This window comes from Mobula birostris, chromosome 10 (assembly GCF_030028105.1).
Source record: "Mobula birostris isolate sMobBir1 chromosome 10, sMobBir1.hap1, whole genome shotgun sequence".
Lineage (NCBI taxonomy): Eukaryota > Metazoa > Chordata > Chondrichthyes > Myliobatiformes > Myliobatidae > Mobula > Mobula birostris.
This window is the reverse complement of record NC_092379.1, coordinates 95533-239711: the sequence shown is the minus strand read 5'-3', so window position 1 is coordinate 239711 and position 144179 is coordinate 95533. Positions and strand designations below refer to the sequence as shown.

The 144179-nt window shown below is 44.8% G+C and overlaps 2 protein-coding genes across 2 annotated transcripts; one reads left to right on the top strand and one right to left on the bottom strand.

The window, feature by feature from the left end:
• The first annotated feature begins 28435 nt into the window (after window positions 1-28435).
• LOC140203745 (uncharacterized) lies at window positions 28436-122675 on the top strand. Its single transcript, XM_072269781.1, has 3 exons — window positions 28436-32819; window positions 34461-36458; window positions 119804-122675. The coding sequence occupies exons 2-3, from the start codon at window positions 34945-34947 to the stop codon at window positions 120558-120560; spliced, it is 2271 nt and encodes a 756-aa protein (XP_072125882.1). The 5' UTR covers window positions 28436-32819; window positions 34461-34944; the 3' UTR covers window positions 120561-122675.
• On the bottom strand, window positions 44495-84110 carry LOC140204387 (uncharacterized). Its single transcript, XM_072271117.1, has 5 exons — window positions 84044-84110; window positions 78564-78636; window positions 73241-74908; window positions 62209-62317; window positions 44495-48546 (listed from the first exon to the last, which is right to left on the bottom strand). Exons 3-5 carry the CDS (start codon window positions 74504-74506, stop codon window positions 47657-47659), a joined length of 2265 nt encoding a protein of 754 aa, XP_072127218.1. The 5' UTR covers window positions 74507-74908; window positions 78564-78636; window positions 84044-84110; the 3' UTR covers window positions 44495-47656.
• Window positions 122676-144179: the final 21504 nt, after the last annotated feature.

Here is a 144179-nt window from a genome sequence, read left to right as displayed (position 1 = left end):
CACCATGGCTGACACCTGGTTGGTCATCCCCGCCAACAGTATCCAGGACGGTAAACTTATTATTCAGGGGAATGGCTGCAGGGGTGCTCTGCACTACCTGTCTGCTCACCTTCATTTTCCCCCCCTGACTGTCACCCAACGACCTGCTTCTGACAGCCTAGGTGTGACTACCTCCCTGTAGCTCTCATCTACGACTGCCTCATTCTCCCGTATGAGTCGAAGGTCATCCAGGTGCTGCTCCAGATTCCTTACACGGTCTTCCAGATCGCCCAGCCGTATGCACTTCTGGCAGATGTGACTCTGTGGGAGAAGGGTGTTCCCCCAAGACTGCCACATCTCACATGAGAGGCACATCACCATCTCAGGAGACATTGTAAAGACTAACTGCGAGCAAGCTCGTCCTCCGCCTCTGCTTGTCGAAGCCTCTCGAGTCAAAGCCTCAAAGCTCCACTCCTTCACTGGCCCACTCACTCACTGGCCGCTTTCCAAGACCCAGCCCGAAACGTCGACTGTACCTCTTCCTAGAGATACTGCCTGGCCTGCTGCATTCACCAGCAACTTTTATATGTGTTGCTTGAAATTCCAGCATCTGCAGATTTCCTCCAGTATGAGAGAAGAGTTAGCCAAAGTAAATTGGAAGGAGCTGCTGGCAGGGATGTCAGCAGAGCAGCAATGGCATGTGTTTCTGGGGAAAGTGAGGAACTTGCAGGACATGTGTATTCCAAAAATGAAAAAAATACTCAAATGGTAAAACAGTACAACCGTGGCTGACAAGGGAAGTCAAAGCTTTTGTAAAAGCAAAAAAAAAAGGGCATACAACAAAACAAAAATTAGTGGGAAGATAGAGGATTGGGAAGTTTTTAAAAACCTATAGAGGCAATTAAAAAATCATTAGAATGGAAAAGATGAAATATGAAAGCAAGCTAGCAAATAATATCAAAGTGGATAATAAAAGTTTCTTTCAAGTATGTTAAAAATAAAAGAGAAATGAGAGTGGATATAGGACCATTAGAAAATGAGGCAGGAGAAATAATAACAGGGGACAAGGAAATGGCTGATGAACTAAATGAGAATTTTGTGTCAGTCTTCACTGTGGAAGACACTAGCAGTATGCCTGATGTAGTGTGTGAAGGAAGAGAAGTGGGTACAGTTACTGTTACAAGAGAGAAGGTGCTCAAAAAGCTGAAAGACCTAAAGGTACATAAGTCACCTGGACCAGGGGAACTGCACCCTAGGGTTCTGAAAGAGGTAGCGTTAGAGATCATTGGACTCTAGCATGATGCCAGAAGGCTGGAAAATTGCAGATGTTACTCCAGTCCTTAAGAAAGGAGAGAAGCAGCAGAAAGGAAAGTATAGTCCAGTTAGCCTGACCTCAGTGGTTGGGAGGATGTTGGAGTCAATTGTTAAGGATGAGGTGATAGAGCACTTGGTGACACAGGGCAAAATAGTACAAAGTCAGCATTGCTTCCTTCAGGGAAAATCCCACCTGACGAAGTTGCTAAAATTCTTACAGGAGATTACAAGTAGGATAAATAAAGGGGATGCGGTGGATGTTGTATATTTGGACTTTCAGAAGGCCTTTGACAAGATGCCACACATGAGGCTGCTTACCAAGTTAAGAGCCCATGGTATTACAGGAAAGTTACTAACTGGTTAAAGCACTGGCTGACTGGCAGGAGGCAGCGAGTAGAAATAAACGGAACCTTTTCTGGTTGGCTGTCAGTGACTAGTGGTGTTCCTCAGGGGTTGGTGTTGGGACCACTTCTTTTTATGCTATATATAAATGATTTAGATGATGGAATACATGGTTTTGTTGCCAAGTTTGCAGATGATACAAAGATTGGTAGAGGAACAGATTCTGTTGAGGAAACAGGTAGTCTGCAGAAGGACTTGGACAAATTAGGATAATGAGCAAGAAAGTGGCAAATGAAATACAATGTTGGAAAATGTATGGTCATGCACTTTGGTAGTTGAAATAAATGTGCAGACTATTTTCTAAATGGGGAGAAAATCCAGGAATCTGAGATGCAGAGGGACTTGGGAGTCCTTGTGCAGAACACCCTGAAGGTTAACTTGCAGGTTGAGTCGGTGGTAAGGAAGGCAAATGCCATGTTAGAATTCATTTCAAGAGGTCCAGAATACAAGAGCAGGGATGTGATGCTGAGGCTTTATAAGGCGCTGGTGAGGCCTCACCTTGAGTATTGTGAACAGTTTTGGGCCCCTCATCTTAGAAAATACGTGCTGACATTGGAGATGGTCCAGAGGAGGTTCACAAGGATGATTCCAGGAATGAAAGAGTTATCATACGAGGAACGTTTGATGGCTCTGAGTCTGTACTCACTGGAATTCAGGATGAGGGGGGGTTTCATTGAAACCTTTCGAATGTTGAGGGGCCAAGACAGAGTAGATGTGGAAAGGATGTTTCCCATGGTGGGAGAGTCCAGGACAAGAGGGCAGAGCCTCAGGATAGAGGGGTGCCCTTTCAAAACAGAGATGCAGAGAAATTTCTTTAGCCAAAGCCTGGTGAATTTGTGGAATTTGTTGCCACATGCAACTGTGGAGGCCATGGCAGAGATTGTACTTAAGGCTAATAGGTTCTTGATTGGAAATGGCATCAAAGGAGAAGGCTGGGAACTGGAGTTGATGAGGAGATAGAGAAAAAAGGATCAGCCATGATCGAATGGTGGAGCAGACTCGATGGGCTAGATGGTCTAATTCTGCTCCTATGTCTTATGGTCTTATTATGGTCTATCTATACTGCTCTAAATGTGCACTATAAAGAAGCCTTCTATTGCTTTTTTTAAAAGCTTCTCAGTCCTCTATCTTCTCAGTAATGTTTGCTGAACTGTCTGTCCACGCTTTTGCTCCTGTGCTGCTGTTGACTTCTCTTGGCAGTCACTGTGCCTCATCTTCCATTTCAAAAGCAGTTCATCTTTGGGATATATCCATCATACACCTTCTGAATTGCCCCCAGAACTCCCACCCACTGCTGTTCTGCCATCATTCCTACCAGTGACTCCTTCCAATCAACTTTGCCCAGCTCCTCTATTATATCTCTCTAATTTCCTTCACTCCACTATAATACTGATATATCTGATTTTATCTTGTCCCTCTCAAACTGCAAGGTGAAGTCTATCATATTATGATCACTGTTTCACAAGGGTTCCTTTATATTAAGCTCCCTAATCAAAACTGATTCATTATGGAAAACATAATCCAGGATTGCCTTTCCCGTGGTGGCTTCAATCACAAGCTGCTCTACAAATTCCACAATTTTCCTCCCTTGGGATTCGACACCAACCTAAATTTCCCAATCTCCCTGCATGGGTGGCACGGTAGCGTAGTAGTCAGCACAATGCTTTATAGCTCCAGCATCTGCGTTCAATTCTCATAACTGCTTGTAAGAAGTTTGTCCGTTCTCCCAGTGACCACGTTGGTTTCCTCCAGATGCTCCAGTTTCTTCCTGCAGTCTAAAGACATACCAGTTGGTAGGTTAATTGTCATTGTAATTGTCCCATTATTATGCTGGGATTAAATCAGGGGTTACTGCGTTGTGCATCAAAGGGCTGATGGTGCACTGTATGTCAATAAATACCTAAATAAATAATAAATATTGAAATCCCCGCCCCATGACTGTTATAACATTGCCTTATTACAAGCCTTTTCTATTTTCCATTGAAATTTATATCCCACATCCTGGCTATTGTTTGGGTTGCTGTATATAACTCCCATCAGGGTCTTTTTACCCTTGTAGTTTCTTAGCTCTACCCACAACGATCCAACGGCTTCCTACCCTATGTCACCTCTCTCTAAGGATTTGATTTTTTTTTAAACCAACAGAGCCACTCCACCTCTGCCTACCTGTCAGTCCTTTCAATAGAACAAGTATCCCGGACATTAAGTTCCCAACATTGATCCTCTTTCAGAAATGACTCTGATATCCAAAATGTTCCACCTGCCGATATCCAAAATGTTCCACCTGCCAATCTCCAACTGCACTACAAGATCATCTTCCTTATTCTGAATACTGTATCCATTCAAATATACTACCTTCATTTATGGATTCATCACCCTTTACAATTTTGCCCTTATTTTACATTTCAACTCATTGCCCTGACTGCAGTTTTACATGATCGCCTGCCTGTCCTTCATCACTGTCTCACTACACACTGCATCTGCTTTTACAGAAATTGCCCTATCCTCAGCACTATCACTCCAGATTCCAAAACCCTGTCAGTTTAAATCCTCACCAAACAGCTCTCCCAATTCTGTCCACAACCATATTGGGCCCCTTCATGTTCAGGTGTAACATCAAAAACCCAAAAAAACAAACAACTCTGCAGATGCTCAGGTGTAACATGGGGGCTGAGGACACAAAAGCTGAAACAACAGGAGGGCATGGCTGACTCAGGCTCCCAAAGGGCTTAAAAGGCAGTGCGCCACTGGGAAGCTTCCTTGGGGTGAACTGGCAGGGAGGGAAGGTTGAAAGGGAATCTTGAGGAACATTGATAAGGGCAGATATCCAGCTCTGAGCTCATAATTACAGGGACTGAAGGTGTTCAACCCTAGCCATTGTGAGGGGATCAAGGAGTGTCCCTATTAACTGTTTGAAGAGAGACAGAGAGAGATATTCATCATTAATGGTTTGTTTGGAAAGGAGAGATAAAAAGAGTTACTTACCACCAATACGTTGCTTTTGAAAAGAGAGAGAGAGAGACGAAGATCAACAGTTGGACTGTTACTTTAAGGCATTGGAAGTAACTTTGGATTTTTCCTGAGCTTGGAGTTGGAGACAGCACCAAGCAGCTCGTAAGTTGCTATGGTGGACACTCGATGTTGTGATCTACAGCAGGTTGTTGATGTTGCTCTCAAGGACGTGTTGCCTGCTTGTGCACTTCTTCGCAGAAAAGGCGGGAGGGGCTCTTTGACTGACAGGTGATGCTCAGCACAGAGAAATAACTAGGAGGTCAGATGATACAGACCTCGGGACACATGATCTGGACACTGAATGAGCATTGTTGTGCCCACAGAGAAAGTGGATTTTGGAGGATCGATCAGGCGGATCGATCCAAATTGCTATTCCAGCGTGAAGAAGGGGTTGACTGGTGGGGAGTTGTCTGTGTGTCCACCCTTGCCGGGGTGATAGCTCCACCACAGAAAACCAGTCCCCCTGGTTAAAGTCACAGTCGGTGACTTGTAAAGGATTTCGGAGGACGACGAGAAGATCGACGGCATCAGCTCACGTGAAGACTCAACTCACTCACTCTCTCTCTCTCCATCACTACTCAACTAAATACCACGAACTGAACTGAACTTTACTCAACATCGTAAGACTGTATCTTTTTACCCCTAGACTTAAGGAAGCTTGGTTTTCACACATATATATTCCACACTTACTTCTATATACAATCATTGCTAACCTGTTTGATTTATCTACATTTATATTATGTAGTTACTAATAAATATTATTAGTTGTTAGCGATACGAGACTCCAAAGTGGTTTCTATTTCTGCTGGTTTCTTTATCCCCATCACGGGGTACGTGACACCATGTACCACAGTCACTCAGTGGAGGTGTCACTGGGGCCATGTAACCTCCCTGGGTGTGCCAGCCACAAGAACAAAAATAGCCCTATGAGAATTCTGGAGAGGTCCTGTGTGTAGGTCCACATTGGAGAGTGGGGAGTCACGTAAAGGTCCTGTTGAGATCCATAATTGCCCTCCCCAAAGTTTAAACAACCCACAACAGGACTGCTCCTGAATGGAGTGGAGTCCAACAGGGTGGATTCCCCCAAATGAGTTGGTGCCAACTGGAGACCAGTATCCTGAGGCTGGGTTGGTACCACCAGAGACCATGATGTGTGCCCCTGGTGAAGGACACACTGACAGTAGCTGTCAGTGCTTGGGGAACCAGCCAGATGGATGGGCAGGAAAGTCTAGAGCCAGCTCATCCTAGACAAGGACCCTTCCTCTATTCTGGAAGGTTTCGGTGCTAGTGTGTACCGGGGTTTACCTGACAGTGCAGCGTGGGAGGTATGCAACTGGACCCTCTGAGCAATGCTGAGCTGAGCTCGGAGCCAGAGCAGGATCGGTTCCTGTTGTTGATGTGGTGTCTGGAGTCACACAGACCGGGCATGAAAATCTAACCCAGGGGAGAACCCATTGTCAAATTTCACCAAGAAACAATCAGAGCAAACAACTTCAGGCAGAACTGGTCAGGATGACAAACACCCAACGGCACACAGAAATGGCAACTTTTAAATCAATGTAAAAAAAAATTCTGAGGTGGAACAGTAAACCCTGTGATCCCAGGATGGATGGGATAGAAATGGTCCTGAGATGAGAGAGGTGGTTACACAACTCTCCCTGTGCCTTTTCATTCCCTCTGTATGTTCTGCTCTGGTTTAAATTCCCAAAATCTATCACACTATACTTATTGCATTCAGTTCCACCCGCTATTCCTTGGCCGACTTTCCCAGCTGGTCTCCATCTTATTGCAAATTAGACAATCCTCACTTTCACCACACACCAGTTTTACTGTTATCCACAACCTCATTAATTGTTTGACCTACATTCTCCTCCAAATCACTAACACACATGGCAAACACCAGATTACTACATGACAAGACCATTTAGTCTTCTAGATCCAGACACTGTCTGAGCATTAAAGGCATCAAGTTTCCTAGTCTGCAGTTGGACATTGGGCACCATCTTCAGACAAGCCCAAGGGGTGTGTCTGACCTCAAAGAAGGGCCTTTGCTGACATCATCCTGAGAGCAGCCCAGAAAGAGGTGACAGTAGAGCTCAGCTCAAACAAAGACGATCAAAACAACGATCAGATTAAAAAGTCCATCTGCAGGGGATGCGTCAAGTTTCCATAGAAACCATAGAAACTACAGCACAGAAACAGGCCTTTTGGCCCTTCTTGGCTGTGCCGAACCATTTTCTGCCTAGTCCCACTGACCTGCACACGGACCATATCCCTCCATACACCTCCCATCTATGTATCTGTCCAATTTATTCTTAAATGTTAAAAAAGAACCCGCATTTACCACTTCATCTGGCAGCTCATTCCATACTCCCACCACTCTCTGTGAGAAGAAGCCCCCACTAATGTTCCCTTTAAACTTTCCCCCCCTCACCCTAAACCCATGTCCTCTGGTTTTTTTCTCCCCTTGCCTCAGTGGAAAAAGCTTGCTTGCTTTCACTCTATCTATACCCGTCATAATTTGATATACCTCTATCAAATCTCCCCTCATTCTTCTACGCTCCAGGGAATAAAGTCCCAACCTATTCAACCTTTCTCTGTAACTGAGTTTCTCAAGTCCCAGCAACATCCTTGTAAACCTTCTCTGCACTCTTTCAACCTTATTTATATCCTTCCTGTAATTTGGTGACCAAAACTGAACACAATACTCCAGATTCGGCCTCACCAATGCATTATACAACCTCATCATAACATTCCAGCTCTTATACACAATACTTTGATTAATAAGGGCCAATGTACCAAAAGCTCTCTTTACGACCCTATCTACCTGTGACGCCACTCTTAGGGAATTTTGTATCTGTATTCCCAGATCCCTCTGTTCCACTGCACTCCTCAGTGCCTTACCATTAACCCTGTATGTTCTACGTTGGTTTGACCTTCCAACGTGCAATACCTCACACTTGTCAGTATTAAACTCCATCTGCCATTTTTTAGCCCATTTTTCCAGCTGGTCCAAGTCCCTCTGCAGGCTCTGAAAACCTTCCTCACTGTCTACTACACCTCCAATCTTTGTATCATCAGCAAACTTGCTGATCCAATTTACCACATTATCATCCAGATCATTGATATAGATGACAAGTAACAATGGACCCAGCACTGATCCCTGTGGCACACCACTAGTCACAGGCCTCCACTCAGAGAAGCAATTCTCTACCACCACTCTCTGGCTTCTTCCATCGAGCCAATGTCTAATCCAATTTACCACCTCTCCATGTATACTTAGCGACTGAATTTTCCTAACTAACCTCCCATGCGGGACCTTGTCAAAGACCTTACTGAAGTCCATGTAGACAATATCCACTGCCTTCCCTTCATCCACTTTCCTGGGAACCTCCTCGAAAAACTCCAATAGATTGGTCAAACATGACCTACCATGCACAAAGCCATGTTGACTCTCCCTAATAAGTCCCAGTCTATCCAAATGCTTGTAGATTCTGTCTCTTAGTACTTCCTCCAATAACTTACCTACTACCGACGTTAAACTTACTGGCCTATAATTTCCCGGATTACTTTTCGATCCTTTTTTAAACAACGGAACAACATGAGCCACTCTCCAATCCTCCGGCACCTCACCTGTAGACAGCGACATTTTAAATATTTCAGCCAGGGCCCCTGCAATTTCAACACTAGTCTCCTTCAAGGTCCGAGGGAACACCCTGTCAGGTCCCGGGGATTTATCCACTTTAATTTCCCTCAAGACAGCAAGGACAGCAAGGACCTCCTCCTTTTCGATCTGTACAGTTTCCATAATTCCATAGACTTCATGCCAGTTTCCTTAGTAAACACAGACGCAAAAAACCTATTTAAGATCTCCCCCATTTCCTTTGGTTCCGCACATAGCCGACCACTCTGATCTTCAAGAGGACTAATTTTATCCCTTACAATCCTTTTGCTCTTAATATACCTGTAAAAGCTCTTTGGATTATCCTTCACTTTGACTGCCAAGGCAACCTCATGTCTTCTTTTAGCCCTCCTGATTTCTTTCTTAAGTATTTTCTTGCACTTCTTATACTCCTCAAGCACCTTATTTACTCCCTGCTTCCTATACACATCATACAACTCCCTCTTCCTCTTTATCAGAGTTGCAATATCCCTTGCGAACCAGGGTTCCTTATTCCTATTCACCTTGCCTTTAATCCTGACAGGAACATAAAAATTCTGCACTCTCAAAATTTCTGCTTTGCAGGCTTCCCACCTACCGATCACATCCATGCCAGAGAACAACCTGTCCCAATCCACGCCTTTTAGATCCTTTCTCATTTCTTCAAATTCCATTCCATGTCAAAGAGCTCTGTTCGACAAAAAAAGTGAAATGGCATGAATGAAATAGAGTTGGCCATTATAAAAGCCAGTGTCACTCAAACAGTCCTTCAGTGGTGCAAAGAACACCATGATTCATATGAAGAGACAGCTTTCCTTGGGGCTCTACACATTTAAACAAGGCTGCTGCGCTGCATCTTGGTGTGGTATGGCAATTGTCCCATATCGGACCGCAAAGCACTCCAGCGTGCAGTGAAAACTGCCCAGTGGATTATCAGCACCTGCCCACCATTGAGAACATCTACCATAAACGCTGCCTGGGCAGGGCGAAAAGCATTATCAAGGATGCATCTCACCCTAACCATGGACTTTTTACTATCCTCCAGTACGTGCTAGAGGAGCCTCTGCTCCTGCACCAGCAGGCACAGGAAGAGCTTCTTCCCTGAGTCTGTGACCCTGCTGAACCTCACATCAGAGCGCTAAGTAGTATTGCACCCATATTGTACTGTCTCAGTACTTTTATATTTGTGTGCTGTAGCACCTACTTTTTATAACCATATAAGAATTATAGCACGGAAACAGGCCATCTCAGCCCTTCTAGTCCGTGCTGAACGCTTACTCTTACCTAGTCCCACTGACTTGCACTCAGCCCATAACCCTCCATTCCTTTCCTGTCCATATAGCTGTCTAATTTTACTTTAAATGACAACATCGAACCTGCCTCAGCCACTTCTGCTGGAAGCTCGTTCCACACTGCTATCACTCTCTGAGTAAAGAAGTTCCCCCTCATGTTACCCCTAAACTTTTGCCCCCTAACTCTCAACTCATGTCCTCTTGTTTGAATCTCCCCTGCTCTGAATGGGAAAAGCCTATCCACGTCAACTCTATCTATTCCCCTCATAATTTTAAATACCTCTATCAAGTTCCCCCTCAACCTTCTACGCTCCAAAGAATAAACACCCAACTTGTTCAACCTTTTTTCTCTGTAACTTAGGTGCTGAAACCCAGGTAACATTCTAGTAAATCTTCTCTCTCCATTTTGTTGACATCTTTCCGATAATTTATACCTTATACTTTATTATCGCCAAACAATTGATACTGGAACGTACAATCATCACAGCGATATTTGATTCTGCGCTTCTCACTCCCTGGATTACAAGATATTAAGAGGAATAGATAAGGTGTACAAGATAATAAGAGGAATAGATAGAGTGGATAGCCAGCGCCTCTTCCCCAGGGCACCACTGCTCAATACAAGAGGACATGACTTTAAGGTAAGGGGTGGGAAGTTCAAGGGGGATATTAGAGGAAGGTTTTTTACTAAGAGAGTGGTTGGTGCGTGGAATGCACTGCCCGAGTCAGTGGTGGAGGCAGATACACTAGTGAAGTTTAAGAGACTACTAGACAGGTATATGGAGGAATCTAAGGTGGGGGCTTATATGGGAGGCAGGGTTTGAGGGTCGGCACAACATTGTGGGCCGAAGGGCCTGTACTGTGCTGTACTATTCTATGTTCTATATTAAATATGAAAAATAGTAAAAATTAGTAAATATTAAAATTTTAAATTATAAATCATAAATAGAAAATAGAAAAATGGAAAGTAAGGTAGTGCAAAAAAAAACCAAGAGGCAGGTCCGGATATTTGGAGGATACGGCTCAGATCTGGGTCGGGATCTGCTCAGCAGTCTTATCACAGTTGGAAAGAAGCTGTTCCCAAATCTGGCCGTACGAGTCTTCAAGCTCCTGAGCCTTCTCCCGGAGGGAAGAGGGACAAAAAATGTGTTGGCTGGGTGGGTCATGTCCTTGATTATCCTGGCAGCACTGCTCTGACAGCGTGCAATGTAAAGTGAGTCCAAGGATGGAAGATTGGTTTGTGTGATGTGCTGTGCCGTGTTCACAATCTTCTGCAGCTTCTTTTGGTGACCAGAACTGTACACAATACTCCAAATTTGGCCTTACCAATGCCTTATACAATTTCAGCATTACATCCCAACTACTATACTCAATGCTCTGATTTATAAAGGCCAGCATACCAAAAGCTTTCCTCACCACCTAGTCACATGAGATTCCACCTTCAGGGAACTATGCACCATTATTCCTAGATCCCTCTGTTCTATTGCATTCTTCAATGCCCTACCATTTACCATGTATGTCCTATTTTGATTAGTCCTACCAAAATGTAGCACCTCACATTTATCAGCATTGAACTTCATCTGCCATCTTTCAGCCCACTCTTCTAACTGGCCTAAATCTCTCTGCAAGCTTTGAAAACCTACTTCATTATCCACAACGCTACCTATCTTAGTATCATCTGCATACTTACTAATCCAATTTACCACACAATCATCCAGATCATTAATTTATAAGACAAACAACATTGGACCCAGTACAGATCCCTGAGGCACACCACTAGTCACCGGCCTCCAATCTGACAAACAGTTATCCACCACTGCTCTCTGGGGTCTCCCATCCAGCCACTACTGAATCCATTTTACTACTTCAATATTAATACCTAACGATTGAACCTTCCTAACTAACCTTCCATGTGGAACCTTGTCAAAGGCCTTACTGAAGTCCATATAGACAACATCCACCACTTTACCCTTGTCAAACATGACCTTCCATGCACAAATTCATGTTGACTGTTCCTAATCAGACCCTGTCTATCCAGATAATTATATATACCATCTCTAAGAATACTTTCCATCAAGTTACCCACCACTGACGTCAAACTCACAGGCCGATAATTGCTAGGTTTACTCTTAGAACCCTTTTTAAACAATGGAACAACATGAGCAATACGCCAATCCTCCGGCACCATCCCCGTTTCTAATGAAATTTGAAATATTTCTGTCAGAGCTCCTGCTATTTCTACCCTAACTACCCTCAAGGTCCTGGGGAATATTCTGTCAGGACCCGGAGACTTATCCACTTTTATATTCCTTAAAAGCGCCAGTACTTCCTCTTCTTTAGTCATCATAGTTTCCATAACTTCCCTATTTCCCTTACTTTACACAATTCAATATCCTTCTCCTTAGTGAATACCAAAGAAAAGAAATTGTTCAAAATCTCCCCCATCTCTTTTGGTTCCACACATAGCTGTCCACTCCAATTCTCTAAGGGACCAACTTGATCCCTCACTATCCTTTTGCTATTAATATAACTGTAGAAACCCTTTGGATTTATTTTCACCTTACTTGCCGAAATAATATAAGGAAGTGCTTTTTCTAGTCTATTTGCTAATAACTTATAAAAAAATCTTAGAGTCAACATTTAACAAGGATATTGGTCTATAAGATGCGCATTAAGCGGGGTCTTTATCCTTCTTTAATACTAAAGAGATTGATGCTCTATAAAAGGATTCTGGTAGTTTACCAAGTTTTAATGAGGCCTCCAGAACCCTGGATAACCAGGGGACTAATAAGGGTGCAAAAGATTTTAAAAATTCCATGGTAAACCCATCAGGGCCAGGAGCTTTCCCTGAGTTCATAGAAAAAATAACATTCTTAATCTCTTCAGTAGTGAAGGAAGTTTCTAACATAGAACATATATCGTGTGAAATCTTAGGGAAGTCTAGGTTATCTAAAAAGTCACACGAATGTTTAGAATCTCGTGGAGATTCTGATTGATATAAAGAGGAATAAAAATCAAAGAAGGATTGATTAATCTCAGCTTGATTAAACGTCAGTTAATCTTTTTGATTATAAATCCGATTAATTTGAAATTTAATGGAGTTAGTCTTCAACTGATTAGCCAACAGTTTGCCAGCTTTGTCACTATGGGTATAAAATTCGCTTCTTATCTTCATTAATTGATTTGCAATAGAGGACGAAAGTAATAAACTGTGTTCAATTTGAAGTTCAGATCTTTGTTTATACAGCTCCTCAGACGGAGCTGTAGCATATTCCTTATCTATTTCCTTAATCTTGTCCACAAGAGCAAGCTCTTCCATTTTCAACCTTTTCCTCAAAGCAGCAGAGTACGAAATGATCTGGCCACGAATATAAGCTTTAAAAGTATCCCAAAGGGTGTTCATGGATATATCCTCTGTACTGTTAATTGTAAAAAAAAATCAATCTGTTCATTCATGAAGTTAACAAAATCCAAGTCCTGAAGCAACAGCGGATTAAAACGCTGTTGTCTATTATTATGAGCATTGGCCAATAATTTAATAGAAAGCTTAAGTGGAGCATGGTCCGAAATGGTTATAGAGTCATATTCACATTTAACTACCGAAGAACTAAGACGAGAGCCAATAAAAAAAATCAATTCTTGAGTAAGAGTGATGAACATGTGGAAAAAAAAGAGGAGTCTTTTTCCTGGGGATGTAAAAACCGCCAAATGTCCATCGACCCCGAATCTGAGAGAAAGGAATTAATCAAGGTTGCGGATTTATTGGGTACAGTCCGTATGGGGGCCGAATGGTCCAATAATGGGGATAAACAAGTATTAAGATCTCCTGACGAAGGGTCTCGGCCTGAAACGTCGACTGCACCTCTTCCTAGAGATGCTGCCTGGCCTGCTGCGTTCACCAGCAACTTTTATGTGTGTTGCTTGAATTTCCAGCATCTGCAGAATTCCTGTTGTTTGCGTTTATTAAGATCTCCCCCCCAGATTAGTGAAAACTCATTCAAATTTGGGAACATATTAATAACGATTTATAAAATTCTGGACAGTCTGAGTTTGGAGCATAAACATTGACCAGAACTACCTTTTTATTAAAGAGTAAACCACTAACCAGTAAAAATCTACCATTCGGATCAGAGATAATATCCTGTGCACAAATGTAATTGAGGAGTCTATGAAAATAGAAACTCCTCTAATTTTGGCATTAGAGTTCGAATGATATCGTTGATCCTTCCAGAACTTAAAAAAACGTAATCTGTTCCCCCCTCCGCACATGGGTCTTTTGTACAAATAGAATATGTGCTTTAAGTCTCCGGAATACTTTGAAGATTTTTTTCCTTTTAATTGGATGATTAAGACCGTTAGTATTCCAAGAGACAAAATTAATAGTAGAATCCATAACCCCTAAATTCAACCCTCAAATAAAGGGAGGATTGACAATAGGTTCAACCCACAAACCCAGAAATGGAACAGAGTAAACATGAGATAATGAGAAACAGGACGCGAAAAGTACTTCAATAATATATGAGTAGCCCAAGAAGAAAAAAACTAAAAAGTGAAGCCCCCCACCCCCACCCTGTAACCCCAAAGCTAAATCTAAAATAGACTAGCCAGAGAGAAGCAAGCATTAAATCTACCCCCATGACTTCCGATAGACGCTCAATAAAAAAGTGTATATATCAAAAGGTCAACTAAAATTGTAAAACAGTAGAAGAGTGAAAAAATCAAAAAGTACACCGATTAAAACAAAAACGATATAATACAAAGAAAAAATAGATATATATATAAAAAACCATTGACATACACCAAACCGTATACTTAGGAAAGGAGATGAAATATCTGCATAGACCAGCAAAAAAAATTACGAAGTTTAAGGCCTCCAGGTATGTGCGAAAAATGATGCAGTGGGAGTGGCCACCCAAAATCCCCAGGGAAGAAAAAGGAATGACGCAGTTAACAAAGAGCTTGGCAACCATATTGATTAAACAAAAAAACATTTCTGCCCTTAGATAGAGCAAAAAAAGAAAAAAGAAAATAAAACCCAACAGGTTAACACCCTCCAATCAGGCACTGATGATTTAATAGTGCGATTAGGATGTTGAAGACGAAAGTTGATCCAGGTAACTCTGGGCATCTGACGGAGAGTCGAAAAAATGGGAAGACCTATCAGACAATCGGATCCTCAAACGTGCGGGATATAGCAGAACTGGTTTTAAATCTATCTTGTAGAATTCCGCCATCACAGATCTGTAATGAACACGTTGGTCGCAAACCTGTTTGCTAAAATCCCCCAGCAATCGAAAGTGGAGATCCGAGAAATCAATGTAGCCTTTAGGTCAAGCAAAACGAAGCAACTTTTCCTTGTCTTGAAAATAATGAAATCATAGAATAATGTGCCGAGGCTTGTCTGACTTAGACGTATATGATGGGACTCTGTGAGCCCTGTCCAGTAGTGGTGGTTGATCAGGAAACAAGGTGGGACATAACAGGAACATAAAGATTCTGGACAGTACCCTCAAAATTTCACCTTTAAATGACCTCCATTTCTCTATTACGTCCTTCTCATAAAACAAATTGTCCCAATCCACTCCTTCTAAATCCTTTTGCATCTCCTCAAAGTTAGCCTTTCTCCAATCAAAAATCTCAACCCTGGGTCCGGACCTATCCGTCTCCATAATTATACTGAAACTAATGGTATTGTGATCACTGGACCCGAAGTGCTCCCCAACACAAACTTCCATCACCTGACCTACCTCATTCCCTAACAGGAGATCTAACACTGCCCCTTCTCTACTTGGTACCTCTATGTATTGCTGCAAAAAACTATCCTGCACACATTTTACAAACTCCAAACCATCCAGCCGTTTTAAAGTATGGGCTTCCCAGTGCATGTGTGGAAAATTAAAATCTCCCGTAATCACAACCTTGTGCTTACTACAAATATCTGCTATCTCCATACAAATTTGCTCCTCCAATTCTCACTCCCCATTAGGTGGTCTATAATATACCCAGATAAGTGTTACTACACCTTTCCCATTCCTCAATTCCACCCAAATTGCCTCCCTAGACAAGCCCTCTAAACTATCCTCCCAGAGCACTGCTGTAATATTTTCTCTGACAAGCAATGCAACACCTCCCCCTCTTGTCCCTCCGATTCTATCACACTTGAAGTACCAAAATCCAAGAATACTTAGTTGCCAATCACACCCCTCCTGCAACCGTGTTTCACTAATAGCTACCACATCATACTTCCAGGTATCAATCCATGCTTTAAGCTCATCCACAGTTCTTATAATGCTCCTAGCATTAAAATAAATTCATTTAAGAAATTTTCCACCTCTTACTCTCTGTTTATCACTAATGGTGCAAAGAACTTTACTATTTTCTTTTTCTTCCTTCTCCTCTATATCTGTTCTGACACTCTGGTTCCCCTTCCCACCTCCTTGTATCTAGTTTATGAGCCTCTCTAGCAAACCTACCTGCAAGAATATTTGTCCCCCTCCAGTTCAGATGTAAACTGTCCCGCCGGAACAGGTCCCACCTTCCCTGGAAAACTGCCCAATTATCCATAAATCTGAAGCCCTCCCTCCTGTACCGTGTCTTCAGCCACGTGTTGATCTGCGCTATCTTACTATTTCTAAACCCGCCTGCACGTGGCACTGGTAGCAATCCTGAGATTGCTATACTGGAGGTCCTGTCCCTTAACTTGGTGCCTAACTCCCTAAACTCACCTTTCAGGACCTACTCACTCTTCCTACCCACGTCATTGGCCCTACATGGACCACGACATCTGGCTGCTCACTCCCCCTCTTAAGAATACGTACTGAGAACTCGATCCGAGATATCGCGGACCTTGGCACCAAGGAGGCAAAAGACCATCCGGGATTCCCGATCTCTTCCACAGAACCTCTTATCTGTCCCCCTAACTATTGAATCCCCTATCACTACTGCTTTATTTGCACACACATCAAAGTTGCTGGTGAACGCAGCAGGCCAGGCAGCATCTCTAGGAAGAGGTACAGTCGATGTTTCAGGCCGAGACCCACGAAGGGTCTCGGCCTGAAACGTCGACTGTACCTCTTCCTAGAGATGCTGCCTGGCCTGCTGCGTTCACCAGCAACTTTGATGTGTGTTGCTTGAATTTCCAGCATCTGCAGAATTCCTTGTGTTTGCTTTATTCGCAGTTATTTTATAAATAACACTATTCATTTAACATCTGCCGGACGATGCTGAGGATGTTCTACAAGTCTGTGGTGGCCAGTACTATCATGTTGCTGTTGTGTGCTGGGGCAGCAGGCTGAGGGTAGCAGACACCAACAGAATCAACAAACTCATTCGTAAGGCCAGTGATGTTGTAGGGATGGAACTGGACTCTCTCACAGTGGTGTCTGAAAAGGGGATGCTGTGTAAGTTGCATGCCATCTTGGTCAATGTCTCCCATCCACTACATAATGTACTGGGTGGGCACAGGAGTACATTCAGCCAGAGACTGATTCCTCCGAGATGCAGCACAGAGCATCATAGGAAGTCATTCCTGCCTGTGGCCATCAAACTTTACAACTCCTCCCTTGGAGGGTCAGACACCCTGAGCCGATAGGCTGGTCCTGGACTTATTTCATAATTTACTGGCATAATTTACATATTTAACTATTTATGGTTCTATTACTATTTATTATTTATGGTGCAACTGTAACGAAAATCAATTTCCCCCGTGATCAATGAAGTATGACTATGACTATGACTATTCTTTGCATTTCTGGTTAGATGCTAACTGCATTTCATTAGCTTTGTATCTGTACTCGACACAATGACAATAAAATTGAATCTAATCTAATCTAATCTAATTTCCAGATCGTATCTGCAGACTTTCTTGCCTTCGTTCCAGAATTCGCCGTCCGTGACCAGGCGATCAAATGCGCCTGCGTATGGAGCGCAGTCAATTCCGGGAAGTCGCGCATGCGCTTTGTGGACAAAAGGCTGCTGGCGAAACCGCAGCGGGTAGGTGCGCGGTTCCGGGCGGTAATTTTATCAGCATCGGTGTCCGAACCGTGGAACCGAGGAACAATTACCGTGGGCTCCGCACCTCGGGACAGTTCCTGGTCCTTTCCCTCTCAGCTGATGAGCGAAGGTGCAGGCGGCATTTCTGTGGCGCATGCGCATCGCAGAGACTGTGACGGACGGACGGACGTGTTTCTGTCTGCGAGAAGAGGTAAGCCTTTTCCTTTTTCGATACAGAGTAGTGAGAATGGAATGCTCCTCCTGTCAGATATGGGAATTCGCGATACCTGATGGTTTCCCTGATGACGACATCTGCAGGAAGTGCACCCAACTGACTGACCGGGTCAAGGAGTTGGATGTACTAAGGATCGTTCGGAGGCTGAAGATATTATAGGTGAGTCTTTTGAAGAGATGGTCACACCCAGAGTTCAGGTTGGGACTGGAGATGAGTAACTACGGGAAGAGGTAAGGGGATTAAGAAGTCAGTGCAGGGTTCCCTTGTGACCGTTCCCCTCAGCAACAGGTATACCCCCTTGGATACTGCTGTTGGCGGGTGGGTGGAGGGTGGAGGGTGAACCATCAGATCACGGCAACAGCCATGGCACTGTGACTGGCTCTGAGCCTCGACAGGGAAGGGTAAAGGTCAGGCCTTCCAGTAGTTATAGATTTATATAGGTAATGATTTATAGGCATCCGTTAGTCTCATGAGACCATGGATTTGCGCCTTGGAACGTTTCCAGGGCGCAGGCTTGGGCAAGGTTGTATGGAAGACTAGCAGTTGCTCATGCTGCAAGTCTCCCCTCTCCACGCCACCGATGTTGTCCAAGGACCCATTAGGACCCATACAGCTTGGCACCGCTGTCGTCACAGAGCAATGTGTGGTTAAGTGCCTTGCTCAAGGACACACACGCTGCCTCAGCCAAGGCTCAAACCAGCAACCTTCAGATCACTGGACAAACGCCTTAACCACTTGGGCCACGTGCCAACACTAGTAGTTATAGGGGCTTAGATAGTTAAGGGAACAGAAAGATTCCATGGCCACAAAGGACACGGTGTGTTGCCTTCTGTGTGCTGGGGTCCATGACGTATCAAGAGCGGCTACAGGATATTCTCAAGGGGAGGGGAAACAGCCAGAGGTTATGGATATATTGGCACCAATGACAGAGGCAGAAAAGGGGAAGAGGTCCTATGCAGTGAGTATATAGGGTTTGGAAGGAGGCTGAAGAGAAGGACCTCCAAGGCTGTAATCTTCAGATTACTCCCTGTTCCACAGGCTAGTGCAGATAGGAATGGAGTGATAGCACGAATGAATGAATGGCTGCAGAGATGGCTTGGGGAAAGGGTTTCATGTTGTTGAGTCATTGGAACATTTTCTGGGGAACGGTGACCTGCACAAGAGGGATGGGTTGCATCTGAACTGGAGGGAAACAAATATACTCACAGGGAGTTTTGCTGAATAGGAAGGGTGCAATCAACCTAATGGGATTGCACTACAGACCCCTTAATATCCACTGGAACATCTAGGAAAAGACGTGTAATCACATTAATGTGTAAAAATATTAGGGTTGTTGTCATGGGGGATTTCAACTTCCCCTGCGTAAGGATGGTTTCAACAAGAGATGAGGCCGCACAGGATCTGGTGTTGGGTACTGAGCCTGGCCAGGTGACTGAACAGTTAGGGAACAGTACCACAACTCCTCATTTTTCAGGTTAGCTATAGATAAGGATAGGTATGGTCCTTGTCAGAGAGTTCTAAATTGGAGTGGGGCAAATTATGATGGCATTAAGCAGGAACTCTGAAGAGTTAATTGGGAACAGGGGGCAAGGATTCAGATTTCTGGAGAATTGGGACCACTTCTGGGGAAAGTGGGACCTGTACAAAAGAGATGGATTGCACCTGAATCCGAAGGGGACCAATATTCTTGCAGGCAGATTTACTAGAGTTGTTGGGGATGGTTTAAACTAATATGGAGGAGGATGGGAACCAGTATGATAGAGCTGAGGATAAGCCAGCAGGTTTACAAGTAGTACAGGAATACATTCAGCCAGAGACTCATTCCACCGAGATGCAACACTGAGCATCATGGGAAGTCATTCCTGCCTGTGGCCATCAAACTTTACAACTCCTCCCTTGGAGGGTTAGACACCCTAAGCCAATAGGCTGGTCCTGGACTTATTTCCATCTGGCATAATTTACATATTATTATTTAATTATTCACAGTTTTATATTGCTATATTTATACCCTATTCTTGGTTAGTGCAACTGTAACGAAACCCAATTTCCCTCAGGATCAATCAAGTATGACTATGAGATGATGGGTGTAACATGAATGTAAGGAAGGACAAGCCAATGACTGGGTACAAATGCAGACAGAGCAAAGAGTTAAATTGTGCCACAGAGGCAAAATTCGAAAGGGGGAAGAATGCAGGACTGAAGATGCTGTATTTAAATGCGCGTAGCATTTGGAGTAAGATGGGCAAAGTTATGGCTCAGTTAGAGATTGGTCAGTATGATGTTGTGGGCATCACTGAAAGATGACCATAGTTGGCACCTTTCCTCCTTTTCAATCTGTACAGCTTCCATGATCTCGCTACTTGTTTCCCTTAACTCCATAGACTTCATGCCAGTTTCCTTAGTAAATACAGACGCAAAAAACCTATTTAAGATCTCCTCCATTTCCTTTGGTTCTGCACATAGCTGACCACTCTGATCTTCAAGAGGACTAATTTTATCCCTTACAATCCTTTTGCTCTTAATATACCTGTAAAAGCTCTTTGGATTATCCTTCACTTTGACTGCCAAGGCAACCTCATGCCTTCTTTTAGCCCTCCTGATTTCTTTCTTAAGTATTTTCTTGCACTTCTTGTACTCCTCAAGCACCTTATTTACTCCCTGTTTCCTATACATGTCATACAACTCCCTCTTCTTCTTTATCAGAGTTGCAATATCCCTTGAGAACCAAGGTTCCTTATTCCTATTCACTTTGTCTTTAATCCTGACAGGAACATACAAACTCTGCACTCTCAAAATTTCTTCTTTGAAGGCTTCCCACCTACCGATCACACCTTTGCCAGAGAACAACCTGTCCTAATCCACACTTTTTAGATCCTTTCTCATTTCTTCAAATTTGGCCTTCTTCCAGTTCAGAACCTCGACCCCAGGACCAGATCTATCCTTGTCCATGACTACGGAAAAGGACCTTGGTGATTGTAGGGATGACTTACAGTGGATTGGAAAGCTTGAGCATATAGACATTAAGAAAGAGGATGTGCTGAAACTTTTGGAAAGCATCAAGCTGGATAAGTCTCCAGAACCAGATGAGATGTACCCCAGGCTACTGTAGGAGGCGAGGGAGAAGGTTACTGAACATGTGGCAATGATCTTTGCATCATCATTGGGGACAGGAGAGGTTCCGGAGGATTGGGGGGTTGCAGATGTTGTTCCTTTATTCAGGAAAGGGAGTAGAGTTAGCCCAGGAAGTTATAAACCAGTGAGCCTTACTTCAGTGGTTGATAAGTTGATAGAAAAGATCCTGAGAGGCAGGATTTATGAATATTTGGAGAGACGTAAAATGATTAGGAATAGTCAGCATGGCTTTGTCAAAGGCAAGTTGTGCCTTACGACCCTGACTGAATTTTTTAAGGATGTGACTAAGCTCTACATTGATGAAGGTAGAGCAGTAGATGTAGTGTATATGGATTTCAGCAAGGCATTTGATAAAGTACCCCATGCAAGGCTTTTGAGAAAGTAAGGAGGCATGGGATTCAAGGGGACCTTGCTTTATGGATCTAGAATTGGCTTGCTTACAGAAGGCAAAGAGTGGTTGTAACCGGGTCATATTCTACATGGAGGTCAGTGACCAGTGGTGTGCCTCAGGCGTCTGTTCTGGGACCCCTACTCTTTGTGATTTTTATAAATGAACTGGATGAGGAAGTGGAGGGATGGGTAAGTAAATTTGCTGATGACACAAAGGTTGGGGGTGTTGTGGATAGTGTGGACGGCTGTCAGGGGTTGTAGTGGGACATCGATAGGATGCAAAACTGAGCTGAGAAGTGGCAGATGGAGTTCAACCCAGATAAGTGTGAAGTGGTTCATTTTGGTAGGTCTAATATGATGGCAGAATATAGTATTAATGGTAGGATTCTTGGCAGTGTGGAGGATCAGCAGGATCTTAGGGTCTGAGTCCATAGGACACTCAAAGCTGCCGTGCAGGTTGACTCTGTGGTTAAGAAGACTTACGGTGCATTGGCCTTCATAAACCGTGGGATTGAGTTTAAGAGCCGAGAGGTAATGTTACAGCTACGTAGGACCTTGGTCAGACACCACTTAAAGTACTGTGCTCAGTTCTGGTCACCTCACTACAGGAAGGATGTGGAAAGGGTGCAGAGGAGATTTACAAGGATATTGCCTGGATTGGGGAGCATGCCTTATGAGAATAAGTTGAGTGAACTCAGCCTTTTCTCCTTCGAGCAGTGGAGAATGAGAGGTGACCTGATAGATGTGTATAAGATTATGAGAGGCATTGATCACGTGGATAGTCAGAGGCTTTTTCCCCTGGACTGAAATGGCTAGCACGAAAGGTCACAGTTTTAAGATGCTTGGATGTAGGTACAGAGGAGATGTCAGGGGTAAGTTTTTTACACAGAGAGTGGTGAGCTGCCGGCAACAGTGGTGGAGGCGGATACTATAGGGTCTTTTAAGAGACTCCCGGATAAGTACATGGAGCTCAGAATATAGAGGGCTATGGGAAACCCTGGGTAATTTCTAAAGTAAGTACATGTTCGGCACAGCATTGTGGGCTGAAGGGCCTGTATTGTGCTGTAGGTTTTCTATGTTTCTATGAACCTAATGGGTACTTTGCATCTTCCTTCAATGTGGAAGACACTAGCAGTGTGCCAGAGGTCCATGAGGGTCAGGTAGCAGGAGTGAGTACCACTGTTATTACAAAGGAAAATGTGCTAGGCAAACTCAAAGGTCTTAAGCTGGCTAAGTCACCTGGATCAGATGGACTGCATCCCAGAGTCCTGAGAGAGGTTGCTGAAGAGATAATGGATGCATTGATTCTTGAAAGATTATGACCTCTAGATTCTGGCCGGGTTCCTGAGTACTGGAAGATTGCAAATGTCACTCCACTATTTAAGAAGGGAGGAAGGCAAAAAAAAAAAGGAAATTATTGACCAGTATGAGTTCTTCGAGGAAGTAGCAAGCAGAGTGGACAAAGGCGAGGCAGTGGATGACATTTACTTGGATTTTCAGAGGTGTTTGTTAAGGTGCCACACATGAGGCTGTTTAACAAGACAAAATCCTGTGCCATTACAGGAAAGTTACTGGCATAGGTTGCGGAATGGCTGACAGGCAGGAGGCAGTAAGTGGGAGTAAAGGGGGCCTTTCCTGGTTGGCTGCCAGTGACTAATGGAGTTCCTCAGGGGTTGGTATTAGGACCGTTACTTTTCACATTGTTGTCAATGATTTGGATAATGAAATTGATGGCTTTGTGGAAAGTTTACGGATGATACAAAGATAGGTAGAGGGGTAGGTAGTGCTGAGGAAACAATGTGATTGCAGCAGGACTTAGACAAATTGGAAAAATGGGCATAAAAGTGGCAGATGGAATACAGTGCAGGAAAATGTATGATAATGCATTTGGTAAAAGAAACAATAGTGCGACTACTATTTAAATGGGGAGAAGGTTCAAACATCAGAGGTGCAGAGGGATTTCAGAGTTCTCGCACAATACTCCCAGAAGGTTAATTTACAGGTTGAGTCTGTGGTAAAGAAGACAAAAGTAATGTTGGGATTTATTTCAAGAGGAATAGAATATAAAAGCAATGAGGTAATGTTGAGCCTTTATAAGACACTAGTCAGGCCACGCTTAGAGTATTATCCATAGTTTTGAGCCCATATCTCAGAAAGGATGTGTTGTCATTGGAGAGGGTCCAGAGGAGATTCACGAAGATGATTCTAGAAACAAAGGGGTTAACAAATGAGCATTTGGCAGCTTTGGGTCTGTACTCACTGGCATTTAGAAGAATGTTGGGGGGATCTCTTTGAAACCTACCTGTTGTTGAAAGGACTAGGTAGGGTGGAAGTGGAGGGGATGTTTCATATGGTGGTGGTATCCCACAGTCTCAAAATTGAGGGCTGACCTTTTAGAACAGAGGTAAGGAGGAATTGTTTTAGCCAGAGAGTAGTAAATCTGTGGAATGCTCTGCCACAGACTGTGGTGGAAGCTAATTGTGTACATATATTCAAGGCAGAAGTTGATCGTTTCCTGATCGGTCGGGGCAGCAAAGGATATGGTGAGAAGGCAGGTGTATGGGGTTGAGTGTGATCCGGGATCGGCCATGATGGAATGGCAGAGCAGACTCGATGGGTTGAATGGCCTAATTCTGCTCCTATGTCTAATGGTTTTATGATCTAAAACCTTTTCTTTGGCAAGACCACATCAGACATTTGGTGGGTGTTTAAAGACCAATTGCACAGAGTACAGGAAAGGTATGTTCCTGATAGAAGGAAGGATGGGGAGGAAAGATAAGAGAACTTTGGATGTCCAGAGAGGTGATGAATTTAGTCAAGAAGAAAAAGGACAAGTGTGTAAAGCTTTGAAAGTCAGAATCAAATGTCACACATAAGGAGTATAAAGAAACCAGAAAAGAACTAAAGAAGTGAATTAGGAAACTGGGAAAAGTCCTTGGAAAGTAGGTTTAAGGTGAATCCTAAAACCTTCGATAGATACATCTAAAGTAATAGGATAACCAGGGAGAGTGTGGGACCACTCAAGGATAAAGGTGTTACATTTGCTTGGGTGCAGTTAATGTTTTTTTTAGTGTGTCACACCAGTCAGCCAGCCGTTCTTGTCTGGCACGTGGTGTCAGGATTGGTCTCCTTTCGGATTAACCGGGTCACGATATGAACGTTCCTGACTCGACCCTTTTTTTTTTTTACGAGGCTGAGTGACTAGCTTGACGCTCAACCCGGCACAGATGGAAAGCGTGCTAAGGTGGTGGCCCGACTTGGATTCGAACTCGGGAGCCTTCGCTCCGGAGTCCGGTGCTGATGCCACTGCACCACCAGCCGGCCACAATGAGGTACTTAATGAGTACTCTGCTTCATTATTTATCAAGGAAAAGGATATGGAGTACCAGGAGATCAATGCTGAGAGTATTGAGGTCAAGGAGGAGGAAGAGTTAGGCCTCCTAAGGATTATTAAGTTGGATGTCCTTAGGGCCTGATGGGATTTACCCCAGGTTATTGAAGGAAGCAAGAGATAAGATTGTTGGGACCTTGACCAGGATCTTTGTGTCCTCTCCAGCCAGAGGCGAGGATCTGGTTAATGTTGTACCTCTATTTAACAAGGGAACAAGGGAACAAGGGAAAATACTGGGAACTATAGGCCAGTGTGTCTCATCTCAGTCGTAGCAAAGTTGTTGGAAAAAATTCTTGGGGATAGGATATATGAGCATTTGTGCATGGCAGGTTGTGCCTTAAAAACCTGATTGAGTTTTTTGACAAGGTAATGAGAGAAATTGATGAGGGCAGAGAAGATGATGTTGTCTATGTGGATTTTATTAAGGTGTTGAACGAAGTCCCTCATGGGTGGCTAATCCAGAAGATTAAGGACTATGGGGTCCATGGCATATTGGCTGTTTGGATTCAGAAATGCATGTAGAAGACAGGGTAGTGGTTGAAGGGACTTGTTTGTAAGAGGTACAGCACGGTGGCTCTTTGGCCCACCTAGTCCATGCCGACTATTTAAACTGCCTACTCCTATCGACGTGCACCAGGACCATAGCCCTGCATACCCCTACTATTTAAGTACCTCCAAATTTCTCTTAATCATTGAAATTGAGCTTGCATGCACCACTTGTACTGGCAACTAATTCCACACTCTGATGACTTACTGAGTGAAGAACTTTCCCCTCATGTTCCCCTTAAACTTTTCACCCTTCACACTTAATCCTTGGCCTCTGGTTAACCCAAACACGGTGGAAAAAGCTTGCTTGCCTTTACCCTATCCATACCCCTTGTAATTTTATATTCCTCTATCAAATTTCCTGTCAGTCTTCTACATTCTTGGGAATACAGTCTTAACCTATTCACTTTTTCCTTTCACTTTTAACTCAGAAACTCCAGACCCGGCAACGTCCTTGTAAATTTTCTCTGCACTTGGGGAAAGGCTGTTTTGGATTGGGTATTGTGTAATAACCCAGGTCTTATTAGGGAACTTAATGTAAAGGAACCCTTAGGAGGCAGTGATCATAATATGGCTGAGTTCATACTGCAGTTTGAGAGGGAGAAGCATAGGTCATAAGCATGATTCCAGGAGTGAAGGAATTGAGGAGCGTTTGGCAGCTTTGGGCCTGTACTCACTGGAATTTGTAAAAATGAGGGGGGGATCTCATTGAAACCTACTGAATGTTGAAAGGACTTGATAGGGTGGATCTGGAGAGGAAGTTTCCTATGGTAGGGGTATCCAGAACTAGAGGACACAGCCTTAAAATTGAGGGGTGACCTTTTAGAACAGAGATGAGGAAGAAATTTTTTAGCCAGAGAGTAGTGAACCAGTGGAATGTTCTGCCACAGACTGCAGTGGAGGCCAAGTCTGTGAGTATGGTTAAGACGGAATTTGATAGTTTCCTGACCAGTCAGGGCATCAAAGAATACAATGAGAAGGCAGGTGTATAGGGAGAGTGGAATACGGGATCAGCCATGATGGAATGGCAGTGCTGACTTGATGGGCTGAATGGCATAATTCTGCTCCTATATCTTATGGTCTTACTGTCACTCTCTGGCTTCTCCCACAAGGCCAATGTCTACTCCAATTTACTACCTCATCTTGAATGCGAAGTGACTGAACCTTCTTGACCAACCTCCCATGCGGAACTTTGTCAAATGCCTTGCTAAAGTCCATGTAGACAACATCAACTGCCTTGTTTTCATCCACTTTCCTGATAGCTTCCTGGAAAAACTCTTAAGTTTGGTTAGACATGACCGACCAGACATGAAGCATGCTGACTATTCTTAATCAGTCCATGTCGATCCAAATACTTGTATATCCAGTCGCTTAGGATATCTTCCAATAGCTTTCCCACAACTGATGTTATGCTCACTAGCCTATAATTTCTTGGTTTATGTTTAGAGCCTTTTTCAAACAGCGGAACAATATTCACTATCCTCCAACCTTCTGGTACCTCTAATGTCACTAACGGTAATATAAATATTTCTGCTAGCTCTCACCCCACCCAGTTAATTTCTGTACTTGCCTCCCATAGGGTCCAAGGGAACACCTTGTCAGGCCCTGGGGATTTATCCACGCTGATTTGCCTCAAGGTAGCAAACACCACCTCCTTTGTCATCTATAATGGGTCCATGAAGTTGATGCCACTTTGCTTCACTTCTATAGAGTCTGTATCCATCTCCTGAATAAATACAGGTGCAAAGAATGCATTTAAGATCTCTGCCATCTGTTTTGGCTCCACACATGAATTACTATTCTCATCTTCCAGGGGACCAGTTTTGTTCTCTTGCTCCTAACATACCTGTAGAATCCCTTGGGGTTTCTCCTTCACCTTGTCTTCTATAGTAACTTCATGCCTTCTTTTAGCCTTCCTGATTTCTCTCTGAAGTAGTAGGCAGCTGTCGATCCCAGGGGATGATGGGTTTGCGCCTCTGGTGGACTGTGTCCTCTCCAGGGCACAAGCCTGGGCAGGAAAATTTGAAGAACTATGTGTTGCCCATGCACCAGGTTCCCCCTCTCCATGTCACTGATGTAGTTCAAGGGAAGGGTAAGCTCTGATACAGCTTGGCACCCATGTCATCACAGAGGTTGCCAGAGTGAGGTTGTCAACAACATCAAACTGCCTTAGGAACCTTGGCTCCAGAATTCTTCCTCAAGGGTTACTCCCAAGGCCTTTCCCATGGGTGGGTATGGCCACAAGGCAGCAGAAGTTTAAAATCAGAGTTTTCCTTCTCCTGGGTAGGCTGCCGTCCAAGACTGATGAGCCTCACCTGCCCGAAGAAGTATTCTCTTGCATTTCTTATACTACATAAGCACCTCATATGTTCCTACTTGCTTACACGTGCTATGGACCTTGTTTTTATCTCAACTGGGGTCTCAATATCTTGAAAACAAAGGTACCCTACATGTGTTATCTTTGCCTTTTATTGTGACAGGCATGTACTAGCTTTGTACTCTCAAAATTTCTCTTTTAAAGGCCTCCCTCTTACCAAGTACATCTTTACCAGAAAACAGCCTGTATCAGCCCACACTTGGCAGATCATTTCTGATGCCATCAAAATTAGCCTTTCTCCAGTTTTGAATCTCAACTGCAGACCAGACCTACCCTTTGCATATTACTTAGAAACTAAAGGCATTGTGGTCACTCGATGCAATGTGTCCCCCTGCAAAAACTTCTGTCAACTGCCGTGTCTCATTCTCCTGGTTAAGAGGGCATGTGTCTAAGGAGGACATAAATAATCTTCCGGAAATAATAGGGGACAGAGGGTCCAGTGAGATGGAGGAACTGAGGGAAATACATGTTAGTAGGGAAGTGGTGTTAGGTAAATTGAAGGGATTAAAGGCAGATAAATCCCCAGGGCCAGATGGTGTGCATCCCAGCGTGCTTAAGGAAGTAGCCCAAGAAATAGTGGATGCATTAGTGATAATTTTTCAAAACTCGTTAGATTCTGGACTAGTTCCTGAGGATTGGAGGGTGGCTAATGTAACCCCACTTTTTAAAAAAGGAGGGAGAGAGAAACCGTGGAATTATAGACCGGTTAGCCTAACATCGGTGGTGGGGAAACTGCTAGAGTCAGTTATCAAAGATGTGATAACAGCACATTTGGAAAGCGGTGAAATGATGGGACAAAGTCAGCATGGATTTGTGAAAGGAAAAACATGTCTGATGAATCTCATAGAATTTTTTGAGGATGTAACTAGTAGAGTGGATAGGGGAGAACCAGTGGATGTGGTATATTTGGATTTTCAAAAGGCTTTTGACAAGATCCCACACAGGAGATTTGTGTGCAAACTTAAAGCACACGGTATTGGGGATGAGGTATTGATGTGGATAGAGAATTGGTTAGCAGACAGGAAGCAAAGAGTGGGAATAAACGGGACCTTTTCAGAATGGCAGGCAGTGACTAGTGGAGTACCTCAAGCTCAGTGCTGGGACCCCAGTTGTACAATATATATTAATGACTTGGATGAGGGAATTAAATGCAGCATCTCCAAGTTTGCGGATGACACAAAGCTGGGCGGCAGTATTTGCTGTGAGGAGGATGCTAAGAGGATGCAGGGTGACTTGGATAGGTTAGGTGAGTGGGCAAATTCATGGCAGATGCAATTTAATGTGGATAAGTGTGAGGTTATCCACTTTGGTGGCAAAAACAGGAAAATAGATTATTATCTGAATGGTGGCCGATTAGGAAAAAGGGAGGTGCAACGAGACCTGGGTGTCATTATACACCAGTCATTGAAAGTGGGCCTGCAGGTACAGCAGGCAGTGAAAAAGGTGAATGGTATACTGGCATTTATAGCAAGAGGATTCGAGTACAGGAGCAGGGAGGTACTACTGCAGTTGTACAAGACCTTGGTGAGACCACACCTGGAGTATTGTGTGCAGTTTTGGTCCCCTAATCTGAGGAGAGACATCCTTGCCATAGAGGGAGTACAAAGAAGGTTCACCAGATTGATTCCTGGGATGGCAGGACTTTCATATGATGAGAGACTGGATGAACTAGGCTTATACTCGTTGGAATTTAGAAGATTGAGGGGGGATCTTATTGAAACGCATAAAATCCTGAAGGGATTGGACAGGCTAGATGCAGGAAGATTGTTCCCGATGTTGGGGAAGTCCAGAACGAGGGGTCACAGTTTGAGGATAAAGGGGAAGCCTCTTTAGGACCGAGATGAGGAAAAACTTCTTCACACAGAGTGGTGAATCTGTGGAATTCTCTGCCACAGGAAACAGTTGAGGCCAGTTCATTGGCTATATTTAAGAGGGAGTTAAGAGGGGGCCCTTGTGGCTTAAGGGATCAGGGAGTATGGAGGGAAGGCTGGTACAGGGTTCTGAGTTGGATGATCAGCCATGATCATACTGAATGGCGGTGCAGGCTCGAAGGGCCGAATGGCCTACTCCTGCACCTATTTTCTATGTTTCTATGTGCTATCATGAGAGGCTGGAGTTCTGCAATTAGTTCTGCAGGGATCTGTGCTGAGACCTCTGCTGTTTGTGTTGCATATAAATGACCTGGATGAAAATATAAATAATTGGTTTACTAAATTTGTGGATGATACCAACATTGGTGGAGCTATGGATAGTGTAGAAGACTGGTAAAGAACATGGCATGATATATACCAGGTTCAAATATGGGCTGAGAAATGACAGATGGAATTTAACCCAGATAATAGGACAAATGCAGGGAGACAATACACTGTTAAGGACATAGTCATTAACATTATTGCTGAGCAGAGAGATCTTGGGATCCAAGTTCAGAGCTCCTTGAAAGTGGCTACCCAGATCGATAAGCTAGTTTAGAAGGCTGATGGGATGCTTGCTTTTATTAGTCGAGGCACTGAGTTCAAAACTCAAGAGGTTATGTGTCAACTTTATAAAACTTGGGTTCGACCACATCTGGATTACTGCTTTCAGTTCTGATTGCCCCACTATAGGAAGGATGTTGAGGCTTTGGAGAGGGTGCAAAAGAGGTTTGTCAGGATGCTGCCTAGTGACAAAGCATGTTCTATCATTAGTGTCTGGACAAACTTGGGTTTTCACTGGAGCATTGGAGGCTGAGGGGGAGATGTGATTAAGGTTTACAAGATTATGAGAGGAATATGAGATTATGGACGGAGACTGTCTGTTTCCCAGGTTCAAAGTGTCTAATACCAGAGAGTATGCATTGAAGATGAGAGAGGATAAGTTCAAAGGTATGTGAGGGGTAATTTTTATATTCAGTGGTGGATGCCTGGACCGTGAAGCCGAGTATGGCAAATACAGAGCCGTCTGGATTGGCACAATGAATATTCATTGTGAAAGATGGAGGGATATGGACATTGTGTAAATCAGAGGGATTAGTTTTTGAGTGGTTTTGATTTACTTTTTGTCTCTTTTGGCACAACATTTTGGGTTAAGGGCCTGAGGGCCTGTTCCTGTTCTGTACTGCTTAAAAACTTTGGAAACTTATTGACTGAAAAAAAACGTTATTTGTTCCTACAGGATGCTGGAGGAACTCAGCGGGTCAGGCTGTATCTATGGTGTAGTTGTAGCTAATAGTGGCATTCTGATGCAACTCAGTTAGCCACTCCCATGTGGGAGGAGTTCACATTTTGTACAAGCAGAGTTGTCAGTAAAGTTCAGTTGAATGTCCTGCATGCTGGTCTCTTGGTGTGCTCTGCACTATCCCTCAATATCGAACACAACATGGTGTCAGAAGTGGTTGATCGTTGATGAATTGGTGCTACAGACCAAGTAAGATACCCACCAAGAAAAAAAATTTACAGTAAGACTGTTCTTGTTAGCATATTTCAATGAAAGATAGCCAGACTAAACCTAAACCTAAACTGCCTATGCCAGTTGGACTTATTTGGACTTTTGTAGTCCAAATAAATAAAATGATAAATAAACAAACAGGAAAATGGAGCAAGTACTTGCAGTACCAACATCTACTTACCCGTTAAAGCACCCCTCCCCCTGAGACTTGTGATTTCTCTAAACCAGAGGGCTTGGGGCAATTGCTGAAATGCCTTGCAAGCATTCTCACTCAGGCTTCAGAAGGCTTCAGAAGAGCATCACTGTTATACTGCATGGGTGACAAAAGATGACATCATGGCTGGATTAGGACTGACAGCTGCTCAGAAAAAGGAGTACAAAAGAGTGCAAGACACATTCGAAGAGTACTTCACAGGAAAGCAAAATATGTTCTACGTGAGGGCAAAGTTCAAAGTTCCAGAAAACAAGAGCCAGAAAGTGTAAGTGATTTATCACAGCATTGTATAATTGTCAGAGAGACTTCAGTTGCAGGCAAATCTGACACTAGACAAAGCTGCTAATATGGTCAGACAGAGTAAAAATGTTCATCTGCAACAAGCAGAACTGAGGCATGACAACGATGCTGAGGTAAAGGTAGAAGCTGTACAAAGAGAAGGGTATAAACAAGGTGCAGTCAGGAAGACTACAGAAACAGTCTGTTAAACAAAACAAACAAGGGAAACAAAGAGCATGTAAAATGCCAAGCTGCAGGAGAAGCGGCAAGTCTCCATTCCACGTCAAAGAGCTCTGTCCAGCAAAATAAGTGAAAAGCCTCCATTGCAATAGAGTTGGCCAATATAAAAGCCAGTGTCACTCAAAACCAGTTCTCAAGGGGGTCAAGGAAGACCATGATCCAGACAAAGAGAGGGCATTCCTTGAGGCTGTAGATGCAAACAGACTCGGCTGCTGGCCTCATCAATTAGGGGACCACTTCACTAAGAATCTCTGTACCATCCACAACAAGCAGGACTTCCCCGTGTCCAAACATCTTAATTCTGATTCCCATTAATGTTCCAACATATCGAATCATAGCCTCCTGTTGTGCCGAGATGAGGTCAACCACAGGGTGGAGGAGCAACACCTTATATTCTGTGCAGGTAGCCTCCAACCTGATGGCATAAGTATCAGTTTCTCCTTCCAGGAAACAAATCCCCGCCATCCAACTTCCTCCATCCCCCACTCTGATCTTCTCACCTACCCATTACTTCCCCCTGGGTTCCCTCCTTCTTCCCTCTCTCCTATGGTCCACTGTCCTCTCCTTTCTTCTCCAGCCCTTGACCTTTCCCACTCACCAAACTTTGCCTAATACCTTCCAGCTAGCCTCATTCCCCTTCCCCCCCACCACCTTTTTAATACTGGCATCTTCCCCCTTCTATCTCAGCCCTGAAGAAGAGTCTCGTACCAAATTGTTGACTGTTTATTCTTTTCCATAGATGCTGCCTGAGCTGCTGAGTTCCTCCAGCGTTTTGTGTGTGTTGTTTTGGATTTCCAGCATCTTCAGTCCTACACTTGTTCGTTCAAGTATTGGCCGTCAGTGACCAGGCGATCAAATGCGCATGCATATGGGTCGCAGTCAGTTCTAGAAACTGCACTTGCGCTCAGTGGACAGAAGGCTCTTGGAAGATCAACAGTAGGTAGGAGCAGGGCTGTGGTCAGGGGTTTCATCAGCACTGGTGTCCGAACTGCAACTGAGGGACAGTTAATGTGAGCTCTGGACACACTGTGGCTCCGCATTCTGAGACGTTCTGGGTCCTTTCCCCATCTCTCAGCCACACGATCTGTATCCAGGCCCTGGGGAACTTCAGAGGTTCAAAGGTCCAATTTAGTGCCAGAGAAGTGTATCCAATATACATCCTGAAATGCTTTTTCTTCGCAAACATCCACGAAAACAGAGAAGTGCTCCAAAAAATGAACAACAGTTAAACATGAGAACCCCAAAGTCCCCCCTCCCAGCTCCCCCTCCCGCGCGTAAGCGGCAGCAAGCAATGATCCCCCTCCCCCCTCCCCACCAGCAAAAAAAAGAGCACCCACTACCAAGCGCAAGCGTGAACTAGGCGATAGCAAAGACTATCGCATTTCATCCGACATTTGACAAACCACAGGTTCTCTCTCTCCCTGGCGAGGGAGAGGGAGGCGTCCCCCATTTTCACAGCGAGCGGGAGACATAACAACAACCTGCTGGTTTACGATGTTAAAGTCCGTTCTGTCACTTTTTACGAGCTCAGTGCCTGAAGATCACAAAGATCTCGGGTCTTTGGGCCCACAGCGAAAGATTTTCCAGCCTCCCTGACGACACACAAATCTCCTGCTGTGACACAACCCTCGATCTGCCCGTCTCCAGAGCTCCGAGATCTTAGGCTTTGGAATTCGAGTCAGACTCTTAGGCCAACCCCTTGGCATGCCGAACGACAATGGTTGATCCTGAAACCCTGAGAACGGGTCCCATTCCCACAAAGAACCGGTCTGCATGTAATTCCAGGTCAGGGTCTTCAAAAGAACCCTGAAAGGGAAAAATAAAGATATTAGCGATGGAAATAGAGCTGTTTCTGAAGATGCAGGCAAAGGAGTCACCGTTTAGCACCATCCTAACTCCACCTCCAACCATTTCATCATGGCTGATTCATTTTGTGTCTCATCACCAGTCTCCTGCCTTCTCCCCATATCCCTTCTTGCCCTGACTAATCAATGATCTATCAACCTCATCTTTAGATATGCCCAATGATGTGGCTTGAACAGTCAACTATAGCATCGAATTCCACAGATTCACCACTCTCTGGCTAAAGAAATTCCTCCTCATTTCCATTCTAAATGGATGTCCCTCTATTCTGAGGCTCTGATGTTAGTTTCCCTTACCATAGGAAACATCCTCTCCACATCCACTTTATCAGGGCCTTTCAACATTCGGTAGGTTTCAGTGAGATCCCCCACTTATTCCTCTGAATTCCAGTAGGTCAAAGCCATCCAGTGCCTCTCATATGAAAAGCCTTTCAATCCCAGAATCATTTTTATGAACTTACTTTGAACCCTCTCTTATGTCAGCACAGCCTTTCTTACATAAGGGGACCAAAACTGCACATGATACTCCAAGCAAGGCCTCACCAGTGGGTTACAAGTCCTACGGAAGAGTCCAAGTCTCCTTGAATTTTCTCTCTATTTAGAAAATAGTTTAAGCTTTTATTTCTTCTGCCAAAGTGGATAATGATACACTATGGTCTAATTGTCTTCCTGAAATGCTATCCTTCACCCATTGATATCTTTCATAAATCTTTTTACAGGTTAGGAACGGCAAAAAAAAAGTGTACAGGAATCTCAAACGCAACGACACCTCAGTTTTGCTGTCTCTGTCCAGGCATTTAACGAGAGACCAGGTATTTCCTTTGTGACACCAATAAATCAGCTGTGATCCTTGAAGATGAAGAAGTATCTCATCCCAGCTGAAAATGTGCTTTGTCTCCCAATTGAGGTTTTCTGTTGTAATTCAGTGAAATCCAGTGAAATCGGGGCTGCTGAGAGCACACCAGCATTTGTTCATTGGGGATCAGTTCTTTGACTGTATTAATTATACAAGGGATTCACCACGTCTGATAATCTGACTTGATGAATTGATAGAGAACTGTGGGAAGGAATTCACTCACTCATCCAGCCTACAGATGCATCAGCGAATTCACACTGAGGAGTGGCCATTCACCTGCTCTGACTGTGGGAAGGGATTCACTTGGTGATTGAGTTACTAGCATACCATTTGGTTCACACGAAGAGATGCCATTCACCTGCTCAGACTGTGGGAAGAAGTTTACCCGGTCATCTTACCTGAAGATACATCAGCGAATTCACACTGGCGAGAGGCCATTCACCTGCTCAGTATGTGGAAAGGGATTCAGTCAGTCATCCAACCTCCAGACCCACCAGCGCATTCACACGGGAGAGAGGCCATTCACCTGCTTAGACTGTGGGAAGGGGTTTACTCAGTTAATTGAACTGAAAGTACATCAGAGAAGTCACACTGGGGAGAGGCCATTCACCTGCTCAAACTGTGGGAAAGGATTCACTCACTCATCACACCTGCTGACACACCAGCTAGTTCACACTGGGGAGAGACCGTTCACCTGCTCAGACTGCGGGAAGGGATTCACTCGGTCATTTGACCTACTGGCACACCAGGCAGTTCACACTGGGGAGTGGTCGTTTACCTGCTCAGACTGTGGGAAGGGATTCACTCGGTCATCTGAACTGAAGGTACATCAGCGAATTCACACTGGGGAGAGGCTGTTCACCTGCTCAACCTGTGGGAAGGGATTCACTCACCCATCACACCTCCTGAGACACCAGCGAATACACACTGGGGAGAGACCATTCACCTGCTCAGACTGCGGGAAGGGATTCATTCAGTCATCCCACCTGCAAATGCACCAGCGAGTTCACACTGGAGAGATGCCGTACACCTGCTCAGACTGTGGGAAGGGGTTTAATCGGTCATCTTACCTGAAAGTACATCAGCGAATTCACACTGGGGAGAAGCCGTTCACCTGCTCAGAATGTGGGAAGGGATTCAATCAGTCATCCAACCTACAGACGCACCAGCGAGTTCACACTGGGGGGAAGCTATTCACCTGCCCAGAATGTGGGAAGGGGTTTACTCAGTGTTCTGAACTGAAGGCACACCAGCGAATTCACAATGGGGAGAGGCCATTCACCTGTTCAGTATGTGGGAAGGGATTCACCTACTCATCACTCCTACAGACGCACCAGCGAATTCACACTGGAGAGAGGCCATTCTCCTGCCCAGACTGTGGGAAGGGATTCACTCAGTCATCTGAACTGAAGATACATCAGCGAATTCACACTGGGGAGAGACCATTCACATGCTCAGACTGTGGGAAGGGATTCACTCGATCATCTGAACTATTGGCACACCAGTCAGTTCACACTGGGGAGTGGCCATTCACCTGCTCAGACTGTGGGAAGGGATTCTCTTGGTCATCTGAACTGAAGGTACATCAGCGAGTTCACACTGGGGAGAGACCGTTCACCTGTTCAGAGTGTGGGAAGGGATTTAGTCAGTCATCCCACTTACAGGTGCACCGGCGAGTTCACACTGGGGAGATGAGGTTCACCTGCTCAGAATGTGGGAAGGGATTTACTCGGTCATCTTACCTGAAGGTACATCAGCGAATTCACACTGGAGAGAGGCCATTCACCTGCTTAGTATGTGGGAAGGGATTCAGTCAGTCATCCAACCTACAGACGCACCAGCGAGTTCACACTGGAGAGAGGCCATTCATTTGCTCAGACTGTGGGAAGAGATTCAGTAAGGCATCCGACCTTTTGGCACACTTCCAATTTCACACTGGGGAGAAAATTTAAATAAGCTGCATGCCAGAGAGTTAACCATCACATTTTCTGAATCCAGAAGTGACTTGGAGTTGAACTTTGCAATTATTGCTGCTGTACATCAAACCCAGTTCTACACCCTGGTCACTGAGTAGGAGAGGAGTTTCTTCTGATTTTCACCTTTAGTGGGACTGGGGTTTAATGTTCTGGATCTGTGATAAATATATCAGTTCTATTTTAAACTCTGCAAAGGGGTGATAATTGTAGAGACTAACCATTACAAAGAAGAACCACCATGCCAGGGACTCGGAGAAGAAAGGATCGATCATTTGGCCAACAGGCGATCCCCTGTTTCAGTGTTATAAATTGGAGAAGAGGTCTGAGTGGGTATTGATACAGAGGGATCAGTAGAATTCAGTTTTAAATTGTTGGCCTGGAGTCAACATAGTTACACTGTTGTTTGTGCAGCAACAATAACAGGTAGCTTTGATTAATTCAGAGTTATGTAGTGAGTTTCCTAAGCTTGTCCAGTTGATGAATAGTCAAGATATTTAGGCATCCCAGCTGTGCTCAAAGAGAAAGAATGGAAGTCTGGGACCCTAGTTTCTTGTTGAACCATCCACTATATGAGGATATTGAAATGGGGAAAGGAAAGGACAAGAAGAACCCAGGGTTGTCAGAGAATTGGAGAGATTACTTTCACCATCATATATGGCCTGACTATGAGAAGTGGATATGAAAGGTTGAGTGTGGTGGGGCGGGATGCATTGTGGAAAATGCAAAAACAGAAACTGGTAGAGGAATTGTGTAAATGTAAGGAAGAGTTAAGCGAGAGAGAAAAGAGCTGGAGAGAGGAAAGAAAATGAAATTCTGAGGGAGCAGGGTCAGGCGGTTTGGATCCACCTGAGTCAGTTCAGGCTCAGTGTGAATTGGTAACAAGAGAAAGGGAGAAAACTGCAGTGTAAACAGGCAAATACAGAATTAGTGAAATGGAAAAGTCGGTGTCAGGATTTACGGAGGGCTATGAATGTCCTGCAGAAACCGGCAGCTGAGAAGAAAGGCAGCGCCGATCATATCAAGTGTTTAAAACAGATTAAAAAGCTGCAAAGTCAACTCTCAGCTCAGAGCAGAGTGATATGTGCATTTGGTGCGAGAACTGACGATGATGGTGATGTAGATTGAGGTGATTTAGCATTTGAGGTGACACACTATAATAGTGAGTATGATTGGGGAAATGGACCTCCTCCCCGTGGACGGGGTGAAATCTGCAACATTCACTGCCCCAGTGGCGCCCGGTGGTAACAGAGAGAGTTCAGGAGACACCAGAGCCTGAGGGATCATTTGTGACGTGGTATTCTACCCTTTTGATATGGCCCAATTCAGTGCTATAGCTGCGAAAATACTGTACTATCCTCGGGAACCTTTCCAGCCCATTCAGCAGCACAAGATAATTTACGTTTCAGATGAAGCAGAAGAACGGAAGTTAACCCTTTTATGTCTAACTTCAGTGTTACACTCAGCCCTGCCATTGGAACAAGGGCCAGGGGATACTGGATGATTTACAGGAGGCTACACAAGAAGGTGCAGTGACTAATCGACGTGACCCGGTGGAGTCTTTGCATACGTGCAAGCAAGGGGGTGGGTTGCAACCCTCTGTATTTGTTATGTGATTGAGGCTAGTTATCTCGAGTGTTTATGGCCTTACTTTATATTTGGCAGAATTTAACTCAGGGACAGAATGGTAACTGGCTGAGGAACTTGATACTGTATCGCACAGTACCGAGGAGAGCAGAAGAGTGTGTGAAATGTCTGATCCTACAGATCTGTGGAAATATTATTTTTTGTAATGATTTGAAGTGACAAAATGTAGTTTTACAAATTCCAGAGTGCTAAGATAATAAGCTGCAATATACACTGGTGCTAAAAAGTTTGTGAACCCTGTAGAATATTCTCTATTTCTGCATAAATATGACCTAAATGTGATCAGATCTTCACACAAGTCCTAAAACTAGATAAATAGAACCCAGTTAGATAAATAACACAATAAAATATTATACTTTATTGAGAAAAATTATACAATATTACATGTATTGTTGGAGATAATATGTGAACCTCTGGGATAATGCCTTCTACTAAAGGTATTTGGAGTCAGGTGTTCCAATCAATGAGACTGAGATTTCAGGTGTGGGTTGTAGAGATGCCCCGCCCTGTAAAAAAGACACAATGTCAGGTTACCGACAGAGCCTGCTCTTCTCGAGAAAGATCTGTTTATGTATACCATGCCTCGATCAAAATAACTTTCAGGGGACCATAGAAGAAGAATTGTAGAGATGCATGAAGCTGGAAAAGACTACAAAAGCATTTCTAAAGGCTTAAGTGTTCATCAGTCCACAGTAAGAGAAATTGTCTGAATTGTTTATAGATGGAGGAAATTCAGTGTTGTTGCTACTCGCCCTAGGAGTGGGCATCCAGCAAAGATCACACCAAGAACACAACGTGCAATGCTGAAGGAGGTGAAAAAGAACCCAAGGGTAACAGCAAAAGTCCTGCAGATACTTGCTAAAGTCTCTGTCCATGTGTCCACTGTAAGAGAAACACTGAACAGAAGTGGTGTTCATGAAAGGACACTGCAGAGGAAATCACTGCTCTCCATAAAAACATTGCTGCATGTCTCAAGTTTGCAAAAGGCCACCTGGATGTCCTACAACGCTTCTGGGACAATGTTCTGTGGACAGATGAGACACAAGTTGAACTTTTTTAGCAGAAATGCATACTACTATGCTTGGAGAAGGGCATTGCAGACTGTGACGGGATCCTGAATTACCCCTATGAACTGTGCTTGTTTACCCCTATTAACTGTGCTTTTGAAAAGAGAGAGTTATTTAACATCGATATCTTGTTTTGGAAGAGAGAGAGAGAGATACGAAGACTAACTGTTGGACTGTCACCTTAAGGCACTGGAAGTAACTTTTGGATTTCTGCTGAGTTGGAGAGAGAGATGGCACTGAGCAGCTCGTAAGTTGCTATGGTGACCGAAGGTGGTGTTATTTGACGGACACTCAATATTATGATTTTTGGCAGTGTGTTGATACTTCTGAAGGACAGTTCACCTGCTTGTGATTTTCTTACCCACGGAGAGGAAGGAGGAATTATTTGAATGATAGTTGATGCTCAGCACGGGAAGATAAAATGAGAGGTCAGATGATAGACCTCAGATACATGTTTTGGACACTGAATGCGCATTGTTCTGCCTGTAGAAAAAGTGGGTTTTGGAGGATCAATCAGTTGCTCTCGCAGTGGAAAGAAGAAAGGGGTTGACTGGTGGGGAATTGTCCATGTGTCCACCCTCGCCTGGGGGATAGCTCCACCACAGAAAACCAGTCTCCTTTGTTAAAGTCACAGTCAGTGACTTTTAAAGGATTTCAAAGGACAACAAGGAGATCGACGGCGTTAGCTCACCTGAAAACTCTCTCCCTCTCTCTCTCTCTCTCCATCACTACTCGACTCAATACCACGAACTGAACTGAACTTTACTCATAATCGTAAGACTGTATCTTTTTACCCCTAGACTTAAAGAAGCTTGGTTTTTCAGACATATATTTCCACACTTACTGATATACTTATATATATAATCATTGCTAACCTGTTTGATTTATATTATTGCATTGTGTAGTTACTAATAAATATTATTAGTTTATAGCAATACTGGACTCCAAAGTGTTTTCCATCTCTGCTGGTTCTTTATACTCGTCACAGGGTACGTGACAAGACCAACACCAAAACCTCATCCCAACTATGAAGCATGGTGGAAGGAGCACCATGGCTTGGGTTAGCTTTGCTGCCTTAGGGCCTGGACAGTTTACAATCGTTGAGAGAATAATGAATTCAAAATTGTATCCAGACATTTTACAGGAGAATGTCAGGGTAGCAGTCTGTCACCTGAAGCTTAATAGAAGTTGGATGACGCAACAAGACAATGATCCGAAAGCCAGGAGTAAATCAGCAACAGAATGGTTTAAAAAGAAGAAAATCCGTGTTTTGCAATGGCCGGGTCAAAATCCTGATAATAATCCTATAGAAATATTGTGGAAGAGTCTGAATCAAGCAGTTCATGCAAGAAGGTCCACAACATCCCAGAGTTGAAGCAGTTTTGTAAGGAGGAATGGCCTAAAGTTCCTCCAAGCCGATGTGCAGGACTGATCAACAGTCTGGTTGAAGTTATTGCTGTACAAGGGAGCCACACCAGTTACTGAAAGCAAAGGTTCACTTTTTCCAACAAATACATGTAATCATTTTCCTCAATAAATAAATGAATAAGTATAGCGTTTTTGTGTTATTTTATTTAGTTGACTGAACATTGTGCAAAAAAAAGTAGCAGAGACGAGTCAACCGCAGATGACTGAATAGGCAACTCGTCTCGTTCTTCCGTATAAAATGAATGTTTTGTAAACGGTGTGTTGGAAGTTCTCTGCCTTTCCTGGTGGGAGCGGAGGTAAACTTTCCCCTTGCAAGTAATAAAGAATAAAGGCATTTGATAAAGATCCACTCAATGTTGGTATTGTGTTTTGTGAGACTTGGTGGAGAGATACTTGACAGATTTCAGAGGTTCCACCGAGATTACTTGTCCCGATGCGGTAGCGACGCTGGGAGCTCCCTATGACTGACCTGCTGGAGGGAAATTCCCCGGGAGGAGCGATCGCCGGAAAGTGACTTTATTTTTGCTCCTTCGGACATTCCCTCCTGGAGTCGGACTTCAGATTTCCGTTTCGCTGCCGCCCTATACACTGCGATTGGCCCAGGGGCTGGGACGCAGGATTCAGGGAACCATGAGATGACTGTTGGGGACACTGATGGGTCGTCCGGCGTCCAAGACGCGTAAAGTGCTGATGGTTAAAATAGGCGAATTAGACCAAAGAAACAGATAAGGTAATAAGCGTAGCCAATTACCCTACAGAGCGCTGTCATGATTCAGGAACAGATTGCATTGATTGTGTAATACATTAAGTGCAGCAAGGAAAGAGAAACGACGAGCCAGGCAGCGTCGTTCCACCAGAAGGGAACACCGGCATGGCATATGTGCAATAATTACGGGGAAAGGCCAATGGAGGAATTACCTAGTTAGGTGAAATGGACTAAAACTACCGATCAACCATCCACTCCCCACCCCCCACCCCCGCGAATAGGTCTTTTAATAGGGATAGGATTCGGCAAATGAAGACTGTCTTAGAAAAGAGAGATCCTTTCAAGAAAGGACGTAGGCACGTAAGATAGCTAGCTTTTCAGGATTGGGAAAAGCGACATGAAAAGAGTAAACAATGCAGTATTGCTTTAAGTCAGTGCATGAAAAGAAAAGTAACACTGGAAAACATACAAGTGTTTAAAGCAGATATAAAACTTGCAGAAACAACTTGCTGCACAGAGAGGAATTATCTGTGTTTTACGATCCGAAAGAAGAATATGGATTGGAATGATAGAAACATAGAAAACCTACAGCACAATACAGGCCCGTCGGCCCATAAAGCTGTGCCGAACATGTCCTTACATGTCCTAGGGTTACCCATAGCTCTCTATTTTTCTAAGCTCCACGTACCTATCCTGGAGTCCCTTAAAAGACCCTATCGTTTCCGCCTGCTGCTGGAGGTCCTTAACAATGGTCCTTTCTGAGACACTGCTCCCTAAAAATGTCCTGGGTAATTTGTACGCTAGTGCCCAGGATGGAGCTGACTGGATTTACAATCTTCTGCAGCTTCTTTCGGTCCTGTGCCCCTCCATACCAGGCAGTGATGCAGCCTGTCAGAATGCTCTCCTCGATACAACTATACTCCAAGTGGGGTCTGACCAGGGTCCTACATAGCTGCAACATTACCTCTTGGCTCTTAAATTTAATCCCACGATTGATGCAATGCACTGTATGCCTTCTTAACCACAGAGTCAACCTGCACAACAGCTTTGAGTGCCCTATGGACTCAGACCCCAAGATCCCTGTGATCCTCCACACTGCCAAGAGTTTTACCATTAATACTACGTATATTTTGGCATCATATTTGACCTTCTAAAACGAACCACCTTACACTTATCTGGGTTGAACTCCATCTGCCACTTCTCAGTCCAGTTTTGCATCCTATCAATGTCCCGCTGTAACCTCTGACAGCCCTCCACACTATCCCCAACACCCCCAACCTTTGTGTCATCAGCAAATTTACTAACCCATCCCTTCACTTCCTCGTCCAGGTCACTTATAAAAATCACGAAGAGAAGGGGTCCCAGAACAGATCCCTGAGGCACACCACTGGTCACCGACCTCCATGCAGAATATGACCCATTCTTTGCCTTCCCAGAATCATCCTCGTGAACCTCCTCTAGACTGTCTCCAATTACAACACATCTTTTCTGAGATATGGGGCCCAAAACAGTTGACAATACTCCAAGTGTGGCCAGGCTAGTGTCTTATAAAGCTTCAGCATTATCTTCCTGTTTTTATATTCTATTCCCCTTGAAATAAATGCCAACATTGCATTTGCATTCTTTAACACAAACTCAACCTGTAAATTAACCTGGGAGTCTTGCACGAGGACTCCCGAGTCCCTCTGCATTGCTGATGTTTAAACCTTCTCCCTGTTTAGATAATAATCTGCACTATTGTTCCTTTTAACAAAATACATCATCATACATTTCCCAACATTGTATTTCATTCTCCACTTTTTGTCTATTCTTCCAATTTGTCTAAGTCCTGCCGCAATTTGCATTGCTTCCTCGGCACTACCTACCCCTCCACCAATGTTTGCGTCATCCGGGAACGCTTCTGTGGCGTCCATACAGTACTCCAATCAAAGAAGGCAGGAGGGATTAGTGTTTGGCTATTTTTGATTTGCTTTTTAGCTGGCTCAGCACAACACTGTGGGCCAAATGGTCTGTTCTGTCCTGATTTAAGTATCTCTGCCACTGCATTTTTGTGCTTGCCTCCCACAGGGTCCAAGGGAACACATGGTCATGCTCCAAGAATTTGTACACCCTAAATTGCCTTAACACAGCAAACACCCTTCACCCTGTAATCAGTAGAAGCTCCATGAAGTTGATGCCATTTTGCCTGACTTCCATACACTCTCTGTTGATCTTCTGAGTAAATACAGATGCAAAAAAAAACCTATTTAGGGTCTTCCCAATCTCTTTTGGCTCCACACATGGATTACCCATCTGCTCTTCCAGAGGAAAAATTTTGTCCCTTGCAACACTTTTGCTCTTAACATAGCTGTAATTTCCCTTAGGATTCACCTTTTCTGCTTGGGTTGTTGAAACTGTGAACAAAGTCCCCAAAGAGACACTGAAGCTGGTGAATATAATAGTCTTTATTCAGCAAAAGAAGCAGGCATCATACTGAAGACACTCTTGGAAGAAGAGACCTGCCAACCCAATACTACATATTTTGATATGCTAAAAATCAAAGGTAACACAGGACTATCCTACAGTTATAATGTATCCGCAATCCTTCCTTTGAATTACATTTACTTTTTGAACACCCTGATCTTCACTCCAACACTCAAGACACCCAAAATGAATGATAATCGCCACTGATTCTGGGCTGCATTCATGCATATGCAGACATCTCAGGTGTATGGAGTATTTCTTTGTTTGTAATCTAATAGTCTGCCGTCCAAGAACACCACTGTTCCAGACTGCATTTTAAACTCATCTACAATCTATGTTCAGGTCTGAAGACTGTTGCTGTTGAAATTAATATTTGCTGTATACTATCACTCCGGCATATCCCCTAACAAGGCAACATCATGCCTTAGTTTAGCCTTCTAGATATTTTAAGTGTAACACTTGCTTTGCCTTGTGGCACGATCTCAGGGGTGGTAACCCCCCTGCCTGGCCAAACTTTAGAACTCCCGTTTGGGTGGATGATGTGTGAAGTGTCCCCTGTGTCAAATCAGTACCCTGAAATAACGAACAGTACACAATATGCGGTTAAACAAGTAAGATTTTATAACTTTTACTTGGACTACGAGACTAGTAGAAAACAAAATATAAAATAAAAGGCACCAAGAATTGATTTAATCAGTTCGTGCACAATTCGTTGGAGCTCACGGTTTTCCTTCGCTGATTCCTCCTTCGATCGTCATCAACCCTCAGCTTCCGCCGGAGCCCAGAGGGTCGGGCAGCCCACTGGCCCCTCAAGTCGCGTCTCCTCTCTTCATTCCCCTCATGCCTTCTGCTGAAAGCCCGCAAAAACCAACAGCTTTCACACAAACAAGAAAGAATAACATCTCGCCCATTGGTTAGCAAATGAATTCCAAAGTCCTGTTATCTCTACCTGTAACCCAAACATGCTGCTACAGGGAACCCATTACCTCAGCAGTTAACATTACAGAGAAGCCATTTTATTAGCCTTAGCAGTTAACATAAAAGAGAAACCCTTACATAAGTGATCTCTTGCATTTCTTATTCTCCCCACACACACCCTTTGTTACTACCTACCTATACCAGTGATACACCTTTTTTGCTTAACCAGGGCCTCAACACCTCTTGAAAACTAATCTTCCCTAAACCTGTTATCCTCATCGTTCTGACAAGCTTTGTAATCTCAAAAATTCATTTTTGAGGGCCTTCCACTTACCAAGTACAGTACATCTTTGCAAGAAAACTGCCTGTTCCAATCCACTCTTGTCAGATTTTTCCTCATACCATTAAAATTGTCCTTTCTCCAGGTGGAAGAAAATTCTGAATAAAGGGCTAAAATACCTATAACACCCTGCATCTTTCTTTAATTAGCAATATGCCTAGTGCTGGCCTTAGTGCATAACACAGCTGTGTAAACAAGATGGAGACAGCGAAGGTCATAAAGTGTGGGGAGGTCCCTGTGAGCTGTCAAGTTTCTGACAATTAAAAAAATGTCTAGATTTCCTTCACCTGTCAGGTACTAACATATAAAACAAATTATATCCTTGTACTTTAATGACTTACTGGATCTAAGGATTTAATGAACCTTCTATATATTATAAATAAAGACTCACCATTCAGCCTAGGTTCTCAGCATGCTTGCAATAATCTACCTTAGTTTCAAGGATGTTCTGACAACCTATCTCTGTGTGCTGTGGGCAGAAAAGAGACTGTTTCTGGCATTTTTGTGGGAATTGATAAGATGAATAGGATTGACTTTTTTTAACTTTGACATATAAATAACTTTCTGTAAGCATGTATAAAATTGTTCTTTGGAAGGCTTGATGATCACACCGTTAGCAATCGTCAGAGAACAAAGGTATTCTCTAGTCACTTCGAAGTCAGTTTCTAATTTATTAGTGACCAACTGTAATAGAACTTCCTTAGCAAATTAATTTCCCTAACACTCCACTTTAGAATCTCAACCCGTGGACAGAATTGGAAGGGTTGAGGCAGCGGGAATAACCCGAGGTATGGATAATTTAAGCACCAGGCCAGATAGAAAAGGTTACAGGGTTGAGGTTGGAGGTGAGGCACAGGCCAGTGTTCAGTTTTACTTATCTCTGCACTGAACTAAGGCCGTGGCCTGCAACTAACAGGCTCCTGCATCAGCTGCTGGCTTCATGTCTGTGGACTTCAGTGAACTTCCATGACCTTCAGTTCTGAATGCTATTTGCTTACTTTTGTTTGCATGATTTGTATTTTTTTCTGTAGATTCGGTGTTTGACGGTTCTCTTTTTTACTGGGTTCTATTGGGTTTCTTTGTTTTGTGATTGCTTGTAAGGAGATGAATCTCAAGGTTGTATATGGTATAGATACATTGATAGTAAATGCACTTTTACCTTTGGTCGACAGCTCTGGAAGTACAGATCACAAGGAATCCAGGGATAGCTGACTAATCTGATACACAATTGGTTTGATGGTAGAAAGCAGATGGTGACGTTGGAAGGTTATTTTTCTGACTGGAGATCGGTAACCAGTGCTGTGCTAAGGAGATTGATGCTGAACGCATTGTTGTTTGTCATCTATAACAATGATTCAAATGAGAATGTACAAGGCAAGGTTAGTAAGTTTGCAAAGACACTGAAATAAGCAGTATAGTGGGCAGTGAACAAAGTAAACTACACGGCAATCTTGATCTGCTGAGAACATGGGATGAGAAATGACAAGTGGAGTTTACTTAGGGTAAGTCTAGGATGTTGCTTTTTGCAAAGTCAAATTCAGGTTGGACATTCAGAGAACTGTAATGCAGTTACAGAACAGTGAAGCCTTGGAGAGCACATGCATGGCTTACTGAAGCTGGAGTGAACGTTTGACAGGGTGGTGAAGAAGGCTTTTGGTGCATTCACCTGCATAAATCAAGGCATTGAGTATAAAGGTTTGGAGATTACGGTGCAGTTGTTTAGGACACTACTGAAACAATACTTGGAGAATCATAAACATGAGATTCCGCAGATGCTGGAAACTTAGAGCAACATACACAAAGTGTTGGACCTCAGCAGGTCAGGTAATATCTATGAAGGGAAATAAATTGCTGTAGCTTCGGGTCAAGACCCTTCATCTGGACTGGAAAGGAAGGAGGAAGAAGCCAGAGCACAAATAATCAGAATCCAAATGTTGATACTCTGTCATTCATTGTCACTCCCCCTTGCTCGGTTTCCTTGCACATTGTCACATGCTCTCACTCATACCACTGTCCAGATCCACAAACTCTACCTATGCTGACCCATCTCTGGTTTCCAACCCTGCTTCACTGAACATCCAACTCATAGTTCCCCATTCTGTTTTCAGAGTTTGGAGGAAAGTGGTGTATTCTAACAACCCAGCAGTGTGATGCACAGTCCTTTAGAAGCAGAGGAAATGACCCATAACATTGAAATGAGCAGAGAGTAATGTGGTTAACTACTAGTCTCATTCATCCCAATGCAGAGTTTAAAATTTATTGGTCACAGATTCAAAATATTAAACTCCAGTCCCATTAAAGGTGAACCATCAGCAGAAGAAACTCCTCCCATGCCCAGTGACCAGGGTGCAGAACCGGGTTTGATGAACAGCAGCAATAATTGCAGAGCTCAACACCAACAGTCACTTTTGAACTTGCCTTTGGATTCAGCAACTGTGAAGGTTAAATATCCAGCATGCATCTTATTTAAACTTTTTTACCACTGTGAACTCCATAGTGCCTTACATGGCGGGGTGACTAAGTGAACCTCTTCCCACAGTCTGAGCAGGTGAATGGCATCTCCCCAGTGTCGACTGACTGGTGTACCATTACGTCAGATGATCGAATGAATCCCTTCCTACAAACGGAACAAGTGAACAGCCTCTCTGCAATGTGAACTGACTGGTGTGCCAGCAGGTCAGATGATTGAGTAAACCCCTTCTGACAGTCTAAGCAATTGAATGGCCAACCTGTAGTGTGAACTCGCCGATGTTTCTTCAGACTGGATGAGTGACTGAACCTTTTCCCACACTCTAAGCAGGTGAATGGCCTCTCCCCAGTGTGAACTCGCTGGTGCTCCTTTAGACGAGATGAATGAATGAATCTCTTCCCACAATCTGAGCAGGTAAACGGCCATTCGCCAGTGTGAATTGACTGGTGTGCCAGCAGGTGTGATGACCAAGTGAATCCCTTCCCACAGTCTGAGCAGGTGAATGGCCACTCCCCAGTGTGAAATGATTGGTGTGCCAGTAGGTCAGATGATCGAATGAATCCCTTCCCACAAACGGAACAGGTGAATGGCCTCTCCCCAGTGTGAACTTGCTGGTGTCTCTGTAAACTGGATGAATGTCTGAATCCTTTCTTACAGTCTGAGCAGATGAATGGCCTCTCCCCAGAGTGAATTCGCTGATGTACCTTCAGTTGAGATGGCTGCGTAAACCTCTTCCCACAGTCTGAGCAGATGAACGGTCTCTCCCCAGTGTGAATTCGCTGATGTACCTTCAGCTCAGATGGTTTAGCAAACCCCTTCCCACATTCTGAGCAGGTAAATGGTTTCTCCCCAGTGTAAACTGAGTGACTCATTGGTATGTCTGTGAGTGGGCTGAGTGAGTAACCCTCTTCCCACACATAGAACAAGTGAATGGACTCTCACTGCTGTGAATTTTCTGACGTGCTTTCAAGCTAGATGACTGAATAAATCCTGTCCCATACAGAGTACAGATGAATGGGCACTCCCCACTGTGAACTCACTGGTTTGCCTGCAGGTTGGCTAAATGAGAAAATCCCTTCCCATGTGAGGGAATGAGATGTCAGACAACGTGAAATCCTTCAAACAATTGATGCAGTTGAAGAACTGATCTCCAGTGAACAAACAGCCTCAGCATCCCAGTTCCAGTGGGTTTCACTGAGTTACAACAGAGTATTTAATTTCAGACACACAACATGTTTTGAGCTGGGATGAGATACTTCTTCATCTCCAAGGATCAACAACTTTGTGGTACAAAGGAAATATCTGGTCACTCCTTAAATATCTGGACAGAGACAGTAAAACTGACATGTTGTTGTGTTTAGGATTCCTGTTCTTTGTCATTTGTCACCTGTAAAAAGATTTATAAAAGACATCAATGGGTGAAGGGCAGCATTTCAGATGAGATCATTTTAATTTTCATAGTGAGCTCTGACATTGCAGTGAGGTTCAACCCATGTTGGAGAAACAACGTGATCTAACTGGGCACAGATCAGGCATCCAGACTGACTATCAAGTTCTCTGACGTTCTTCCTGTCTGCATCAGAACGGATCAGTTTGTCTCTCTCAATTAGTATTATTTCAAGTTCTGGTCATGTCCCACAGGGCTACAAAAAGCACACGACTGATTGTGGCCACTTTCTAATTATTCTGACACCTCCCCCTTCAGGTGATTGATGGTGGTGACCCCAACGATGGCACTGCCAATGAATATGAATGGGAGGGCAATAGTCTTTCTCATTGGAGTGTGGCGTATTTGTGATGTGAAAACTACAACTCACTTGTTACCCAGGACAAAAGTGTTTGATATCATTATATATCCAGAGGGAATGGTACAAAAAAGAGCAGTCATCGACAGAGTGGTAGGGCTTTGGCTCATTCGGGCTTCGGTGATAACGGGTTGAGGGGAGGTAAGTTACCTGTGAGGAATAGAAACAGGAAGTATGTCTGTGAGGCTGGTGTTCTGTACTGGTTGTCAGATGTGGGAAGTCCAGGAGACTCCCAGCCTCCTGGACGGCCACATCTGCACCAGGTGCGTTGAGCTGCAGTTCCTTAGGGACCATATTAGGGAACTGGAGATGCAGCTCGATGACCTTTGTCTGGTCAAGGAGGGTGAGGAGGTGATAGAGAGGAGCTATAGGCAGGTAGTCACACCAGGGCCTCGGGAGACAGATAAGTGGGTCACAGTCAGGCGAGGGAAGGGCAAGAGTCAGATACTAGAGAGTACCGCGTGTGTGTCCCTTAACAATAAGTACTCCTGTTTGAGTACTGTTGGGCAGGATGGCTTACCTGCGGGAAGCAACAGTGGCTGTGCCTCTGGCACACAGTCCGGCCCTGTGGCTCAGAAGGGTAAGGAAAGGAAGAGGATGGCAGCAGTAATAGGGGACTCTACGGTTAGGGGGTCAGACAGGCGATTCTGTGGATACAGGAAAGAAACACGAATGGTAGCTTGCCTTCCAGGTGCCAGGGTCCGGGATGTTTCTGATTGCGTACACAATATCCTGAAGTGGAAAGGTGAACAGCCACAGGTCGTGGTATATATTGGTACCAACGACATAGGTAGGAAAAGGGAGGAGGTCCTGAAAACAGACTACAGGGAGTTTGGAAGGAAGCTGAGAAGCAGGACCTCAAAGGTAGTAATATCGAGATTACTGCCTGTGCCATGCGACAGTGAGTATAGGAAAAGAGTGTGGTGGAGGATAAATGCATGGCTGAGGGATTGGAGCAAGGGGTAGGGATTCAGATTTCTGGATCATTGGGACCTCTTTTGGGCCAAGTGCGACCTGTACAAAAAGGACGGGCTGCACTTGAATCCAAGGAGGACCAATATCCTGGCAGCGAGGTTTGCTAAGGCTACTGGGGAGAGTTTAAACTAGAATCGCTGGGGGGGTGGGAATCGAACTGAAGAGACGGAGGAAGGGGCGGTTGGCTCACGAATAGAGAAAGTTTGGAGACAGTGTGAGAGGGTGGATAGGCAGGTGATAGAGAAGGAATACGTTCAGACTGATGGTTTGAGATATGTCTATTTTAATGCAATAAGCATCATGAACACAGCAGATGAGTTTACAGCATGGATCAGTACTTGGAGCTATGATGTTATGGCCATTACAGACTTGAATGGCTTAGGGGCTGGAATGGTTACTTCAAGTGCCAGGCTTTAGATGTTTCAGAGAGGACAGGGAGGGAGGCAAAAGAGGTGGGGGCAGGGCACTGCTGATCAGAGATAGTGTCACGGCTTCAGAAAAGGAGAAAGACATGGAGGGATTGTCTACTGAGTCTCTGTTAGAAACAGCAGCGGGTCAATAACTCTTATTGGTTGTTTTTTATAGAGCACCCAATAGTAACAGGGACATCGAGGAGCAGATAGGGAGACAGATTCTGGAAAGGTGTAATAATAACAGGGTTGTCATGGTGGGAGATTTTAATTTCCCAAATATTGATTGGCATCTCCTGGAAGCAAGGGATTTAGATGTGATGGAGTTTGTTAGGTTTGTTCAGGAAGGTTTCCTGACACAACATGTAGATAAGCCTGCAAGAGGAGAGGCTGTACTTGATCTGGTATTGGGAAATGAACCTGGTCAGGTGTCAGATCTCTCAGTGGGAAAGCATTTTGGAGATAGTGATCACAATTCTATCTCCTTTACTATAGCATTGGAGAGGGATAGGAACAGACAAGTTAGGAAAGCGTTTAATTCAGAATCAGAATCAGGTTTATTATCACCGGCATGAAACGTGAAATTTGTTAACTTAGTAGCAGCAGTTCAATGCAATACATAATTTAGCAGAGAGAAAAAAAAATAAAGTATAATAATAAACAAACAAGAAAATCAATTACATATATTGAATACATTATCTAAAAATGTGCAAAAACAGAAATACTGTATATTAAAAAAAGTGAGGTAGTGTCCAAAGCTTCAAAGTCCATTTAGGAATTGGATGGCAGAGGGGAAGAAGCTGTTCCTGAATCGCTGAGTGTGTGCCTTCAGGCTTCTGTATCTCCTACCTGATGGTAACAGTGAGAAAATGGCATGCCCTGGGTGCTGGAGGTCTTCAATAATGGATGCTGCCTTTCTGAGACACCGCTCCTCAAAGATGTCCTGGGTACTTTGTAGGCTAGTACCCCATCAGGCAGGAACTTGGAATCATAAATTGGGAACAGATATTCTCAGGGAAATGTACGGCAGAAATGTGGCAAATGTTCAGGGGATATTTGAGTGGCATTCTGCATAGGTACGTTCCAATGAGACAGGGAAAGGATGGTAGGGTACAGGAACCTTGGTGTACAAAAGATGTTGAAAATCTAGTCAAGAAGAAAAGAAAAGCTTACAAAAGATTCAAAAAACTGGGTAATGATAGAGATCTAGAAGATTATAAGGCTAGCAGGAAGGAGCTTAAGAATGAAATGAGGAGAACCATAAGGGGTCATGAGAAGGCCTTGGTGAGCAGGATTAAAGGCACCCCAAGGCATTCTACAAGTATGTGAAGAGCAAGAGGATAAGACATGAGAGAATAGGACCAATCAAGTGTGACAGTGGAAAAGTGTGTATAGAACTGGAGGAGATAGCAGAGATACTTAATGTATACTTTGCTTCGGTATTCACTACGGAAAAGGATTTGGTGATTGTAGGGTTGACTTACAGAAGATTGAAAAGCTTGACCATATAGACATTAAGAAAGAGGATGTGCTGGAGCTTTTGGAAAGCATTAAGTTGGATAAGTCTCTGGGACTGGACGAAATGTAACCCAGGCTACTGTGGGAGGTCAGGGAGGAGATTGCTGAGCCTCTGACAATGATCTTTGCATCATCAATGGGGGCGGGAGAGGTTCTGGAGGATTGGAGGGTTGCAGATCTTGTTCCCCTATTCAAGAAAGGGGGTAGAGATAGCCCAGGAAATTATAGACCAGTGAGTCTTACTTCAGTGGTTGGTAAGTTGATGGAGAAGATCTTGACAGGCAGGATTTATGAACATTTGGAGAGGCGTAATATGATTAGGAACAGTCAGCATGGCTTTGTCAAAGGCTGGTCGTGCCTTACAAGCCTGATTGAATTTATTGAGGATGTGACTAAACATATTGATGAAGATAGAGCAGTAGATGTAGTGTCTACACCCTCCTGCTGAAAGCCCAAGCCAGGTGGGCTGGACATGTGGTCAGAATGCCGACAGCCGATTGCCTAAGCAGCTGCTGTACAGAGAACTGTGTCAGGGCAAGCGCTCAGTTGGGGGGGGGGGGGGGGGCAGAAGAAACGTTACAAAGACTGCCTGAAAGTGTCCCTCAAAGGCCTGGGTATCGACATCAACACGTGGGAGACGCTTGCCCTCGACCGTCTAGCTTGGCGCAGCAAGATCACCACAGGAGCCCGTGCAGCTGAAGTCAGGCGCATCATCGAGGCACAACGAAAGCGTGCTGTGAGCAAGGCCTGAGCAGCATCCACTGCCACGACAGCACCCACCCACTTGTGTCCCACATGTGGGCGAGCCTTCAGGGCCCGGATTGGCCTCATCAGTCACCTCCGGACCCACAGCCACCAATCTCCCATTTGACTTTGAAGCCATGGTCATCTTCGACTATGAAGGACGAACAACAACAGATGTAGTGTATATGGATTTCAACAAAGCATTTGATAAGGTACCCCATGCAAGGCTTATTGAGAAAGTAAGACGGCATGGGATCTATGGGGACCTTGCTTTGTGGATCCAGAACTGGCTTGCCCACAGAAGGCAAAGAGTGGTTGTAGACGGGTCATATTCTGCATGGAGGTCAGTGATCAATGCTGTGCCTCAGGGATCTGTTCTGGGACCCCTTTGTGATTTTTATAAATGACCTGGATGAGGAAGTGGAGAGATAGGTTAGTAAATTTGCTGATGACACAAAGGTTGGGGATGTTGTGGATAGTGTGGAGGGCTCTCAGAGGTTACAGTGGGACATTGAGAGGATGCAAAACTAGACTGAAAAGTGGCAGATGGGGTTCAACCCAGATAAGTGTGAGGTGGTTTATTTTGGAAGATCCATTCGTTCCCATTTCCCCAAGCATGCCCTATGCCTCAGGTGAAAAGTAAAAACTCAGAGTGGGGAAAAGTGGAAGAGGGGAATTTGTTTACTGGAAGGAGAAATCAATATTTATGCCATCAGGTTGGATGGTGCCCAGACAGAATATAAGGTGTTGTTCCTCTACCGAGGGCGGCCTCATCTTGACACAAGAGGAGGCCGTGGATCGACAAATTGGAATGGAAATGAGAATTGGAATTAAAATATTTGACCACCGGAAGTCCCACTTGTGGAGGATGGTGTGAAGGTGCTTGTCAAAGCAGTCCCATAATTGATGAGGCCACCCTCAGGGTGGAGGAGCAACACCTTCTGGGCACCTTCCAACATGAACTGAACCATAGTACATCAGCCTCATATACAGCTCCAAGGAAAACCCTCCCTTCGTCTGAATCATGATGTTCTTTGACCTCCTGAAGAACTGTTTTTGAGTGACGCTGGCTTTCATAATGACAAACTCTATTGCACTGGTGGCATTTCACTTTGTTTGCTGGACAGGGCTCTTTCACATGGAATGGAGACTTGCTGCATCTGATACATTACCTGCTGTTTGTTTTGTTTGACCTGAGCTCTACTATCGCCTCTTTCTGTCTTTCTGAGCTGCTCTCGGGGTGATGTCAACAAAGACCCTTCAGTGATGTCAGATCCAGGCCTTGGACCTGGCTGAAGATGGTGCCCATTGTTCAACTGCAGTGTCTCAATCCAGCTGAATCTGGAAGGGTCAATGGTCTTGTCAACTTGTAGTAAATTGGTGTGTGTCATGAGTGTTAGTGATTTGGAGGAGAAAGTAGGTCAAATAATTAGTGAGATTGTGGATGACACCAAGACTGGTGTGTGGTGAAAGTTACAGTTGTCTAAGATGGGATGGAGACGGGCTGTGAAAGTGGGCCAAAGGATGGCAGGTGGAACTTAACAGGACAAGTACGATGTGATAGATCTTGGGAAGTTAAACCAAAGCTGAACATTCAGAGTGAATGACAAAGCCCAGGGAGAGTTGTAAAACAGAGAGACCGAGGGGTACAAGTACAGAGTTCCCTGAAAATGGTAACATGTAGACAGGGTAGTGAAGAAGGAGTGGATGGGTGTAAATCTGTGACTCTAAGTGCCAATGGTCCTGTCATTGTAAGCCAGTGAATTTACTTCTTCTTTCTTCTGTCAGACGGACAAGAGTGCCGAAAACGTGCCATCTGTGTGAGTGCAGGGAAATGCAGGCTTTCATTGTATGAGGCAATGATGAAGCGGAGAGTGACCAGTCAACAATACAAGCCCACAACAGCAGATGTATTGTAAACAACAAATGGGTGCAGCAATTAATTGACACTATTAAGGCCCATTATGTCACAGCCCATAATATGGGAGAGAAGGAACACCAGAGTAAAGCTTATCTTGATGTGCAAACAAAACCTAGGGAGTTGGAAATGGGATAGAAGGTTCTGATCTCAGTAGATCAGCTGGGCCCTTATACACCTCTGAGATTTGTAGGGCCGGTGCCAGTCTATCAAAAACAAACTGTTCCAAATAAGTTGGGTTGGTATCATATTAACCAACTTAAACCCCTTGGAGATAGTCAATGTTCTTTAGTAGCTGAGGTCCATAAGGCACATTGTCAATGGGATGCTCTGGATGGAGATGATGATACTCTTAAGATTTACCTTTCAGGTAATCAACAATGATGAGGATGAAGGAGCGGTTGACCCCTCAGTAAGTTGGGCAACTGAAGCTTAAGAGTAGTTCACTTCATACTCAGCATCAAGAAGGGAGGTTTAAGACAAGGCGATCCTTGCAATCACTTCAGCCAAGCCAGAAACAATGGAAGAGAGCAACAGATACATTCGTCACCAGATGTTGTGAAAATAAAGCATAGGTTAGAGACCCTGGATTTGGAGGAGCTTAGGAGGGTTAATGGTGCCTAACGGTGACTCCTTTGCTTGCATCTTAGGAAACAGCTCTATTTCCACCGTTATTATCTTTATTTTTCCTTTTCAGGGTTCCTTTGAAGGCCCTGACCTGGAGTTACATGCAGGCTTCAGTTCTTTGCGGGAATGGGACCCATTCTTGGGGTTCCACAACTGACCATTATTCGACATGCCCAGGGTTTCGCCTGAGAGTTTCACTCGTGTTTGGAAGCCCAAGATCTCAGGCCTCTGGAGACGGGCGGATCAAGGGTCGGTGTCATGGCAGCAGACTTGTGTGTCATCGGGGAGGCCGGAACATCTTTCACTGTGGACCCGAAGACCCAAGGTCTTTGCGATTGTTGGACACAGAGCTCAAAAAAAGCGACGAAACAGACTTTTAACATCGTAAACCAGGGGGTTGTTGTTATGTCTCCTGATCGCCGCAAAAATGGGGGGACACTTCCCTCTCCCTTATTAGGGAGAGAAAGAACCTGTGGTTTGTCGAATGTCAGATGAAATGCGAAGCCTTTGGGGTAACTTTGGTCTGTGTCTTTGCTATTGCTTAGCACATGCTTGGGCTCGGTGACAGTACCAATGTGCCTATTTTTGCTGGTGGGGGGGAGGGGGGGGATCATTGCCTACTGCCGCTTACACGCGGGGGGAGCTGGGCGGGGGACTTTGGGGTTCTCACGTTTAACTGTCGTTCATTCTTTGGAGCACTTCTCTGTTTTCGTGGATGTTTGTGAAGAAAAAGCATTTCAGGATGTATATTGTATACATTTCTCTGACATTAAATTGGATCTTTGAACTTTCGATATCAGATAATTAGATAACTATGGAAACTGCTCATGCTGTTCTTCTTTCCAAGTATTTGGAAATGATTGGTGTTGGAATACTACTGATGAGTGGCCTCATAATGGTCGAAGGCTCTATAGAAGGTTACATGTTCCACAAAAAAGTGTATTATTTGCCAATTGTATATTCATCTGGACTGATGCCAGTGTAGTGGTAGTTAATAGTGTTATTCCTGTGCCACTCAGTTGGCCTCAATAAAGCATACTGTACAAGCAGGGTTATCAATAAAGATCTGTTGAGTACCCTGCATGCTGGTGTCCTGGTGTGCTCTGCACTATCCCTCAATAACAAACACAACATGGTGTCAGAAGTGGTTGATCGTCGATGAATGGGTGCTACAGCCAAGCTGTTCTTGTTCGCATATATTTATGAAAAATATCCAGATATTTATCAACCCAAACTACCTATGCTAGTTTGCTAATTATATGCACCATGAGCAGAGACAGGGCCAGTGTTGTTAGGCAACACCTTCAAGCTACACCAAAAGTGGATACATTGTAATGATCTGTGGGCCACTAACCTGGGGAAAGTACACAGAGACACAGACACAGCAGAGAAGTCAGTCAAACACTCAAAGAGAGAAAAGAAGACTTTTGCAGTCCAAATGCATAAACCAATAAATAAACAAACAAACAACAGGAAAAATGAAACAAATCCTTGCAGTTCCTACATCTATTTACCCAAGAAACCCGCTTCTCAAGACATTTGATTTCTCCAAATGAGGGGACCTGGAAGGATGCTTTTGTTCCTACCACAGCAACAGGTCCAGAGCAGATGCAATCTCATGGGCTCTTCACACAACCCTGAAACATCTGGACAGCAAAGATGCGTACATCAGGATGCTCTTTATTGATAATAACTCAGCATTTAATACAATCATTCTCTCAAAACTAATCAGTAAACTTCAAGATCTGAGCTTCAATACCCTCTAGTACAACTGGACCCTAGATTTCCTCACTTGTAGACCCCAGTCAATTTGGATTGGCAAAAACATCTCCTCTACAAGCTCTATCAGCATAGGTGTATCACAGGGCTGTGTGCTTAGCCCCCTGCTCTACTCACTTTACACCAATGACTGTGGCTAAATGCAGCTCCAACACGATATTCAAGTCTGCTGATGGCATCCACTGCTATGGACTGTATCAAAGGTACAAAGGTGGTGACAAATCAGCATATTTTGGAGGGAGAGTGAAAACTTAGCTGAGTGGTGTCATAACAACAATCTCTCACTCAATGTCAGCAAGACCAAGCAGCTAACTGTAGATTTCAGGAGAGGGAAACAGAGGTCCATGAGTCAGTTCTCATCATAGGATCGAAGATGGAGAGGGTCAGTAACTTTAAATTTCTGGGTAGCGCTATCTCAAAGGACCTGTCCTGGATCCATCATATAAATGTACAATCAGACCCCGCATAGACTGATTTATTAAAACACGGTTATTCAACTCTTTATTTAAATTTTTTTTAAATGACAAAAATCCATTCTAAGCAACGCTTAAAATTTCTCAAGAGCAGCTGCCATTGCAGTAAACATTCAATCAGCCAATGAGAGTGCTTTACATAAACTCTGAGCCACTCACAGCCAATCATGGATTAGTTACGTTCTGCCTTTCCCACGTGTGTAAATGTTACTGCTCCCTCACCAATTTATTCAATTTTTTTTCACCCATAATGTCTGGAAAACGGCTAGCAACTTCCAGTGAGGGTAGCACATCTAACATGTCTAGGAAAAGCATTAGCATGGATGTGAAACAGCAAGTGATACGGCGTTTGGAAGCTGGTGAGTGTCAGGTTGATGTTGGCACCTCTTTGAAATTTGCTACATCGACGATCTGAACAATTATAAAAAATGCAAAGATAAAAGCTTCTGCAACTATCACCTCAAAGTTATCATCAATCAAGGTGACTCATTCAAGGAGCCATTTGCTGGAAAAAATGGAAAATAGACGCAATATATGGGTGGATGACCAAACACATCGAAAAATGCCCCTAAGCCAGCTGATGATAATGGAAAAGACAAGAAGCATCTTCAATCATTTTCAAGAAGAAGATAGGTCGGTAACATTCACAGCCAGCAGAAGTTGGTTTGATAGATTTAAAAGCTGCAGTGACCTCTATAGCATACGTATCTCTGATAAAGCGGTTCGTGCAGACAGCAAGGCAGCCCAGGATTTTCCTGTAACGCTGAAGGCCATAATTGAAAAGGACGATTATCCTCCCGAGCTTGTCTTCAATGTGGATGAAACAGGCCTATTTTAGAAAAGAATGCCTTCTCGTACTTTCATCTCCCAAGAAGAGAAACATGCATCTGGGTTCAAGGCTGCAAAGAACCGGTTAACTCGCTTGCTAAAGGTGACTAAGTTAAAGCCTATGATTGTCTAACACTCTGAAACACCGTGAGCAATTAAAAACATTTCAAAATCGGGTCTATTAGTGATTTGGAAATTAAACAAGAAAGCCTGGGGACGATTTCCATTATGAGTTCCTGATCTTTAGATTTAGATAGCTGGAGTTCGGCAGTGTCTGAGAGATCCTCCTGCTCTTATTTCCTGCCCCTGCGATTCCAAATACACACCTTCGACTGGCGGTGAAATGGCTGATAGTGTGAACCATGGCAGACTCATTACCCAGAAGGCCCAACGAACGAGACAGGCATCTATCTTACACACACACTCAACTAAGCGCATGCGCTTCAGAAATGGCGCCACCTCAGTACAGAAAGCTCCCGGGATCCGGGTACGAATTGTGGGGCTAAGAGACGGAAAGGACCGGGACTGTCTCGCTTACAGTAATTGTAACAGAGCTTACAGTAATTGTCCATCAGTCGTGGTTCGGATGCCGATTAAATCTTCCTCCGCAGCCCCAGTGCCGAGTTCCCAGCGCCTTCGTCCGCTGCGCGCATGCGCAATATCCGAAACTACCCGTGACCCTTACACATGCGCATTTGGTCGCCTAGTCGCGGCCGGCGTATTCTGAAATTTAAGAACCTAAGAAATATGAACAGGAGTAGGAGTAGATCATCTAGCCTGTCGAGCCTGTTCCGTCATTCAATAAGATCATGGCTGATCTGGCCATGGACCTATCTTCACCTACCTGCCTTTTCCCCATAACCCCTAATTTCCCTACCAGCTACCATGCAAAAATCTATCCAATCTTGTCTTAAGTATAGTTACTGAGGTAGCCTCCATTGCTTCATTAGGCAAAGAATTCCACAGATTCACCACTCTGGGAAAAGCAATTCCTCCTCATCTACCATAAACGTGCCTGGGCATGGCGAAAAGCATTATAGGGATGCATCTCACCCTAACCATGGACTTTTTACTCTCCTCCCATCCGGCAGGTGCTACAGGAGCCTCCGCTCCCGCATCAGCAGGCACAGGAAGAGCTAGCATTCCTTCCACGGGTCGACTGAGTTATAGAGACATTAAGTAACCACCTCTCTTGCCTCAGGACTATTTTCATCCCATTCATCCTAGGGTCAGAGGGCTCACCCTTCCACCTCTAAATGTTTTCACATAGAACATAGAAATCTACAGCACATTACAGGGCTTTTGACCCACAACGTTGTGCCGACTGTGTAACCTACTCTAGAAACTGCCTAGAATTTCCCTAGCACATAGCACATTTTTCTAAGCTCCATGTACCTATCTGAGGTTCTTAAAAGACCCTATTGTGTCCATTTCCACCACCGCCGCTGGCAACGCATTTGACGCACCCACCACTGTGTGAAATTGGCCCCTGACATCCCCTCCATACCTATTTCCAAGCAACTTAAAACAATGCCCCCTTGTGTTAGCCATTTCAGCCCTGGGAAAAAGCCCCTGGCTATTCATACAATCAATGCCTCTCATCATCTTATACACCTCAAACAACAGGAATTCTGCAGTTGCTGGAAATTCAAGCAACACACATCAAAGTTGCTGGTGAACGCAGCAGGCCAGGCAGCATCTCTAGGAAGAGGTACAGTTGACGTTTCAGGCCGAGACTCTTCGCCATAAGCCTTCTTAACAACACTGTCAACCTGCACAGCAGCTTTGAGTGTCCTGTGGCAGACCCCAAGATCTCTCAGATCCAACACACTACCAAGAGTCTTACTATTTATATTATATTCTATCTTCAAATTTGACCTACCAAAATGAACCACTTCACACTTATCTGGGATGTCCATCTGCCACTTCTCTGTCCAGTTTTGCATCTTACTGATGTCCCGCTGTAACCTGACAACCCTCCAGACTATCCACAACACCCCCGACCTTTGTGTCATCAGCAAACTTACTAACGCATCATCCAGGTCATTTATAAAAATCACAAAGAGGGGGTCTCAGGACAGATCCCCGCGGAACATCACTGGTCACCGACCTCCATGCAGAATACAAACTATCTACAAACACCCTTTGCCTTCTGTGGGCAAGTCAATTCTGGATCCACAAAGCAAGGTCATCTTGGATCCCATGCCTCCTTACTTTCTGAAGGAGCCTTGCATGGGGAACCTTATCAACTGCCTTACTGAAATCCATATACACTACATCCACTGTCTTACTTTCATCAATGTGTTTTGTTATTTCCTCAAGGGCATGACCTGCCCTTGATAAAAACTATGCTGACTATCCCTAATCAGATTATGTCTCTCCAAATGCTCATAAATCCTGCCTCTCAGGATCTTCTCCAACAACTTGCTCACCACTGAAGTCAGACTCACTGGTCTATAATTTCCTGGGTTATCTCTACTCCCTTTCTTGAACAAGGGAACAACGTTTACAACCCTTGAACAAGGGAACAATATTTGCAACCCTAAAGGTGAACACCTGCAGAAGAAACTCCTCTCATGCCCAGTGACCAGGGTGCAGAACTGGGTTTGATGAAAAGCAGCAATAATTGCAGAGTTCGACACAAAAGTCAATTTTAAACATCTCTTGATTCAGCAACTGTGATGGTTAAATATCCAGCATGAAAATTACTTAAATTTTTTTGTCAGTGCTTTACAAGTTGGAATGACCGAGTGAATCCCTTCCCACATTCAGAGCAGGTGAACGGCCTCTCCCCAGTGTGAACTCAGTGATGTACCTTCAGTTGAAATGACTGACTGAATCCTTCCCACTGTCTGAGCAGGTGAAAGGACACTCCCCATCGTGAACTGACTGGTACACCTCTAGTTTATATGATAAAGTGAATCCCTTCCTATAGTCTGAGCACATGAATGGCCTTTCTCCTGTGTGAATTCATTGGTGTGCCAGTAGGTAGGGTGACCGAATGAATCCCTTCTCACATTCTGACCAGGCTTATGGTCTCTGCCCAGTGAACTGACTGGTGTGCCAGCAGGTCAGATGATCGATTGAATTTCTTCCCACATTCTGAGCAGGTGAATGGCCTCTCACCAGCGTGAACTTGCTGGTGTACCAGTAGGTAAGATGACTGAGTGAATCTCTTCCCACAGTCTGAGTAGGTGAATAGTCTCTCCCAGTGAGAACTGACTGGTGTACCCTCAGTTGAGGTGACTGACTGAATGGCTTCCCACTTAAGCAAGTGAATGGTTTCTCTCCTGTATGAATTCATTAGCTGCCTGTAGGTTGGATGATTGAGTGAATCCCTTCCCAGGGTGAACTGACTGACGTTTCCAGAGGTTGGATGGGTGAGTGAATCCCTTCCCACACACTGAACAAATGAAGGGCCTCTCTCCAGTGTGAACACTGGTGTGCGTGTAGGTGAGATGATTGAGTGAAACCCTTCCCAGAGTCTGAGAAGGTTAACGGCATCCCCCCACCCCCACTAACCTGCAGTGTGAACTGACTGGTGGGTCAATCGGTCAGATGACCAAATGAATCCCTTCCCACAGTCTGGGCAGCTGAATGGCCTTTCCCCACTATGAACTTGCTGGTGTGCCTGTAAGTAGGATGACTGAGTGAATCACTTCCCATAGTCCGAGCAAATGAACAGCCTCTCCCCAGTGTGAATTCTTTCATGTGTCAGCAAATCAGATGACTGAGTGAACCACTTAGCACACCCAGAAAGGTTGAAGTCTCTCTCCCTTGTGAATTCATCGTTGGTAGCAGGTGGGCCAAGAGAGCGAATTTCTTCCTGTATATGGAGCAAGTGGACGGCTTCTTACTGCTGTGAATTTTCTGATGTATCTTCAGGCTAGATGACTTAGATTCAGCCCCATGCACAGAGCAGGTGAATTAGCGAAGTAGAAAGCTGAGAAGCAGTACTTCCAGGGTAGTAATTTCTGGAGTGTGCCTGTGCCACACACCAGTGAGGGTAGAAACAGGATGATTTGGCAGATAAATGTGTGGCTGAGGAGCTGGTGCAGGAGGTAGGGCTTCAGGTTCTTGGATCATTAGGATCTCTTATGGGGGAGGTATGACCTGTTCAAAAGTGACGGGTTACACCTGAACCCGAGGGGCACCAATGTTCTCGTGGGCAGGTTTGTTAGAGCTGTTGGGGAAGGTTTAAACTAATTTGGCAGGGCGGTGGGAACTGGAGTGAAGGAACTCAGGATAGGACTGGTGGTAAAAAAGTAAAGATAGTGAGCAGACAGACTGTCAGGAAGGGCGAGCACTTAGTTGCAGCCAACAGGCTGAGTATCAGAATATTAGGGATGCATAATCAGAAAGGATAGCAAATATGGTACTCAAGGTGTTTTATCTAAATGTGCATAGTATAAGAAATAAGGTGGATGATCTTGTTGCACTGTTACAGATTGCCAGCTATGATGTTGTGGCCATGACTGAATCATAGCTAAAGGATGGTTGTGGTTGGGAGCTGAATGTCATAGGTTACACATTGTATCGGAGGGATGGGAAGGTAGGCAGAGGGGATGGAGTGGCTCTACAGGTAAAGAATGGCATTAAATCAGTAGAAAAATTTGACATAGGATCGGAAGATGTTGAATCCTTGTGGGTTGAGTTAAGAAACTGCAAGGGTAACTGCAAGAAACTAATGTGGGTTTTTAAGAGACTCCTGGACAGGTACATGGAATAGGTTTTCTATGTTTCTAAGAAACTGCAAGGGTAAAAGGATGTTGATGGCAGTTATATACAGGCCTCCCAACAGTGGTTGGGAGGTGGACTACAGATTACAACAGGAAATAGAAGAGGCATGTGAAAAGGGCAATGTTATGATAGTCACGGGAGATTTTGACATGCAGGTCGATTGGGAAAATCAGCTTGGTAATCAATCTCAATACTGTTGAGTATTGTTGAATGCCTGAGAGATGGCTTTTTAAAACAGTTTGCCATTGAGCCTACTAGGGGATTAGCTATATTGGATTGGGTGTTATGTATTGAACCAGAGGTGGTTTGGGAGCTTAAGGTAAAAGGACCCTTCGGAACCAGTGATCGCAATATGATTGATTTCAACTTAAAATTTGATAGGGATAAAGTTTGACGGTATAGAATTTCAGTGGAGTAACGGAAATTAGAAGTGGTATGAGAGAGGAGTTGGCCAAAGTAAACCGGAAGGAGCCTTTGGCAGGGATGTCAGCAGAGCAGCAATGGCATGTGTTTCTGGGAAAAATGAGGACATGTGTATTCCAAAAGTGAAGAAATACTCAAATGGCAAAATAGTGCAACCGGGGCTGACAAGGTAAATCAAAGCTAATGTAAAAACAAAAGAGAGGACATACAACAAAGCAAAATTAGCAGGAAGATAAAGGATTGGGAAGTTTTTAAAAACCTACAGAGAGCAACTAAAAGAATTATTAGAAGGAAAAAGATGAAATATGAAAGCAAGCTGGCAAATAACATCAAAGTGGTAGTAAAAGCTTTTTCAAGTATGTTAAAAATAAAAGAGAGATGAGAGGATATAGGACTGCTAGAAAATGAGGGAGGAGAAACAATAACAGGGGACAAGGAGATGGCTGATGAACTAATTGAGTATTTTGCATCAGTCTTCACTGTGGAAGACACTAGCTGTGTGCCAGATGTTCTGGTGTGTGAAGGAAGAGAAGTGGGTGCAGTTACTATTACAAGGTCAAAAAGCTGAGAGATCTAAAAGTACATAAGTCACCCAGACCAGATGAACTGCACCCTAGGGTTCTGAAAAAGGTAGCGTTAGAGATTGTGGTGGTATTAGAAATGATCTTTCAAAAATCATTGGACTCTGGCATGGTACCAGAAGACTGAAAAACTGCAAATGTCTCTCCACTCTTTAAGGAAGGAAGAAGGCAGCAGAAAGGAAATTATAGACCAGTTAGCCTAACCGCAGTGGTTGGGAAGATGTAAGAGTCAATTGTTAAGGACAAGGTGATGGAGTACTTGGTGACACTGGACAAGATAGGACAAAGTCAGCATGGTTTCCTTCAGGGAAAATCCTGCCTGATGAACCTGTTGGAATTTTTTGTGGAGATTACAAGGATAGATAAAGAGGATGCAGTGGATGTTGTATATTTGGACTTTCAGAAGGCCTTTGACAAGGTGCGACACATGAGGCTGCTTACCAAGTCAAGAGCCTGTGGCATTACAGGAAAGTTACTAAGATTAGAACATTGGCTGATTGGAAGAAGGCAGCGAGTGGGAATAAAAGGATCCTTGTCTGGTTGGCTGCCAGTGACTAGTGGTGTTCTGCAGGGGTTGGTGTTGGGACCACTTCTTTAAATGCTGTATATAAATGACTTAGATGACTTGTTGTTGTGTTTAGGATTCCCATTTGTAATTTGTAACCTGTAAAAAGATTTACAAAAGATATCAATGGGTGAAGGACAGTATTTTAGATGAGATATGTATGACATGTATAGGAAGCAGGGAGTAAATAAGGTGCTTGAGGAGTATAAGAAGTGCAGGAAAATACTTAAGAAAGAAATCAGGAGGGCTAAAAGAGGACATGAGGTTGCCTTGGCAGTTAAAGTGAAGGATAATCCAAAGAGCTTTTACAGGTATATTAAAAGCAAAAGGATTGTAAGGGATAAAATTGGTCCTCTTGAAGATCAGAGTGGTCGGCTATGTGCGGAACCAAAGGAAATGGAGGAGATCTTTAATAGGTTTTTTGCGTCTGTGTTTACTAAGGAAACTGGCATGAAGTCTATGGAATTATGGAAACTGTACAGATCGAAAAGGAGGAGGTCCTTGCTGTCCTTGCTGTCTTGAGGAAAATTAAAGTGGATAAATCCCCAGGACCTGACAGGGTGTTCCCTCGGACCTTGAAGGAGACTAGTGTTGAAATTGCAGGGGCCCTGGCTGAAATATTTAAAATGTCGCTGTCTACAGGTGAGGTGCCGGAGGATTGGAGAGTGGCTCATGTTGTTCCGTTGTTTAAAAAAGGATCGAAAAGTAATCTGGGAAATTATAGGCCAGTAAGTTTAACGTCAGTAGTAGGTAAGTTATTGGAGGGAGTACTAAGAGACAGAATCTACAAGCATTTGGATAGACAGGAACTTATTAGAGAGAGTCAACATGGCTTTGTGCGTGGTAGGTCATGTTTGACCGATCTATTGGAGTTTTTCGAGGAGGTTACCAGGAAAGTGGATGAAGGGAAGGCAGTGGATATTGTCTACATGGACTTCAGTAAGGCCTTTGACAAGGTCCCGCATTCGAGGTTAGTTAGGAAAATTCAGTTGTTAGGTATACATGGAGAGGTGGTAAATCGGCTCAATGGAAGAAGCCAAAGAGTGGTAGTAGAGAATTGCTTCTCCGAGTGGAGGCCTGTGACTAGTGGTGTGCCACAGGGATCAGTGCTGGTCCATTGTTATTTGTCATCTATATCAATGATCTGGATGATAATGTGGTAAATTGGATCAGCAAATGTGCTGATGATACAAAGATTGGAGGTGTAGTAGACAGTGAGGAAGGTTTTCAGAGCCTGCAGAGGGACTTGGACCAGCTGGAAAAATAGGCTGAAAAATGGCAGATGGAGTTTAATACAGACAAGTGTGAGGTATTGCACATTGGAAGGACAAACCAAGGTAGAACATACAGGGTTAATGGTAAGGCACTGAGGAGTGCAGTGGAACAGAGGGATCTGGGAATACAGATACAAAATTCCCTAAAAGTAGCATGACAGGTAGATAGGGTCGTAAAGAGAGCTTTTGGTACATTGGCCTTTATTAATCAAAGTATTGAGTATAAGAGCTGGAATGTTATGATGAGGTTGTATAAGGCATGGTGAGGCCGAATCTGGAGTATTGTGTTCAGTTTTGGTCACCAAATTACAGGAAGGATATTAATAAGGTTGAAAGAGTGCAATGAAGGTTCCACAGAATTCAGACTTCCCACTACAAATTGCAGGCATGTACATTTTCAAGCTGAAAAGAGACAAATATCTTCTCACTGTGGATTTCTACTCACAAAATGTTGCGGTGTCCAAGTTGCCCTCTACATCCCGTACAGCAGTTATACAGCACCTGAAAACTGTATTCTCTCACCATAGAATACCAGAGACACTCGTGTCAGACAATTCAGCTGCTCAGAATTCTAAGCCTTTGAGTTCAAACAGCAAACAAGCAGTACATGGTACCTGCAGGGAAATGGAGAAGCAGAAAGAGTTGTGGCTCTTACTGAAGGTAAAAGACCCCTACAAAGCACTGCCAGCTTATCACTCCACAACTCTTGCGAATGGCTGCAGTCCATCTGAGCTGTCAATGGGCAGAGACTGAGAACAAATCTACCTTCCCTTCCCTTCTCCAACTTCATTTGCTGGACTTAGACAAAATGGCAAATTTTGAGACAAGACAGCAAGAGAAAACAAACAAGAATCTTTGTTACCACAAAGGAGTGAAGCTGTTTGTATTTCAGACCAATTCAACAAAAGAACAATGGTCCGGCAGCATGCACCACGATCGTTTCTGACAGAACATCACAAGGTGAGATGAGATGCAACCAATGTTTGCTGATGTGCCTTTAAAGTCCACAAAAGGTAAGAGAAAGAAATAGCATAACCTGATTTTTACGATGAGGACCACTTACCTGAGATAGACGCACCTGTTCAAAAATCTCCACCCGCACCAACACTTCCAGGAGCCTACATCAAATCCGGTTGTTTATCTGTTGCACCACAAAGAAATACTCCATAGCCTAATAGCTTAGGGCAAATGACTAAAGAGGCAGAATAATCTTTTCACCTTGCTGGAGTGTTCAGGTAGTCTACCCTGACCTCCATTAGATTTAGTGTTTTTTTTTAAAGAGTTCTAATGTTGAAAACATTTCACAAAATGAGACTTCTTTAAATAATGGAATTTGTGGAATAAAAGGAAATAGAATAAGGGTGCAAAAGAGTGGTAAAAACAAAGAGAAAGACAGTTGTACTGTTGCCAAACAACAGGAATTCTGCAGATGCTGGAAATTCAAGCAACACACATCAAAGTTGCTGGTGAACGCAGCAGGCCAGGCAGCATCTGTAGGAAGAGGTGCAGTCGACGTTTCAGGCCAAGACCCTTCGTCAGGACTGTTGGCAATTTTTTTCTATGTTTATGTAAGGAGCACAAGTCACGTTCTATAGGTAAAGTGAGTTACTGAATCGCTCAATTTCAGCGACTGTAATTTTGATGCAGTTCTATGGACAAGAAGTACAAACCTAGTTTTTCCTTTTTTTTCCCCAAGAATGAGAGATGTCTCTGAGTTGGACGATCCACACCAGGGGTGCGTGAAGAGCTACTTTTTAATCAGGGAGGCAATCAAAATTTTGAAGACAAGAGTTTTGCGGCAGTTTTTCTGATGTGAGGTACCAATCAGCAAGTGCCAGTGTGGAAAAAGAGCTACCTTTCAGTCAGGTCTGTCTCCAAGATTTAAAAAGCAGAGCTTTGAACCTGTTTTCTCTGAGTTGGAGAATCCACAGCAGGGGTGCGTGAAAAGAGCTATTTTTTAAATCAAGGTGGTGATCAAGATTTTGAAGGCAGAGTTTTGCAGCAGTTTTTCTCATTTGAAGTGATCAATCAGCAAGCGGCAGTGCGCAAAAAGAGGTACCTTTCAGTCAAGTCCCGTCCAAGATTTAAAAAGCAGAGCAGGATTTAAAAAGCACAGGATAAGAGGATCAATGAAAAATCCACCAGGGTGCAGGAGACAACAAAATGAGCAAACACAAATTCAAATAAATAGCAATAAATAATGAGAACATGAGATATAACAAGATAAAGAGTCTTTAAAGTGAGATCATTGATTGTGGGAACATATCAATGGATGGGCAAGTTAGTGTAGTTATCCCTTTTGTTCAAGAGCCTGATGGCTGTGGGGTAGTAACTGTTCTTGAACGTGGTGGTGTGAATCCTGAGGCTCTTGAACCTCTACCTGTTGGCAGCAGTAAGAAGAGCATGGTGGAGATCTCTAATGATGGTTGCTGCTTCCCTGTGAGAGTTTCAATTAGATGTGCCCAATGATTGGAAGGGCTTTACCTGTGATGTATTGGGCTGAATCCACCTATATTCTGTAGGGTTTTCCATTCAAAGACATCGATATTTCCATATCAGGCTATGATGCAGCCAGTCAATACAATATCAACTACGCATCTACAGAAGTCTGTCAAAGTTTCAGATGTCATGCCAAGTCTCCACAAATTCCAAAGGAAGCAGAGGCACTGCCGTGCTTTCTTCGTAACTACGTTTACATTTTGGGTCCAGGACAGGACAGGACAGATCCTCTGATAGTAATATCCAGGAATTTAAAGTTGCTAACCCTCTGCACGCCTGATCCTCTGATGAGGACTGGGTCATGGACACGAGAAAATCTGCATATGCTGCAAATCCAAGGCAACACACACACAATAAGCTGGAGGAACTCAGCAAGTCAGGCAGCATCTATGGAAGTTAATAAACAGTCAACATTTCAGGCCGAGATCTTTCATCAAAATACTGCCTAACCTGCTGAGCTCCTCCAGCATTTTGTTGCACTGGCTCACTGATTCCTGGTTTCTCTCTCCCGAAATCTGCAATCATTTCCTTGTTCTTGCTGATATTGAGGGAGAGGTTGTGGTTTTGACACCACTCAGCCATATTTTTGACCTCCCTCCTGTATGCTGATTCATCACCAACTTTGATCTTACCCACAACAGTGGTGCCACCAGCAAAAGTGAATATGCTGTTGGAGCTGTGCTTAACCACACAGTCATAGGCCCAATACAAGAGGAGGTAGAACAAAGGTGATTTTCCTCAAGAACAAGAGCTGATGGAAGTATTTAATAAACAATAGACAATAGGTGCAGGAGTAGGCCATTTGAGCCAGCACCACCATTCACTGTGATCACGGCTGACCATCGACAATCAGTACGTTCCTGCCTTCTCCCCATATCCCTTGACTCCACTATCTTTAAGAGCTCTATCTAACTTCCTTGAAAGCATCCAGAGAGTTGGCCTCCACTGCCTTCTGAGGCAGAACATTCCACAAATCCGCAACTCTCTGGATGAAAAAGTTTTTCCTCAACTCCGTTCTAAATGGCCTACCCCTTATTCTTAAACTGTGGCCTCTGGTTCTGGACTCCCCTAGCATCAGGAACATGTTTCCTGCCTCTAGCGTGTCCAATCCCTTAATAATCTTACATGTTTCAATCAGATCCCCTCTCACCCTTCTAAATTCCAGTGTATGCAAGCCCAGTCGCTCCAATCTTTCAACATATGACAGTCCTGCCATCCCGGGAATTAACTTTGTGAACCTACGCTGCACTCCCTCAATAGCAAGAATGTCCTTCCTCAAATTTGGAGACCAAAACTGCACACAAAACTATTTGTTTTTCCCCCATGCATCTCTAATTAACATTTCAATGACTAGAAGGTAAACCCTTCATCCGAGACTAATTGGGAACTACATTTTCGTTCCATGTTCCTAATTCTTGGATTAAGACATCTGGAGCTTGGCAGTATTTGGGCGATCCATCCGCTTTCATCCTCCCCCCCCCCCCCCCACGCTTCCAAACACACCCTATGAACTGGCGAAGAAAACGCTGAAGAAAACCTATGGCTGCCCCATTACCCAGAATCCCCATGAAGGAGAGACCAGTCTATCTGCCACGGTCCCAGCAAAGCGCATGCGACACAGAAAAGGCATCAGCCACTTGGTTCATCTGAAGAAAGCTCCCCGGGGCTTGGGCACAAACCACAGGACTGAGAAAGAGGGAAAGGACTGGGAATGGCCCAGGAAGTGGAGCCACAGTAATTGTCTCTCAGTTGCAGTTTGGATGCTGGCGCTGATGAAACTCTCCCCAGACCCCTGCTTCCACTGGTTACTGAGACTCCAAGAGCCTTTCGACCACTGAGCGCATGCGCACTTTTCCGGAACTCGTAGGAAAAGTTTACGAGTTCTTTATGCATGCGCATTTAATCGGCTGGTCACACAAAATGCTGGAGGAACTCTGCAGCTCAGGCAGTGTCTATCAAAAAGAATAGTCGATGTTTCAGGCTGAGACCCTACATCAGGACTGAGAAGGAAGAGGAAAGGTGTTGGAATAAAAAGGTGGAAGGAGGGGAGAGGCTAGCTGGAAGGTGATAGATGAAGCTAGGTGGGTGGGAAAGATCAAGGTCTAAAGGAAGAATCTGATGGGAGAGGAGAAATTGATACTCATGCCATCAGGTTGGAAGATACCCAGACAGAATATAAGGTGTTGTTTCTCCTCTCTGTGGGTGGCCTCATCTCCGAACAAGAGGACATGATCAACACGTCTGAACGGGATTGCAAATGGGAATTAAAGTATTCGGCAGTCCCCCAATTTTTGAGGCTACCCTCAGGGTGGAGGAGCCACACCTTCTCTGGGTATCATCCAATCTGATGGCACGAACATCAATATCCCCTTCCAGTGAACGAATTCCACCCCTCCTCCTCTATTCCCAACTCCAGTCTGCTTCAGTTTCTCCAAGGAAGTTTCCACTCTTCTGTCATGTCTTTACTTGAGCCTCTGAAGATGAGTATATCATCCATGTGACAAACTACTCCCACGTTTTTCTCAAAAATGTGTTTCATCCTCAGCTAGAAGACTTCAGGTGCTGATGAGATGCCAAAAGGGAGTCTCTCCAAGGCATAGTGTCCATATGGGATGATAAAGATTGTGGGCTTCTGTGACTCAGGACCTAAACCAGAACCATAGAAAAACTACAGCACAGAAACAGGCCTTTTGGCCCTTCTTGGCTGTGCCGAACTATTTTCTGCCTAGTCCCACTGCCCTGCACACGGACCATATCCCTCCATACACCTCCCATCCATGTATCTGTCCAATTTATTAAATGTTAAAAACGAACCCACATTTACCACCTCGTCTGGCAGCTCATTCCATACCTCCACCACTCTCTGTGTGAAGAAGCCCCCCCCCCAATGTTCCCTTTAAACTTTTCCCCCCTCAACCTTAACCCATGTCCTCTGGTTTTTTTCTCCCCTTGCCTCAGCGGAAAAAGCCTGCTTGCATTCACTCTATCTATACCCATCATAATTTTATATACCTCTATCAAATCTCCCCTCATTCCTCTACGCTCCAGGGAATAAAGTCCTAACCTATTCAACCTTTCTCTGTAACTCAGTTTCTCAAGTCCCAGCAACATCCTTGTAAACCTTCTCTGCACTCTTTCAACCTTATTAACATCCTTCCTGTAATTTGGTGACCAAAACTGAACACAATACTCCAGATTCGGCCTCACCCATGCCTTATACAACCTCATCATAACATTCCAGCTCTTATATTCAATACTTTGATTAATAAAGGCCAATGTACCAAAAGCTCTCTTTACGAACCTGTCTACCTGTGACGCCACTTTTCGGGAAATTTCTATCTATATTCCCAGATCCCTCTGTTCAACTGCACCCCTCAGTGCCTTACCATTTACCCTGTATGTTCTACCTTGGTTGTCCTTCCAGAACCCTGAGTTTGCATCTAGTTTGGGGAAGAACTTTGCTCCAGTCAGCATACCCAATGTGTGCTCAACAGAGGGCAGAATAAACTTCTCCTGCCCCACTGTATTATTCAATTTTTTTAGTTTTCTTTGACAGCTCCTTGAACAGACATTTGGGGATGGCTGTGATATCTCAGCAGCTAGGTTTGTGGGGGATGTGTGGGGTACATTTTTTTTTTACTCAAGAGTCGTGGATGTCTGGAAATGTGCTGCCCGGTCAGGTTGTAGAGGCAAATACGTTGGAGGCTTTTAAGAGACATTTAGATAGGTACATGAGTATGAGGAAGATGGAGGGATGTGGACATGGTGTAGGTAGGAGCGATTAGTACTTGGGTGAATCCGATTTGCATTTTAGCTGGTTTGACTCAACCTTGTGGCCGAAGGGCCTGTTTCTGAGCTGTACTGTTCTATGCCCATGTCTATGTCAAACAACCCAACAGTGTGAGACACAACCCTTTAGAGCAGTGAAAATGACCCATACGTTGAAATGAGCAAGGACTATGGAGGTTAACTGCCAGCTTCCTTGGCCCAAAGATTTGGTGGACAAATAAAATGTCAGACATACCTGCAGTCAGCAGGACATGCAGTAAATTTAAGGGGAAACTCTTCACCCACAGAGTGGTGACTTTGGAACCCATCACCACGGAGTGTGATAGGTCAAAAGCAAGGATGGATTTAAAAGGACTGTTGTGGAACAGGTACACTAGCAGGGACCAGCCAGGCTGAGTTGATTCCCTCTGGTACACTGGGTGTGTTGTAAATTCACTAAGTACCCAAGATAGAGTTTAAAATATGACTGATTTATTTATCACAGATCCAGAATATTAAACTCCAGTCCCATTAAAGGTGAACATCAGCAGAAGAAACTCCTCCCATCCCCAGTGACCAGGGTGCAGAACCGGGTTTGATGAACAGCAGCAATAATTGCAGAGTTCGACACCAACAGTCACTTTGAAACTTAACTCTGGATTCAGCAAATGCATTGGTTAATTCTTCAGCATGCAGCTTATTTAAATTTTCTCCCCAGTGTGAAATTGGAAGTGCACCAGAAGGTCGGATGCCTGACTGAAGCTCTTCCCACAGTCTGAGCAAATGAACGGCCTCTCTCCAGAGTGAACTTGCTGGTGCCTCTGTAGGGTAGATGACTGAGTGAATCTCTTCCCACATTCAGAGCAGGAAAATGGCCTCTCCCCAGTGTGAACTCGCTGGTGAGTCTGTAGGCTGGATGTGTGAATGAATCCCTTCCCACAGTCTGAGCAGGTGAATGGCCTCTCCCCAGTGTGAATTCGCTGATGCGCCTTCAGTTCAAATGACCGAGTAAACCCCTTCCCACAGTCTGAGCAGGTAAATGGCCTCTCCCCAGTGTGAATTCGCTGATGTATCTTCAGTTCAGAGGACCGAGTAAACCCCTTCCCACATTCTGAGCAGGTGAATGGCCACTCCCCAGTGTGAACTGGCTGGTGTGTCAGTAGGTGGGATGACTGACTGAACCCCTTCCCACAATCTGAGCAGGTGAATGGCCATTCCCCAGTGTGACTTCTTTGGTGTAACTTCAGTTCAGACGATAAAATGAATCCCTTTCCACAGTGTGAGCAAGTGAATGGTCTCTCCCCAGTGTGAACTCGTTGGTGTTTCCGTAGGTTGGATGACTGACTGAATCCCTTCCCACAGTCTGAGCAGGTGAATGGTCTCTCCCCAGTGTGAACTCGTTGGTGTGCCATTAGTTCAGATGACCGAGTAAAACCCTTCCCACAGTATGAACAGGTGAATGGCCTCTCACCAGTATGAATTCGCTGATGTACCTTCAGTTCAGATGACTGAGTAAACCCCTTCCCACAGTCTGAGCAGATGAAAGGCCTCTCCCCAGTGTGAAGTCGCCGATGTACCTTCAGTTCAGATGACCGGGTACACCTCTTCCCACAATCTGAGCAGGTGAACAGTCTCTCCCCAGTGTGAATTCGCTGATGTATCTTCAGTTCAGATGACCAAGTAAACCCCTTCCCACAGTCTGAGCAGGTGAACGGCCACTCCCCAGTGTGAACATATTGGTGGCTCCGTAGATATGATGACCGAGTGAACCCCTTCCCACAATCAGAGCACGAGAATGGCCTCGCCCCAGTGTGAACTGACTGATGTGTTAGCAGGCTGGACGACTGAGTGAATCCTTTCCCACAGTCTGAACAGATGAATGGCCTCTCTCCGGTGTGAACTCGTTGGTGTCTTCGTAGGTGGCATGAGTGAGTGAACACCTTCCCACAATCAGAGCAAATAAATGGCATCTCCCCAGTGTCAACTGACTGGTGTCTGTGGTGGGATGAGTGAGTGAATCCCTTCCCACAGTTCTCTATCAATTCTCTGTCAACTCATCAAGTCAGATGTCAGACGTAGTGAATCCCTCATACAATCAATGCAGTTAAAGAACTGATCTCCAGTGAATAAACGCTGGTGTGTTCTCAGCACCCTGTTCCATTGGATTTCACTGAATTATAACAGAAAACCTCATTTTAGGTACAAAACATGTTTCCAGCTGGAATGACATATTTCTTCATTGCCAAGGATCAACAACTGATATACTGGTGTCACGAAGGAAATATCTGGTCTCTCCTTAATTATCTGTACAGAGACAATAAAACTGGCGTGTTGTTTGAGATTTCCATACAGAATTTTTTTCCATTTCTACCCTGTAAAAAATTATAAAAGACATGAGTGGGTGAACAACGAGACGGCACAGTTTAAGGTTCTTGGAGGTGGGTACCGAGGAGACGTCAGGGGTAGGTTGTATTTTTTTTTTTTTTTTTACGCAGTGTGTGGTGAGTGCATGGAATGGGCTGCCGGCAACGGTGGTGGAGGCAGATACGATAGGGTCTTTTAAGAGACTCCTGGATAGGTACATGGAGATAAGAAGAATAGATGGCTATGGGTAACCCTAGGTAATTTCTAAAGTACATGTACGGCACAGCATTGTGGGCCGAAAGGCCTGTATTGTGCTGTAGGTTTCCTATGTTTCTGTATTTCTATCTCGGAAAGGGTATCGTCATCCACTTTGAAAGTGTAGACTTTTTTCTAAATGGAAAGAAAATTCAAAGGTTTGAGGTGCAAAGAGACTTGGGAGTCCTCGTGCAGGATTCTCTAAAGGTTAATTTGCAGGTTGAGGCAGTGGTGAGGAAACTAATGCCATGTTAGTATTAATTTTGAGAGGATTAGAATGAAAAAAGCAAGGATATATTGTTGAGGATTAATAAAGCACTGGTGAGGCCTCACTTGGAATATTGTGACCAGTTTTGGGCCCCTTATTTGAGAAAGGATGTACTGACACTGGAGAGGGTTCAAAGGAGGTTCACAAAAATGATTCCAGGATTGAAAGGCTTGTCAGATCTGGAGCGTTTGATAGCTCTGGGCCTCTACTCTCTGGGATTCAGAAGGATGAGAGGGGACCTCATTGAAACCTATCAAATGTTGAAAGGCCTTGATAGAGTGCATGTGGGGGAGGATGTTTCCTGTGTTGGCGAGGTTGAAGACCAGAGGACACAGCCTCAAAACAGCTTTTACAATGGAGATAAGAAGTAATTTCCTCAGCCAGGGAGTGGGGAATCTGTGTAATTCGTTGCCACAGATGGCTGTGGAGGCCAAGTCACTGGGTATATTTAAGGAAGAGGTTGATGGATTCTTTGTCACACAGGGCATGAGGTGATAAAGGGAGAAGCAGGGAGATAAACCAGGAAGTTATAGGCTGATGAATCTGACATCTGTTGTGAGAAAGTTACTGCAAGGTATTTTTTAAGAACCGAATATTTGCATTGATATGGACTGATAGTCAGCATGGCTTTGTGCGTGGCAGGTCATGTCTAACGAATTTAGAGAGTTTTTTTTGAGGAAGTTGCCAGGAAAGTGCATGTTGCCTACATGGACTTCAGCAAGGCATCTGACAAGGTCCTGCATGGGAGGCTGCTCAAGAAGCTTCAGTCGCTCAGCAGTCAGGATGAGGCAGTAAATTGGATTAGACGTTTGCTTTATGGGAGAAGCCAGAGGGTGGTAGTAGAGGGTTGCTTCTCTGACAGGCCTATCAGTAGTGGTGTGCTGCAGGGATTGGTGCTGGGTCCTTTGCTGTTTGCCATCTATGTCAATGATTTGAATGATAATATGGTTAACTGGATCAGCATAGTTGCTGATGACACCAAGACTGGGAGTGTAATAGATAGTGAGGAAGGCTATCATGGCTTGCAGCTTATCAGCTGGAAAAATGGAAACCGAATTTAATGCAGACAAGTGCGAGGCTTTGCACTTCAGTAGCATCAACCAGGGTAGGTCTTACACAGTGAACAGTAGGGATCTGGGAAAACATAGACATAGAAAACATAGAAAATAGGTGCAGGAGTAGGCCATTCGGCCCTTTGAGCCTGCAGCGCCATTTATTATGATCATGGCTGATCATCCAACTCAGAACCCTGCACCAGCCTTCCCTCCATACCCTCTGATCCCCCTAGCCACAAGGGCCATATTTAACTCCCTCTTAAATATAGCCAATGAACTGGCCTCAACTGTTTCCTATGGCAGAGAATTCCACAGATTCACCACTCTCTGTGTGAAGAAGTTTTTCCTAATCTCAGTCCTAAAAGGCTTCGCCTTTATCCTCAAACCGTGACCCCTCGTTCTGGACTTCACCAACATCGGGAACAATCTTCCTGCATCTAGCCTGTCCAATCCCTTTAGGATTTTATATGTTTCAATCAGATCCCCCCTCAATCTTCTAAATTCCAACGAGTACAAGCCTAGTTCATCCAGTCTTTCTTCATATGAAAGTCCTGTCATCCCAGAAATCAATCTGGTGAACCTTCTTTGTACTCCCTCTATGGCAAGGATGTCTTTCCTCAGATCAGGGGACCAAAACTGCACACAATGCTCCAGGTGTGGTCTCACCAAGGCCGTGTACAACTGCAGTAGTACCTCCCTGCTCCTGTACTCGAATCCTCTTGCTATAAATGCCAGTATACCATTCACCTTTTTCACCGCCTGCTGTACCTGCATGCCCACTTTCAATGACTGGTGTATAATGACACCCAGGTCTCGTTGCACCTCCCCTTTTCCTAATCGGCCACCATTCAGATAATAATCTGTTTTCCTATTTTTGCCACCAAAGTGGATAACTTCACACTTATCCACATTAAATTGCATCTGCCATGAATTTGCCCACTCACCCAATCTATCCAAGTCACCCTGCATCCTCTTAGCATCCTCCTCACAGCTAACACTGCCGCCCAGCTTCGTGTCATCCACAAACTTGGAGATGCTGCATTTAATTCCCTCATCCAAGTCATTAATATATATTGTAGACAACCGGGGTCCCAGCACTGAGCCTTTCGGTACCCCACTAGTCACCGTCTGCCATTCTGAAAAGGTCCCATTTATTCCCACTCTTCGCTTCCTGTCTGCTAACCAATTCTCTATCCACATCAATACCTCATCCCCAATACCGTGTGCTTTAAGTTTGCACACTAATCTTCTGTGTGGGACCTTGTCAAAAGCCTTTTGAAAATCCAAATATACCACATCCACTGGTTCTCCCCTATCCACTCTACTAGTTACATCCTCAAAAAATTCTATGAGATTCGTCAGACATGATTTTCCTTTCACAAATCCATGCTGACTTTGTCCGATGATTTCACCGCTTTCCAAATGTGCTGTTATCACATCTTTGATAACTGACTCCAGCAGTTTCCCCACCACCGATGTTAGGCTAACCGGTCTATAATTCCACGGTTTCTCTCTCCCACCTTTTTTAAAAAGTGGGGTTACATTAGCCACCCTCCAATCCTCAGGAACTAGTCCAGAATCTAACGAGTTTTGAAAAATTATCACTAATGCATCCACTATTTCTTGGACTACTTCCTTAAGCACTCTGGGATGCAGACCATCTGGCCCTGGGGATTTATCTGCCTTTAATCCCTTCAATTTACCTAACACCACTTCCCTACTAACATGTATTTCGCTCAGTTCCTCCATCTCACTGGACCCTCTGTCCCCTACTATTTCTGGAAGATTATTTATGTCCTCTTTAGTGAAGACAGAACCAAAGTAATTATTCAATTGGTCTGCCATGTCCTTGCTCCCCATAATCAATTCACTTGTTTCTGTCTGTAAGGTCTACAATCTGTTGAAGATTATAGAATGTTGAATATGGATCTATTTGTCACAAATAGAGTCGCAAAGAAAGCTTTTTGGCAGATTGGCCTTCATAAATCAATGTATTGAGTGCAGGAAATGGGATGTAATGTTGAAGTTGTTTAAGACATTTGTGAGGCCTAACTTGGTATATTGTGTGCAGTTTTGGTCACCTACCTGCAGGAAAGATGTAAATAAGGTTGAAAGGCGACAGAGAAAATTTGCAAGGATGTTGCTGGATCTGGAGGACCTGAGTAATGAGGAAAGATTGAATAGGTTAGGACTGTATACTTTAGAATGTAGAAGATTGAGAGTAGATTTGATGGAACGGTACACAATTATGGGAGGTATAGATAGGCTAAATGCAAGCAGGCTTTTTCCACTCAGGTTGGGTGGAACTATAACCAGAGGTCATAGGTTAAGGGAGAAAGGTGAGAAGTTTAAGAGGAACATGAGGGGAAACTTCTTCACTCAGAGGGTCATCAGATGCGAAATGTGCTGCCAACACAGGAGGTGCATGCAAGCTCGATTTCAACATTCAAGAGAAGTTTAGATAGGTAGATGATTAGTAGAGGCATGGAGGGCTATGGTCCTGTTGCAGACTGATGGGAGTAGACAGTTTAAATGGTTTCAGCATGCACCAGATGGGCTGAAGGACCTGTTTCTGTGCTGAGAGGGAAAATGGAACAGCTATAATAAAATGGCAGAGCAGACTGTATGGGCCAAAGGACCTCGTTCTGCTCCTGTATCTCATGGTCTTAGGAGATAATTTTCTCATCCTATATCAGATACTTTTAGTCTTAATGCTGAGCTCTGACATCATACTATTACAGCAAGGTTCAACCCAAGCTGAGGCAAAGAAGTGATCTTCTAACTGGTCACTGTGCTGACATCTGGACTGACCATCAAATTCTCTGACAGTCTTCCTGTCTGCATAAGAATGAAATATTTCTGCCCATCCTCTATCTGTGACTTAGCTCAGTTTGATTCCTTCCATTAATATTATTCACTGTTCCCTCTGTGCAGTTGCGCATCCACACAGTAACTGAAATGCTGCCTCACGGATGGATTTTGGAATTTTCTTTTATATAATGTTAATTTAAAGTGCCCTGCAGTTCTCAGGCCGTGTAAAAAATATCTGCTCAAGCCAATGGTTGGTTCATGCAGCTGTATTATTTCAAGTTCTGGTCATGTCCCACAGCGCTACGTGATATTACATGGCTAATCCTGGAAACTGACCCCTCCCCCATAGGTGATTGACGGTGGTGAACTCATCGATGGCAGCGCCAAGTAGTCTCTCTCATTGGAGTATGACATATTTGTGATGTGAAAGCTGCGGTCACTCGTTTCCCAATACAAAGTTGTTCAATATCATTATGTACCCAGAGAATGGTACAAAATACGTTCTCATGGGTAGATAGGTCCAGAACAAGAGGAGGTAGAACAAAGATGATTTTTTCAGTTCTTCCATCTAAAGCAGATGGAAGGATTTTGCTTTTCTTTCTTGCCTATTCTAAAATCCCCGTCGGATCCTTCATTTGTGTGAACTTATGGAACATATGGTAAAAGAGCAGTTGAATTATATTTTGGAAAAAAGTGATAATAGCATTTTATCAGAGCGGATTTCAGTAGGGTAGAATGACAATGGATTCAGTTTTATGTTTCAAAGATGATATTAGGGAAGCAGAGGTAGACAAAAGAAGTTCTAACAGCAGTATTTTTTGATATAGAAAAAGCATGTTATGGAGCAAGGGTCTTTTAATTAAATTATGGAAATTAGGAGTGGGATAAAGGCTATATAACCTTTTTCTGAGTTTCTCATTCAGATGGTCTAGGCAGGTAAAGGTAGGAAAGGTATATTCGGCTTCTATGAGATAGAGAATGGGACTCCACAAGGCAGTATTTGCAGCCTTGTTTAGTATTATGATTAATGACATTTTCTCTGAGATAGGCACTGGGGTGAGTAAATCACTTTTTGCAGATGATGGAGCTTTATAGATCAGAGGAAAACATTTCAATTTAACTGTATAGAGGATGCAATTAGCAATTAATGTCAAAAATGGGCAAACAGATAGGGTTTTAAGCTTTCAGTAGCTAAAACACAAGTTATATGTTTTACAGTGGATCAATAGACCTGCATTCAATTTGAAATTGTTTAGTCCAACTCTTGAAGAAGTGTCAGTGGTAAGGTTTCTTGGCATGTGGCTGGATAATAAGCTGACATGGAAGTACCATAATCAGTAAGATAATAGACAAATGTAAAGGGACATTAAATATCCTTAGGTATCTATGTGGGTATTGCTGGGAAGCTACACGAAAATCTCTGTTGACTTTATATATTTGTTTAATTAGATCGGTACTTGATTGTGGCTGTGTGGCTAATGGATCAGCTTCATCTTCAAATTTAAAACGCTTAGATGTGACACAAGCTCAGGCTTTAAGACTGTGTTGTGGTGCAGTAAGGTCATCTCCTGTTTCAGATTTACCGGTTGAAGTGGGACAATTACTCTTACAGTTACAGCGGATGAAGTTGTTGTTAACACAATGAGTTAACTTGAGGGGGCAGAGGAATGATCACCCTGTTATAAGTGTGTTGGAATGTTGGGAACATCGCAAGAGTGTTTTTAGTTTTGGGTGGCTGAGTTCTCATCACGCTAGGAACTCATTTGCTGGATTATGCAATATGTCCCACTTAAGCTTTTTCGGTAACCCCACCATGTTTCTTTCCAATAGCTTTAGTTGATTTTAGGTTGCATAATTTAATGACATCCAAGGATCCTGATATGCCCAAGAGTCTGTTGTTTCATCAGCATATTAAGGAGAATTATTGTGATATGGTAACCATTTTTACTGATGCATCGAAAGATAATTTAATTGGAAATGTCAGGATGGCTATTTTTGTGCCTGAGTTACAGGTAACAATAAAGAAACGTCTTAATAACTATTTATCATTGTATACTGCAGAACTGATCGCCATCATTTTGGGCTTACAGTGGGTGGAGGAAATCTGTCCTGATGAAGGGTCTCAGTCCGAAACATAGAACATAGAATAGTACAGCACAGTACAGGCCCTTCAGCCCACAATGTTGTGCTGACCCTCAAACCCTGCCTCCCATATAAGCCCCCACCTTAAATTCCTCCATATACCTGTCTAGTAGTCTCTTAAACTTCACTAGTGTATCTGCTTCCACCACTGACTCAGGCAGTGCATTCCACGCACCAATCACTCTCTGAGTAAAAAACCTTCCTCTAATATCCCCCTTGAACTTCCCACCCCTTACCTTAAAGCCATGTCCTCTTGTATTGAGCAGTGGTGCCCTGGGGAAGAGGCGCTGGCTATCCACTCTATCTATTCCTATCTTGTACACCTCTATCATGTCTCTTCTCATCCTCCTTCTCTCCAAAGAGTAAAGCCCTAGCTCCCTTAATCTCTGATCATAATGCATACTTTCTAAACCAGGCAGCATCCTGGTAAATCTCCTCTCTACCCTTTCCAATGCTTCCACATCTTTCCTATAGTGAGGTGACCAGAACTGAACACAGTACTCCAAGTGTGGCCTAACCAGAGTTTTATAGAGCTGCATCATTACATCGCGACTCTTAAACTCCATCCCTCGACTTATGAAAGCTAACACCCCATAAGCTTTCTTAACTACCCTATCCACCTGTGAGGCAACTTTCAGGGATCTGTGGACATGTACCCCGAGATCCCTCTACTTCTCCACACTACCAAGTATCCTGCCATTTACTTTGTACTCTGCCTTGGAGTTTGTCCTTCCAAAGAGTACCACCTCACACTTCTCCGGGTTGAACTCCATCTGCCACTTCTCAGCCCACTTCTGCATCCTATCAATGTCTCTCTGCAATCTTTGACAATCGTCTACACTATCTACAACACCACCAAACCTTTGTGTTGTCTGCAAACTTGCCAACCCACCCTTCTACCCCCACATCCAGTTGTTAATAAAAATCATGAAAAGTGAAACAGTGAAAAAAGTGAAAAAATCATGAAACAGATCCTTGTGGGACACCACTAGTCACAATCCCCCAATCTGAATGTACTCCCTCCACCACCACCCTCTGCCTTCTGCAGGCAAGCTAATTCTGAATCCACCTGGCCAAACTTCCCTGGATCCCACGCCTTCTAACTTTCTGAATAAGCCTACCGTGTGGAAACGTCGACTGTACCTCTTCCTAGAGATGCTGCCTGGCCTGCTGCATTCACCAGCAACTTTTATGTGTGTTGCTTGCAAAGTTATAATTTGTTCAGATTCTTTTTCTGTTTTGACTAGCCTTAAAACAGGTTGTTCTAGCACTAGCTCTCATTTATTGCTGGAAGCTCTTCAAACCTCATTTTATATTCAAAGTATTGGTCTACATGTCTTCTTATGGGTCCCTGCACAAAGAGTGTTGAGGGGAATGAGCAAGTTAATTGTTTGGCCAAAAAAGCTGTTAAAAGTTCATCTGTGGATATAGACCTTCCACTTAGCAAATCAGAAGCTAAAGGGTTGGTGAGACTAAGAACTAGGGGATTATGGCAAGATCTGTGGGATAATGGGCATACCGGGAGACACCTTTACAGGATACATAAAACTGTTGGATTGATGGGAGAAGGGGTTAAGACAAGAAGGGAAGGAATTATATTTATTCGACTTAGAATTGGGCATACTATGCTTAATTATTCCTTGTATCTTGTTGGAAAACATCACTCTGGAGTGTGAGGTGTTGCCATTATTATAAAACAGTTGAACACGTTCTTTTACAATGTGAAGCATACCAGGTTGAAAGAAAGCAAATGCAGGCTGCACTACTAGCTTTCGGGGTTGACAGTTTTCATTTTAAAACTTTACTAAGTTATGGAAGTGATTTTAATTAACGTTGTCTTTCATTATTTCAAATCTTTAGGGCTTTTTGGGGTAATTTAGTTTTCAGGACATTCACCAATGATAATAAACCCGATTCCGAGTTGACAAAGAATAGTAGGGGTTTTATTTTCCAACTTCCTGCACCACACTCCAGTCCAGTTGGTGGCAGTAACGCACCTTTAAGTTGGACTGACAAACGCCATTAAAAGTCGAAGGAGGAGGAGGAAAAGATTCTTGACTGGTCAGAGAATGAAGGGTTGGGGGATGGGAGAAAGGGCTGAGGATAATGATGGAGCAGACCCAATGGGCTAAATAGCCTAATTCTGCGCCCCTATCTTATGGAATGTAAACTCATAATTGGAGATGAACTCACAACTATATTTTCGTTCCGAGTTCCCAATCCATGGATTTAGATATCTGGAGCTCGACAGTGCTTGTGGGCTCCATCAGCTCCCACTCTCTCCCCAAGGTTCCAAACACTCCGTATGGACTGGAGGAGAAAACGCTGGTAAAGGATCGTCACCCATGGCTGCTCCTTGACCAGAAATTCCCACGAATGAGACACCCGTCTACCCGCCACTGTCCAGCGATACGCATGCGCTACAGAAATGGCGCCACCAGCAGAAATTACCGCGGGGCCCGGTACGGATCGCGGGGCTGAGAGAGGGGGAAAGGGCTGCGTCTGTCTCGGGATGCGGAGCCACGGTATCTCCGGAGCTCACAGTAATTGTCGCTCAGTCACGGTTCGGACACTGGTGCCGATGAAGTGCCCGACCAAAGCCCAGCGCCTACCTGCTGCTGATTCTCCAGGAGCCTTTGTTCACTGTTCAAGCGCATGCGCACTATCCCCGGCCGGACCTGTCTGCTACCCGTACGCATGCTCATTTAATCGCCTGGTCGCGGACTGCGAACGCAGAATATTAGAGGAACGCAACAGCTCAGGCAGTATCTATGGAAAAGACTGTACGGCTGACATTTCGTTCCCATCCCTTCTTCAGGACTGAGACGGAAGGGGGAAGTTTCCAGAATAAAAAGATGGGGGTGGGGGAGAGAAAGAGGCTAGCTTGGAAGGTGATAGATGAAGCCAGGTGAGTGAAGGTCAAGAGCTGGGGAAGAAAGAACCCGATAGAAGAGTGTGGACCATCTCTCTCCCAGATAAACACGTCTGCATCGGGTGCACTGAGCTGTAGCTGAATGACTTCGATTCATACGGGAGAATGGGGAGGGGGTAGAGAGGCGCTACAGGAAGGTAGTCTCTCCTAGATTGCAGGGACAGTAACTGAGTGAGTGTCAGGAGAAGGAGGAGGAATGCACAGTCAGTGGCCGTTCCCTCAATAATAAATTTACAATTCTAAATATAAATGAGGGGTCGACCTTATGAGGGGATCACAGTGACTGGGTGTCTGGCACGGAGTTTGGTGCTGTGGCTCAGAAGAGAAGAGAGGTGAAGAGAATTGTAGTGTTGATTGGAGATTGCATAGTCAAAGGAACAGGCTAAATTCTGTGGGTGAGATGGAGACACCTGGATGGTATGTTGCCTCCCTGGTGCCAGGATCAGGGATGTCACGGATCGGGTCCATGGCATTCACAAGGAAGGGCAAGGGGGAGCAGCCAGAAGTCTTGGTACATATTGGTATCAATGACATAGGTAGTCAAGGTGAGGAGGTTGTGAAGAGAGATTTTAGGGAGCTAGGTAGTAAGCTGAGAAACTGCACCTTCAGGGTAGTAATCTCTAGATTGCTGCCTGTGCCACGCTGCAGTGAGGGTAGAATAGGATGATTTGGTAGGTGAGTGCGTGGCTGAGGAACTGGTGCAGGGAGCAAGGGTTGAGATTTATGGATCACTGGGATCTCTTCTGGGGAAAGTACGACTTGCACATTACCAAGAGGTATTGTTACAGCTATATAGGACCCTGGTCAGACCCCACTTGAAGTACTGTGCTCAGTTCTGGTCACCTCACTAAAGGAAGGATGTGGAAACTATAGAAAGGATGCAGAGGAGATTTACAAAGATGTTGTCTGGATTGGGGAGCATAGAAACATAGAAAGCCTACAGCACAGTACAGGACCTTCAGTCCACAAAGCTGTGCAGCACGTGTCCTTACCTTAGAATTTACCTAAGGTTACCCACAGTCCTCTATTTTTCTAAGCTCCATATACCTATACAGAAGTCTCTAAAACAACCCTATCATATCCGCCTCCACCACCGTCGCCAGCAGTCCATTCCACACATTCACCACTCTGCGTAAAAAAAAAAAACTTGCCCCTGACATCTCCTCTGTACCTACTTCCAAGCACCTTAAAACTGTGCCCTCTCGTGTTAGACATTTCAGCCCTGGGAAGAAGCTTCTGACTATCCACACGATCAATGCCTCTCATCATCATCTCTGTCAGGTCACCTCTCATTCTCCGTCGCTCCAAGGAGAAAAGGCCGAGTTCACTCAACCTATTCTCTTAAGGCATGCTCCCCAATCCAGGCAACATCCTTGTAAATCTCCTCTGCACCCTTTCTATGGTTTCCACACCCTTCCTGTAGTGAGGCGACCAGAACTGAGCACAGTACTCCCAAGTGGTGTCTAACCAGGATCCTATATAGCTGCAACATTACCTCTCTGCTCCTGAACTCAATCCCACGATTGATGAAGGCCAATGCACTGTATGCCTTCTTAACCACAGAGTCAACCTGCACAGCAGCTTTCAGTGTCCTATGGACTCAGACCCCAAGATCCCTCTGATCCTCCACACTGCCCAGAGCCTTACCATTAATACTGGTGGAGCAATGGGATTAGCGCCGGACTCTGGAGCTAAGGCTCCCGATTTCGAATCCAAGTTGGGCCACCCACGAGCACGCTTTCCATCCATGCCGGGTTGAGCGCCGAGCTAGCCACTGGGCCTCGTAAAAAAAAAAATACAAGGGGCGAGTCAGGAATGTTCATATCGTGACCCGGTTAATCCTGACAACACGTGCCAGACAAGAGTGGCTAAATGTCTGGTGCAACATGCTTTAAAAAAAAAACATTTTCTGCCATCCTATATGATGTACCAAAATGAACCACCTCACACTTATCTGGGTTGAACTTCATCTGCCACTTCTCAGCCCAGATTTGCATCCTATCAATGTTCCACTGTAACCTCTGACAGCCCTCCACACTGTCCACAACACCTCCAACCTTTGTGTCATCAGCAAATTTACTAACCCACCCCTCCACTTCTTCATCTATGTCATTTATAAAAATCACGAAGAGTAGGGGTCCTAGAACAGAGGCACACCACTGGTCACCAGCCTCCATGTAGAATATGACCCATCTACAACCACTTTTTGCCTTTTGGGGCCAGTTCTGGATCCACAAAGCAATGTCCCCTTGGATTCCATGCCTCCTTTCTCGATAAGCCTTGCATGGGGTACCTTATCAAATGCCTGCTGAAATCCATATAAAATGCATCTGCTGCCCTACCTTCATCAATGTGTTTAGTCACATCCTCAAAAAATTCAATAGGGTTCGTAAGGCACAACCTGCCTTTGACAAAGGCATGCTGACTATTCCTAATCATATTATACATCTCCAAATATTCATAAATCCTGCCTCTCAGGATCTTTTCCAACAACTTGCCAACCACTGAAGTAAGACTCACTGGTCTATAATTTCCTGGGCTATCTCCACTACCTTTCTTGAATAAGGGAACAACATCCTCAACCCTCCAATCTTCCGGAACCTCTCCTGTCCTCATTGATGATGCAAAGATTCTCCGCATCTCTGTCTGAAAGGGCATCCCTCTATCCTGAGGCTGTGCCCTCTTGTCCTGGGCTCTCCCATCATGGGAAACATCCTTTCCACATCTACGCCTTTCAACATTTGCAAGGATTCAATGAGATCCCTCTCATCCTTTTGAATTCCAGTGAGTACAGACCCAGTAGCGAGGTTATCATACGAGGATCCAACACCGACCCCTGTGGAACACTAGTCACCGGCAACCAACCAGAAAAGGATCCTTTTATTCCCGCTCACTGCCTCCTACCAATCAATCAATGCTCTAATCATGTTAGTAATTTTCCTGTAATACCATGGGCTTTTCACTTGGTAAGCAGCCTCATGTGTGGCACCTTGTCAAAGGCCATCTAAAAGTCTAAATGTACAACACGCACTGCATCCCCTTTATCTATCCTACTTGTAATCTCAAATTCCCAGAAGTTCATCAGGCAGGATTTTCCATGAAGGAAACCATGCTGACTTTGTACTATCTTGCCCTGTGTCATCAAGTACTCCATCACTTCATCCTTAACGATTGACTCTAACATCTTCCCAACCACTGAGGCCAGGCTAACTGGTCTGTAATTTCCTTTTTGCTGCCTTCCTCCTTTCTTAAAGAGTGGAGTGATATTTGCAATTTTCCAGTCCTCTGGCACTATGCCAGGGTCCAAAGATTTTTGAAAGATTAGTTCTGATTCCACCACAAACTCTAAAGCTACCTCTTTCAGAACCCTAGGGTACAGTTCATCTGGTCCAGGTGACATATATTGCTTTAGGCCTTTCAGCTTTTTGAGCTCCTTCTCCCTTGTAATAGTAACTGCATTCCCTTCCCTTCCCCCACACCCTTCAACAATTGGCACACTGCTGATGTCTTACACAGTGAGGACTGATGCAAAATACTCATTTAGCTCATCTGCCATCTCCTTGTCCCCCATTATTTTTCCAGTCTCACTTTCTAGTGGTTCTATATCCACTCTAATTTCTTTTTTTTTATATATATACTTCAAAAAGCCTTTTCTATCCACCTTGACATTGTTTGCTCGCTTGCTTCCATATTTCACCTTTTCTCTCCCAATGATGTTTTTAGTTTTTTTCTGCAGGTTTTTTAAAAGCTTCCCAATCATCTATCTTCCCATTCATTTTTGCTTTGTTGTATGCACTCTCTTTTGCATTTACATTGGCTTTGCCTTCCCTTGTCAGACATAGTTGTACTATTTTCCCATTTGAGTAATTCTTTGCTTTTGGAATACATCTATCCTGTACCTTCCCCATTTTCCCAAGAAGCTCAGCCATTGCTGCTCTGCACCCTATCTAGTCCTTTCAACACTGGGTAGGTTTCACTGAGATCCCCACACATCCTTCTAAATTCCTGTGAGTACAGGCCCATAGCTGCCAAACGTTCCTCATATGTTTCAAAGGTTTCAAAGATATCTTTAATGTCAGAGAAATGTATACAATATACACTCTGAAATACTTTTTCTTCACAACCATCCACAAAAACAGAGGAGTGCCCCAAAGAATGAATGACAGTTAAATATTAGAACCCCAAAGCCCCCTCAGCTCCTCCCTCCCATGCATTAGCAGCAGCAAAGCAACGACCCCCCTCCCCACCAGCAAAAAAAGCATAGGTGGCCCCCACAGAGCACTCAAATGTGCAGCAAAAAATCAATAAAGACACACACTTGCAGTACCCCAAACTCCACTCCTTCACCCAGTCTCTCTCTCTCTCCCCCTAATAAGGGAAAAAGAGATGTCTCCGTTTCACAGCGAGAGGGGAGACATAACAAACAAGTTGCTGATTTGCAATGTTAAAAGTCCATTATGTCACTTTTTCTGAGCTCTGTGCCCAAAGAACTTGGGTCTCTCAGCACACAGCCAGCAGCCAGATTGCTGCTTTCGCTCTTCTGTCTCCCATGACACACTGGTTTCCTGCAGAGGCACCGACCTCGAGTCCACCCGCCTCCAGAGCCACAAAATCCAGAAACTCAGAAGTTGCACTAATCTTCTAGGCCACATCATTGATATATCGAATAACGGCCAGTCATGAGACACCGAGAGCAGGTCCCATTCCCCACTTCATTAACCCCCTTCATTCCTGGAATCATCCTCGCGAACCTCCTCTAGACTGTCTCCAATGACAACACTTTCTTTCTGAGATATGGAGCCCAAAACTGTTGACAATACTCCAAGTGCAGCCACTCTAGTGTCTTATAAGATCTCAGCATTATCTCCTTATTTTGTATATTATATTCCCTTTGAAATAAATACCAATATTGCATTTGTCTTCTTTACCACAAACTCAACCTCTAAATTAACCTTCTGGGAGTCTTGCACAAGGACTCATAAGTCCATCTGCACCTCTGATATTTGATCTTTCTCCCCATTTAGATAATAGACCGCACTATTGTTCCTTTTACCAAAATGTATTATCATATATTTCCCAACACTGTATTCCATCCGCCACTTTTTTGCCCATTCTTCCAATTTGTCTAAGTTCTGTTGTAATCACATTGCTTCCTCAGGACTACCTACCCCTCCATCTATCTTCGTATCAACCACAAACTGTTACAAAGCCATCAATTCCATTATCTAAATCATTAACAAACAATGTAAAAAGTAGCGCTTCCAATACTGACCCATGAGGAACATCACTAGTCAATGGCAGCCAACCAGAAAAGGTACCTTTTATTCCCACTCGCTGCCTCCTGCTTGTCAGTCATTCCATTATCTATGCCATTATCTTTCCTGTAATGCCACAGGGTTTTATCTTGTTAAGCAGCCTCATGTGAGGCACCTTATCAAACGCCTTCTGAAAATTCAAGTAAATGACATTCTCTGCCTCTCCTTTGTCCACCCTACTTGTTACTTCCTCGAAGAACTCTAACAAATTGTCGGGCAAGATTCTCCTTTATAGAAACCATGCTGACTTTGACTTATTTTATCAGTGCTCTGTAAGTATCTTGAAACTTCATCCTCAGTTATAGACTACAACACTTTCCTAACCACTGAGGTTAAGCTATACATTCCTCCCTTCTTAAAGAGTGGAGTAACATTTGCAATCTTCCTGTCCTCTGGCTCCATGCCAGAATCAAGTGATTCTTGAAAGATCACAACCAACACATCCGTAACACCGTAAGACATAGGAGCAGAATTAGGCCATCTGGCCCATTGAGTCTGCTCCACCATTCAATCATGGCTGATCTTTTTTCTCTCCTCCTCAACCCCAGTTCCCAGCCTTCTCCCTGTAACTTTTGATGCCATGACCAATCGAGAACCTATCAATTTCTGCCTTGAATACACCCAATGACCTGCCCTCCACAGCTGCATGTGGCAACAAATTCCACAAATTCACCACCCTTTGGCTAAAGAAATTTCTCCACACTTCTGTTTTGAAAGGGCACCCCTCAATCCTGAGGCTGTGCCCTCTTGTCCTAGACTCTCCCACCATGGGAAACATCCTTTCCACATTTACTCTGTCCAGGCCTTTCAACATTTGAAAGGTTTCAATGAGATCCCACCCGCATCCTTCTGAATTCCAGCGAGTACAGACCCAGAGCCATCAAATGTTCCTCGTATGATAACCCTTTCATTCTGAGAATCATCCTTGTGAACCTCCTCTGGACCCTCTCCAATGCCAGCACATCTTTTCTAAGATGAGGGGCCCAAAACTATTCACAATACTCAAGGTGAGGCCTCACCGATGCCTTATAAAGCCTCAGCATCACATCCTTGCTCTTATATTCTGGACTCCTTGAAATGAATGCTAACATGGCATTTGCCTTCCTCACCACTGACTCAACCTGCAAGTTAACCTCTTGTCCTAGACTCCCCTACCATGGGAAATAATTTTGTCATATCTAATCTTTCAGGCCTTTTATCATTCAGAATGTTTCCATGAGATCCCCCCCCCCCCATTCTCCTGAACTCCAGGGAATACAACCCAAGAGCTGCCAGACGTTCCTCATACGGTAACCCTTTCATTCCTGGAATCATTCTCGTGAATCTTCTCTAAACCCTCTTCAATATTAGTATATCCTTTCTAAAATAAGGAGCCCAAAACTGCACACAATACTCCAAGTATGGTCTCACGAGTGTCTTGTAGAGCCTCAACATCACATCCCTGTTCTTATATTCTATACCTCTAGAAATGAATGCCAACCTTTCATTCACCTTCTTCATCGCCGACTTAACCTGGAAGTTAACCTTTAGGGTATCCTGCACAATGACTCCCAAGTCCCTTTGCATCTCTCCATTTTGAATTCTCTCCCCATCTAAATAATAGTCTGCTCGTTTATCTCTTCCACCAAAGTGCATGACCATTGTATATCATTTGCCACTTCATTGCCCATTCCTCTAAACTATCCAAGTCTCTGTGCAGGCTCTCCGTTTCCTCAACACTACCCACTTCTCCACCTATCTTTGTATCATCGGCAAATTTAGCCACAAATCCATTAATCCCATAGTCCAAATCATGGTGACATACATCGTAAAAAGCAGCGGTCCCAACACCGACCCCTGTGAAACTCCACTGGTGACCGACAGCCAGCCAGAATAGGATCCCTTTATTCCCACTCTCTGTTTTCTGCTGATCAGCTAATGCTCCACCCATGCTAGTAACTTACTTGTAATTCCATGGGCTCTTATCTTGCTAAGCAGCCTCATATGCTGCAGCTTGTCAAAAGCCTTCTGAAAATCCAAGTACACCACATCTACTGCATCCCCTTTGTCTACGCTGCTTGTTAGGCAGGCAGGATTTTTCTTTCAGGAAGCTATGCTCGCTTTGGCCTATCTTGTCATGTGCCTCCAGGAGTACCTGTAATGTCAACCCTAACTATCAATTCCAACAGCTTTCCAGCTACTGATGTCAGTCTAACAGACCTAAAGTTTCCTTTCTGCTGCCTCCCACTCTTCTTAAATAGCAGAGTAACATTTGCAATTTTCCAGTCATCCGGTACAATGCCAGAATCTATTGATTTTTGAATGATGATCGATAATGCCTCTGCAATCTCTCCAGCTACTTCCTTCAGAACCCGGGGGTGCACTCCATGAGGTCCAGGAGATTTATCCATCATCACACCATTAAGATTCCTGAACACCTTCTCAGTTGCAATTTTCACTGCATGTACTTCACTTCCCTGACACTCTTGAATGTTCAGTACACTTCAGATTTCTTCCACTAATGCAAAATATGCATTCAGTTCTTCTGCCATCTCTGCATCTCTCATTACAATATCTCCAGCATCATTTTCTATTGGTCCTATATCTACCCTCAACTCTCTTTTACTCTTTATATACTTAAAAAAAGCCTTTATTATCTTCTTTGATGTTAGTCACCAGCTTCCTTTTATAATTCATCTTTTCCTTCCGAATGACCTTCTTAGTTTCCTTCTGCAAGTTTTAAAAAGCTTCCCAATCCTCTATCTTCCTACTGGCTTTGGCTTTCTTGTATGTCCTCTCTTTTGCTTTTACTTTGACTCTGACTTCACTTGTCAGCCACGGTAGTGTCCTTCTTCCAACTGAAAATTTCTTCTTATTTGGAATATATCTGTCTTGCATTTCCCTCATTTTTCGCAGAAACTCCAGCCATTGCTGCTCTGCTGTCCTTCCTGTTAGTGTCCCTTTCCAGTCAACCTTGGCCAGTTCTCCTTTCATGTCATTGTAATTTCCTTTATTCCACTGAAATACCAACACATTTTTTTTGGAGTTTTGACCAGAGACCAGTCAGATACGACAGGACGCAACTCACTCAGGTTCACTTACCCAAGTATTAAAGACAACAGCTAACAGTTGTATTTTTTTGAAGCTTTGAGCTGTGGCCAATCAGCATTTGGGATTGATTAGCAAGAACAAATTAAAGCAGGAAAAGTGAGGCGGTCAGCATCAGAGCGGACTGGGTCAGAGTGGAGATTTTGAGGCTTTAGGTGTCATAGACGCTTCAGGGAGGAGAGGCTTTGGTCAAAGAAGGAAAAAATAAACTGTAGGTAGATTTTTTTTTTTGCCCCTTTGTTTACATTTGCTAAATTAGAACAGTCGAGATGCCAGGCAGGGAAGTGAAATGCTCCTTTTGGATGTGGGAGTTATGAAGATCTCTCTGAGAAGAGATCCAGCAACAGCTTCTAACAATCCGTATTAAGGAGTTGGAGCTGGAACTGGATGAACTCTGGATCATTCAGGAGGCTGAGGGGGTGATATAGAGAGATAGTTACACCCGAGGTGCAGGGTACTGAAAACTGGGTGATCGTCAGGAAGGGGAAAGAGGTTAAGGAGCCAGTGCAGAGTACCCTTGAGGCCATCCCGCTGAACAACAGGTATATCACTTTGAATACTGCTGGGGGAATGACCTAGCAGAGGAAAGTCACAGCAGTTGGGTCTCTGGCACTGAGTCTGTCTATGTGACTTAGAAGGGAATGGGGGGGAGGGGGCGGGGGGAGAAGAGGCAAACTGCGCTGATCAGCAGTTCGTTAGTTTGGGGAACAGAGAAAAGGTTCCGTGGATGAGAATGATATTCCCGAATGGTATGTGGCCTCCCTGGTGTCAGGGTTTGGGACATCTCAGATTGAGAGTCTTCAGCATTATTAAGAGTAATGAGTTTCTGCAGTGGGAGTTCAGGGAGTGAGGCGCCAGGTTAGGGCAGCACATGCTGGGTTGTGATCTCAGGATTGCCATCTGTGTAATGTGCCAGAACGAGGAAGATTATACAGTTTACCATGTAGCTAAGGAGTTGGTGTAGGAGGGAGGGCATAAGATTTTTGGATCATTGGCACCAGCGAGGATTGTGGTGTGTGCATTAGTGAATTTACAACACACCAGTGCACAGTAGTGAGTCAACCTAGCCCAGCTGGTATCTGCCAGTATTTCTGTTCGACATCAGACCTTTCAAATTCTATTGACCTATCACATTCCTTGTAGTGATGGGATCCAAACAGTCACCAGTCTGTGGATGAAGAGTTTTCCCTTAAATTTTCTTCATGACTTTCTGCAGACTGAAGAAGATAAAGCAAACTGAATGCAGTTACGTCTGACATGTTCTTCTTCCATTAAATCTCTGGGCCAAGGAGGAATGACATTGGTAGTTAACCTTCAATCTCCTGTTCACTTTAACATTATGAGTTATTTTCACTGCTTCTAAAGGGCTGTGTGTCACACTGCTGGGTTGTTAAAATAGACCACTGTTGGCCATGAAGGAATTAAAATATGGAAGAAAATGTTGAACTTCAATGGGTCAAGGAAAGTGGAAGTAGACAAACCATCTGTCCTTGTTCTTGTCATGAGGTTGAAGGAATGGAAGCTGACATTTTGTAAAGTTGCTTTGTAACCTCCATCTTGTGAAATATTTGATGAACATTGCTCTGGGATAACCAAATCACAGCAATTGAACGCAAGACACAAGTAGTTCCTGCCAATGAGTTCTGAACCTGAAATCATAGAGCTGAAGAGAGAGGAAGGAAAATGAAATTCTGAGGGAGCAGAGTCAGGCAAATTTGATCCGGGCTTAGTGTGAACACGTAACATGAGAAAAGGAGAAAACTGAAGAGGAGTATAAAGAGGCAAATACAGAATTAGAGAAATAGAAACATCAGTGTCAGGATTTACAAACTGCTATGAATGTCGTGCAGATATCGCCAGCTGAGAAGAAAGATTGTTTTAAACAGATCGAAAAGCATTGAACTTGGAGACTATGTGGTAGTGCAGAGATTTAAAAGAAAGAACTGTTTGGAACCTCGATTTGAAGTACCTTTTCTGGTTTTGCTGTTCACTAATACAGTCATCCAGACAAAAGTAAAGCCATGGAACAGACACAAAATGCTTGAGGGACTCAGCAGGCCAGGCAGTATCTATGGAAGAGTACAGTCGATATTTCTGGCCAAAACCCTTTGGCAGGACTGGATGCTTGTTTGTAAGAGTAAAGCCGTCATGGATTCGCACTTCTCACTGTAAGAAGGTGCTTAACGACATTTAAAAAAACCTACTGAGAGTCCGGAATGGCAGCGGTTGGATTCGCTTGTCCCTGACAGATGTGACTGCCATGAACACTCATGCTGCTAGGTTTTTATGGCTGTGCTGGCACATGTAGATTTTGGGGTGTCCCTTTTCCTGTGCCTTTCAATGAAACAGAGATGTTACTTTGATGGGTCCAAGCCCTCAGCCCAGGATATGTTTGGTTTCTGGAACATGGACCCCCTTCCTCCTCTAATTGGTATAGCCAGAATGTCATTGGGGGAAGATGGAGATATAAACTTGGAAACGAGTACCCCCATACGACAATGCTAACCCCAGGGTAAAAAGGATTCGTGTTGAACCTTGGGGAAAGTAACATTTGCCTCGGAAACTGGCAAGGCAATTTGGGAGCTGATTAACATGGCATTAGCGTTGGGAAAGTTAGCAAATGAAAGTGCATATACCCTCAATCAAACCCAACAAGCAATATCTAAATTGTCGGCAGAATTGGTAGCGGTGCATACAGTGGCATTGCAAACCTGAATGACTTTGGACTTTTGTTTTATCCAAGAAAGGAGGCATGTGGGCCCTGACAGAACCAGGGCGTTTCACTTACACACGTCGAATTCGAAGACATAACTCAATTTGCCAATCGTATCCGAGAGGCCACCGAAAAGATTTAGTGTGAAGATCAGTTTTACAATTATAATACTCCAGAAAGAGGACGTTGGGTGACTTTCCTACATTACGGTATAACAATAATATCTGTTAATCTTTTGCAATTTCTGTGTAGTTTAGAAGGACTCAGAAAGAGAGAATACTGAAACTGGGTACCCGTTGGTGTGGACCAGAAAAAGGGGATTTTGCTGAACTGGAGTCCTGAGACTGTTTCATGACACAAATGCCTGAAATCACTTTTATTACTGTACTCATACTTTTAACAATCGGCTGCTTAAGGTTGTTATAGCTGGGAGTGTTGGTGGGGCAGGCTGCCACTACCTATTAAATGCTCCCAATGGCATGTGCCTCAGATAGGCTCTGATAACCAAGTCCAGCTCCTGGCCTTCACGTGTGGCTTAGCTACTAAGCCCAGCGGAACTGTTTGTACTAACAGAAGGGGCAAAGGTGTATTACCGCCACCTTAAAACCTGTTGCTTTGGGCAGATGGGGCTTGTCAGCCATGGTTGGCAGCTCATCTGGAGAAAGGAAAACTCTGATCTCAAACCTCCGCTGCCTTGCGGCTATACCTAGTCATGGGTAAGGCTTCAGGAGTAAACCCTGAGGGAAAAATCCAGAGCTGGAGTTGCAGACGCAGTCCTACATTGAGTTCAATGCTGACTGGCCACTCCTGCGATGTTCCTGCTACCACACTGTATCGGTCTCTGCCATTCCTTTGGGTTCATCAGTTGCGTGGAGACAGGGAGCTTGCAACATGGGCAACAGCTTGCTCACCATATTGTATTGCCCTGGCTTGCGTATCTAGACAGCAAGGACACAATATCCATGGTGAACTCTAACTGATGGAGGCCTCAGAAAGACTTTAACAATTGTGTTTTGATCATATTGACAGAAAGGGAGGGATTGTAGAAATATATCTGTAACTCTGAAGACTTTATGAATTTGTAACTTCTGTAAGATGTAATGTGAACAAGATGGAACCTATGAAGTCCCAGGGTGTTTTGCCTGTTTGGGGGGGAAAGCTTATAAGTCTATGTGTTTTATAATGGGAGGGTGTTTTCCATGACAGGTGATTTGTTTTATGACCGGAGGGGACGTTTTGATGACAGAGGTAAACAGCATAGAGTTTCTAAAGAACAAATATAAGAACAAGATAACAGAAGAACGCTATTATGGAATGAAGCAACTTAATTACTGTTCTTTGTAAAAAAAGTGCTTTCTTTGACACATAGGATCGAAAACTATTCTCCAGCATAATGTTTGCAGGTGGTTTTCCCTTGCAAGTGAATAATAAATGCAAGAATAGGTGAGCCAGTCTGAATTGTTGTAGTTTGTTTCTGTATATTGGACAACCTCATGAAACGGTACATGACACCAGAGACCATACGTTAAAGGTGAAAGGGGGTAGGTAGGTTCAAAGGGGATGAGAGGGGGTAAGATTTTTACTCAGAGAGCAGTGGATGCTTGGAATGCACTACCTGGTATGGTGGTAGAGGCAAATACATTAGAGGCTTTTAAGAGACATTTAGATATTAACAGGAATGTGAGGAAGATGGAGGGATTTGGACATTGTGCTGGTCAGAGATTAGTTTTTGAGGGGTTTTAATTTACTTTTTAGCTGGTTCAGCACAGCACTGTGGACAGGAGGGTTTGTTCCTGTGCTGTACTGTGTGTAAAAAAAAATAACAATTGGTTACAGCAGGACATTGATAGGATGCAAAACTGGGCTGAGAAGTGGCAGATAGAGCTCAACCCAGGTAAGTGTGAGGTGGTTCATTTTGATAGGTCAAACATGATGGCAGAATATAAGATTATAAGGCTAGCAGGAAGGGACTTAAGAATGAAATTAGGAGAGCCGGAAGGGGCCATGAGAAGGCCTTGGTGGACAGGACTAAGGAAAGCCCCAAGGCATTCTACAAGTATGTGAAGAACAAGAGGATAAGGCGTGAGAGAATAGGACCAATCAAGTGTGACAGTGGAAAAGTGTGTACGGAGCCAGAGGAGATAGCAGAGGTACTTAACGAATACTTTGCTTCAGTATTCACTACGGAAAAGGATCTTGGCGATTGGAGGGATGACTGAAAAGCTTGAGCACATAGATATTAAGGAAGAGAATGTGCTGGAGCTTTTGGAAAGCATCAAGTTGGATAAGTCTCTGGGACCGGATGTGATGTACCCTAGGCTACTGTGGGAAGCGTGGGAGGAGATTGCCGAGCCTCTGGCGATGATCTTTGCATCATCAATGGGATGGGAGAGGTTCCGGAGGATTGGAGGGTTGCGGATGTTGTTTCCTTATTCAAGAACGGGAGTAGAGATAGCCCAGGAAATTATAGACCAGTGAGTCTTACTTCAGTGGTTGGTAAGTTGATGGAGAAGATCCTGAGAGGCAGGATTTATGAACATTTGGAGAGGCATAATATGATTAGGAATAGTCAGCATGGCTTTGTCAAAGGCAGGTTGTGCCTTACGAGCCTGATTGAATTTTTTGAGGATGTGACTAAACACATTTATGAATGTAGAGCTATAGATGTTGTGTATATGGATTTCAGTGAGGCATTTGATAAGGTACCCCATGCAAAGCTTATCGAGAAAGTAAGGAGGCATGGGATCCAAGAGGACATTGCTTTGTGGATCCAGAACTGGCTTGCCCACAGAAGGCAAAGAGTGATTGTAGACGGGTCATATTCTGCATGGAGGGTGACCAGTAGTGTGCCTCAGGGATCTGTTTTGGGATCCCTACTCTTCATGATTTTTATAAATGATCTGGATGAGGAAGTGGAGGGATGGGTTAGTAAATTCGCTGATGACACAAAGGTTGGGGGTGTTGTGGATAGTGTGGAGGGCTGTCAGAGGTTACAGCAAGACATAGATAGGATGCAAAACTGGGCTGAGAAGTGGCAGATGGAGTTCAACCCAGATAAGTGTGAGGTGGTTCATTTTGGTAGGTCAGATATGATGGCCAAACATAGCATTAATGGTAAGACTCTTGGCAGTGTGGAGGATCAGAGGGATCTTGGGGTCCGAGTCCATAGGACACTCAAAGCTGCTACGCAGGTTGATTCTGTGGTTAAGAAGGCATATGGTGCATTGGCCTTCATCAACCATGGGATTGAGTTTAAGAGCTGAGAGGTAATGTTGCAGCTATATACGACCCTGGTCAGACCCCACTTGGAGTACTCTGCTCAATTTTGGTCGCCTCACTACAGGAACAATGTGGAAACCATAGAAAGGGTGCAGAGGAGATTTAAAAGGATGTTGCCTGGATTGGGGAGCATGCTTTATGAGAATAAGTTAAGTGAACTCGGTCTTTTCTCCTTGGAGCGACGGAGGATGCGAGGTGACCTGATAGAGGTGTACGAGATGAGAGGCATTGATTGTGTGGATCGTCAGAGGCTTTTCCTAGGGCTGAAATGGCTAGCACGAGAGGGCATAATTTTAAGGTGCTTGGAAGTAAGTACAGAGGAGATGTCAGGGGCAAGTTTTTTTTACACAGAAAGTGATAAGTGCATGGAATGGGCTGCCGGCGGCAGTGGTGCAGGCAGAAATGATAGGGTCTTTTAAAAGGCTCCTGGATAGGTACATGGAGCTTAGAATAATAGAGGGCTATGGGTAAGTCTAGGTAGTTATAAGGTAAGGACATGTTCGGCACAGCTTTGTGGGCCAAAGGGCTGTGTTGTGCTGTAGGCTTTCTATGTTTCTAACTGGAAACTGACTGAAAAAGTTGTTTATTTCTGCAAGATGCTGGAGGTACTCAGTGGGTCAGGCAGCATCTATGGTGTAGTGGCAGCTAATAGTGATATTCTGATGCAACTCAGTTAGCCACCCTCACATGGGGGGAGTTCACATTTTGTACAAGCAGAGTTATCAATAAAGTTCAGTTGAATATCCTGAATGCTGGCATCTTGGTGTGTTCTGCACTATCCTGAGTATTGAACACAGCACATGGAGATAAATAAATAGTTAACATTTCGGTCTGAGACCCCTCACTATGCCTATCTTGTTCATTCCTCTGCTTAGATGCTGCCTGACCTGCTGAGTTCCTCCAGCACTTTGTGTGTGTTGCTTGATACTTTCAGCATCTACAGAATCTTTTTCTCCTTTCTGCGGAGCAAGGAGATGATGCTGAGGTTTTAAAAGACACTAGTCAGACCATTGTCATCAGTTTTGGGCCCCATATCTCAGAAAGGATGTGTTGTCATTGGAGAGAGTCCAGAGGAGGTCCATGGGATGATACTGGAAAGGAAGCAATTAACATGAGGAGCATTTGGTGGCTTTGGGCCTGTACTCACTGGAATTTAGAAGTGGGGATCTCATAGAAACCTACCAAATGTTGAAAGGACTAGATAAGTTGGATATGGAGAGGATGCTCCCATGGTAGGGGTATCCAGAACTAGAGGGCACAGCATCAAAATTGAGGGGTGACTTTTTAGAACAGAGATAAGGAGGATTTTTTTTTTAGCCAGAGAGCAGTGAATCTGTGGAATGCAGTGGAGGCCAAGTTCGTGGGTATATGTAAGGCGGAAGTTGATAGTTTCCCGATTGGTCAGGGCATGAAAAGATGGTGAGAAGGCAGGTATGTGGGGTGAGTGGGATCCGGGATCAGCCATGATGGAATGGTGGCGCAGGCTCGATGGGCTGAATGGCCTAATTCTGCTCCGATATCCTTCCAGTCATTTTTCCCTCGTGTTCTCACCTGCCAATTACTTCCCCCTGGGTCCCCTTCTCCTTCCTATCTCCTATGATCCACTCTCCTCTCCAGTCAGATTCATTCTTCTCCAGCTCTTGACCTTTCCCACCCACCGGGTTTCACCTATCACCTTCCAGCTAACCTGTTTCCACTCCCTCACCTCTTTAATCGGGTATCTTCCGTCTTCCCCCTCAGTCCCGAAGAAGGGGCTCGGCCCGAAACGTCAACTGTTTATTCTTTTTCATATATATTTTAAAAAAATTTTAATTTTTATTTTTCATATATGTTGCTTGAGTGCTGCGTTCCTCCAGCGTTTTGTGTGAACTGCTTTGTATTCCCAGATCTGCAGACTCCACCATCGGCGACCAGATGATCCAATGCGCATGCGTAAGGTTACAGGCCGTTCCGGATCTGCACTTGAGCTCGGGAATCGGCAGCAGGTAGGGACGGGATCCGGATGGGGATTTCATCGGCACCAGTGTCCGAACCGTGAATGAAGGACAGTCATTGTGAGCTCTAGACATACCTTGGCTCCACAGTCCCGGTCCTTTCCCTCTCGCTCAGCCCCACGATCCGTACCCGAGCGCTTGGAAGCTTTCTGCTTGCGCACCGCCGAGACGTTGCGGATAGACGGCGCTCCCTTTCTTAGGGGTTTCTGGGTAAAGAAGCAGCCATGTGTGATACTATCCGCTTTTTCACCGCCAGTCCATAGGACGTGTTTAGAATCGCAGGCGGAGTGAATGGGAGCGGATGCATCTCCTAGACTCTGCCGATCTCTAGCAATCTAAATCCAGGGATTGAGAACTTGGAACATGAATATAGTTCTGACTTAATTTTAGATGAAAAGTCTAGCTTCTAGTCATTGAAAATGTCAATCAGTGGTGCATGGAGAAAATCATCTATGTTCAACTTCTTCTTGTTCTGTGCACAGTTTCAGCACCATTTTCAATTTTCTGATTGTAAGCCAAATCAAACGTGATGATGAATTAGCAGGCAGGAGAGAGATTGAAAATTTGGCTGAGTGGCATCTAACAGCAACCTCTCACTGTCAGCAAGACCAAGGAACTGATTGTAGAGTTCAGGAGAGTGAAACTAGAGGACTATGAGCAATGTCCCCTCTAATTTTTAGTAGTCAGTGTGTGTAAAAATCTTGTGTAAATTTTTTTCCTGTGACAAAAGTATGTGTGCACTGAATGCACACATGGTACAGTTTATGTAGGTTTACAAAATATTTGACATAAAACTGCAGAGTAACAACAAAATAACATACATATTTAAGTCACAGTTATTTCTTTTCTCTCCTGTGTTTGGCATTTACCCATTCTTTGTAAACTCTATCTAGACTAATAGAACTTCCATCCAATTGATAGCTTTTGATTCTCATTAACATATCCAAATGACATTCACCTAAACGGTTCCTCAGCTTGTTTTTGAGTTGATTCATTAGGCTAAAACCTTGCTCACAGTCCGCACTGGACGCAAGAAAGGTTCCCCCAATGTCCATCAACTGTGCAAGGTTGCAAAACTGTGCATTTTGAAGTACAAATGCCACCATTTGAGCAAAGTTTGAAATCAGTTTGGATTTAATTTTTTCTTGCATGGAAAATTTGAAATAATTAAACTAACTTACAGTATTTTCAGCTAGAAAATCATCATATTTTAGATATAAGACATTAACTTGTTCATCACCAAATGTGAAGTCACAATCTGCAATTGTGGAGAAATCAAAAGCTGACCATTCTTGTACCTCATCTTCAGGAAACCCTTCTTCTAAGTGAACACAAAGACTATTTATAAAAGTCAACAGTGAACTTGTATCTACTGTGATGTTTTCCTCATGTTGTTGGCTTAGCAAAACTTTAACTTTGTCACTCCACAAAACATTGTCTCCCAGATACTACTTTCTTACCTTGTTAATTTTGCTTCGTGCAAAATGAAGTGAATCAATCGGAGTCAGGCCACTCTTTTGCAGAATCTTGCACAGTGCAGCCAGTTCATCAAAGACATCACTTAAAACCTGTAAAGCTATTCTGTATGTGATGTTTATCAATTTCTTGTGACAGTATTTAGCTACAGGGTCATTTGACTGATCTTCTTCAAAGTATGTGATCAGTGCCTCAATTTTTTTATTATTGCATGCAATGCAAAATGTCTAGATAACCATCTGACTTCATTAAGTGGTCTGAAAGCAACAGCTTCATTTTCAGAGGCCTCTGCAATTTCTGTAAATTCACATCTTTTAACTGCAGATCGAGAAAACATTGTATAGATAGTTCTCATCAAAGTTTCAATGTCTCTGATGCAGCTGTACAAACCAGAACAGGAAAGGTGAGGTGATGTAAATTAGTGATGTGCATTGTGGTATTTGAAAAACGGACTAACTAGTTAACAGAAACATTTAGCTAAAAGATTATTTTCAAAAAGTATAATTATTAATTACTACATTATTTTAGGTAACTAACTTTTTGTGCGCACATTAATTTTCTTTGTGCGCTGGTTGAAAAACATGTGCGCATGCATACACACGCACAGCTTAGAGCAGGGGTCCCCAACCTTTTTTGCACCGCGGACTGGGGGGGTGGTGTAGGTGGTGTTAATCACGACCGGAGTATAGGTGATAAGTCAACTATAAGTCACTTATCAGTGGCTAATACACGCAATTTTGTTTCTAAAAGGGTTTATCTAATGAATTTAATATTAAACACTCAGCGCATATTTTCCTTGCATGAATATAGTGATAAGTCAATTATAAGTCATAAGGAGGTTCCCTTATGTCCAGTCTATTCTGCAGTTTAGTTTTCGTTGCATTCATTGCAGAAAACTCCGCTTCGCAGAGATATGATGTTGGAAATGGAAGCAATGTTTTCAGTGCTTTCGTGGCTATCTCAGGATATTCAGCCCTGACTTTGATCCAGAATGCTGGCAGGGATGTTATGCCAAACATACATAGCATAGCATTGCTTGTTAGGGAAAATATTACAGCAGTGCTCAGGCAGGACAGATTAGAGGGATTGTCTACTGAGTCCTTATGGGTGGAGCTGAGAAGCAGGAAAGGTAGGGCCACATTAGTGGGATTCTATTACAGACCACCCAATAGTCAACGAGAATTGGAAGAGCAAATCTGCAGAGAGATAGTAGGCAACTGCAGGAAACATAAAGTTGTGGTGGTAGGGGATTTTAATTTTCCATATATTGATTGGGACTCCCATACTGTTAGGGGTGTAGGTGGTTTAGAGTTTGTAAAATGTGTTCAGGAAAGTTTTCTAAATCAATATATAGAGGGACCAACTAGAGAGGATGCAATATTGGATCTCTTGTTAAGAAACGAGTTAGGACAAGTGACGGAAGTCTGTGTAGGGGAGCACTTTGGTTCCAGTGATCATAACACCATTAGTTTCAACTTGATCATGGACAAGGATAGATCTGGTCCTAGGGTTGAGGTTCTGAACTGGAAGAAGGCCAAATTTGAAGAAATGAGAAAATATCTAAAAAGTGTGGATTGGGACAGGTTGTTCTCTGGCAAAGATGTGATTGGTAGGTGGGAAGCCTCCAAAGGAGAAATTTTGAGAGTGCAGAGTTTGTATGTTCCTATCAGGATTAAAGGCAAAGTGAATAGGGATAAGGAACCTTGGTTCTCAAGGGATATTGCAACTCTGATAAAGAAGAAGAGTGAGTTGTATGACATGTATAGGAAACAGGGAGTAAATAAGGTGCTTGAGGAGTATAAGAAGTACAAGAAAATACTTAAGAAAGAAATCAGGAGGGCTAAAAGAAGACATGAGGTTGCCTTGGCAGTCAAAGTGAAGGATAATCCAAAGAGCTTTTACAGGTATATTAAGAGCAAAAGGATTGTAAGGGATAAAATTGGTCCTCTTGAAGATCAGAGTGGTCGGCTATGTGCGGAACCAAAGGAAATGGGGGAGATCTTAAATAGGTTTTCTGCGTCTGTATTTACTAAGGAAACTGGCATGAAGTCTATGGAATTAAGGGAAACAAGTAGTCAGATCATGGAAACTGTACAGATTGAAAAGGAGGAGGTGCTTGCTGTCTTGAGGAAAATTAAACTGGATAAATCCCTGGGACCTGACAGGGTGTTCCTTCGGACCTTGAAGGAGACTAGTGTTGAAATTGCAGGGGCCCTGGCTGAAATATTTAAAATGTCGCTGTCTACAGGTGAGGTGCCGGAGGATTGGAGATTTCCGTTGTTTAAAAAAGGATCGAAAAGTAATCCGGGAAATTATAGGCCGGTAAGTTTAACATCGGTAGTAGGTAAGTTATTGGAGGGAGTACTAAGAGACAGAATCTACAAGCATTTGGATAGACAGGGACTTATTAGGGAGAGTCAACATGGCTTTGTGCGTGGTAGGTCATGTTTGACCAATCTATTGGAGTTTTTTGAGGAGGTTACCAGGAAAGTGGATGAAGGGAAGGCAGTGGATATTGTCTACATGGACTTCAGTAAGGCCTTTGACAAGGTCCCGCATGGGAGGTTAGTTAGGAAAATTCATTCGCTAGGTATACATGGAGAGGTGGTAAATTGGATTAGACATTGGCTCAATGGAAGAAGCCAAAGAGTGGTAGTAGAGAATTGCTTCTCTGAGTGGAGGCCTGTGACTAGTGGTGTGCCACAGGGATCAGTGCTGGTCCATTGTTATTTGTCATCTATATCGATGATCTGGATGATAATGTGGTAAATTAGATCAGCAAATTTGCTGATGATACAAAGATTGGAGGTGTAGTAGACAGTGAGGAAGGTTTTCAGAGCCTGCAGAGGGACTTGGACCAGCTGGAAAAATGGGCTGAAAAATGGCAGATGTAGTTTAATACAGCCAAGTGTGCGGTATTGCACGTTGGAAGGACAAACCAAGGTAGAATATACAGGGTTAATGGTAAGGCACTGAGGAGTGCAGTGGAACAGAGGGATCTGGGAATACAGATACAAAATTCCCTAAAAGTGGCATTGCAGGCAGATAGGGTCGTAAAGAGAGCTTTTGGTACATTGGCCTTTATTAATCAAAGTATTGAGTATAAGAGCTGCAATGTTATGATGAGGTTGTATAAGGCATTGGTGAGGCCGAATCTGGAGTATTGTGTTCAGTTTTGGTCACCAAATTACAGGAAGGATGTTAATAAGGTTGGAAGAGTGCAGAGAAGGTTTACAAGGATGTTTCCGGGACTTGAGAAACTCAGTTACAGAGAAAGGTTGAATAGGTTAGGACTTTATTCCCTGGAGCGTAGAAGAATGAGGGGAGATTTGATAGAGGTATATAAAATTATGATGGGTATAGATAGAGTGAATGCAAGCAGACTTTTTCCACTGAGGCAAGGGGAGAAAAAAACCAGAGGACATGGGTTAAGGGTGAGGGGGGAAAAGTTTAAAGGGAACATTAGGGGAGGCTTCACACAGAGAGTGGTGGGAGTATGGAATGAGCTGCCAGACGAGGTGGTAAATGCGGGTTCTTTTTTAACATTTAAGAATAAATTGGACAGATACATGGATGGGAGGTGTATGGAGGGATATGGTCCGTGTGCAGGTCGGTGGGACTAGGCAGAAAATGGTTCTGCACAGCCAAGAAGGGCCATAAGGCCTGTTTCTGTGCTGTAGTTTTTCTATGGTTTCTATTCTTTCCAGTCCATCATCATTTGCAAGCTCGAGGAGTTGATCTTCTTCCCGTGCTGACATGGATGATTCACCGGGGACATTCACAAATGGGTCATGAACCTATTCCTTTGCACATCTTGGGTCATTTGCGGTTGGGAAGTAACGCTTGAATTCTGTCGACAGCAAAGATTGGTGATCACGCACTGGCTGTGAGAAGGATGGTGCAGCCTCAGTCTCTCCCAAAATCCCAGATAATGTTAGAAACTTGGCAAATATGCCCATGTCCACTCGCTGTCCCCACAGTTCCAGTTTGGCTGTGAAAGCTGACACTTTATCTGCCAACTTGAAGATAGTTGTCATTCTCCCCTGAAGTGACAAATTGAGTTCATTGAGCAGGTTGAAGATGTCACACAGATAAGCGAGTTTTGCTATCCACTCCTCGTCACTGAAGTGTGCTGCTGGTGGGGACTTTTTTCCTGAAAGGAATCTCTGTAGCGACTCTCTTAACTCAAAAACCCTGACCAGGGCTCTCCCCCTTGATAACCACCTGACTTCAGTGTGTAAGAGATCCATTTCCTCACAAAGCTGCTCAAACAGACGTGAGTTAAGGGCTTTTGCATTGATGTGATTGATAACTTCAGTAGTGTCATTCGCATTAGGGTCAGGGTTAAGATCAGGTGACATTTTTCGGCTAGTCATCACTTCCCTGTGTGTGACACAGTGTGTAGACTAGCATTCAGGTGCAACCTCTTTGACTCGGGTAGTGAAACCAGACTCGTTAAACCGTTCCAGCAGCTGTGCTTCGATGTCCTCCGCTATGTCATTGATTCTCCTTGAAACTGTGGTAGCTGAAAGAGAAACCTGTGCCATCTTGTTAGCTGCAGCTTCTCCCAACAGTTCACGGCACAAGTCCTTGGCAGCGGGCAAAATCAATTCTTCACCAACAGTGAAAGGCTTCTTAGCCTTAGCAATACGGCTAGCCACTAAGTACGATGCTCTCAGAGCAGCAGCATTTGTGGAGGTGGTGGCTCTCAGCACTTGCTTCTGTCCGCTTTTGCTCACGTTTTTTTTTCCGCTCAAAAAACTCAACAGGTTTGTCTTTAAGTGCAGGGTGCTTGGACTCAAGGTTCCGAAGCAGTTTTGAGGGCTTCATTGCATCATTAGACAGCTTGTCTCCACATATCACACACGGGGCTTGGAGTGTGCAAGTCACTGGTCGCAATAAAGACATTTTATACGACTCGTCGTATTTTCTGTTGAAGGAAGCTTTCTATTTTTTTGCAGTCTTGGCCTCAGCTGTCTCTGCGTTATCATCATCGTTAGGCCTTTTATAGATAGATAGATATATTTTATTAATCCCGAGGGAAATTTGGTTTCGTTACAGCCGCACCAACCAAGGATAGAGAGTAAATATAGCAATACAAAAAACCCCAACAATCAAACACCAAAATGCAAACTATGCCAGATGGGAAATAAGTCCAGGACCAGTCTATTGGCTCAGGGTGCCTGACCGTCCACGGGAGGAGCTGCACGTTCGATGGCCACAGGCTGGCTGGAACGACCTCCTGTGCCACCAAGTGTTGTATCACGGTGGAATGTGGCCGAAGTCCAACAGTAAAAAGTTCAATATTCAGTCTGCAAACACGTTCCTCGATCGTAATATACCCCGGATTGCACTATCCGTTGTTAGCCAGATCAGTAAGCACCCAACTCCTTTATGCTTACCGCTCTCAGTACACTTCTGGTCAGCCGGAACGGTATTACCAAACGAACTCCTCTTCTCCAAAAGTCTCTGTTGTCTCGACCTGGTCCTGTTTCCTCGGCTTTGTGATCCCCTCTATGTGTTTTCCTCCGGATTTCAGCAGGGGTGTCCGCCACTCTGTTCGCTAAGCCACCCGGTATTTGCTGGTCCGTGGAATACACAATGCGACCTTGCTTCTGTCCCACGTGTTGGGATGTAACCATTTCCAGCGCTAAAGAAAACCCAAATAAAACTCTTTCCGCGAGGAAACTATATGAGTCAACTGCACCTTTCCTCATACCCTGTCCCCTACCATCTCTTCCAAAGAAACTCTCAAGCACATTTGTTTTTCACTCATCCGGTAGTTGTAGGTTAATGACCGACCTGATGTCCTCGCGTGCTTTCAAGTTCAACAGTGGGCGTGACAGGGTATGAGGAAAGGTGCAGTTGACTCATATCGTTTCCGCGCGGCCCGGTAGCACATGCTTTGCGGCCCGGTGGTTGGGGATCGCTGGCTTAGAGGGAACACAGACTATGAGCCAGTCCTTATTGGAGCAATAAGGGTGGAGGGGGTTAGCAACTTTAAGTTCCTGGGCATTATTATTTCAGGGGATCTGTCCTGGAGCCAGCACACAAGTATAATTGTGAAGAAAGCACAACACTGCCTCTACTACTTTAGGAGTCTGGTGATTTGGCATGACATCTAAAATTTTGACAGACTTCTCAGCTCCAACTTTGTTCATCTCCAACGTTACATATTTGCATTTAATTTTATTCAGGGTGATTGCAGCCTGTTTCAGTTTCTACAAGGCAGCTTCCACTCTTTTGTCATGTTCCTCACTTGAGCCTCTGAAGATGAGTGTATCAACAATTAGATAGACTACTCCTTCCAGTCCATTCAAAATTTTGTTCATCCTCATCTGAAAGAGTTCAGGGGCTGATGAGATGCCAAAGTGGAGTCTCTTGAAGGCATCATGTGATAAAAATTGTGAGCTTCTGTGACTCAGGAGCTAAGCGGACCTGGCAGAACCCAGAGTTTGAATCTAGTTTGGTGAAGTACTTTGCTACAACCAGCATACCCAATGTGTACCAGACAGCAGAATAAACTTCTCCTGTCTCACTGTTTTATTCAATTTTGTTAGATTGACACGGGTCTTCACTGTGCCAGGGTCTCCCAGTGGCCACACATTTTAATTCTACATCCCATTCCCATTCTGACATGTCTATCCACGGCCTCCTCTACTGTAAAGATGAAGCCACACTCAGGTTGGAGGAACAACACCTTATATTCCGTCTGGGTAGCCTCCAACCGGATGGCATGAACATTGACTTCTCTAACTTCCACTAATGCCCCACCTCCACCTCGTACCTCATCCGTTATTTATATACACACATTCTTTCTCTCACTCTCCTTTCTCTCCCTCTGTCCCTCTGACTATACCCCTTGCCCATCCTCTGGGTTTTCTCCCCCTTTTCCTTCTCCCTGGACCTCCTGTCCCATGATCCTCTCATATCCCTTTTGCCAATCACCTGTCCAGCTCTTGACTCCATCCCTCCCCCCCCCCCCCACTGTCTTCTCCTATCATTTTGGATCTCCCCCTCCCCCTCCAACTTTCAAATCTCTTACTAGCTCTTCCTTCAGTTAGTCCTGACGAAGGGTCTCGGCCTGAAACGTCGACTGTACCTCTTCCTAGAGATGCTGCCTGGCCTGCTGCATTCACCAGCAACTTTGATGTGTGTTTTTTCACTGTGCCATCTGGTTTGGGAACAGGAACAATGCCCACACACCAGTCAGTAGGTCCATTCACTCTTGTTATGATGTCAAGTTCATTCTTTCAAGTTCAGCTTTGACTATTCATCCATGGGATTCGTATAAACCTCACTCTAGTTAGAGAGTAGGGCATCACTCCAGACCTCAGTTGGATAAGGTACTCTTCTTTCACACCCCAAGGCTGTGGACAACTCCAGGTACTTGTGCCACTAATCACTGTTTAGTCATCCCAACCTTACAATGAGGTTCAGCTTCTCCATGGCATGTCATCCCAGTCATGGTGAGAAATGATTCTGAACAACATACTCTTTTAACTGTTTCTTATTTTTATGGATGGAAGTAGTAAATATTCCTTTCACACTGAGCTTATGTTTCTCTGGCCCCATCAGCACTTTCTTAGTTGGGCTTAATGTGATGCCTGTTTTCCTCGCCAGTTTTATGAACAGACATTAATTTTGTGTCCATTTTGTACGTCACTGCCTTATTTTGCAACTGAACCATAATACACCAGCCTTGTCTATTTGAATCCAGAGTCCTAAGAAAAGCTCTCTCTTCATCTGAATTATGGTTTTCTTTGACCTCCTGACCTGTTTTTGACTGACATTGGCTTTTATAATGGCCAACTCTATTGCATTGGTGACATTTCACTTCTTTGCAGGACAGAATTCTTTGATGTGGAATGGAGACTTGCTGCATACCGTGCAGTTGGACAGTTTCCCTGTTCTTTGTTTCTGTTGTGTTTGTGCAAAGCTGTACTGTCACTGCTTTCTACAGTCTTGCTGACTCACCTTGTTTGTACCCTTCTTTCTGAACAGCACTCGGTAACAAAATATAGATCTGTATCAGTTTGTTGGATTGTGATATTCTCCTTCATTACCGTATCTACTGCTGGCTGAGGTAAAGTTCATCCTCCAATAGTCAACTCTCAGGTCATGCATCCAATGGCAACATTAAGACTTCCAAAGGACGTTCCATCCTTTGGTATAACTCATGGCTATATGTCTGTCCCGCCGATGCATATTGCAAAAGACTCATTATTTATAGACAGACTAGACAATGAACAATTCTCTTAAATACTGAAAACACAATTTCAAATTTCTGTCTTGTCATCTCTTCCAGGCAAGCAAGCCCAAGTCTCTCCCTTGATGACATTTTGATATAGCTTTCCCTTACTTTATGTTTTTTTTCTCTCTTACTGTACCACTTAAATGGCTGTGGTATGTTCTTCGTGCTGGATGTTGGAGAACTGGGAGATGCAGAGTCTCCCAGGGAACTGCATCTGCATGAAGTGCATTCCGCTGCAGCTCCTTGAAAACCGTGTTAGGGATCTGGAGCAGCAACTGGATGACCTTTGGCTTGTATAAGAGAGTGAGGAGATAATTGATCAGTTAGTACAGGGAAGTAGTCACCCCGAGGTTGCAGGAGGTGAGTACCTGGGTGACTGTCAGGAGAAATGTAAGTAGGCAGTTAGAGCAGAGCACCTCTGTGGCCATTCCTCTCAAGAACAAGTATACCGCTTTGGATACTTTTGTGGGGAATGACCTCCCAGGAGAATGCCGTGGCGACCAGGTTACAAAAACTGAGCATGAGTCTGTGGTGCAGAAGGGAGAGAAGAAGGGAGCGGTAGTGATAGGGGACTCAATAGTGAGGGGAACAGCCAGGAGATTATGTGGACGTGAATGGGACACCCAGATCATATATTGCCTACCCAGGTGCCAGGGTCAGGGATGTCTCTGATCACGACCACAACATTTTGGAGAGGGAGGGGAGCAGCCAGAGATCTTGATACATATTGGTACCAATGACATGGGAAGGAAAAACAGAGATCCAGAAAAGAGACTTTGCTGGGTAGAAAACTGAGAAGCTGGACCTCACGAGTAGTAATTTCTGAATTGCTGCCTGTGCCATGTGCCAGTGAGGGTAGAAACAAGATGATTTGGCAGATAAATGCACGGCTGAGAAGCTGGTGCAGGGGGCAGGGCTCTTGGATCATTGGGATCTCTTCTGATGGGGGTATGACTTGTTCAAAAGTGACGGGTTGCACCAGAACCCGAGGGGGACCAACATTCTCGCGGGCAGGTTTGTTAGAGCTGTTAGGGAGGGTTTAAACTAATTTGGCAGGGGAGTGGGAACTGGAGTGATGGGACGGTGGTAAAAATAGTGTGCAATTAGACTGTCAGGAACGGTGGGCAGGTGATGGGACATAGTTGCAGCCAATAGGCTGAGTATCAAAGCATCAGGGATGCAAAATCAGAAAAGATAGCAAATATGGTACTCAAGGTGTTGTATTAAAATGCGCATAGCATAAGAAATAAGGTTGATCATCTTGTTGCACTAGATTGCCAGGTATGATGTTGTGGCCATCACTGAATTATGGCTGAAGGATGGTTGTAGTTGGGAGCTGAATGTCATAGGTTACACACTGTATCAGTGGGGTAGAGAGGTTGGCAGAAGGATGGCGTGGCTCTGCAGGTAAAAAATGGCATCAGATTTGTAGAAAATGTGACGTAAGATCGAAAAGTTCACAGGGATTGAATCTTTGTGGGTTGGGTTAAGAAACTGCAAGGGTAAAAGGATCCTGACGGCAGTTATATACAGGCCTCCCAACAGTAGCTGGGGTGTCAACTACAGATTACAACAAAAGGGCAATGTTATGGTAGTCAAGGGAAATTTTAACATGCAGGTCAATTGGGAAAATCAGGTTAGTAATGGATCTCAAGAGAGTGAGTTTCTTGAACGCCAATGAGATGGCTTTTTAGAGCAGTTTGTTGTTGAGCCTACTATGGGATCAGCAAAACTGGATTGGGTGTTATGTAATGAACCGAAGGCAATTAGGGAACTTAAAGAACCCTTCAGAACCAGTGATCACAATATGATTGAGTTCAACTTGAAATTTGAAAGGGAGAAAGTAAAGTATGATGTAGCAGTATTTCAGAGGAGTAAGGGAAATTACTGTGGTATGAGAGAGGAGTTGGCCAAAGTAAATTGGAAAGAGCTGTTGGCAGGGATGTTAGCAGAGCAGCAATGGTGTGTGTTTCTGAGAAAAATGAGGAAGGTGTAGGACATATATATTCCAAAGTGAAGAAGTATTCAAATGGTACAACTATGGCTGACAAGGGAAGTCAAAGCTATTGTAAAAACAAAAGAAAGGGCATACAGCAAAGCAGAAATTAGTGGGAAGATAGAGGATTGGGAAGTTTTTAAAAACCTACAAAGGACAACTAAAAAAATCGTGAGAAGGGAAAAGATGAAATATGAAAGCAAGTTAGCAAATAATATTAAAGTGGATCGTAAAACTTTTTCAAGTATGTTAAAAATAAAAGAGAAATGAGAGTGGATATAGGACCACTAAAAATGAGGCAGGAGAAATAATAATGGGATATTATAAAAAGGAGATGGCTGATTAAAGAAATGAGTATTTTGCATCAGTCTTCACTGTGGAAGACACAAGCAGTATGCCTGATGTTGTAGTGTGTGAAGGAAGAGAAGTGGGTGCAGTTACTATTACAAGAGAGAAGGTGCTCAAAAAGCTGGAAGAGCTAAAGGTATATAAGTCACCCGGTCCAGATGAACTGCACCGTAGGATTCTGAAAGCGGTAGCATTGGAGATTGTGGTGACATTTTTAATGATCTTTCAAAAATCATTGGACTCTGGCATGGTGCCAGGGGACTGGAAAATTGCAAACGTCACACCACGGTAGCAGACAGGAAATTATAGACCAGTTAGCCTGACCTCAGTGGTTGGTAAGATGTTAGAGTCAATTGTTAAGGATGAGGAGATGGAGTACTTGGTGACACAGGACAAGATAATACAAAGTCAGCATGGTTTCCTTCAAGGCAAATCCTGTGTGACGAACCTGTTGGAATTCTTTGAGGAGATTACAAATAGGATAGATAAAGGGGATGTAGTGGATGTTGTATATTTGGACTTTCAGAAGGCCTTTGATAAAGTGTTAAACATGAGGCTGCTTACCAACTTAAGAACCCATGGTATTACAGGAAAGTTACTAACATGGTTAGAGTATTGGCTGATTGGTAGGAGGCAGTGAGTGGGAATAAAATGATATTTTCCTATTTGGCTGCCAGTGACTAGTGGTGTTCTTCAGGGGACGGTGTTGGGACCACATCTTTTTATGCGGTATATAAATGACGTAGGTGATGGAATAGATGGCTTTGTTGCCAAGTTTGCAGATGATAGTGTTGAGGGAACAGGTAGGATGCAGAAAGACTTAGACAGATTAGGAGAATGGGCAAGAAAGTGGAAAATGAAATACAATGTTGGAAAATGCATGGTCATGCACTTTGGTAGGAGAGATAAATGTGTGGATTATTTTCTAAACGGGGAGAAAATCCAAAAATCTGAGATGCAAATGGATTGGGAGGCTTGTGCAGAACACCCTAAAGGTCAGCAAATGCCATGTTAGCATTCATTTTAAGAGATCTAGAATACAAGAGCAAGGGTGTGATACTGAGACTTTATAAGGCACTGGTGAGGCCTCGGCTTGAGTATTGTGAACAGTTTTGGGGCCCCTCATCTTAGAAAAGATGTGCTGGCATTGGAGAGGGTCCAGAGGAGGTTCACAAGCACGATTATCATACAAGGAACATTTGATGGCTCTGGGTCTGTACTCACTGGAATTCAGAAGGATGAGGGGGGATCTCATTGAAACCTTTCAAATGTTGAAAGGTCTAGACAGAGTAGATGTGGAAAGGATGTCAGGATAGAGTGGCACCCTTTCAAAACAGCAGAGAAATTTCTTTAGCCAAAGGGTGGTGAATTTGTGGAATTTGTTGGCAGACGCAGCTGTGGAGGCCAGGTCGATGGGTGTATTTAAGCAGAGATTGTTAGGTTCTTGATTGGACATGGCATCAAAGGTTATGGGGAGAAGGCTGGGAACTGGGGTTGAGGAGGAGGGAAAAAAACAAGATCAGTCATGATTGAATGGCAGAGCAGACTTGATGGGCCAGATGGCCTAATCCTGCTCCTATGTCTTATGGTCTTATGGTCATGGTTTTTCTCAATATCATTCATAACAACACGTATTGGTGGGTTACTTAAAAGTATCCAAGTCTTCTGATACTTGCCCACATTTTGAACTTGTTTCAAAGAGGAGGTTAAATTATTAATGTGGGGGAATGTGGAATTCTCCACCAACATAAAACCTTTCTTCACCATCATCACAGGTACCCGTTAGTCCATTGGTTCGTGTGAGATTTCCAGTGTGACATAAGGGTGTCTTTTCCCAAACCTGTTCTTTTTGTTGCTCATCTGATACCCAATTTGGTACCTGATTACATCAAGTTGTATTAAGTTCATACCAATCATGGCAAGCAACCAACTCAGATCTCAGTTTGATGTCTTTCCTTAGATGTGAGGTCCATGTGGTCAATAATCAGATTTTTTGTATCTGGAAGAGACTTCAGAAATTTAAAGGCATCCAGAGTCACCTGTGATGCACTACAACCAATTCAGTCTGTATTAGTTTCCTAAAGGCATCCAGAGTCACCTGTGATGCACTACAACCAATTCAGTCTGTATTAGTTTCCTAATTCTGCTATATCTGAGGTACTAACCATGACTACTCCTGATACATTACATGCTTCCTGATACATTACATGCTTCCACTAATTTCAGAAATTTAAAGGCATCCAGAGTCACCTGTGATGCACTACAACCAATTCAGTCTGTATTAGTTTCCTAAAGGCATCCAGAGTCACCTGTGATGCACTACAACCAATTCAGTCTGTATTAGTTTCCTAATTCTGCTATATCTGAGGTACTAACCATGACTACTCCTGATACATTACATGCTTCCACTAATTTCAGTAGTCCTCTCTTCTTTCTATTTTTGACTGACTTAAATTCACACCGCTTAGTTGTCTCCCAAGATGATGAGCAAACAACTGTCTCACTGTAGATGAGCACCATTTAAAAATTTAAAAATTACCGGCAGGGGCTGTTATTCTGGTACCAAAGTGACAAATTCCCCCTTTTAAAATACAACAAAAGGCAACTAAAAATCTATAAGGAACAGAATGAAATATGAGAGCAGACTAGCCAATATTATAAAGCAGAATACCAAAAGTTTTTTCAGTTATATAGAAAGTGAAAGGGAAGTGAGAGTTGATATTGGACCACTGGAAAATGATCCTGGTGAGGTAGTAATGGGGGACAAAGAATATTTAAGGCAGAAGTTGATCATTTTCTGATTGGTCAGGGCATTAAAGGATATGGGGTTGAGTGGGATCTGAGATCAGCCATTAAGGAATGACAGAGCTGACTCGATGGACTGAGTGACCTAACACTAGAATGTGGTCTATAGGTTATATGAAATCTCTGCTTGATCCCGAAAAGTGCCATGACATCTTGCTTTGTCTGGGCTGTAAAATGTGTGCCTTGATCCGATTCTATACTTCGAGGTAAACAGCAGCAAGTAAAGACCCTCTCCAATAAGATTTTTGCCGCGGTTTTGTCCATGATTGTCTTAGTTGGGAAAGTTTCCATCCACTTGGTGGAAGTATCTACCTCTACAAGAATATATTTGTACCCTCCTGTGATGGGTGGCAAGGGTCCAACATAATCTACCTGAAAATTAGTCCAAGGCCCCTGCACATGTTGGAGGGCTTCTATTCTTTACATTTTTATCAGGATTATATTATTATGCACAGATCAAGCAATTATTGACATAGTGCTCTGTCATCCTTTATCCTAGGCCACCAACACATCCCCTTTATCTTTTCCAGGGTGCTTTTGGCACCCTAGTGCCCCCATAAGTCATGGTACCAGTGGATCATCTGATTTCCTCCTCCCTCTGGGGCCACAAACCTTCCTTCATATAGGATCACTCTAACCTTAACATGTATACCCTTGAGCTCTTTGTATATTTCTGACTCTGCTCCTTCTATTAATTTTTAAAAATTCTTTAACTTTCTTCTGCTTCTCAGTTAAATCCTTAACCTTAACCTGGTGTTCCTTCTGCCTTCCTGTCTCCCCATTCTGCGGCTGCCATTCCTGCCCATCTAAAGCACCTTGCCTCGCTAGCAGTCTTCTTATACCCCTTGGGATAATTTTGAGTGGGTTTTTGCATTTATGACTCCATATTCCGTCCCCTTTGCTTCTTCAAATATAGAGGGCAACAGACCAGCAGATGGGAGGGGCTTTCCGTTAGCTGAAACAAAACTTCTTCCCCCAGAGGCAAATGTTCTATAAGGCTTTTACAAATGTACAAACTATCAGAATGTATGAGTGATCCAGGCAGAAAACATTCTGGGTGGCTAACGACATATGCCACAGCTACCAATTCTGCTACCTATTCACTCATGGTGCTGTGTGTCTTTAAAGCTATACAATACCTTTCCTGGCCATTTCCTCTAGATTGTGTGTGTGTGTGTGTGTGTGTGTGTGTGTGTGTGTGTGTATTTTATATCTCTCTCAACCATCTGAACCATTTCTCAAAGTCCCTTAAGGAATCAAATGTCTCGGAGGGCTTTATTCGGTAAGTAGATATAGGTACTTTAGGTATTTGCTCCATTTTCCTGTATGTTCGTTTATTTATTATTTTATTTATTTGGACAACACACACTTTTCTCTCCCTGAGAGTTTGACTGACTTCTCTACTCTGCCTGTGTCTCTGTGCACTTCTCCAGGCTAGTAGTATCCACTTTTGGGTGTAGCTTGAAGGTGTTGCCTAGCAACCTTGGCCAGTTCTCAGATCTTGCCTCATGGTGCATACAATTAGCAAACCAGCATACGCAGTTTAGAATGACAAGTCTCTGGATACTTTTCATACATATAGAACAGCAACAGTCCATTAAGCCCACAGTGTTGTGCCAATCCAGCTAAAACACTAATCAATAATGCCAAAACACTAATCCCTCTGTCTTATAGTCCATATTCCTCTATCTTCTTTACATCCATGTGCATATAAGACATAAGACAAAGGAGCAGAAGTCGGCTATTTGGCCCATCGAGTCTGCTCCACCATTTTATCATGAGCTGATCCATTCTCCCATTTAGGCCCACTCCCCCGCCTTCTCACCATAACCTTTGATGCCCTGGCTACTCAGATACCTATCAATCTCTGCCTTAAATACACCCAGTGACTTGGCCTCCACTGCTGCCCATGGCAACAAATTCCATAGATTCACCACCCTCTGACTAAAAAAATTTCTTTGCATTTCTGTTCTGAATGGGCGCCCTCCAATCCTTAAGTCATGCCCTCTTGTACTAGACTCCCCCATCATGGGAAACAATTTTGCCACATCCACTCTGTCCATGCCTTTCAACTTTCGAAATGTTTCTATGAGGTCTTCCCTCATTCTCTAAACTCCAAGGAATACAGTCCAAGAGCGGACAAACGTTCCTCATATGCTAACCTTCTCATTCCCGGAATCATTCCAGTGAATCTTCTCTGTACCCTCTCCAACGTCAGCTCATCCTTTCTTAAATAAGGAGACCAAAACTGCCCACAGTACTCCAAGTGAGGTCTCACCAGCGCCTTAGAGCCTCAACATCACATCCCTGCTCCTATACTCTATTCCTCTAGAAATGAATGCCAACATTGCATTCGCCTTCTTCACTACTGACTCAACCTGGAGGTTAACTTTAAGGGTATCCTGTACGAGGACCCCCAAGTCCCGTGGCATCTCCGAACTTTGAATTCTTTCCCCATTTATCCAAATGTCTCATGAAAGCCTCCAATGTATTTGCCTGTACCACAATACCAGGCAGTGCATCCCAGGCATCCACTCATTGGGAGGCCCCAACTCTTCTAAATGCTCTAACATATGTGAACAAGAACTGTCATACTGTAAATTCTTCTTTGTTGGGAGTCTCACTTAGTCTGTAGCATCAATTCACGATGATCAACATATAGTGCTCATTACTGAGGGACATTATTGTTAAGAAAGTGTATGGTGTATCGGCCTTCATCAACTGTGGGATTGGGTTCAAGAGCCGTGAGGTAATGTTACAGCTATATAAGAACTTAGTTAGACCCCACTTGGAGTACTCTGTCAAGTTCTGGTCACATCACTACAGGAAGGATGTTGATGCTATAGAGAGAGTGCAAAGGAGACTTACAAGGATATTGCCTGGATTGGAGAGCATGCCTCATGAGAATATGTTGAGTGGACTTGTCCTTTTCTCCTTGAAGCGACAGAGGATGAGAGGTGACCTGATAGAGGTGTATAAGATGATGAGAGGCATCAGTTGTGTGGATAGCCGGAGGCTTTTTCCCAGGGCTGAAATGGCTAACACATGGGGGCATAGTTTTAGGGTGCTTAGAGGTAGATTCAAGGGGAATGTCAGAGGTAAGTTTTTTACACAGAGTGGTGGGTGTGTGGAATGCACTGCCAGTGACGGTGGTGGAGGTGGACACAATAGGGTCTTTTAAGAGACTCTTAGATAGGTACACAGAGCTTAGAAAACTAGAGGACTCTGTGCTAGGGAAATTCTAGGCTGTTTCTAGAGTAGGTTACATGGTCAGCATAATATTGTGGCCCAAAGGGCGTGTAATGTGCTGTTGATTTCTATGTTCTATTACATTGCAGAGCACACCAGGACACCAGCATGTAGGATATTCAGCTGAACTTTATTGATACTCTCTTATACAGTATGCGAGCTGCTCCCACTGAGTAGCATAGCAACAACACTATTAACGACCACTACATCTCCCTATCTTGGGTGGGGGGGGGGGGAAGAAAAACTAGACGGCTACTTTTTATCTACAGAGACTAAAATGATATAATCTGAAATGCTGTCCTTCACCTATTGATGTATTTTATAAATCTTTTTACAGGTGACAAATGACAAAGAATTTTTGAGAACGGGAATCCCAAACACAACAACAAGCCGGTTTTTGCTGCCTTTGCCCAGATATTTAAAGAGTGACCAGGTATTTCCTTTGTAACACCAATATATCAGTTGTGATCCTTGGAGGTGAAGAAGTATCTCATCCCAGCTGGAAATGTGTTTTGTGTCTGAAATGAAGTTTTCTGTAGTAATGCAGTGAAATCCACTGGAATCGTGGTGCTGAGAACACACCAGCATTTGTTCACTGGAGATCACTTCTACAACTACATTGATTATACAAGGGTTTCACTACGTCTGACATCTGATTGTACTGGCAGGTCCTCATTCCCTCGTGCAGGAAGGGATTTTCTCATTTAGCCAACCTGCAGACAAACCAGTGAATTCACACTGGGGAGTGGCCATTCATCTGCTCTCTATGGGACAGGATCTACTCAGTCATCTAGCCTGGAGACACATCAGAAAATTCACAGCAGTGAGAGTGAGAGTCCATTCACTTGCTCCGTGTGTGGGAAGAGATTCACTTAGCCCACCTGCAGACACACCAATGAACCAGTCGCTTCACACTGGGGAGAGGCCGTTCACCTGCTCAGACTGTGGGAAGGGGTTTACTCGGTTATCTGACCTGAAGGGACATCAGCGAGTTCACACTGGGGAGAGACCATTCACCTGCTCAGACTGTGGGAAGAGGTTTACTCAGTCATCTCACCTGAAGGTACATCAGCGAATTCATACTGGAGAGAGACTGTTCACCTGCTCAGACTGTGGGAAGGGGTTCACTCAGTCATCCCACCTGCAGAACCATCAGTCAGTACATACTGTGGAGAGGCCATTCACCTGCACAGACTGTGGGAAGAGATTTACTCGATCATCCAACCTACAAATACATCAGCGTGTTCACACAGGAGAGAGGCCATTCACCTGTTTTGTGTGTGGGAAGGGATTTGGTCATTCTTCTAACCTACTGGCACACCAGCGAGTTCACATAGGGGAGAGGCCATACATCTGCTCAGACTGTGGGAAGGGATTCACTCGATCATCCCACCTACTGACACACCAGCGAGTTCACACTGGGGAGAGGCCGTTCACCTGCCCAGACTGTGGGCAAGGATTCACTCGGTCATCGCACCTACTGACACACCAGCGAGTTCACACTGGGGAGAGGCCGTTCACTTGCTCAGACTGTGGGAAGGGATTCAATTATTCGTATGCACTGAAAGAACATCAGCGAGTTCATACTGGGGAGAGGCCATTCACCTGCTCTGACTGTGGGAAGGGATACACTCGGTCATCCCACCTTGTAAGGCACTACCGAGTTCACAAAAAAATTTAAATAAGATGCATGCATGCAACCTGCACAGTTGCCGAATCCAGAGGCAAGTTCAAAAGTGACTGTTGGTGTTGAGCTCTGCAATTATTGCTGCTGTTCATGAAACCCGGTTCTGCACCCTGGTCACTGGGCATGGGAGGAGTTTCTCCTGCTGATAGGAAGCATAGGTAGAGTAGACAGGGAGCATCTGTTTCCCAGGGATGAAATGTCTAATACCATTGGGCATGCATTGAAGATGAGAGGAGGTAGGTTCAAAGGGTATGTGAGGGTAAGTTTTTTTTTACTCAGAGTCATTGAGTGCACTGCCTGATATGGTGGTGGAGGCAAATACATCAGAGGCTGTTAAGAGACATTTGGATAGGCACGTGGATGTAAGAAAGATGGAAGGATATGGATGTGGTGTAGATAGGAGGGATTAGTATTTTTTAAAATTTGTTTGGCACGACATTGTGGGCTTACTGGCCTGTTCCTGTGCTGTACTGTTCTATGTTTTATTAACATCGTTCGTTATACCTTCCTTATTCCTCAGCTTCACCCGTAACGACTCTCGACAAGTTCTCTAGTCTGTCCTGACGAAACACTGCTGTGATGTTTTCCCTAACTGGTAACATCACCCTTCCTCCTTTAACCCCTCCAGCTCTGTCACGTCTGAAACAATGGAACCCTGGAATTCTGAGCCGCCTCTCCTGCCCCTCTGGCAACCAAGACTCACTAATGGCTACAATATCATAATTCTATGTGATAATCCATGCCATGAGGTCATCTCCCCTTTCTACGAAACCTCTTACATTCAAATATACACAGCTCAGAACATTAGTCATACTGTGCTCAGCCTTTTGATTCATGACTATGTCTGAGGTCTCCACAACCTCTCCACTATCTATTCTAGCACTCTGGTTCCCATCCTCTTGCAACCCTCAACACCTGTGCAGTTCTAGCAAGCCCTCCCTTTAAGATAGTAGTCCCCTTCCAGTTCAGATACAAGTCATCGATTGTGTACAATTCTCACCTTCCCTGGAAGAGAGGCCAATAATCCAATAATTTTATGCCCTCCCTCCTACACAAACTCCTTGGTCACATGTTATAATGTATAATATTATTTCTGGCCTCATCACTAGCAATCAGGTAGTAATCCTGAGATAGCAACCTTGGAGGTCCTACCCTTTAACTTCACACTTAACTCCCTGAACTTCCTTTGCAGAACCTCATCAATCTTCCTATATAGACTAATAACAATGCCTATTCACCTTCCTGCTAAATAATGCTGAGGACTTGATCTGAGTTGTCCTGGACTCTTCAGGCAACATACCATCTGGGAGTCTCTTTCTCATCCACAGAATTTCCTTTCTGCTCTCCTGGTAAGATGGTGGTGTGTTCAGTTGTAGCAACTTCTACAGGTCAAGATGCTAATGTCCTATTTCAATGTATTTTTATGATCACAAGGTCCTGCTATACATTAAGGAACTAAAGTACTGCAGGTCTACCCCATCAGCAAGTTGCTCGCTGGCAGAGAAAATCAAGCTGTGCAATGTGCTGCTGCCTGAGTCGATGGAGGCTTACAGTCTAATAGAGAGTGGCCATCTTGATTGCTTTTTTTGTGATTGCAAGACCCTTTTAGACGTTACTAATGTAATATGCCGCAAGTTTGATTTATTGGGGAAGAACGGGGCGGGTGGCAGGGGAGCTGTGTGCCCTCTGTTGTAGCAATGATTAGGCCCCAAGCCATGTGTTGCCTGTTTACAGTCGCCAGGAGAGCGGCGTTGAAGCTGGTGCTGTTTTCCCTCCCCCAGTGATCGCTCACCAGAAGACAAACTCTGTTGTGGTTGACTGCAGATTCCAGCTGTACTCAGTGGACTCGGCGCCTCAAGCCACGGTATCACCAGAGAGAGCCATCAAAGCTGGTGCATTCCACTGAGGGTGCTGAGGCACAGCATCTGGGCTGGAGTCAGTGGTGCCCTGCACCCTCCCCAGTGTTCACTCGGCAGAAGACAAGCTCCACCGTATTCGGCTGTAGATTGATAGCTCTAGTTTGTCCTCTTTTATTCTGTGATTGTGATACCACTTGTACCTGCTATCTTGTACATGCCGCATGTGGCTGTTGGTACTGCGTTTTGCACCTTGGCCCTGGAGTTACAGTTTCATTGCCCTGCATTTATGAATGGTTGAATTACAATAAAACTTAAATTGAACTGACGATTCCCCTATTTATCATTGCAGCTCTCCCCTTCTCCCCCATTTACTTCTGATTCACAGAGCCAGTCTCAAGTGGCAGAGCCCTGATTGCACCTTGGATTGATCTCTCTGTCTATTTGTCTCTGTGTGTGTCTCTCTCTATCTCTAATATAGGGTCAGGGTGACAGTATTTGGGCCGTGGGAGAATCATTCCCCTTGAGCTTCTTGATCTCATAACTTGAGATTCAGTGTAACACAACCCTGCCAATTTGATCTGGCCCGCATCTTCATTAACTAGATCCAACACTTGCCTTTATTGGATCTTCCTCCTCCTTACACAAGACAGCGGGTTTGTGGGGGTATGGCCAGGGCTAGTGCGGATGTGTTCCCCCTTGGACATTAGGATTAGGTTTGACTGTAGGGCTGGTGGATGTATATGTGGGGCTGGGAGAGAAAAGTTTGTGGAGTTTAGTGTGAGGTGTGTGGGCTATAGCGGATAGGGTAGTGGAGCCACTTTAACCTGATCCGACACCACTTGGCTTAATGAGCTGGGTGTGCACTGGGACACATCATCAGTAATGCAACATGGGATCACTGGGTGTTTCGGGTCTTTAATCATTGGACACTCTCTCACAGGCGACCCAACCACGGTTGATCAGGCGTGGCTTATGTTTAACCCATGGACCAAAATAATGACAGGCATATAATTCTGCATGTTATGGGTATTTTAGACTTCTTTACTTGGCTTTATTTTGACCATTTGGGGAGTAGAATCTTCTGAGGCCCAGTTGTCAGGTTCAACTTCCCTACTTTATATTAGCACTGGTCTTTATTTTGCATCTGTATGCCTGGGATTGCATGGGTTAAATTAACAGTGTTTTCTGGAGATTTAGTATCACTCCACCTTGTCACTGAGCTTAGTGGTAACTGGTTTTCTCTGGACCCAGCTTTGTTGGCTTTTTTTATTTGCATTTCATGGACTGGGAGATTGAAAAGCATGTCACTGTTAAATTATGTTGACAGTATGTGGGCACTAGGAGAATCATCCCTCTTGTGCTTCTTGATTTTGTCAATCGAGATCAGTGTATGCAACCCTGCCACTTTGATCTGGCCCATGCCTTCATTAATCAGGTCCAGCACTTGCCTTTATTGGATTTTCTTCCTCCTTACATAAGTCATCGGGTTTGTGGGAGTGTGGTCAGGTTTAATTGGGATGTGTCTCAGGTCAGTGGGGGTGTGTGCTCCCTTGCACCTTAGGGTTAGGTTTGAGTGCAGGGCTGGTGGATGTATATGTGGGGCTGAGAGATATAAGGTTGTGGAGTTTAGTGTGGTGAGGTATGTGGGGCCATGGTGGATAGGGTAGTGTATTGGAGCTGCTTTAATCTGGACCATGCCTTTCATTATCCTGATCCGACACCAGTTGGCTTAGGGTTAGGATGGAATTACTTCAGCAGTGGGCAAAATATCCCTCTAGTGTTTGTAGATCTCGTGCTGGAGATGTAGTATCACTTCATCTTGCCACTTTGTTTTTGGCCCACGTTGTCATCATCTAGGTCCCTGTCTCACCTTTATTGGGATCCTCCTCCTTGTTAACCTCCCTTCTAGAGTTTAAGTTACGAATGGAGAGTTGTTGCTTATAGTGTTTGGGGGGAGGGGTTTATCGGGAATGGGTGCTCTGATCTGGAGGTTGTGCAGTAACTACTTGAGGGGATTTGTGGGGAGGGCTAGGACTGGGAGTAGAGTTTGGTAATGGGGGTGGAGGATTCACGGCAATGGGAGGTGGGGTGGGAACTGGCTGGGGGGGCGGGGAGCGGTGTAGAGCAGGACCTTGCAGTGGTGGAAGAGCTAAAAGAGGAACTGAACTGCTGGTGACGTTGGGTGAATTTGGTCCCCTGGTGGGGAGAGAGCTTGGGTTTACGGGGCTGTTTAGGAGGGTTGGAGATGCTAGGTTTAGGGGTAGGGCTGAGTACTGCGGATGCAAGAGGGGATGGTGGGGGTTGGTGTTACGTAAGTCAGCTTTGTGGAGTGTAGCTTGGGTTATTTTGGGTGCTGTCCGATTTAGATGGGGTGCGCGGTCTATTGGAAGTTGGGATTAGGGTGAAGGGTAGGGTTGGGGATGTTTGTGGGGTTGCGCAGGTAGTGTTCAAGTGGTGATGTGGGGTGAACCTGGCTCCCTGGTGGGGAGAGGGCTCGGGTTTATGGGGGAGTGTAGAAGAATGGAGTTGTCAGGTTTAGGGGTATGGCTGGGAAGTGGGGCTGCGGGACATTGCAGTAGAGGGAGGGGTTGAAAAAGCACCCGAACTGATGGCGAAGTGGGTTAAACTTGGCCCCCTGGTGGAGAGAGGGCTTGGGTGAAGTTTTTAGGCTTAGGGGTTAGGTTGAGATTATGCGAGCAGTGGGCGAATCAGCCCTCTTCTGCTCCTTGATCTCGTCACTTGAGATTCAGTGTCACGCAACCCTGCCACTTTGATCTGGCCCAGGCCTTCATTAACCAGGTCCAACACTTGCCTTTATTGGATCTTGCTCCTCCTTACACAAGTCATTGGGTTTGTGGTGGTGTGGCCAGGGTTAATCGGGGTGTGCCTAGAGTTAGTGGGGGTGTTGCCAGGGTTAATCATATTCGGGTTAGGATGCGAGTATGCGGGCAGTGGGCAAATTGTCCCTTTCGTGTTTGTGGATCTCTTACTGGAGATGCAGTATCACTTCACCCTGCCACTTGGTTTTTGGCCCACGTTGTCATCGTCTCGGTCCCTGACTTGCCTTTATTGGGATCTTCCTCCTCTTTAACCTCCATTCTGGAGTTTAAGTTAAAATGGTGGAGTTCTTGCCTATGGATAGTGTTTTGGATTAGGGGGCTTTTTTATAGGGACTGGGTGCAGTATCTGGGGGCTGTGCAGTAGCTAATTGAGGGGTGTTGTGGGGAGGGACATGCCTGGGGTAGAGTTGGGTAATGGGGGTTGAGGGTTCACGGCAAAGGGAGGTGGGGTGGGGTGGCAAATGGTATTGCGGCGGGGGGGGGGTTCCTTGCCGTAGGGGGGAGGGCTGAAATAGGAGCCTAACTGCTGGTGATATTGGGTAAATATGGCCCCTTGATGGGGGTGAGGGTTTGGGTTTATTGGAGTGTGTAGCAGGGTTGTTAGGTTCAGTGGTAGGGCAAAGGACTATTATATAAGCCCTTTAGTGTGGTGTGGTTTGGGTTATTTGGGGTGCTGTCCGGTTTAGTTGGGGTGCACGGTCCATTGGAAATTAGGGTTAGGATGCGAGTATACGGGCAGTGGGCAAAATATCCCTCTAGTGTTTGTGGAACTCGTACTGGAGATGCAGTAACACTTGACCCTGCCACTTTGTTTTTGGCCCACGTCATCATCATCTTGATCCCCAACTTTCCTTTACTGGGATCTTCCTCTTCTTCAACCTCCATTCTGGAGTTTAAGTTACAATAGTGGAGTTATTGCCTATGGATAGTGTTTTGGATTTGGGGTCTTTTTTTATAAGCACTGTGTGCTGTGATCTGGGGGTTGTGCGGTAGCTAATTGAGGGGTGTCGTGGGAAGGGACATGCCCGGGGGTAGAGTTAGGTAATGGGGGTTGAGGATTCACGGCGAAGGGAGGTGGGGTGGGGTGGCAATTGGCATTGCGGGGCTGGGGGTGTCCCCTGCAGTAGGGGGGAGGGCTGAAATAGGAGCCTAGCTGCTGGTGATATTGGGCGAATTTGGCCCCTTGATGGGGTGAGGGCTTGGGTTTATGGGGGTGTGTAGCAGGGTTGGATATGTTAGATTTAGGGGTAGGGTGTTATATAAGCCCTTTAGTGTGGTGTGGTTTGGGTTGTTTGGGGTGCTGTCCGGTTAAGTTGGGGTGCGCGGTCCATTGGAAATTAGGGTTAGGGTTAGGGTCAGGGCTGGGGTTAGGATGCGAGTATGTGGGCAGTGGGAATTTGGCCCCTTGCTGGGGTGAGGGTTTGGGTTTATGAGGGTGTGTAGCAGGGTTGGAGGTTTTAGGTTTAGTGTTAGGGCAAAGGATTATTATATAAGCCCTTTAGTATGGTGTGGTTTGGGTTATTTGGGGTGCTGTCTGGTTTAGTTGGGGTGCCTGGTCCATTGGAAATTAGGGTTAGGGTTTAGTTGGGGTGTGTGGTCCTCCGGATGTTAGGATTAGGTTGGGGGGGTGGGGTTGAGGGGGTCCCACTGGGCGGTGGGAGGTATAACTCGTGGTGTGGGGTGAGTTTGCCCCTCTGGCGAGAAGAGGATCTGTGTTTATGGGGTATGAAGATGTTAGGTTTCAGGGTAGGGTCATGTGCTGGGGATGTATTCTTCCCCATGGGGGAAGCTGGGAAGTTGGGGCAAGTGCTGTGTCTGGATTAAACCGGTAGTTACGCGTCTGTTCTTCCTAGTGGTATGTCCTGTAGCGTTATAATTTCTAATTTTACTCTTCTGTACTTGGGGAATTAGGTTCTGTTCTGGGGTCTAGTTGTTAGGCTCTATTTCCAAAGTAAGACGAACCTTTCCTATTTAATAGTCCCCTGTCTTAATTTGTTTCAGGGTGGGTGACTGAAGGGGTTCTTCCCTTTCTTCCCTACTCTAATTTTCTCAATTTAAAGAAAAAAATTACGGGGTGCAGTGTTGGCCCTTCAGTGAGTACATTTTATGTTGCTGGCCTGGTTTTTTAGGCCTCGTTTAGGCCGTTTGGGGAATGCGTCTGTAGTCTTTCAATCCATCTCCTCTCTGCTCTTTTTCTTTAGAGGTTTGACCAGTTTATGTTAGTTTCCAGGCCCAGGATTGCTAGGGAGTACATTCCATGCTCCAGGAAGTGCCTACTAACTGGTCTGTGATATTACTGAGGTGTCCTGTGAGTCTGGTTCTCAGGCTGTTGCCTGTCTCCCCTATGTATATGATATGGCATTGTTTACACTGGATTGCATATACTACATTCTTTTGTTCGCAAGTTATCCGCTGCTGTATCTCAGCCCACTTTCCTGTAGCTCTGTTGTGTATGTTTTTTGAAATTCTGATGTATATGCACGCCCTGCAGTTTCCCACCTCGCAGTTTGGCGCTGTTCGTAATTTGGTACTGACTAGTATGCCTTTTAAGTTTCTACCCCTTTTGAAGGCTGAAACTATGGTGTATTGTCCCAGAGTCCCGCCTTCCTCCTTTAGATTTTCAAAGTGTGTTTTGACTGTCTTGTGGATATTCACTGCCATCCCACTGTATCCTGTTATCAAGGGTAGTTTCTGTGTTGTGTTGTCCCGTGGTCGGGGATTTGTGATACTTTTTAAAAAGTCAGATTTGATGTGTCTGACCCTCTGTCTGCTGTAGCCCCTGTATCAAAGTGCAGAGAAGAGGATAGTAGTGGCTTGGTGGAAGTCCTCTGCCCTGGTGCAAATGCGATGAAACTGGGTCAGCTGTCCTTTGACAATGCCTCTGAAGGTGTGTTTGGGATGGTGGTTCCCAGTGTGTAGGAGGGCGTGTGTGTCTGTGGTTTTAAAGAATTCTTTGGTGGCTAGTTTCTGGCTGCTGTTTTCTGGTGCTAGTTTAAATACCGTAGTGTCCAGGAAGTCAATTTTCTCCCTATTTGTTGAAGCCTTAACCTTAATGGATGGATGATGAGTGTTTAGGATTTGAATAAATTCCTATAATTCTACCTCTGAGTGTGTCCACACTCCCCAGATGTCATCCAGGTATCTATAGAGACACATGGGTTTTTTGGGACACTTTGGATAACCTGTTTCCTCCCACTTTGCCATGTATATATTGGCATAGGCTGGAGCAAACTTCTTTCCCATCGCTGTGCCCTTGACTTGTAAGTAGAATTCATTATTGAATTCAAAGTCATTTTTAGTCAGGCTGAGGTGAAGGAGTTCCACCAAGGCCTCGCCTGGTCTCTCTAGCTGGGGGTTCTTCTGTAGGATATCCCTCACTGCTTCTATACCCCTGTCGGTTTCTATATTGGTGTACAGGCTTTCAATGTCCATGGTGAAGAGTATGGCCTCAGGGGGCACTGACATGGAATTGACTATCTGGACAAAGTCGTACGTGTCCTTGATGTAGCTGGAGTGTTTCTGCGATAGTGGGTTAAGGAAGGCATCAATGTACTCTGCTATCCTGTATGACTCACTGCTGCAGTCCGACACGATGGGCCTGCCGGGTGGTATTTCTCCCGGAACGGTCCATGAGTCTGGGCTCTTGTGTATTTTGGGGAGGATATAGAACTTCCTTGCTCGTGGCTGTATCCCTGTCAGGTACTCCACTTGCTTCCTCCCGAGGTATCTGGTCCTCTCTAGTTCTCACAAAATGTTCCTAATCTCTGTGTGTATTTCCCAGTATATGGGTTCCCTTAGTTTAGTGTAGTGTTCCATGTTGTTTAATTGTCTGTGTGCCTCAAATAGATATGGCTGTTTGTCCATGATAACTATGCTGCTCCCTTTATCTGCTGGTTTGATAACAATATCCATATTTTCTCTCAGTTCTTTCAGCGCTGCTCTCTCCTTCCTAGTTAGATTGGGTTTATCCTGTACTTCTCTCTCCCTCTCCATTATCTCATCCAGTGTGCTCTCAAATTGTAGGACCGCTTCTGACCTGTACCTCCTCTTGGGCATCCAGTCTGAGGGAGGGGTGAAAGGGGCCTTGCTACATTCTGACTCCCCAAAAAAGTTGACCAGTACCAATCTCCTATAGAACTTATCCATGTCCCCCTCAATCTGCTCCTTTTGGAGCTTTGCAGTTGGTACAAAAGTGAGGCCCCTGTTCAGAACCTTGTGCTGGGTTTCTGTAGGGATGAATATACGGGAGAGGTTGACGACGGTCTCTCCCAGTCGTGGACCCTGCCTCTCTCGGCTTTGTTTCCACTCTAGTTTAAAGACTGTATCCACCTCTTGACTATGGTCAGAGGGCTGTGTTCTCTGTCCAATGGATGTGGTCTGTGTCTACCTTAAACTGTTTCGCTGGGATTGCAGGGATATAATTCTTAGTTCTAATAACCTCGTTTAGTTGGCTCAGGGTTGCTTGTTCTGCCTCTGTCAAAGTTCAGCTCTGGCACCGAGATACTGTCATTGGGAAATTTTATATGGGCCATTCTTAATAGTTGCTGAAGCTGTTTAGCTGTTGCTGGTTGATGTGACCTATTGTTTATTCCAAAGGAAAGGATAACCTTCTTAGTTTCCAGTTGTGGTTCTAACTTTGTCAGGATAGCAGTGGCATGGGTGAATTTGGCTCCCAGAAAGCTGTCCAATTGAACATCCATATTAGGGCATCTTTTGATCCTGGTAATGTTAGAGTCCCCTATAATTAGTATAGGCTTAAGGGGCCTTAGTTCCCAAGTTACATTTTTCTGTTTAGAGTGAGGATGCCTCGTTATTTGACCCTCCTGGTTGCTGCAAATAGGGTTACCTGTTGTCTTGTTTGTCCCATGTCCTCCGACTCTTGGGCTGTGTGGTTCCCTGGGGTGGAAGACTTGCTCGGTCCTTGCATTAGGGTTAGGGTCCTTGTACTGGCTCCCCTTGTCTGTGTGCCCACCCACACTGGTGTGGGGTGGGGTGCTGATTCCTTGGAGTCTTGGGTCGGGGAGGCCGTGGGGGCGGCGGGCTGGGACTCCCCTGTGCCCTAGGTTGGATTGCGTCTTCTCCGAGGGGCTCATGGGTGGGGAGGGGCGCACCTGGCGTCTTCTCTATTCCTGTGGCTGGGGCAGTGGGGCCACATCGGCGTCGAGTGGGTTAACTAGATCCAGCGCCCTCCCGTGGGCGGTGCCAGAACTCCCACTGCACGTGTCGGCGCTGTGAGGACTAACTAGCTCCAGCGCCCTCTCGTGGACGGTGGCGGAACTCCCACTGCACGTGTTGTTCTCAGCACCTGTTGGTCTGAGACAGTCCCGCAGCACAATTACCGGACTCAAGTTCGTTTTATTCGTCGCCGACGGACGGGGTGCAGCCTGAGCGGTCTTTTTCTGGGGCTCGGGTGTGATACGGGTCCGGTCACGGCTGACCCAGAAGCCGTCCCTGGAGGTGGAGGGTCTGTTCCCCTCTCCCCCTTGGGATGCGGTTTCCATTGTCCGTGGGGACATTGTGGCCGCTTCCGGATTGTGGGGCCCCTCGTGGGCCCTGTTTGCCGCGGCAAAAATATGCTTTTGGACGGCCTCCAATTTGATTTGAAATTTTTCCTTTAAATTTCGTTTGTTCCAGATTACGGCTTTGCTGATTGCCTCTGGTTAGCGATCAGTCAGATCCGATTCAATAAATTTTAGTTCCAATTCTTACAGGCATAATTGGTAGTGACCAATTAAAATATGATGTATTTGTTTAGCCCAAACGTCCGCATTGGCAGTAATTTTACGAAGCGCTTCTTGGGAGGGGTTCGCCGGCTTTATGAATTTGGTCAGTCTGTATGCCTGGGTGGTGATCCCCTTCGGTGGCCTGATCATTTGTTCCAAAACTCTTAGATGATACAGAGTCTGGATTATTTTATATATAATCTAACCGTGGTGGAAAACGAATCCCTGGGAAACCCGAGGTTTCTGCCGTTACCACGGTAGTCTGACGCGCCATGTGCTGGCAGGCCCCCGTCCTCTCTCTCCAATTTCTCCTCCACATCGATAAAGTAAGACAATAATCACCAAAATACCGATGAAGTCCGGTTAATTAATGTTCTTACCGCTTGTTTGCGTCTTGCGTTCAGTGATTTCGACTCCAGTGAATTCCCTTAATATAGCATATTGCCTTTAATACTCTCCAATTTCTCATCCACATCGTTAAAGTAAGACAATAATCAGAAAACTACAGATGAAGTCCAGTTAATTAATGTCCTTATCGCTTGTTCTTCGTCTTGGGTTCAGTGATTTCGACTCCTGCGAATTGCCTTTAACAAAGCGTATTGTCTTCAATAAAGCGTATTTCACGACTGGGAGAGTCACCAGTTTCGCCTGTTCTCTTTGGCTTCCTCATGGGGAATTCTGTAAAGACTGAGGTGGTCTTCCTTTAAAATGTTCCACTCCACCCCTCGCAGCCCCCCTCCCCCCCCCCACACCACCCCCCACCCAAAACCGCCCACCTCCCACCTCTGTATTGTTTTACCAAACATGTTTGTCCATTCCTGCTGCAGCGCCTGGCTGTTGCCGGCCCGCCCTATTTGTTAAGACTCTTGAAGGTAAATTATCTACTAATCGCGCTGCTCCTTTATATTATTCGACCCTTCCCATTCTTTTAGCCCCTAAATTTTTATTTCTATTCCTTTAATACCTAGTTAGAGTTGAGATTAAATTTCATCCTATTTCTCCTTTTAGGATTACGTTGTTTAATTGTGACTTAAGTGTTCAAACTGTGAATTTACTGTTCTGTGGGTAAAATGTGGTGGAAGCTTGTGGCTAATGTATGTTGGGGTTGGGGTTTAACCTCAGTAGTCTGTGCCAATTTTCATAGCTTCTTGGATTTACTTTGGCTTTTGAGGACCAGGATGACGAGAGACGTGTCACTTCTGGTTAGGATGCGAGTATGCGGGCAATGGGCAAAATATCCCTCTAGTGTTTGTGGATCTCGTACCGGAGATGCAGTATCACTTTGCTTTTGGCCCACGTCATCATCATCTCGGTCCCCAACTTTCCTTTACTGGGATCTTCCTCCTCTTCAACCTCCATTCTGGAGTTTAAGTTATAATAGTGGAGTGATTGCCTATGGATAGTGTTTTGGATTTGGAGTCTTTTTTATAGGGACTGTGTGCTGTGATCGGGGGGTTGTGCGGTAGCTAATTGAGGGGTGTTGTGGGGAGGGACATGCCCGGGGGTAGAGTTAAGTAATGGGGGTTGAGGATTCACGGCGAAGAGGGGTGGGGTGGCAATTGGCATTGCAGGGGTGGGGGTGTCCCCTGCAGTAGGGGGGAGGGCTGAAATAGGAGCCTAGCTGCTGGTGATATTGGGTGAATTTGGCCCCTTGATGGGGTAAGGGCCTGGGTTTATAGGGTTGTGTAGCAGGGTTGGAGATGTTAGGTTTAGGGGTAGGGAAAAGGACTGTTATATAAACCCTTTAGTGTGGTGTGGTTTGGTTATTTGGGGTGCTGTCTGGTTTAGTTGGGGTGCGCGGTCCCTTGGAAAATAGGGTTAGGGTCAGGGCTGGGGTTAGGATGCGAGTATGCGGGCAGTGGGAATTTGGCCCCTTGCTGGGGTGAGGGTTTGAGTTTATGGAGGTGTGTAGCAGGGTTGGAGGTGTGAGGTTTAGTGGTACGGCAAAGGACTATTATATAAGCCCTTTAGTGTGGTGTGGTTTGGGTTATTTGGGGTGCTGTCCAGATTAGTTGGGGTGCCCAGTCCATTGGAAGTTAGGGTTAGGGTTTAGTTCGGGTGTGTGGTCCTCCGGATGTTAGGATTAGGTTGGGGGGGTAGGGTTGAGGGGGGCCCGCTGGGCGGCGGGAGGTATAACTGGTGATGTAGGATGAGTTTGCCCCTCTAGCGAGAAGAGGATCTGTGTTTATGGGGTATGAAGATGTTAGGTTTCAGGGCAGGGTCATGTGCTGAGGATGTATTCTTCCCCATGGGGGAAGCTGGGAAGTTGGGGCAAGTGCTGTGTCTGGATTAAACCGGTCGTTATGCATTGTCTGGATTAAACCGGTCGTTACGCGTCTGTTCTTCCTAGTGGTTATCTCCTGTAGTGTTATAATTTCTAATTTTACTCCTCTCTACTTGGGGAATTAGGTTCTGTTCTGGGGCCTAGTTGTTAGGCTCTATTTCCAAAGTAAGACGAACCTTTCCTGTTTAATGGTTCCCTGTCTTAATTTGTTTCAGGGTGGGTGACTGAAGGGGATCTTCCTCTTCTTCCCTACTCTAATTTTCTCAATTTCTTTAAAATTACGGGGTGAAGTGTTGGCCCTTCGGTGAGTACATTTTATGTTGCTGGTCTGGTTTTTTAGGCCTCGTTTAGGCCGTTTGGGGAATGCGTCTGTAGTCTTTCAATCCATCTCCTCTCTGCTCTTTTTCTTTAGAGGTTTGACCAGTTTATGTTGGTTTCCAGGCCCAGGATAGCTAAGGAGTACATTCCATGCTCCAGGAAGTGCCTACTAACTGATCCGTTTTGGTTTCCTCTTGTGATATTACTGAGGTGTCCTGTGAGTCTGGTTCTCAGGCTGTTGCCTCTCTCCCCTATGTATATGATATGGCATTGTTTACACTGGATTGCATATACTACATTCTTTTGTTTGCAAGTTATCCTCTGCTCTATCTCAGCCCACTTTCCTGTAGCTCTGTTGTGTATGCTTTTTGAAATTCTGATGTATATGCACACCCTGCAGTTTCCCACCTCGCAGTTTGGCGCTGTTCGTACTTTGGTACTGACTAGTATGTCTTTTAAGTTTCTACCCCTTTTGAAGGCTGAAACTATGGTGTATTGTCCCAGTGTCCCCGCTTCCTCCTTTAGACTTTCAAAGTGTGTTTTGACTGTCTTGTGGATATTCACTGCCATCCCACTGTATCCTGTTATCAAGGGTAGTTTCTGTGTTGTGTTGTCCCGTGGTTGGCGATTTGTGATAGTTTTTAAAAAGTCAGATTTGATGTGTCTGAGCCTCCGTCTGCTGTAACCCCTGTGTCTAAGAGCAGAGAAGAGGATAGTAGTGGCTTGGTGGAAGTCCTCTGCCCTGGTGCAAATGTGATGAAACCGGGTCAGCTGTCCTTTGACGATGCCTCTAAAGGTGTGTTTGGGATGGTGGCTCCCGGTGTGTAGGGGGGTGTGTGTGTCTGTGGTTTTAAAGAATACTTTGGTGGCTAGTTTCTGGCTGCCGTTTTCTGGTGCTAGTTTAAATACCGTAGTGTCCAGGAAGTCAATTTTCTCCCTATTTGTTGTGGCCTTAACCTTAATGGATGGATGATGAGTGTTTAGGATTTGAATAAATTCCTCTAATTCTACCTCTGAGTGTGTCCACACTCCCCAGATGTCATCCAGGTATCTATAGAGACACATGGGTTTTTTGGGACACTTTGGATAACCTGTTTCCTCCCACTTTGCCATGTATATACTGGCATAGGCTAGAGCAAACTTCTTTCCCATCGCTGTGCCCTTGACTTGTAAGTAGAATTCATTATTGAATTCAAAGTCATTTTTAGTCAGGCTGAGGTGAAGGAGTTCCACCAAGGCCTCGCCTGGTCTCTCTAGCTGGGGGTTCTTCTGTAGGATATCCCTCACTGCTTCTATACCCCTGTCGGTTTCTATATTGGTGTACAGGCTTTCAATGTCCATGGTGAAGAGTATGGCCTCAGGAGGCACTGACATGGAATTGACTAGCCGGACAAAGTGGTACGTGTCCTTGATGTAGCTGGAGTGTTTCTGCGATAGTGGGTTAAGGAAGGCATCAATGTACTCTGCTATGCTGTATGACTCACTGCTGCAGTCCGACACGATGGGCCTGCTGGGTGCTATTTCTCCCGGAATGGTCCATGAGTCTGGGCTCTTGTGTATTTTGGGGAGGATACAGAACTTTCTTGCTCGTGGCTGTATCCCTGTCAGGTACTCCACTTGCTTCTTCCCGAGTCCTCTCTAGTTCTCGCAAAATGTTCCTAACCTCTGTGTGTGTTTCCCAGTGTAGTGTTCCATGTTGTTTAATTGTCTGTGTGCCTCAAATAGGTATTGCTGTTTGTCCATGATAACTATGCTGCTCCCTTTATCTGCTGGTTTGATAACAATATCCATATTTTCTCTCAGTTCTTTCAGCGCTGCTCTCTCCTTCCTAGTTAGATTGGGTTTATCCTGTACCTCTCTCTCCCTCTCCATTATCTCATCCAGTGTGCTCTCAAATTGTAAGACCGCTTCTGACCTGTACCTCCTCTTGGGCATCCAGTCTGAGGGAGGGGTGAAAGGGGTCTTGCTACATTCTGACTCCCCAAAAAAGTCGACCAGTACCAATCTCCTATAGAACTTACCCATGGCCCCCTCAATCTGCTCCTTATGGAGCTTTACAGTCGGTATAAAAGTGAGGCCCATGTTCAGAACCTTGTCCTGGGTTTCTGTAGGGATAACTGTATGGGAGAGGTTCACGACAGTCTCTCTCAGTCGTGGACCCTGCCTCTCTCGGCTTTGTCTCCACTCTAGTTTAAAGACTGCATCCACCTCTTGACTATGGTCAGGGCTGTCTTGTTTGTCCAATGGATGTGGTCTGTGTCTACCTTAAACTGCCTCGCCGGGATTGCAGGGATATAATTCTTAGTTCTAATAACCTCGTTTAGTTGACCCAGGGTTGCTTGTTCTGCCTCTGTCAAACAGTGGCTAAAGTTCAGCTCTGGCACCCAGATACTGGCATTGGGAAATTTTATATGGGCCATTCTTAATAGTTGCTGAAGCTGTTTAGTCACTGTTGCTAGTTGATGTGACCTATTGTTTATTCCAAAAGAAAGGATAACCTTCTTAGTTTCCAGTTGTGGTTCTAACTTTGTCAGGATAGCAGTGGCATGGGTGAATTTGGCTCCCGGATAGCCGTCCAGTTGAACATCCTTATTAGGGCATCTTTTGATCCTGGAAATGTTAGAGTCCCCTATAATAAGTATAGGTTTAAGGGGCCTTAGTTCCCAAGTTACATTTTTCTGTTTAGAGTGAGGATGCCTCGTTATTTGATCCTCCTGGTTGCTGCAAATAGGGGTTACCTGTTGTCTTGTTTGTCCCATGTCCTCCGACTCTTGGGCTGTGTGGTTCCCTGGGGTGGAAGACTTGCTCGGTCCTCGTGTACTGGCTCCCCTTGTCTGTGTGCCCATCCGCACTGGTGTGGTGGGGTGCTGATTCCTCGGAGTCTTGGGTCGGGGAGGCCGTGGGGGCGGCGGGCTGAGGCAACCCTGCTCCTAGGTTGGATTGCGTTTTCTCCGAGGGGCTCATGGGTGGGGAGGGGCTCACCTGGCGTCTTCTCTGTTCCTGTGGCTTGGGCAGTGGGGCCACGTTGGCGTCGAGTGGGTTAACTAGTTCCAGCGCCCTCCCCGTGGACGGTGCCGGAACTCCCACTGTAAGTGTCGGCGCTGGGAGGACTAACTAGCTCCGGCTCCCTGTCGTGGACGGTGCCGGAACTCCCACTGTAAGTGTCGGCGCTGGGAGGACTAACTAGCTCCGGCTCCCTGTCGTGGACGGTGCCGGAACTCCCACTGCACATGTTGTTCTCAGGAACTGTTGGTCTGAGACAGTCCCGCAGCACAATTACCGGACTCAAATTTGTTTTACTGGTTGCCGACGGACGGAGTGCAGCCTGAGCCATCTTTTTACGGGGCTCGGGTGTGATATGGGTCCGGTCACGGCTGACCAAGAGGCCGTCCCTGGAGGTGGAGGGTCTGTTCCCCTCTCCCCCTTGGGATGCGGTTTCCATTGTCCGTTGGGTCATTGTGACCGCATAAGGTTTAGGGTTAGGATGCGAGTATGCGGGCAGTGGGCAAAATATCCCTCTAGTATTTGTGGATCTCGTACTGGAGATGCAGTATTTACCCTGCCACTTTGTCTTTGGCCCACGTCATCATCATCTCGGTCCCCAACTTTCCTTTACTGGGATCTTCCTCCTCTTCAACCTCCATTCTGGAGTTTAAGTTACAATAGTGGAGTTATTGCCTATGGATAGTGTTTTGGATTTGGGGTCTTTTTAATAGGGACTGTGTGCTGTGATCTGGGGGTTGTGCGGTAGCTAATTGAGGGGTGTTGTAGGGCGGGACATGCCCGGGGTAGAGTTAGGGAATGGAGGTTGAGGATTCACGGCAAAGGGGGGTGGGGTGGCAATTGGCATTGCGGGGGTGGGGGTGTCCCCTGCAGTAGGAGAGAGGGCTGAAATATGACCCTAGCTGAGCTGGAGTGTTTCTGCGATAGTGGGTTAAGGAAGGCATCAATGTACTCTGCTATCCTGTATGACTCACTGCTGCAGTCCGACACGATGGGCCTGCCGGGTGGTATTTTCCCAGAACGGTCCATGAGTCTGGGCTCTTGTGTATTTTGGGGAGGATATAGAACTTTCTTGCTCGTGGCTGTATCCCTGTCAGGTAATCCACTTGCTTCTTCCCGAGGTATCTAGTCCTCTTCAGTTCTCGCAAAATGTTCCTAATCTCTGTGTGTGTTTCCCAGTATATGGGTTCCCTTAGTTTAGTGTAGTGTTCCATGTTGTTTAATTATCTGTGTGCCTCAAATAGGTATTGCTGTTTATCCATGATAACTATGCTGCGCCCTTTATCTGCTGGTTTGATAACAATATCCGTATCTTCTCTCAGTTCTTTCAGGGCTGCTCTCTCCTTCCTAGTTAGATTGGGTTTATCCTGTACTTCTCTCTCGCTCTCCATTATCTCATCCAGTGTGCTCTCAAATTGTAGGGCCGCTTCTGACCTGTACCTCCTCTTGGGCATCCAGTCTGAGGGAGGGGTGAAAGGGGTCTTGCTACATTCTGACTCCCCAAAAAAGTCGACCAGTACCAATCTCCTATAGAACTTAACCATGTCCCCCTCAATCTGCTCCTTATGGAGCTTTGCAGTCGGTACAAAAGTGAGGCCACCTCTTCAGAACCTTGTGCTGGGTTTCTGTAGGGATGAATGTACGGGAGAGGTTCACGACGGTCTCTCCCTGTCGTGGACCCTGCCTCCCTCGGCTTTGTCTCCACTCTAATTTAAAGGCTGCATCTACCTCTTGACGATGGTCAGGGCTGTGTTGTCTGTCCAATGGATGTGGTCTGTGTCTACCTTAAACTGCCTCGCCGGGATTGCAGGGATATAATTCTTAGTTCTAATAACCTCGTTTAGTTGGCCCAGGGTTGCTTGTTCGGCCTCTGTCAAACAGAGGCTAAAGTTCAGCTCTGGCACCCAGATACTGGCATTGGTAAACTTTATATGGGCCATTCTTAATAGTTGCTGAAGCTGTTTAGTCGCTGTTGCTGGTTGCTGTGACCTATTTTTTATTCCAAAGGAAAGGATAACCTTCTTAGTTTCCAGTTGTGGTTCTAACTTTGTCAGGATAACAGTGGCATGGGTGAATTTGGCTCCCCGAAAGCTGTCCAATTGAACATCCTCATTAGGGCATCTTTTGATCCTGGAAATGTTCGAGTCCCCTATAATTAGTATAGGTTTAAGGGGCCTTAGTTCCCAAGTTACATTTTTCTGTTTAGAGTGAGGATGCCTCGTTATTTGACCCTGCTGCTTGCTACAAATAGGGGTTATCTGTCGTCTTGTTTGTCCCATGTCCTCCGACTCTCGGGCTGTGTGGTTCCCTGTGGTGGAAGACTTGCTCGGTCCTTGTGTTCTGGCTCCCCTTGTCTGTGTGCCCATCCGCACTAGTGTGGGGTGGGGTGCTGATTCCTCAGAGTCTTGGGTCGGGGAGGCCGTGGGGGCAGTGGGCTAGAGCTCCCCTGCTCCTAGGTTGGATTGCATCTTCTCCGAGGGGCTCATGGGTGGGGAGGGGCTCACCTGGCGTCTTCTCTGTTCCTGTGGCTGGGGCAGTGGGGCCATATCGGCGTCGAGTGGGTTAACTAGTTCCAGCGCCCTCCCGTGGACGGTGCCGGAACTCCTACTGCACGTGTCGGCGCTGGGAGGACTAACTAGCTCCATCGCCCTCCCGTGGACGGTGCCGGAACTCCCAGTGCACGTGTTCTCAGGACCTGTTGGTCTGGAACAGCCCCGCAGCACAGTTACCGGAGTCAAGTTCGTTTTACTCGTCGCCGACGGATGGGGTGCAGCCTGAGCCGTCTTTTTCCGAAGCTCAGGTCATGCCCGGGGGTAGAGTTAGGTAATGGGGGTTGAATATTCACGGCGAGGGAGGTGGGGTGAGGGTGTCCCCTGCAGTAGGGGGGAGTGCTGATATAGGACCCTAGCTGAGCTGGAGTGTTTCTGCAATAGTGGGTTAAGGAAGGCATCAATGTACTCTGCTATCCTGTATGACTCACTGCTGCAGTCCGACACGATGGGCCTGCTGGGTGGTATTTCTCCCGAAACGGTCCATGAGTCTGGGTTCTTGTGTATTTTGGGGAGAATATAGAACTTTCTTGCTCGTGGCTGTATCCCTGTCAGGTACTCCACTTGCTTCTTCCCGAGATATCTAGTCCTCTCTAGTTCTCGCAAAAAGTTCCTAATCTCTGTGTGTGTTTCCCAGTATATGGGTTCCCTTAGTTTAGTGTAGTGTTCCGTGTTTTTTAATTGTCTGTGTGCCTCAAATAGGTATGGCTGTTTGTCCATGATAACTATGCTGCTCCCTTTATCTGCTGGTTTGATAACAATATCCATATTTTCTCCCAGTTCTTTCAGGGCTGCTCTCTCCTTCCTAGTTAGATTGGGTTTATTCTGTATTCTCTCTCCCACTCTATTATCTCAACCAGTGTGCTCTCAAATTGTAGGACCGCTTCTGACCTGTACTTTCTCTTGGGCATGCAGTCTGAAGGAAGGGTGAAAGGGGTCTTGCTACATTCTGACTCCCCAAAAAAGTTGACCAGTACCAATCTCCTATAGAACTTATCCATGTCCCCCTCAATCTGCTCCTTATGGAGCTTTACAGTCGGTACAAAAGTGAGACCCCTGTTCAGAACCTTGTGCTGGGTTTCTGTAGGGATGAATGTACGGGAGAGGTTCACGACGGTCTCTCCCTGTCGTGGACCCTGCCTCTCTCGGCTTTGTCTCCACTCTAGTTTAAAGGCTGCATCTACCTCTTGACTATGGTCCGGGCTGTGTTGTCAGTCCTATGGATGTGGTCTGTGTCTAAACTGCCTCGCCGGGATTTCAAGGATATTATTCTTAGTTCTAATAACCTCATTTATTAGGGTTGCTTCAGGGTTGCTTGTTCTGCCTCTGTCAAACAGTGGCTAAAGTTCAGCTCTGGCACCCAGATACTGGCATTGGGAAATTTTATATGGGCCATTCTTAATAGTTGCTGAAGCTGTTTAGTCACTGTTGCTAGTTGATGTGACCTATTGTTTATTCCAAAAGAAAGGATAACCTTCTTAGTTTCCAGTTGTGGCTCTAACTTTGTCAGGACAGCAGTGCCATGGGTGATTTTGGCTCCCGGAAAGCTGTACAATTGAACATCCTTATTAGGGCATCTTTTGATCCCGGAAATGTTAGAGTCCCCTATAATTAGTATAGGTTTAAGGGGCCTTAGTTCCCAAGTTACATTTTTCTGTTTAGAGTGAGGATGCCTTGTTATTTGACCCTGCTGGTTGCTGCATATAGGGGTTATCTGTCGTCTTGTTTGTCCCATGTCCTCCGATTCTCGGGCTATGTGGTTCCCTGGGGTGGAAGACTTGCTTGGTCCTCGTGTACTGGCTCCCCTTGTCTGTGTGCCCATCCGCACTGGTGTGGGGTGGGGTGCTGATTCCTCGGAGTCTTGGGTCGGGGAGGCTGTGGGGGTGGCGGGCTGGGGCTTCCCTGCTCCTAGGTTGGATTGCGTCTTCTCCGAGGGGCTCATGGGTGGGGAGGGGCTCACCTGGAATCTTCTCTGTTCCTGTGGCTGAGGCAGTGGGCCACATCGGTGTCGAGTGGGTTAACTAGCTCCAACGCCCTTTCGTGGACGGTGGCGGAACTCCCACTGCACGTGTTGTTCTCAGGACCTGTTGGTCTGAAACAGTCCCGCAGCACAATTACCGGACTCAAGTTTGTTTTACTGGTCGCCGATGGACGGGTTGCAGCCTGAGCCGTCTTTTTCCGGGGCTCGGATGTGATATCGGTCCGGTCACGGCTGACCCAGAAGCCGTCCCTGAAGGTGGAGGGTCTGTTCCCCTCTCCCCCTTGGGATGCGGTTTCCATTGTCCATGGGGTCATTGTGGCCGCATGGGTTAGGGTTAGTATGCGAGTATGCGGGCAGTGGGCAAATCAGCCCTCTTGTGTTTGTGGATCTCTTACTGGAGATGCAGTATCACTTCACCCTGCCACTTTGTTTTTGGCCCACGTTGTCATCATCTCGGTCCCCGGCTTGCCTTTATTGGGATGTTCCTCCTCTTTAACCTCCATTCTGGAGCTTAAGTTAAAATGGTGAAGTTCTTGCCTATGGATAGTGTTTTGGATTTGGGGACTTTTTTATAGGGACTGGGTGCTGTGATCTGGGGGCTGTGCAGTAGCTAATTGAGGGGTGTGTGGGGAGGGATATGCCCAGGAGTAGAGTTAGGTAATGGGGGTTGAGGGTTCACGGCGAAGGGAGGTGGGGTGGGGTGGCAAATGGTATTGCGGAGGGGTGGGAGTTGGTTGCCCTTGCCGTAGGGGGGGAGGGCTGAAATAGGAGCCTAACTGCTGGTGATATTGGGTAAATTTGGCCCCTTGATGGGGTGAGGGTTTGGGTTTATGGGGGTGTGTAGCAGGGTTGGAGGTGCTGGGTTTAGTGGTAGGGCAAAGGACTATTATATAAGCCCTTTAGTGTGGTGTGATTTGGGTTATTTGGGGTGCTGTCTGGTTTAGTTGGGGTGCGCGGTCCATTGGAATGTAGGGTAGGGTTACGTTGAGAGTATGCGGGCAGTGGGCAAATCAGCCCTCTTGTGCTTTTTGATCTCCTCATTTGAGATTCAATTTCACACAACCCTGCCACTTTGATCTGGCCCACGCCTTCATTAACCAGGTCCAACACTTGCCTTTCTTGGATCTTGCCTCTCCTGACAAAGGTAATCGGGTTTGTGGGGGTGTGGCCAGGGTTAGTCGGGGTGTGCCTCGGGTTTGTGGGGGTGTGGCATGATAATCGGGATATGCCGAGGGTTTAGGTTGAGAATATGCGGGCAGTGGGCAAATCAGCCCTCTTGTGCTCTTTGATCTCCTCACTTGAGATTCAATTTCATGCAACCTTGCCACTTTGATCTGGCCCACGCCTTCATTAACCAAGTCCAAAATTTGCCTTTCTTGGATCTTGCCCCTCCTGACAAAGGTAAACGGGTTTGTGGGGGTGTGTCCAGGGTTAGTCGGGGTGTGCATAGGGTTTGTGGGCGTGTGGCATGATCACTGGGATGTGCCGAGGATTTGTAGGGGTGTGTGCCCCCTTGGACTTTAGGATTAGGTTTGAGTGTTGGGCTGGTGGATGTATATGTGTGACTGGGAGAGGTGAGGCTGCAGAGTTTTGAGTGGTGAGGTATAAGGTGCTATGGGGCATAGGTTTGTGTGGTGAAGCCAGGTGAATCTGGCCAATGCCTTTCATTATCGTGGTCCGACACCACTTGGTTCAATGAACCGGGTGTGCACTGGGACACATCATCAGTAATGCATCCTCGGATCATCGGGTGTTTCGGGTCTTTCATCATTAGACACCCTCCCCGAGGCGACTCAGCCGTAGTTAATCAAGCGCAGCCTGTGATTTCCCATGTACCAGGATAATGAGAGGCATGTAACTATGAGGGTACTGATGTTTCTAAACATCATTACCTGGCATCTGTATGCCTGGGATTGCATAGGTTAAATTGACAGTGTTTAATGGGCATTCGGTGTCTCTGCACCTGCGTTTAGTGGTGACTGTTCTGAAACACATGCTCTGAATCTCAAGCCCTGATACTCCTGCCCTGAATCTCCTGCCCTGAAACTCATGCCCTGCATCTCAAGCCCTGAAACCACAGCCTGAATCTTCTGCCCTGAAACTCATGCCCTGAATCACATGCCCTGAAACTCCAGCCCTGAATCTCCTGCCCTGAAATTCATGCCCTGAATCTCATGCCCTGAAATTCATGCCCTGAATCACTTGCCCTGAAACTCCTGCCCTGAAACGCCTGCCCTGAATCTTCTGCCCTGAAACTCATGCCCTGAATCACATCTCCTAAAACTCGTGCCCTGAATCTCATGCCCTGAAACCGCTGCCCAGAAACTCCAGCCCTGAAACTGGTGCCCTGAATCACATGCCCTGAATCTCCTGCACTGAATCTCCTGCACTGAATCTCCTGCACTGAATCTCCTGCCCTGAATCTCCTGCCCTGAAACTCATGCCATGAATCTCATGCCCTGCATTACGAGCCCTGAAACTCCTGCCCTGAATCTCCTGCCCTGCAACTGCAGCTCTGAATGTCAAGCCCTGAAACCACAGCCCTGAATCTCATTCCCTGAAACTAAAGCCCTGAATCTCCTGCCCTGAAACTCCTGCCCTGAAACTCCTGCCCTGAATCTCCTGCCCTGAAACTCCTGCACTGAAACTCCTGCCCTGAAACTCATGCCCTGAATCTCATGCCCTGAAACTCATGCTTCCAAACACATGCCCTGAAACTCCTGCACTGAATCACATGCCCTGAATCACATGCCCTGAAAATCATGCCCTGAATCTCATCCCCTGAATCTCATGCCCTGAAACTCCTGTCCTGAATCTTCTGCCCTAAAACTCATGCCCTGAATCACATGCCCTAAACGTCCTGCCCTGAATTTCCTGCCCTGAAACTCATGCCCTGAAACTCGTGCCCTGAAGCTCCAGCCCTGAAACTGATGCCCTGAATCTCTAACCCTGAAACCACAGCCTGAATCTCCTGCCCTGAAACTGATGCCCTGAATCACATGCCCTGAATCACATGCCCTGAAACTCCAGCCCTGAATCTCCTGCCCTGAAACTCA

Coding starts and splice junctions, on each gene's coding strand:
- LOC140203745 (XM_072269781.1), top strand. CDS start 34,945: ATGCCATTCACCTGCTCAGACTGTGGGAAGAAGTTTACCCGGTCATCT. Junction 36,459..119,803: donor CGAGTTCACACTGGAGAGAG/GCCATTCATTTG, acceptor CACTGGGGAGAG/GCCGTTCACCTGCTCAGACT.
- LOC140204387 (XM_072271117.1), bottom strand. CDS start 74,506: ATGCCATTTATTTGCTCTGATTGTGGGAAGGTGTTCACTCACTCATGC. Junction 62,318..73,240: donor TTCACACTGGGGAGAAAATT/TAAATAAGCTGC, acceptor TCCTACTTACAG/GCACACCAGCAAGTTCATAG. Junction 48,547..62,208: donor CCAGTCAGTTCACACTGCAG/GTTAGTGGGGGT, acceptor CACAGCAGTGAG/AGTCCATTCACTTGTTCTAT.